At 45.8% G+C, this 142,479-nt stretch overlaps 10 protein-coding genes, 1 long non-coding RNA gene and 1 pseudogene across 12 annotated transcripts; 9 read left to right on the forward strand and 3 right to left on the reverse strand.

Moving 5' to 3' along the window:
* The first annotated feature begins 27,652 nt into the window (after positions 1–27,652).
* On the forward strand, positions 27,653–30,935 carry LOC109746533 (uncharacterized). 2 transcript variants are annotated; one of them, XM_040390516.2, is made up of 4 exons: positions 27,653–29,058; positions 29,160–29,206; positions 29,298–29,380; positions 30,151–30,404. In XM_040390516.2, the coding sequence occupies exons 1-4, from the start codon at positions 27,807–27,809 to the stop codon at positions 30,167–30,169; spliced, it is 1,401 nt and encodes a 466-aa protein (XP_040246450.1). In that variant the 5' UTR covers positions 27,653–27,806; the 3' UTR covers positions 30,170–30,404. The 2 variants fall into 2 exon arrangements, with proteins under 2 accessions (XP_040246450.1, XP_020161243.1); XM_020305654.3 differs by having other exon boundaries at positions 27,659–29,058; positions 29,160–29,380; positions 30,151–30,935.
* A 4,678-nt stretch (positions 30,936–35,613) lies between these two features.
* On the forward strand, positions 35,614–37,582 carry LOC120964821 (uncharacterized protein At4g26485-like). The gene is made up of 3 exons (XM_040389794.1): positions 35,614–35,847; positions 36,469–36,571; positions 36,700–37,582. Exons 1-3 carry the CDS (start codon positions 35,692–35,694, stop codon positions 37,359–37,361), a joined length of 921 nt encoding a protein of 306 aa, XP_040245728.1. The 5' UTR covers positions 35,614–35,691; the 3' UTR covers positions 37,362–37,582.
* A 3,009-nt stretch (positions 37,583–40,591) lies between these two features.
* LOC109746534 (heavy metal-associated isoprenylated plant protein 41-like) lies at positions 40,592–43,896 on the forward strand (annotated as a pseudogene).
* A 7,475-nt stretch (positions 43,897–51,371) lies between these two features.
* Positions 51,372–52,963, forward strand: LOC141022891 (uncharacterized). The gene is made up of 4 exons (XM_073499172.1): positions 51,372–52,055; positions 52,197–52,336; positions 52,474–52,611; positions 52,720–52,963. The coding sequence occupies exons 1-4, from the start codon at positions 51,372–51,374 to the stop codon at positions 52,961–52,963; spliced, it is 1,206 nt and encodes a 401-aa protein (XP_073355273.1).
* Positions 52,964–58,156: 5,193 nt separating this feature from the next.
* Positions 58,157–59,893, forward strand: LOC141022892 (uncharacterized). The gene is made up of 4 exons (XM_073499173.1): positions 58,157–58,840; positions 58,982–59,121; positions 59,225–59,395; positions 59,503–59,893. Exons 1-4 carry the CDS (start codon positions 58,157–58,159, stop codon positions 59,891–59,893), a joined length of 1,386 nt encoding a protein of 461 aa, XP_073355274.1.
* A 6,401-nt stretch (positions 59,894–66,294) lies between these two features.
* LOC109746526 (receptor kinase-like protein Xa21) lies at positions 66,295–69,835 on the forward strand. Its single transcript, XM_020305649.4, has 2 exons — positions 66,295–69,068; positions 69,149–69,835. Exons 1-2 carry the CDS (start codon positions 66,335–66,337, stop codon positions 69,562–69,564), a joined length of 3,150 nt encoding a protein of 1,049 aa, XP_020161238.3. The 5' UTR covers positions 66,295–66,334; the 3' UTR covers positions 69,565–69,835.
* LOC141023441 (uncharacterized) lies at positions 69,070–69,627 on the reverse strand. Its single transcript, XR_012184917.1, has 2 exons — positions 69,493–69,627; positions 69,070–69,316 (listed from the first exon to the last, which is right to left on the reverse strand). It is a non-coding gene; the product is annotated as an uncharacterized lncRNA (long non-coding RNA).
* Positions 69,836–81,558: 11,723 nt separating the features above from the next.
* On the forward strand, positions 81,559–82,837 carry LOC109746536 (heavy metal-associated isoprenylated plant protein 41-like). The gene is made up of 3 exons (XM_020305657.4): positions 81,559–81,801; positions 81,988–82,186; positions 82,280–82,837. The coding sequence occupies exons 1-3, from the start codon at positions 81,633–81,635 to the stop codon at positions 82,551–82,553; spliced, it is 642 nt and encodes a 213-aa protein (XP_020161246.1). The 5' UTR covers positions 81,559–81,632; the 3' UTR covers positions 82,554–82,837.
* Positions 82,838–107,021: 24,184 nt separating this feature from the next.
* On the reverse strand, positions 107,022–108,140 carry LOC109746537 (putative cyclin-dependent kinase F-2). The gene has a single exon (XM_073498638.1). It carries the CDS (start codon positions 108,138–108,140, stop codon positions 107,106–107,108), a length of 1,035 nt encoding a protein of 344 aa, XP_073354739.1. The 3' UTR covers positions 107,022–107,105.
* Positions 108,141–111,185: 3,045 nt separating this feature from the next.
* Positions 111,186–114,518, reverse strand: LOC109746528 (uncharacterized). The gene is made up of 2 exons (XM_020305650.4): positions 111,566–114,518; positions 111,186–111,452 (listed from the first exon to the last, which is right to left on the reverse strand). Exons 1-2 carry the CDS (start codon positions 112,247–112,249, stop codon positions 111,396–111,398), a joined length of 741 nt encoding a protein of 246 aa, XP_020161239.1. The 5' UTR covers positions 112,250–114,518; the 3' UTR covers positions 111,186–111,395.
* Positions 114,519–117,171: 2,653 nt separating this feature from the next.
* Positions 117,172–121,448, forward strand: LOC109746529 (uncharacterized). The gene is made up of 3 exons (XM_020305651.4): positions 117,172–117,919; positions 119,006–119,204; positions 120,063–121,448. The coding sequence occupies exons 1-3, from the start codon at positions 117,280–117,282 to the stop codon at positions 121,006–121,008; spliced, it is 1,785 nt and encodes a 594-aa protein (XP_020161240.1). The 5' UTR covers positions 117,172–117,279; the 3' UTR covers positions 121,009–121,448.
* A 1,046-nt stretch (positions 121,449–122,494) lies between these two features.
* LOC109746525 (putative cyclin-dependent kinase F-2) lies at positions 122,495–123,550 on the forward strand. The gene has a single exon (XM_073499174.1). It carries the CDS (start codon positions 122,495–122,497, stop codon positions 123,548–123,550), a length of 1,056 nt encoding a protein of 351 aa, XP_073355275.1.
* Positions 123,551–142,479: the final 18,929 nt, after the last annotated feature.

The raw sequence follows: 142,479 nt of genomic DNA on the forward strand, positions 1-142,479 counted from the left end.
ACTCGTACCGTAATGTATGATCCCGTGACGAAATACTTGGTCACATTGAGCTCATTATGATGATGCATTACCGAGTGGGCCCAGAGATACCTCTCCGTCATACGAAGTGACAAATCCCAGTCTCGATTCGTGCCAACCCAACAGACACTTTCGGAGATACCCGTAGTGCACCTTTATAGCCACCCAGTTACGTTGTGACGTTTGGCACACCCAAAGCACTCCTATGGTATCCGGGAGTTGCACAATCTCATGGTCTAAGGAAATGATACTTGACACTTGGAAAAGCTCTAGCAAACGAACTACACGATCTTGTGCTATGCTTAGGTTTGGGTCTTGTCCATCACATCATTCTCCTAATGATGTGATCCCGTTATCAATGACATCCAATGTCCATAGTCAGGAAACCATGACTATCTGTTGATCAACGAGCTAGTCAACTAGAGGCTCACTAGGGACATGTTGTGGTCTATGTATTCACACATGTATTACGATTTCCGAATAACACAATTATAGCATGAACAATAGACAATTATCATGAACAAGGAAATATAATAATAACCATTTTATTATTGCCTCTAGGGCATATTTCCAACAGTCTCCCACTTGCACTAGAGTCAATAATCTAGTTACATTGTGATGAATCGAACACCCATAGAGTTCTGGTGTTGATCATGTTTTGCTCTAGGGAGAGGTTTAGTGAACGGATCTGCTACATTCAGGTCCGTATGTACTTTACAAATATCTATGTCTCCATTTTGAACATTTTCTCGAATGGAGTTGAAGCGACGCTTGATATGCCTGGTCTTCCTGTGAAACCTGGGCTCCTTGGCAAGGGCAATAGCTCCAGTGTTGTCACAGAAGAGAGTCATCGGGCCCGACGCATTGGGAATAACTCCTAGGTCGTTAATGAACTCCTTCACCCAGATCGCTTCTTGTGCTGCCTCTGAGGCCGCCATGTATTCCGCTTCACATGTAGATCCCGCTACAACGCTTTGCTTGCAACTGCACCATCTTACTGCCCCACCATTCAAAATATACATGTATCCGGTTTGTGACTTAGAGTCATCCAGATCTGTGTCGAAACTAGCATCGACGTAACCCTTTACGACGAGCTCTTCGTCACCTCCATAAACAAGAAACATATCCTTAGTCCTCTTCAGGTACTTCAGGATATTCTTGACCGCTTTCCAGTGTTCCATGCCGGGATTACTTTGGTACCTTCCTACCAAACTTACGGCAAGGTTTACATCAGGTCTGGTACACAGCATGGCATACATAATAGACCCTATGGCCGAGGCATAGGGGACGACACTCATCTTTTCTCTATCTTCTGCCGTGGTCGGGCATTGAGCCGTGCTCAATTGCACACCTTGCAATACAGGAAAGAACCCCTTCTTGGACTGATCCATATTGAACTTCTTCAATATCTTGTCAAGGTACGTACTTTGTGAAAGACCAATGAGGCGTCTTGATCTATCTCTATAGATCTTGATGCCTCATATATAAGCAGCTTCTCCAAGGTCCTTCATTGAAAAACACTTGTTCAAGTAGGCCTTTATGCTTCCCAAGAATTCTATATCATTTTCCATCAACAGTATGTCATCCACATATAATATGAGAAATGCTACAGAGCTCCCACTCACTTTCTTGTAAACACAGGCTTCTCCATAAGTCTGTGTAAACCCAAACGCTTTGATCATCTCATCAAATCGAATGTTCCAACTCCGAGATGCTTGCACCAGCCCATAGATGGAGCGCTGGAGCTTGCATACCTTGTTAGCATTCTTAGGATCGACAAAACCTTCCGGCTGCATCATATACAATTCTTCCTTAAGAAAGCCGTTAAGGAATGCCGTTTTGACGTCCATTTGCCATATCTCATAATCATAGAATGCGGCAATTGCTAACATGATTCGGACGGACTTCAGCTTTGCTACGGGTGAGAAAGTCTCATCGTAGTCAACCCCTTGAACTTGTCGATAACCCTTAGCGACAAGTCGAGCCTTATAGATGGTCACATTACCATCCGCGTCTGTCTTCTTCTTAAAGATCCATTTATTTTCTATGGCTCGCCGATCATCGGGCAAGTCAGTCAAAGTCCATACTTCGTTTTCATACATGGATCCTATCTCGGATTTCATGGCTTCCAGCCATTTGTCGGAATCTGGGCCCGCCATTGCTTCTTCATAGTTCAAAGGTTCACCGTTGTCTAACAACATGATTTCCAAGACAGGGTTGCCGTACCACTCTGGCGCGGAACGTGTCCTTGTGGACCTACAAAGTTCAGTAGGAGCTTGATCCGAAGTACCTTGATCATCATCATCATTAACTTCCTCTCTAGTCGGTGCATGCACCACAGGAACATTTTCCTGAGCTGTGCTACTTTCCGCTTCAAAAGGCAATACTTCATCAAGCTCTACCTTCCTCCCACTTACTTCTTTCGAGAGAAACTCTTTCTCCAGAAAGGATCCGTTCTTAGCAACAAAGATCTTGCCTTCGGATCTGAGGTAGAAGGTATACCCAATGGTTTCCCTAGGTATCCTATGAAGACGCATTTCTCCGACTTGGGTTCGAGCTTTTCAGGTTGAAGTTTCTTGACATAAGCATCGCATCCCCAAACTTTTAGAAACGACAGCTTAGGTTTCTTCCCAAACCATAATTCATACGGTGTCGTCTCAACGGATTTCGACGGAGCCCTATTTAAAGTGAATGCGGCAGTCTCTAAAGCATAGCCCCAAAATGAGAGCGGTAGATCGGTAAGAAACATCATAGATCGCACCATATCCAGTAGAGTGCGACTACGACGTTCGGACACACCATTTCGCTGAGGTGTTCCAGGCGGCATGAGTTGTGAAACTATTCCACATTTCCTTAAGTGTGTGCCAAATTCGTGACTCAAATATTCCCCTCCACGATCTGATCGTAAGAACTTTATTTTTCTGTCACGTTGATTCTCAACCTCACTCTGAAATTCCTTGAACTTTTCAAAGGTCTCAGACTTGTGTTTCATTAGGTAGACATACCCATATCTACTCAAGTCATCAGTGAGAGTGAGAACATAACGATAGCCACCGCGAGCCTCAACACTCATTGGACCGCACACATCAGTATGTATGATTTCCAATAAGTTGGTTGCTCGCTCCATTGTTCCGGAGAACGGAGTCTTGGTCATCTTACCCATGAGGTATGGTTCGCACGTGTCAAATGATTCATAATCAAGAGACTCCAAAAGTCCATCTGCATGGAGCTTCTTCATGCGTTTGACACCAATGTGACCAAGACGGCAGTGCCACAAGTATGTGGGACTATCATCATCAACCTTACATCTTTTGGTATTCACACTATGAATATGTGTAACACTACGTTCGAGATTCATTAAGAATAAACCATTAACCAGCGGGGCATGACCATAAAACATATCTCTCATATAAATAGAACAACCATTATTCTCGGATTTAAATGAGTAGCCATCTCGAATTAAACGAGATCCTGATACAATGTTCATGCTCAAAGCTGGCACTAAATAACAATTATTGAGGTTTAAAACTAATCCCGTAGGTAAATGTAGAGGTAGCGTGCCGACCGCGATCACATCGACCTTGGAACCATTCCCGACGCGCATCGTCACCTCGTCCTTTGCCAGTCTCCATTTATTCCGCAGCTCCTGCTTTGAGTTACAAATATGAGCAACCGCACCGGTATCAAATACCCAGGAGCTACTACGAGTGCTGGTAAGGTACACATCAATAACATGTATATCACATATACCTTTGGTGTTGCCGGCCTTCTTGTCCGCTAAGTACTTGGGGCAGTTCCGCTTCAGTGACCACTTCCCTTGCAATAAAAGCACTCAGTCTCAGGCTTGGGTCCATTCTTTGGCTTCTTCCCGGCAACTGGCTTACCGGGCGCGGCAACTCCCTTGCCGTCCTTCTTGAAGTTCTTCTTGTTGGGAATCGTAGCATAATTTAAAATTTTCCTACGCTCACCAAGATGCATCTATGGAGTCTACTAGCAACGAGGGGAAAGGAGTGGATCTACATACCCTTGTAGATCGCGAGCGGAAGCGTTCCAATGAACGTGGATGACGGAGTCGTACTCGCCGTGATCCAAATCACCGATGACCGAGTGCCGAACGGACGGCACCTCCGCGTTCAACACACGTACGGTGCAGCGACGTCTCCTCCTTTCTTGATCCAGCAAGGGGGGAGGAGAGGTTGATGGAGATCCAACAGCACGACGGCGTGGTGGTGGATGTAGCGGCTCTCTGGCAGGGCTTCGTCGAGCTTCTGCGCGAGAGAGAGAGGTGTTGCAGGGGAGGAGGGAGGCGCCAAAGGCTGTAGTATGCTGCCCTCCCTCCCCCCCTTTATATAGGCCCCCAAGGGGGGGTGCGCAGCCCTTGGAGATGGGATCTCCAAGGGGGGGGCGGCGGCCAAGGGGGAAAGGGGTTGCCTTGCCCCCCAAGGCAAGGGGAAACTCCCCCCCCCCTAGGGTTCCCAACCCTAGGCGCATGGGGGGAAGCCCAAAGTGGCGCCCCAGCCCATTAGGGGCTGGTTCCCCTCCACTTTCAGCCCACGGGGCCCTCCGGGACAGGTGGCCCCACCCGGTGGACCCCCGGGACCCTTCCGGTGGTCCCGGTACAATACCGATAACCCCCGAAACTTTCCCGGTGGCCAAAACTGGACTTCCTATATATAATTCTTCACCTCCGGACCATTCCGGAACCTCTCGTGACGTCCGGGATCTCATCCGGGACTCCGAACAACTTTCGGGTTTCCGCATACATATATCTCTACAACCCTAGCGTCACCGGACCTTAAGTGTGTAGACCCTACGGGTTCGGGAGACATGCAGACATGACCGAGACGCCTCTCCGGTCAATAACCAACAGCGGGATCTGGATACCCATGTTGGCTCCCACATGTTCCACGATGATATCATCGGGTGAACCACGGTGTCGAGGATTCAATCAATCCGTATGCAATTCCCTTTGTCAATCGGTATGTTACTTGCCCGAGATTCGATCGTCGGTATCCCAATACCTAGTTCAATCTCGTTACCGGCAAGTCTCTTTACTCGTACCGCAATGCATGATCCCGTGACTAACGCCTTAGTCACATTGAGCTCATTATGATGATGCATTACCGAGTGGGCCCAGAGATACCTCTCCGTTTACACGGAGTGACAAATCCCAGTCTCGATCCGTGCCAACCCAACAGACACTTTCGGAGATACCCGTAATGCACCTTTATAGTCACCCAGTTACGTTGTGACGTTTGGCACACCCAAAGCACTCCTACGGTATCCGGGAGTTGCACGATCTCATGGTCTAAGGAAAAGATACTTGACATTGGAAAAGCTCTAGCAAACGAAACTACACGATCTTTTATGCTATGCTTAAGTTGGGTCTTGTCCATCACATCATTCTCCTAATGATGTGATCCCGTTATCAATGACATCCTATGTCCATAGTCAGGAAACCATGACTATCTGTTGATCAACGAGCTAGTCAACTAGAGGCTTACTAGGGACAGGTTGTGGTCTATGTATTCACACATGTATTACGATTTCCGGACAATACAATTATAGCATGAATAAAAGACTATTATCATGAACACAGAAATATAATAATAACCATTTATTATTGCCTCTAGGGCATATTTCCAACACTTCTTACCCTTGCCTTTCTTGAACTTAGTGGTTTTATTCACCATCAACACTTGATGTTCCTTTTTGATCTCCACCTCCGCTGATTTCAGCATTGAATATACCTCAGGAATGGTATTTTCCATCCCCTGCATATTGAAGTTCATCACAAAGCTCTTGTAGCTCGGTGGAAGCGACTGAAGGATTCTGTCAATGACTGCGTCATCCGGGAGATTAACTCCCAGCTGAGTCAAGCGGTTGTGTAACCCAGACATTTTGAGTATGTGCTCACTGACAGAACTATTTTCCTCCATCTTACAACTGAAGAACTTGTCGGAGACTTCATATCTCTCGACCCGGGCATGAGCTTGGAAAACCATTTTCAGCTCTTCGAACATCTCATATGCTCCGTGTTGCTCAAAACGCTTTTGGAGCCCCGGTTCTAAGCTGTAAAGCATGCCGCACTGAATGAGGGAGTAATCATCAGCACGCTGCTGCCAAGCGTTCATAACGTCTTGGTTCTCTGGGATGAGTGCGTCACCTAGCGGTGCTTCTAGGACATAATCTTTCTTGGCAGCTATGAGGATGATCCTCAGGTTCCGGACCCAGTCCGTATAGTTGCTGCCATCATCTTTCAGTTTGGTTTTCTCTAGGAACGCGTTGAAGTTGAGGGCAACATTAGCGTGGGCCATTTGATCTACAAGACATATTGTAAAGATTTTAGACTAAGTTCATGATAATTAAGTTCATCTAATCAAATTATTCAATGAACTCCCACTCAGATGGACATCCCTCCAGTCATCTAAGTGAAGCATGATCCAAGTCAACTAGGCCGTGCCCGATCATCACGTGAGACGGACTAGTCAACATCGGTGAACATCTTCATGTTGATCGTATCTTCTATACGACTCATGCTCGACCTTTCGGTCTTCCGTGTTCCGAGGCCATGTCTGTACATGCTAGGCTCGTCAAGTCAACCTAAGTGTATTGCGTGTGTAAATCTGGCTTACACCCGTTGTATTCGAACGTTAGAATCTATCACACTCGATCATCACGTGGTGCTTCGAAACAACGAACCTTCGCAACGGTGCACAGTTAGGGGGAACACTTTCTTGAAATTATTGCGAGGGATCATCTTATTTAAGCTACCGTCGTTCTAAGAAAATAAGATGTAAAACATGATAAACATCACATGCAATCAAATAGTGACATGATATGGCCAATATCATTTTGCTCCTTTTGATCTCCATCTTCGGGGCGCCATGATCATCTTCGTCACCGGCATGACACCATGATCTCCATCATCATGATCTCCATCATCGTGTCTTCATGAAGTTGTCACGCCAACGATTACTTCTACTTCTATGGCTAACGTGTTTAGCAATAAAGTAAAGTAATTTACATGGCGTTATTCAATGATACGCAGGTCATACAAAAATAAAGACAACTCCTATGGCTCCTGCCGGTTGTCATACTTATTGACATGCAAGTCGTGATTCCTATTACAAGAACATGATCAATCTCATACATCACATATATTTCATTCATCACATCCTTTTGGCCATATCACATCACAAGGCATATGCTGCAAAAACAAGTTAGACGTCCTCTAATTGTTGTTGCTTGTTTTTACATGGCTTCTATAGGTTTCTAGCAAGAACGTTTCTTACCTACGTAAAACCACAACGTGATATGCCAATTTCTATTTACCCTTCATAAGGACCCTTTTCATCGAATCCGATCCGACTAAAGTGGGAGAGACAGACACCCGCTAGCCACCTTATGCAACTAGTGCATGTCAGTCGGTGGAACCTGTCTCACGTAAGCGTACGTGTAAGGTCGGCCCGGGCCGCTTCATCCCATGATGCCGCCGAAACAAGATAAGACTAGTAGTGGCAAGAAATTGACAACATCTACGCCCACAACAAGTTTGTGTTCTACTCGTGCATAGAAACTACGCATAGACCTAGCTCTGATACCACTGTTGGAGATCGTTGCAGAAATCAAAAAATTTCTACGCATCACCAAGAACAATCTATGGAGTCTTCTAGCAACGAGAGGGAAAAGAGTGCATCTACATACCCTTGTAGATCGCGAGCGGAAGCGCTCAAGTGAACGGGGTTGATGGAATCGTATTCGTCGTGATCCAAATCACCGATGACCGAGCGCCGAACAGACGGCACCTCCGCGTTCAACACACGTACGGTTGGGGAAGACGTCTCCTCCTTCTTGATCCAGCAAGGGGAGGGAGAGGTTGATGGAGATCCAGCAGCACGACGGCGTGGTGGTGGGAGCAGCGGGGATCTCGGCAGGGCTTCGCCAAGCTCAGCGAGAGGGAGAGGTGTCACGGGAGGGAGAGGGAGGCGCCAGGGGCTGTGGTGCGGTTGCCCTCCCTCCCCTACACTATATATAGGGGTCCTGGGGGGGCGCCGCCCCCTGGAGATCCCATCTCAGGGGGGGGCGGCGGCCAAGGGGGGAAACTTGCCCCCCCAAGTCAGGTGGGGCGCCCCCACCCCCAGGGTTTCCAACCCTAGGCGCAGGGGGAGGCCCATGGGGGGCGCACCAGCCCACCAGGGGCTGGTTCCCTTCCCACTTCAGCCCATGGGGCCCTCCGGGATAGGTGGCCCCACCCGGTGGACCCCCGGGACCCTTCCGGTGGTCCCGGTACAATACCGATGACCCCCGAAACTTTCCCGGTGGCCGAAACTGGACTTCCTATATACAATTCTTCACCTCCGGACCATTCCGGAACTCCTCGTGGCGTCCGGGATCTCATCCGGGACTCCGAACAACTTTTGGATTTCCGCATACTAATATCTCTACAACCCTAGCATCACGGAACCTTAAGTGTGTAGACCCTACGGGTTCGGGAGACATGCAGACATGACCGAGACAACTCTCCGGTCAATAACCAACAGCGGGATCTGGATACCCATGTTGGCTCCCACATGTTCCACGATGATCTCATCGGATGAACCACGATGTCGAGGATTCAATCAATCCCGTATACAATTCCCTTTGTCAATCGGTACGTTACTTGCCCGAGATTCGATCGTCGGTATCCCAATACCTTGTTCAATCTCGTTACGGGCAAGTCACTTTACTCGTACCGTAATGCATGATCCCGTGACCAAACACTTGGTCACATTGAGCTCATTATGATGATGCATTACCGAGTGGGCCCAGAGATACCTCTCCGTCATACGGAGTGACAAATCCCAGTCTCGATTCGTGCCAACCCAACAGACACTTTCGGAGATACCCGTAGTGCACCTTTATAGCCACGCAGTTACGTTGTGACGTTTGGCACACCCAAAGCACTCCTATGGTATCCGGGAGTTGCACAATCTCATGGTCTAAGGAAATGAAACTTGACATTTGGAAAAGCTCTAGCAAACGAACTACACGATCTTGTGTTATGCTTAGGATTGGGTCTTGTCCATCACATCATTCTCCTAATGATGTGATCCCGTTATCAATGACATCCAATGTCCATAGTCAGGAAACCATGACTATCTGTTGATCAACGAGCTAGTCAACTAGAGGCTCACTAGGGACATGTTGTGGTCTATGTATTCACACATGTATTACGATTTCCGGATAACACAAGACAATTATCATGAACAAGGAAATATAATAATAAACATTTTATTATTGCCTCTAGGGCATATTTCCAACAAATCATTCTGTAATTTAGAAACTTGTTCAAGTTGAGTGTGAACCAGAAGAATGTTCACATAATCCTTTAACATCATGTAACACCCCGCATGTAACTTGCCATAATTGTAACTCCGACTCTTGCCATTTCCGGCTATGTGATATGTTTTCCCTCCGTTGTTGGGTTTTGTCTTTCGTTTTGTATTTTGTCATGTCATGCATTTTCATATCATGTCATCATGTGCATTGCATTCGCATACGTGTTCGTCTTGTGCATCCGAGCATTTTCCCCGTTGTCCGTTTTCCAATCCGGCGCTCCTATCTCCTCCGGTGCACCCCTCTTGTTTTCTTTCGTGTGCATGTGTCAAACTTTCTCGGAATGGACCGGGGCTTGTCAAGTGGTCTTAATATACCACCCGGAGACTACCGGTCAAGTTTCGTTCCATTCGGAGGTCGTTTGGTACTCCAACGGTTAACCGGGCCTCCGCAATGTCCATTTGAGTATCCAGCAAAAACCCCCTCCAAAACCAGCCCAAAACCCACCAAACTCTCTTCCATGCTCTAGGTCGTTCGATCACGATCGTGTGGGCGAAAACCGCACCTCATTTGGAGTCTCCTAGCTCCCTCTACCTATAAATGAGTGGACATCCCGAAAAACGAAACTGCAGTCGAAACCCTAATTTCCCCTCTCCGCGGGCGGACGCGTCCAGCCGCCGCCGGACAACGTCCGCCGCGCGCCCGGCCAACCGGAGCGCGACACGTGTCGCCGCCGCCTCTTCCACCGCGCCGGCCCGCGAGCCCGCCGCGGGCCCGCCGGCCCGTTCCCCGCCGCCGCGCCCGCTCCTCCGCGCCTCCCGCCGACTCCGCCGCCGCAGCGCGCCGCCGCGCCCGCCCTCGGCCGGCCAGCCGCCTCCGCCGCCGCGCCGGCCACCGCCTCCTCCGGCGCCGCCCCCGCCGGCGACCCCCTCCTCCGGCCGCCCCCGCCCTCGCCCGCCGGCCCCTCTCCTCGCCGGCCTCTTCTTCCTCCCGTCGGCGAGCTCCACCGCACGCCCGCGCCCAGTCGGTCCCGATCCGATCTGGTCAACGGGAGTAGGTTGACCCGAGACCCCCCTCTTTTTTTCTGTCCCTGAAACATTTTAGTATATGCTCCTGTTCGAGATGCGATAACTTTGTGCATGTAGCTCCGATTCGCGCGTATAATATGTCAAATTGTTCGCCTCGTGATGCTCTTCATTTTGTTCAATTGCACCATTTTCATTAGAGGTCATCTTGATGCCCAAATCTTCGTTGGAAGAGGGCTAGTTGCTGTTAATCTCTGGTTCTTATCAGAACTTGGAGATTTGTCATTTTTGTATCATTTATTTTGTGCATCTTTTGAGCATGAGCTCTACATGTGTTTTCAAGTATGCCATGCCATCTTTCCAGTAATATAGTCCATGTATTTTTGTGATCTATGTGGTGACTAGCACAAGCATGCAAAGTAGGTCCCGTAATATTTCTGATTTCAGGGACTTAGTGATTTCTCTAAGTCCTTGTCTGTTGTAATTTTGTTGCCATGTAAACTTGATGCTAGAGAGAGATCCATGCATATTTTGGAGATATTCAGTAAGGATGTTTTGTAGATATAGTTGTAATTGATCCATTCCTGCAATTGTTTGCAATTTTAGAGTACCATAGCATGACTCAATCTTGCTCTACTTTTGCTATAAAATATTTCTGGCAGATTCTTAACATGACATGCATTTTTGCCAAGCTTATTGTAGTTGATCCATACATGCTATGCAATTGTTCTTGCCATGGATAGCTTCATAAACATGATATCTTGCTGTAGGTACGCTTGGTTTGTCATGCATTGCTCTGTAGTGAGTGCATCAAGCTCACAAAGAGGCCTACATATTAATATTTATGCCATGCTCTGTTTCTCTGCTGTCTGAAACCTGATAACGAAACTTGCTATGTTTACATGCTTGCCATCATTTCTTCTGGTCCTTTTTGGCTTATGGTCAGTAAGGGACTTTTGTCATGTGCTTTTAGTAGAACACTACCATGCCTTGTTTTGCTATGTTAAGCTTCTGTAGCATGTTGATTTCGTGCTCTGAACATTGCTACCTGATGCTGATTTCTGCCATGTCCAGTTTTTCACCAAGTCTGTGAACCTGTAATCTTTTGCACTTTTGCCATGCTTGTTTGAGCTTGATATGTTGTGAACTAGCAGTAGCTCAGTGTTCATCTTTTGTCAAGCATCTCCTGTAGATTACTTACATGTGCTTTGTTGCTATGTTGGGATGCTGTAGCATTGTTGCTTGTTGCATTTTAAGTGCTATCTTGCTGTTTATCGCAGATTATTGTCATTCTCGTTTTGCTTGCCATTTGCAAACCGTGCATCCGATTCCGGTGATCTTTATATCGATTTCGACCGAAATCATCTCATCTTTCCAGTGGCATGCTTGGTTTGTCAAGTTACTGCCATGTTCATCATTTTCCTTCCGGAGCACGCATATGCATCGCATATCATAACTTGCATATCATACATGTCTTGCATCATGTTGCTTGCGCATTTCTCGTTGTTGATTGTCGTTCCATTTGTTTGTGTTCTTGTCTTGGGTAGAGCCGGGAGACGAGTTCGTGAACGAGGAACCTGTCGAGTACACTTACGAGGATCAAGCTTTCGACAACTCTGAGAATCTTGCAGGCAAGATGACCACCCCTCGAAATCACTTCTATCTTTGCTATGCTAGTTGTTTCGCTCTATTGCCATGCTCGCTACCTATCTCTTGCTATATCATGTCTCCTATTTCAGCCATGTCAGCCCCTAACCATCCTTTCCTAGCAAACCGTTGTTTGGCTATGTTACCGCTTTTGCTCAGCCCCTCTTATAGCGTTGTTAGTTGCAGGTGAAGTTGAAGTTTGTTCCATGTCGGAACATGGATATGTTGGGATATCACAATATCTCTTATTTAATTAATGCATCTATATATTTGGTAAAGGGTGGAAGGCTCGGCCTTATGCCTGGTGTTTTGTTCCACTCTTGCCGCCCTAGTTACTGTTATACCGGGATTATGTTCCTTGAGTTTACGTTCCTTACACGGTCGGGTGATTATGGGACCCCCTTGACAGTTCGCCTTGAATAAAACTCCTCCAGCATGGCCCAACTTTGGTTTTACTATTTGCCGCCTAAGCCTTTTCCCCCGGGTTTTCGCGAGCCCGAGGGTCATCTTATTTTAACCCCCCCCCCCCCCCCCGGGCCAGTGCTCCTTCGAGTGTTGGTCCGAACCGAGCAGCCTGCGGGGCCACCTCGGGGAAACTCGAGGTCTGGTTTTACTCGTAGCTTGACTTATCCGGTGTGCCCTGAGAACGAGATATGTGCAGCTCCTATCGGGATTTGTCGGCACATTCGGGTGGCTTTGCTGGTCTTGTTTTACCATTGTCGAGATGTCTTGTAAACCGGGATTCCGAGACTGATCGGGTTTTTCCGGGAGAAGGTTTATCCTTCGTTGTCCGTGAGAGCTTATGATGGGCTAAGTTGGGACACCCCTGCAGGGTATTATCTTTCGAAAGCCGTGCCCGCGGTTATGAGGCAGATGGGAATTTGTTAATGTCCGGTTTAGATAACTTGTCACTTGAACCAATTAAAATACACCAAGTGCGTGTGTAGCCGTGATGGTCTCTTCTCGGCGGAATCCGGGAAGTGAACACGGTCTGTGTTATGTTTGACGTAAGTAGGTGTTCAGGACCTCTTCTTGGTCATTGCTAGATGACGTCCGTTCCTTTGCTTCTCTTCTCGCTCTCATTTGCGCAAGTTAGCCACCATATATGTTTTGCCGCTGTAGCTCCACCTCTTTGCACCTCTTGTCCTACAAGCTTAAATAGTCTTGATCTCGCGGGTGTGAGATTGCTGAGTCCCCGTGACTCACAGATACTTCCAACACCAGTTGCAGGTGCCGACGATGCCAGTGCAGATGATGGCGTCGATCTCAAGTGGGAGTTCGACGAGGAACGTGGTCGTTACTATGTGTCTTTTCCCTGATGATCAGTAGTGGAGCCCAGTTGGGACGATCGGGGATCTAGCATTTGGGGTTGTCTTATTTTCATCTGGATTTTGACCGTAGTCGGTCTATATGTTTGTATTTTGGATGCTGTATGATGATATTTATGTATTGTGTGAAGTGGCGATTGTAAGCCAACTCTTTATCCCATTCTTATTCATTACATGGGATTGTGTGAAGATGACCCTTCTTGCGAAAAAACCACTATGCGGTTATGCCTCTAAGTCGTGCCTCGACACGTGGGAGATATAGCCGCATCGTGGGCGTTACAAGTTGGTAATCAGAGCCATCCCCGACTTAGGAGCCCCCTGCTTGATCGAATCGCTGGCGTTGTTGAGTCTAGAATAAAAATGTTTTGAGTCTTAGGATTATATATATCGGAGAGTAGGATTCTTTTACTCCTCAGTCCCTTCGTCGCTCTGGTGAGGTCTCCTGACGTAGAAGTTTTGACTACTCTCCCCTCAAATTTCACTAAAAAAAATTTTAGGATCACGCGGGTATCTTGGAATCGTTCCGATCGATTTGTGACGAGAACATTGTTCTTGGTGCCTCCTGTCATTTAGGGGTTGTGGCAGTGTCCCGGGGAGTTGAGCTCCGAGGTGTTGTCGTCACAATTTTATCGTTGCAGTTCTGGAATACCTGAGTTTCGCCGACATCGAAATCTCTTTTATGCAGTTGTTGGTGAGATCACCTCGACGCCACCCAGTACTGGGGCGGGAGTTCGGGAGTATTGCCATAACTTGTATAACGGATGTTTTTCGAAGGTTGAGGTAAACGATTTCCGAAGGTTTCTTGGTTATGTGTTGACGGATGGATACAGCTGGATCTAGGGATTGTTAGTTTGGGTGATATATATTTGTGTCCCCTGTATCCCCTACACCAGATTGCATAACCAGAAAGTTTCGGGAGTTTATAATTGGGAATTCTAGTAGCCTTAGGATTTCTTTCCGACAGACGCATGATATGAGATTGGGGTTCGACGTCTAGTGGTCCGCCTGTATACGGTTGATTTTACAGTGGTCTCGTTGTGTCTTAAAGAGTCCATGGCTTTGCCGACTCGGGGACGCTTCGTATGTCATGTGCACAGCCTTGTACATGATGGTGCTGTACGATTGAGCCCGTGTGGGCCCCACCACGAAAACTTCGGACGAAATTTCTATCATATGTTTGTTCCGGCTTATTCTGCAAGCCAACACTTTGTTTTATTTTGTATTGTGGTATTCGAGTTCCCTTCGAATTCATATGTTCATTCCATATCTGTTTCAAGTGGCTTCTCAACTTATGGAAGTGTGATGATTTACTACGGAATTCATTCGTTCATCTTCGTTCGAATGTTTATTGTGAAGACTATATGTTGCAATTTCTGTCCGTTGATTCTACGTATCTTTGGTCTATCGAGATGCTAACGGATGTCACCCTCTTCAGGATGGCTCCGCCAACGCGTCAGAATCCGGATCGCAACGAAGGGAGTCAAGCGAACCCTCCGCCACCACCTCCACCTCCGGAGGCATGGCAAGCGATCATGGCAGCCACCAACGCCAATGCTCAGATGATTCTGCAACTCTTGCAAGAACGTACTCAAGGGCAAGGCAATCAAGGCAATCAAGGTCAAGGCAACAATCAGTTTCACTTTGCCACTCTCAACCAGTTTCTCGCAAATCAGCCCAAGTCTTTCAGCTACTGTGCCGAGGCCACGGATGCCGATGATTGGCTCGTGGACATCAACAAGCATTTTGAATGTAGCAATGTCAGGCCTGAGGACTTTGTCAAGTTCGCTTCTTTCCAGCTCAAGGACCAAGCTGCTGATTGGTTTCAACAATACAAAGATTCCAGAGGAGGTCGTGTGATCACTTGGACTGACTTCTGTCGGGACTTCAAAGCGCACCACATTCCACAAAGTGTTGTTGAGAGCAAGCGTGAGGAGTTCCGCAATCTCAAGCAAGGAAACATGTCTGTGTATCAATACAACATTCAGTTTCAGAAACTTGCTCGCTTCGCTAAGCAAGACGTTCCTGATGAGAAGAGCATGATCTATCACTTCCGAGGTGGCCTTAAAGAGGATCTGCAGTTAGCTCTCGTTCTTGTTGAGCCTACTCAGTTTGATCAATTCTACAATATGGCACTGAAGCAAGAGGCTGCTCAGCTCAAGTGTGAGGCTTCTAAGAAGAGAGTCAGAGACGCAGTTCAGTCTTCTTCTTCCTCACTTGTGTCAGCTAAGCAACAGAAGTTCTGGTTGCCTCCTCCTCCGTTTCGTCAGCCTTATCAGCAGAAGAACAAAGGTGGCCATAGTTCTTCCAACTCTTCCAACTCTGGCTATCAGATCAAGTCTCAGAATCAAGCTCCAAAGTCCAATGCTCCTTATCACCGTCCACTCTCGGAGGTGACTTGCAACAAATGTCAGCAGAAAGGTCACTATGCTAACAAGTGCTTCAACCAGAGGCGTCTTCCTCCTCCTCCTCCTGTCAGATCTTCCAGCAATGCAGTGGTCAAGCATAATCCAAAGTCTGCCAAGGTGAACATGATGAATGCAGCTCAAGCGGAGGAATCTACTGATGTGATAATGGGTAATCTCTCAGTTAATGATATTCCTGCAAAAGTTCTTTTTGATACTGGTGCATCGCTTTGTTTCATGTCAAGACCGTTTTTTGCCAAGCATGAATTCACTTGTTCTCATCTGAGTAAACCCATGGATGTCGTTTCTCCGGGTAAACGTTTGAGTTCTAGTATGATGGTTCCGGATGTCTCCATCAAGATGGGCGACTATAAATTTCAGTCTTCTCCAATTGTCCTTGGTGACTCGGATATTGATCTTATTCTCGGGATGGACTGGCTTTCTAAGCACAAAGCTCAACTTGATTGTGCTGCCAGGGAAATTCAATTGACACACTCGTCTGAGGATGTGATTATTTTTGCCGCTCGTGATGAAACCATTCGGTTTTTCTCTCTCAATGAGAAGGGCGAATTGGATGCCATCTCTCAAATTCCAGTCGTTTGCGAGTATCAAGATGTCTTTCCAGAAGAGCTTCCGGGTATGCCTCCACACCGGCCAGTTGAGTTCGTTATCGAACTAGAGCCTGGTACTGTACCCGTTTGCAAGCGTCCATACAAGCTTGGACCAAACGAGCTGAAGGAATTGAAGAAGCAGCTCGATGAACAAGAACGTCTGGGTTTGATCAGACCGAGTTCTTCTCCATGGGGTTGTGGTGTTCTTTTTGTCAAGAAGAAGGATGGCACGGACCGACTTTGTGTCGACTACCGTCCATTGAACAAGAGGACAATCAAGAACAAGTATCCACTTCCCAACATCAATGAGCTATTCGAGCAACTCAAAGGTGCTAAAGTATTCTCGAAGCTTGACCTTCGTATGGGTTATCATCAGATTCGCATTCGTGAAGAAGATATTCCCAAGACAGCATTCAGAACAAGCTTTGGTTCTTATGAATATACTGTCGTGTCTTTCGGCCTTGTCAATGCTCCACCGGTGTTCTCTCGGATGATGAATTTCATCTTCAACCCCTATACCAATGAATTCGTTCTGGTGTATCTCGATGATATCTTGGTCTTCTCCAAGAATAAGCAGGATCATGCCAAACATTTGCGATTGGTGCTCGACAAGCTCAGAGAGTATCAATTCTATGCGAAGTTCTCCAAATGTGAGTTTTGGCTCGATGAAGTTCTTTTCCTTGGTCACATCATCTCCGCTAAAGGCATCGCTGTTAACCCCGAGAAGGTGTCCGCAGTTCTGGATTGGGAACCTCCTCAAAATGTCAAGCAGCTCCGCAGTTTCCTGGGTCTTGCAAGTTATTGCCGAAGATTCGTTGAGAATTTTTCCAAGATTGCAAAGCCTCTTTCCAATCTCCTGCAGAAGCATGTGAAATATGTCTGGTCTCCTGAGTGTGAAGTTGCTTTCAACACTCTCAAACAGAAACTAGTCACAGCTCCTGTCTTGACTCCTCCTGATGAATCCAAGCCGTATGAAGTTTTCTGTGATGCTTCTCTTCAAGGTCTCGGTGCTGTGTTAATGCAAGAGAAGAAAGTTGTGGCTTATACCTCTCGGCAGTTGAAGCCCAACGAAAAGAACTACCCCACTCACGATCTTGAGTTGGCGGCAGTTGTCCATGCATTGATTACGTGGAGACATCTCTTGTTGGGAAGACAAGTGGACATTTTCACTGATCACAAGAGCCTCAAGTATATCTTCACTCAGCCCAACCTCAATCTCAGGCAGACTCGATGGGTCGAAATGATTCAAGAGTACAATCCGAGTATTGAATATACTCCAGGCAAGGCAAATGTCATTGCAGATGCTTTAAGCAGGAAAGCTTATTGCAACAGCTTAATTCTCAAGCCTTTCCAACCGGATCTTTGTGAAGCTTTCCGCAAGCTGAATCTCCAAGTTGTTCCTCAAGGCGTTCTTGCCAACCTCATTGTATCTCCTACTTTGGAAGACCAAATTCGCGAGGCACAACTCCTTGATGCCATGGTGAAGAAGGTGAAACGTGGTATCGACAAGGGTCTTTCCAAATACAAGTGCTATCGCATTGATGACAGAGACACTTTGCTCTTCGAGGACCGGATTGTGGTTCCGAAAGGTGATCTAAGGAAAGTCATAATGAACGAGGCACACAATTCTCTCCTTTCCATTCATCCTGGAAGTACGAAGATGTATCATGACCTCAAGCAGTCGTATTGGTGGACTCGAATGAAGCGAGAAATTGCTCAATTCGTGAATGAATGTGATGTCTGCCGAAGAGTGAAAGCAGAACACCAACGACCAGCTGGTCTCCTCCAACCTCTTGCTATTCCGGAATGGAAGTTTGATCATATCGAAATGGACTTCGTGACTGGATTTCCAAAGTCCAAGCGCGGAAATGACGCTATCTTCGTTGTCATTGACAAGCTCTCTAAAGTGGCTCATTTCCTTCCTATCAAAGAATCCATCACAGCAGCTCAGCTGGCAGAGCTCTACACCTCCAGAATTGTATCCTTGCACGGCATTCCACAATTGATTTCTTCAGATCGTGGAAGCATCTTCACCTCTAAGTTCTGGGACTCCTTCCAGAAGGCCATGGGCACTAACATTCGCTTCAGCACAGCTTTCCATCCTCAAACTAGTGGCCAAGTCGAGCGAGTCAATCAAATTCTTGAAGATATGCTCAGGGCTTGTGTCATTTCTTTTGGCATGAAATGGGAAGATTGTCTTCCATATGCTGAATTCTCCTACAACAACAGCTTCCAAGCGAGTTCGGGCAAAGCCCCATTCGAGATTCTCTATGGCAGAAAGTGCCGTACTCCTCTCAATTGGTCAGAGACTGGTGAACGCCAACTTCTTGGCAATGACTTAATCACTGAAGCTGAAGAAATGTGTAAAGCCATCCGTGATAATCTCAAAGCCGCGCAATCGCGCCAGAAGAGCTACTATGATAGTAAGCATCGTGATTTGGCTTTCGAGATCGGAGACCATGTCTACCTCCGCGTCTCTCCAATGAAAGGCACTCGTCGCTTTGGTATCAAAGGGAAGCTTGCCCCTAGATACGTGGGTCCTTTCAAGATCATTGGCAAAAGAGGCGACCTAGCCTATCAACTTGAGCTTCCTTCCAACTTCGCGAACGTGCACGATGTGTTCCACGTGTCGCAGCTCCGCAAGTGCTTCAAGGCGCCTGAGCGCACTATCAACTTCGAAGAGATTGACCTTCAAGAAGATTTGTCTTATCATGAGCACCCCGTTGCTATTCTTGAAGAAACTGAGCGTAAGACTCGCAACAAGTCTATCAAATTCCTGAAAGTGAAGTGGTCGCACCATTCCGACCGGGAAGCCACCTGGGAACGCGAGGACCATCTCCGTTCCGAATATCCGGAGTTCTTTCAGTCCTAGATCTCGGGACGAGATCCTCTCGTAGTGGTGGAGTGTTGTAACACCCCGCATGTAACTTGCCATAATTGTAACTCCGACTCTTGCCATTTCCGGCTATGTGATATGTTTTCCCTCCGTTGTTGGGTTTTGTCTTTCGTTTTGTATTTTGTCATGTCATGCATTTTCATATCATGTCATCATGTGCATTGCATTCGCATACGTGTTCGTCTTGTGCATCCGAGCATTTTCCCCGTTGTCCGTTTTCCAATCCGGCGCTCCTATCTCCTCCGGTGCACCCCTCTTGTTTTCTTTCGTGTGCATGTGTCAAACTTTCTCGGAATGGACCGGGGCTTGTCAAGTGGTCTTAATATACCACCCGGAGACTACCGGTCAAGTTTCGTTCCATTCGGAGGTCGTTTGGTACTCCAACGGTTAACCGGGCCTCCGCAATGTCCATTTGAGTATCCAGCAAAAACCCCCTCCAAAACCAGCCCAAAACCCACCAAACTCTCTTCCATGCTCTAGGTCGTTCGATCACGATCGTGTGGGCGAAAACCGCACCTCATTTGGAGTCTCCTAGCTCCCTCTACCTATAAATGAGTGGACATCCCGAAAAACGAAACTGCAGTCGAAACCCTAATTTCCCCTCTCCGCGGGCGGACGCGTCCAGCCGCCGCCGGACAACGTCCGCCGTGCGCCCGGCCAACCGGAGCGCGACACGTGTCGCCGCCGCCTCTTCCACCGCGCCGGCCCGCGAGCCCGCCGCGGGCCCGCCGGCCCGTTCCCCGCCGCCGCGCCCGCTCCTCCGCGCCTCCCGCCGACTCCGCCGCCGCAGCGCGCCGCCGCGCCCGCCCTCGGCCGGCCAGCCGCCTCCGCCGCCGCGCCGGCCACCGCCTCCTCCGGCGCCGCCCCCGCCGGCGACCCCCTCCTCCGGCCGCCCCCGCCCTCGCCCGCCGGCCCCTCTCCTCGCCGGCCTCTTCTTCCTCCCGTCGGCGAGCTCCACCGCACGCCCGCGCCCAGTCGGTCCCGATCCGATCTGGTCAACGGGAGTAGGTTGACCCGAGACCCCCCTCTTTTTTTCTAAGTCCCTGAAACATTTTAGTATATGCTCCTGTTCGAGATGCGATAACTTTGTCCATGTAGCTCCGATTCGCGCGTATAATATGTCAAATTGTTCGCCTCGTGATGCTCTTCATTTTGTTCAATTGCACCATTTTCATTAGAGGTCATCTTGATGCCCAAATCTTCGTTGGAAGAGGGCTAGTTGCTGTTAATCTCTGGTTCTTATCAGAACTTGGAGATTTGTCATTTTTGTATCATTTATTTTGTGCATCTTTTGAGCATGAGCTCTACATGTGTTTTCAAGTATGCCATGCCATCTTTCCAGTATAGTCCATGTATTTTTGTGATCTATGTGGTGACTAGCACAAGCATGCAAAGTAGGTCCCGTAATATTTCTGATTTCAGGGACTTAGTGATTTCTCTAAGTCCTTGTCTGTTGTAATTTTGTTGCCATGTAAACTTGATGCTAGAGAGAGATCCATGCATATTTTGGAGATATTCAGTAAGGATGTTTTGTAGATATAGTTGTAATTGATCCATTCCTGCAATTGTTTGCAATTTTAGAGTACCATAGCATGACTCAATCTTGCTCTACTTTTGCTATAAAATATTTCTGGCAGATTCTTAACATGACATGCATTTTTGCCAAGCTTATTGTAGTTGATCCATACATGCTATGCAATTGTTCTTGCCATGGATAGCTTCATAAACATGATATCTTGCTGTAGGTACACTTGGTTTGTCATGCATTGCTCTGTAGTGAGTGCATCAAGCTCACAAAGAGGCCTACATATTAATATTTATGCCATGCTCTGTTTCTCTGCTAAGTCTGAAACCTGATAACGAAACTTGCTATGTTTACATGCTTGCCATCATTTCTTCTGGTCCTTTTTGGCTTATGGTCAGTAAGGGACTTTTGTCATGTGCTTTTAGTAGAACACTACCATGCCTTGTTTTGCTATGTTAAGCTTCTGTAGCATGTTGATTTCGTGCTCTGAACATTGCTACCTGATGCTGATTTCTGCCATGTCCAGTTTTTCACCAAGTCTGTGAACCTGTAATCTTTTGCACTTTTTCCATGCTTGTTTGAGCTTGATATGTTGTGAACTAGCAGTAGCTCAGTGTTCATCTTTTGTCAAGCATCTCCTGTAGATTACTTCCATGTGCTTTGTTGCTATGTTGGGATGCTGTAGCATTGTTGCTTGTTGCATTTTAAGTGCTATCTTGCTGTTTATCGCAGATTATTGTCATTCTCGTTTTGCTTGCCATTTGCAAACCGTGCATCCGATTCCGGTGATCTTTATATCGATTTCGACCGAAATCATCTCATCTTTCCAGTGGCATGCTTGGTTTGTCAAGTTACTGCCATGTTCATCATTTTCCTTCCGGAGCACGCATATGCATCGCATATCATAACTTGCATATCATACATGTCTTGCATCATGTTGCTTGCGCATTTCTCGTTGTTGATTGTCGTTCCATTTGTTTGTGTTCTTGTCTTGGGTAGAGCCGGGAGACGAGTTCGTGAACGAGGAACCTGTCGAGTACACTTACGAGGATCAAGCTTTCGACAACTCTGAGAATCTTGCAGGCAAGATGACCACCCCTCGAAATCACTTCTATCTTTGCTATGCTAGTTGTTTCGCTCTATTGCCATGCTCGCTACCTATCTCTTGCTATATCATGTCTCCTATTTCAGCCATGTCAGCCCCTAACCATCCTTTCCTAGCAAACCGTTGTTTGGCTATGTTACCGCTTTTGCTCAGCCCCTCTTATAGCGTTGTTAGTTGCAGGTGAAGTTGAAGTTTGTTCCATGTCGGAACATGGATATGTTGGGATATCACAATATCTCTTATTTAATTAATGCATCTATATATTTGGTAAAGGGTGGAAGGCTCGGCCTTATGCCTGGTGTTTTGTTCCACTCTTGCCGCCCTAGTTACTGTTATACCGGGATTATGTTCCTTGAGTTTACGTTCCTTACACGGTCGGGTGATTATGGGACCCCCTTGACAGTTCGCCTTGAATAAAACTCCTCCAGCATGGCCCAACTTTGGTTTTACTATTTGCCGCCTAAGCCTTTTCCCCCGGGTTTTCGCGAGCCCGAGGGTCATCTTATTTTAACCCCCCCCCCCCCCGGGCCAGTGCTCCTTCGAGTGTTGGTCCGAACCGAGCAGCCTGCAGGGCCACCTCGGGGAAACTCGAGGTCTGGTTTTACTCGTAGCTTGACTTATCCGGTGTGCCCTGAGAACGAGATATGTGCAGCTCCTATCGGGATTTGTCGGCACATTCGGGTGGCTTTGCTGGTCTTGTTTTACCATTGTCGAGATGTCTTGTAAACCGGGATTCCGAGACTGATCGGGTTTTTCCGGGAGAAGGTTTATCCTTCGTTGTCCGTGAGAGCTTATGATGGGCTAAGTTGGGACACCCCTGCAGGGTATTATCTTTCGAAAGCCGTGCCCGCGGTTATGAGGCAGATGGGAATTTGTTAATGTCCGGTTTAGATAACTTGTCACTTGAACCAATTAAAATACACCAAGTGCGTGTGTAGCCGTGATGGTCTCTTCTCGGCGGAATCCGGGAAGTGAACACGGTCTGTGTTATGTTTGACGTAAGTAGGTGTTCAGGACCTCTTCTTGGTCATTGCTAGATGACGTCCGTTCCTTTGCTTCTCTTCTCGCTCTCATTTGCGCAAGTTAGCCACCATATATGTTTTGCCGCTGTAGCTCCACCTCTTTGCACCTCTTGTCCTACAAGCTTAAATAGTCTTGATCTCGCGGGTGTGAGATTGCTGAGTCCCCGTGACTCACAGATACTTCCAACACCAGTTGCAGGTGCCGACGATGCCAGTGCAGATGATGGCGTCGATCTCAAGTGGGAGTTCGACGAGGAACGTGGTCGTTACTATGTGTCTTTTCCCTGATGATCAGTAGTGGAGCCCAGTTGGGACGATCGGGGATCTAGCATTTGGGGTTGTCTTATTTTCATCTGGATTTTGACCGTAGTCGGTCTATATGTTTGTATTTTGGATGCTGTATGATGATATTTATGTATTGTGTGAAGTGGCGATTGTAAGCCAACTCTTTATCCCATTCTTGTTCATTACATGGGATTGTGTGAAGATGACCCTTCTTGCGAAAAAACCACTATGCGGTTATGCCTCTAAGTCGTGCCTCGACACGTGGGAGATATAGCCGCATCGTGGGCGTTACACATCATTAGCAATTCTAAGCATCAAATCACTCAAACGCCCAATCATAATAGCATCACGATTCAATTGATCACTTATTTGTCTATTAAAGTTTTCTTGCTTAATGATAAAATTACCAAATTCATCTAAGCATTGACTCGGAGATTTATTGTAAGGAATGTCACCCTCTGATGTCTACTACGCAACCTTCTTCTTGTAGACGTTGTTGGGCCTCCAAGTGTAGAGGTTTGTAGGATAGTAGCAAATTTCCCTCAAGTGGATGACCTAAGGTTTATCAGTCCGTGGGAGGCGTAGGATGAAGATGGTCTCTCTCAAACAACCATGCAACCAAATAACAAAGAGTCTCTTGTGTCCCCAACATACCCAATACAATGGTAAATTGTATAGGTGCACTAGTTCGGCGAAGAGATGGTGATACAAGTGCAATATGGATGGTAGATATAAGTTTTTGTAATCTGAAAATATAAAAACAGCAGGGTAACAAGCAATAAAAGTGAGCGTAAACGGTATTGCAATGCTAGGAAACAAGTCCTAGGGTTCATACTTTCACTAGTGCAAGTTCTCTCAACAATAATAACAGATCATATAACAATCCCTCAACATGCAACAAAGAGTCACTCCAAAGTCACTAATAGAGGAGAACAAACGAAGAGATTATGGTAGGGTACGAAAGCACCTCAATGTTATTCTTTCTGATCGATCTATTCAAGAGTTCGTGCTAGAATAACACCTTCAGACGCAAATCAACCAAAACCCTAATGTCACCTAAATACTCCGGTGTCACCTCAAGTATCCGTGGGTATAATTATACGATATGCATCACACAATCTCAGATTCATCTATTCAACCAACACAAAGAACTTCAAAGAGTGCCCCAAAGTTTCTACCGGAGAGTCAAGACGAAAATGTGTGCCAACCCCTATGCATAAGTTCACAATGTTACGGAACCCGCAAGTTGATCACCAAAACATACATCAAGTAGATCACGTGATATCCCATTGTCCCCACAGATAAGCACATGCAAGACATACATCAAGTGTTCTCAAATCCTTAAAGACTCAATCCGATAAGATAACTTCAAAGGGAAAACTCAATCCATTACAAGGGAGTAGAGGGGGAGAAACATCATAAGATCCAACTATAATAGCAAAGCTCGCGATACATCAAGATCGTATCACCTCAAGAACACGAGAGAGAGAGAGAGAGAGATCAAACACATAGCTACTGGTACATACCCTCAGCCCCGAGGGTGAACTACTCCCTCCTCGTCATGGAGAGCGCCGGGATGATGAAGATGGCCACTGGTGAGGGACCCCCCCTCCGGCAGGGTGCCGGAACGGGTCTAGATTGGTTTTCGGTGGCTACGGAGGCTTGCGGCGGCGGAACTCCCGATCTAGGTTTCTTTCTGGAAGTTTGGGGTTATATAAGAGGTGTTGGAGTCAGGAACAAGTCAGGGGGTTCCCGAGGTGGCCACGAGGCAGGGGGGCGCGCCCCCCACCCTCGTGGTGGCCTCGGGCCTCTTCTGGGCCACTTCTGGTACTTCGTGGGCTTCTTCTGGTCCAAAAATGATCTCCGTCAAATTTCAGCTCAATTGGACTTCGTTTGGTTTTCCTTTTCTGCGATACTCAAAAATAAGGAAAAAACAGAAACTGGCACTGGGCTCTAGGTTAATAGGTTAGTCCCAAAAATCATATAAAATAGCATATAAATGCATATAAAACATCCTAGATGTATAATATAATAGCATGGAACAATAAAAAATTATAGATACGTTGGAGACGTATCACCCTCATCAAAACTATAAAGAGAACTTACCTCTACTACCTGTGTTGGGATATCGAGTCCAGGAATTTCTTCAATAGGTGGTAGATTTTTAACATCTTCAGATTTAATACATTTCTCTTTCATAGATTTCTTGCCTTCTTGACTATGATTGATCATCTATACTAGTGGGTCATCAGCCACCTGAGCTTGTGGCTTTGTGGTGGCCCCCCTCTGGTAACTCCTTGCGCTAGTATTTTTATATATTCCAAAATAATTCTCCGTAAAATTTCGTCCAATTTCGACAACTTTTTATTTCTGCACAAAAAACAACACCAAGGTAGTTCTGCTGAAAACAACATCAGTTCGAGTGAGTTTCATTCAAATCATGCAAATTAGAGTCCATAATAAGAGAAGAAGTGTTTGGAAAAATTGATACCTTGGAGACGTATCAGCTAGCTTTATTACAATCAAATAACACTTACATCGTCTGCTAAAAATTTAGCAATAAAGCCGGGGGTTCTTCCAACCACAAAGCCTGGGGGTTAGAACATCCCCAATGAGCTAGCTCATTCACTACCATGTTAGACTCTCTATTACAAAAATGAATATAGTAGCCTTCCCGAAATCCGCCAATTCCTTAGGACAATCATCCAGTATTGGAGCTGCCACCATAGAATGCCCTTCATTAAGCCTTGGAAATTCTAAATTATCCATTTGAACCAGAGGCTTATTGCAATTAGTTCTTTGAGCTAGTTTCAAACCCTCTCTAAAAGAAGTAGCTTTAGCAGACACCACATCAACAACATGTTCCAAGACTGCTATCGCGGTACTATGAAGCCGCCACAGTGGTCATGAACAAATGCTCCGCAAGAACAAGAGTGATCTTCCACTATAAAGGATGCATCAACATTCAACACAATGTATGCCAAAAGGCCTCTACCCCAACTGTTCACGTGTGGTACGTTGAAGGACTTCTATGCAGCCTAAACAAAATTCAGAGCTAGTGCATGTGATGTGGTGGTTGCACCTCTTCGCCACGAACAAATTGCCGATGCTGCCACCACAAATACAAACAAGTAGTTGCAATTAATCAGCTTGGGCAGTTCAATTGGATCCTTGTACGCACACTGGAAAGAAGGATTACATAATAAGAACTTGATAACCATTGCACCAGTTCTGTCAACGAGAGCAACATTGACAATTTCCTTGTGAAATCCAAGTGCCGACCAGACTACTTTTGCACGCTCACATTTGAACAGAAAATGACATATATCTTCAGCTCCAACCTTGCACACTGAATACTATGCATTAGTTCCAATATGGCAGTTTGCCAATACACACAAGCATGGGATAACATTATGCAAACAACGTGAAAGATACCTTTGATTATGGCACATTTGGCGGTACAGAACGACATTGTGCATGGGAACGAGGTACCTCCGATACATACGTCTGCAGAGTATCTAAGGAGCTACTGACAATCTATTAATGTCGCCGAAAGGTACTTGGTGGAAGATATCCTAATGGGAAATATGCCACTTGTTATGAATATGTTAAGGCCACACCAAGGATTCCTATTACACTTGCCTGGAGGCATCCTCCTGTGGGTAAGGTGGAGCTTTCAGCCAATGGCGCTTTTCTGAATCGGATGGCACAACGGCCTCAAGGATGATCTTGCGGCACAATGATGGGACAATCGTATTGGCTGCGTACAGGTATTTGTTCAATTGTAATGATGCACAACAATGATGCAAGGCATGACTCTTGTACCACAACACACCGAGCTTCTGGTCATCATGCAGTCAGACACTATCTATCTTCAAAGATGAGTCTCTTTCGGTCACCAGATGGTCATCTTACCATGGAGATCATTGCCCTGAGAGAGGGTTGCGAGTTTATTCCACAAAACTTCACCATACCCAGAATAGAGTTGCAGATTGCTTAGCGAGATACAACCCTACTGAATGTAGCACAACTGACTGACTACACAGAGGGCCCACGTGTAGTGAGGATTTCTTGTCTCTCAATTGTAACTCTATCATTTTGGAATAGAACTCTTGTTACTCCTGCAAAAGAAAAAACAAGTGAGAAATAAATTGGGGGTGGGGTGTGTTGCAGGTTTTCCAGTGCATTACTCCTCTTGTATTTTTCTTTTAGAACTATTATTAAAAAAAGAAAATCTAATATATTATTCGAGGAAAAAAATGATATCTAATATTTTTAGGCCAAAAAAGGTAACCTAAATGCTCCTGCAGATCTAACACGTGGCTAATGGGCCAAGATGGGGCGGGCTTGTCTGAATCTGAATTGAAACGAGGCACGCAGGCCCGCCTAACCGAACTTGGCACGAGACCAATATATTATTTCTGTCGTGGAGTAACTGGGCTCAAAGCCCTGGACATATATCTGCCCCGGACTAGCTACCGCCACCCTGCGGAGGTGTTTGTTCCTTTTAGTCGGTCGTCTAGGGTTTCCTTCCCGTGCAGAAGGCAGAGGGGCGGCGGCGACGACGAATCCAGTCCAGAAAAGAAAGAAGGGAGAGGGGCGGCGGCGGTGGCGGTGAATCCAGATGGAGATAGAGATGGAGTCGTCGAGTGTCGAGTCTTGTGAGCCGGGGGAAAGATCTGTGGCGGGGAAGATATCTAAGATGGGGGGAACAGGGAATGCGGTGGTGGCGATGGCGACGACGGGGAAGAAGACATATGAGCAGGCGTTTCTGGCGACGACGGGGAAGAAGATATCGTTGCAGGCGTTGCTGGGGACGATGGGGAAGAAGACATCTAAGCAGGAGTTGCTGGCGACGACGGGTAACACATCTAAGCAGGAGTTGCTGCCGACGGGGAAGACTGCGGGATCTGAAGTGCGGAAGGCGGCGGTGTTGTTGATGCAGGTTGCGAGCTTGCGTGGAGGGGCGGGTGATGTGAGAGAGACGAGGGAGCGCCTGATTGGCCAGTCTCTGGAGGCTCTGTCGAATGCAGAAGTGTTGGCCTCACTGGAAGAGGAGGAACCAAGGAGAACGATATCTCAGGAAGCCAAAACTGATCTAATTGCCTACCAAGCCTGTGATCAGGAGGAGGCGGCGCCGGAGCTCGTGGTGCAGATTATGTCGGATGATGACGATGACTATGTTAAGTGTGAAGCAGCAGCTTCTGAAGAGGCATGTGATCCAGCTTTTATTCTCGAGAATGACACAATGACGACAATGATTGTAGCGGACCCCGCTAGGGGGGAAATTGGCCTGGCTGAGGAGGTGGATGTGGCGGCTAAAAGTGGACAGCAGAAGAAGAGAGTTAATCTGTCGACTGAAGAATTTTCGGCGCTACTGGAGGAGGAGGAAGCAGGGAGAAAGATGGCTCACAAAGGCAGCACTGATCCAAATGCCTACCAAGCCTCTGCTCAAGTGGATGATGATTGGTCTGATAAGGAGGAGCGGCATGAGGCGATGGAGCTCCTGAAGCAGAATATGGCGGATGACGATGATGAGTCTGCCAAGTTTGAAGCAGCGGCGCCTGAAGAGGCTACTGGGGATGAGATAAGGATCTCTGAGGAAGCGGCCGAGGTAGCTGCTGAGGAGGAGATGATGATGATGGGATTTGGGGGGCTGGCCGAGGAGGCGGCTGAGGAGGCGGCTGAAAGTTGGGAGCAGAAGAGGAAGAGGAGAGGTGACCTGTCGATTGATGAAATGATGGCTAGAACGAGAGAGATGGTAGGGGAAGTGCCTGAGGAGGCCAACACTGATCATAATGCCTACTGTGCCCGTGTTTACCGTGAAGATTGGGACTGGCTCTTTGCCCCACTCTACGGTCCCTTCGACAAGACCAGTAAATGTCCTCCTCCTCCAGCCCTATCCTAGCTTTGCTGCTGCTCTTAATAGCATACGCCTCCTATTAGTATATCACTGACTGCGCTATTTGCCATGAAGCGTCTATCCCACCCTCGTGTTGCAGCCACCATCACCGTAACTCCTTGGTCAGGCCACAGCAGACTCTTCAGATCTTCTCAATCAAAGTCGGAAAGATAAAGAAGCCCCTAATGTGGCCATTGCATGTTTTTGGTTCAGTCGCTGTACGGGATAAGGTGGATCACAATCGCATTATGGTCTTCCATCGCCAAAGGGAGAACTGTCAAACCCTCACCAAGAAGGTTTGTATATTATCCTTGCTACTCCATGCGTACACACACGGCTTCATTGGTCTCTTCTTTCAACTAATTTCATGATAAGAGTAGGCATATGATTTGAAACACAAAGCAGTGCCTTCTGCTTGGGATGCATCAGTATGAATATGAGATTATGCTCATAAATTTGAGTTGCTCTAACTATAGTTGTAACTAACTACCAAATTCATGTCAATGTGGGCATGTACAGTACATGTATAACCTTGCAAAGTGTGTGGTATAAATTTGATGTATTAAACAAATGCCAACAATCACCGAGGAGCTTTGAATACTCCGTGCATGAATACTATTTGGTCTGTTGTTCAGCTAACTTCAATTATTTGCGTACAAGTCTGGTTTGTCTAGAGGTTCTAGACATATCTGTTATGGTTTATGCTTTCATTATGCTACTCAACGTTTCCTCTTCTTTGGCATAACTTGTTAATTTAGCTTCCTTCCATCAATCTTAAATTGCTGTGATGATTTGAAAAGGCTTGCTCACCTTACATAACTTGCCGGCTCATGCCTCCTGGCTAATTTTGCTCAACATAAGTTGGTTCTGCGGTATTTGCCTGCAGCAATAAGTTTCTAATTAAGTTTAGGAACAAGTCCCAGTTAAGAAGTGGTTCATGTATAGGTTGACATTTGTCTTTGTCAAAATGGTGTGGTTTGGGTACATTCGACTGTTGATGGTCCCAGTCTTATTATTATAACTGAAGGATTACTATTTACGCAACCATATATTGCATGATATGCAGGATCGGTCTCTTATGCTGACGGGTCCCACCCGTGGAGTTGTGGTGGATGTACATCCTACGTATATTGAAGTTGATCTGAAATTTAAGGGCACCACTGAATCGGAGGACATGGATTTAAGCTATTTAGTAGTTGCGTCTTCTCCTGGCGGCCCGTCTTATCGTGCTGAAGCTAGCAAGCGTAGCACATTGGAGTTGACATATGTTCGAATGTACGACTCTGTGGAAGCCGCAATCAGTGTGAAATTGAAAAAAGATGGGTCATGGCCTGGTTGCCGAGGTTTATTTACTGCCAGTACAGCTAGTTTAGAAGACATGGAAATCTTGTTGCTTGCTTTTAAAGGTGATAGATTGCCAGTTAATGGTAAAGGAAGGATTGAGTTTTCACGCCGTGTAGTCAGCGTCGAGCTTCGCGGTAAGCTAATATTTTCTGCGAAGGCACTGCAAGGTAGTGATGAGAAAGGTGTGAGAAGAGTTCGTAAGACTTTTACTCCCAAAAGAGCTGGTAAAAGCAAGGAGAATATTAAGATTGGTTCCTGTGAGATGGAGGTAACTGTGACATGGTCCCTTCTTCCGAGTTGCAAGTTTGACTATGATAATTCTTTGTAAAGAGCTTAAGGTTGGCTTCCGTGTTCTCTTCTCTGGCAATCTGAGGTAACTGGCTTTGCTGTTATGTTGTGTTATAGTCCAGTGGTACTCTAATGGACGGTTGTCAAGTTGTCTGAAGTTATATTCTGTACTTATGACACTATTATGAGTATGCTTTAGTATCAATTGCTGCCTCTAAAGGGAAGCTTATACTCCCTCCGTCTGAAAATACTTGTCATCAAAATGGATAAAAAGGGATGTATCTAGAACTAATATACATCTAGATACATCCCCTTTTATTCATTTTGATGACAAGTATTTCCAGACGGAGGGAGTATTTGTTAATAATCTCATTGCCGTAGGTGCCTTAGAATGTTATTTTGATTTGTGACGGCACATCATCCTCGTCCCTTTCAAATTGATGCGCTTTTTTAAAGCAAAATTTACATCGGGCGAGTTCGGCCCTCTTGTTTCTCTGGCGTGTGGGCCTGTATGCATTGTTTGGGTGGCCCACTGTGAGCTGGTGGTGTTGGATTATTAGGCCTTCTCAGATAGGGGTCAAACTTTGGTCATAAATTTAATTTGTATCTATACCAATATGTATGTATGTATATACTCCCTCCGTCCGGAAATACTTGTCATCAAAATGTATAATAGGGGATGTATCTAGACGTATTTTAGTTCTAGATACATCTTTTTTAATCCATTTTGATGACAAGTGTTTTCGGATGAGGGAGTATAATCTAGGACATACACGCGTTGCAATGGGAGAAAAAAATGATGTGCTTGGTTGTTAGCCGGGTTTAGGATTGATGATATAAACGATGGATCAGTGGACAACATAGATTTTTTGGGTGAACAAATATCTTTTTTACCTGCTCGCCGCCTTTCATCTGTGCGGGAGGACGCATCCTGTGCAGTGCAGCGAGCCATCTGATGCAAGTGCACTAATGCAATCTGAGCCGCCGGATGCACAATACAGGGACCAGAATCTGTAAACAGATGGGCTGCCGGTGCATTTTACACATTATGCCTTCGAAAATCGTCCATTTGCACCAATAGTCTTTCCGCACGACATCTTCTCTTTTCGTTGCCCTCTCGTCTCATGTACCTCAGCCGCTCAGCGTATCATCGATCTAGATTGTGAGCTAGGGTTACTGAAATTGGCCCCGACGCCTCTCTCGCCCGGTCTCCTGGGCCACCCGACTTTCTCCCCTCTCTCATGTGTATCAATTTCCGGCGCCTCTGAAGCACCAACACCCCTCCTCTGCTCCAAAACTGTTCGCAGCATGGTACAGCCATGTGAGTAGAAACATGTTACAACTCAGTATGATGCCAACATATTTGAGCAATAGTTCTCATGTATATGTCCCGATGCACGTAAATTGAATCCATATACATGTGCTAGCAGCAGACTAACAGTACAGGTGGACTTTATTAACTGTAATTAGACACTTGGTTTGATTCGGCAATTCTTCAGTCGACCCATAACATTTTCAGATTTGCCATACTTATCTTCTTTTTGAATTTTCTGTAACACATTATATTAGATTGTAGGAGCGAAGCAGCGGCAAGCATGAACTAGCTTTTTTAAAGACGAGTAAGATCAGCAATGTTGCAGAAATTCTCTACAACATAAAGTTTAATCTTATCCAACCATGTTATTTTGGTGACCTCTCCTGGTTCATATTCATCGGAAGTTGATGATTTTTGTGATTTTCAGGTATTGTCTGCATGTTTAGCTACAGGCTCGTCTATAAGAAAAACAAGTTTGTTGTAGAAACTAGTGCTCTACTTGCATCAACTTGGTCTCTTTCAGATGATCAGGGGAGCTCCATGGTGCTCATTCATTTGCCTAAAGCAAAGAGATATTGTTGTCTGAATGCTTCAGTCAGAATGCACCTCTATCTCTGGTTCTAATATGATTGATATATGTGTGGAGGAACAATCACATATACAAGAGCTCGAAAATGTCGAAATTGAGAGCAGGTGGCATTCTTTTTATGAATTGTGTAGAAACAAAGTTTTCCTTATGAAATATATTATCTCTCATGTACTTACACAAAGTCTGAACCCTTTCGTGTACATGACAGTAAGTTAATTGTCAATCTTTTAAATTTTGGAGAGTTTCTTCTGTACACATCCCAATTTGATTAAATTTCTGTGAGACAGTTCAAACTTTAATGGACTATTTGAACACAATACAATCAGCACGTCAGGATAAAGCCTGAACTCACATTACAATACAGAACAAAAGATACATCATGAAGAAAACCAGTCTTAAAGTTGAACCTGCTCATCAGTTAGGCCTGAGCAAAACGTAAACTCAAACCGGTTGTTCCTGGAACATAACATAAATTTCTGCAACTTCGGCAGCATAAATTTCTGGTTTAACAATATAGAATTATGCATGACACAGATGGTTACACAAAATCCACTTGAACCACAAAAACATTAAATCATTCCATACATAGCCCTTTTTATAAAGTACAAAACATTCATCAGTCCAACTAGCAAGACCGCATAGAGTCATTTTTATTATTATTTGGTGCCGCAGACTTCAAGATGATGGAGGCTTCAAGCGGAGCAAACATTATAAACCATCAGCGCCACAAAATGAACGTGTTCCACTTCGTAAGCATCACATCTACTTATCAGGGGCCTTTTGGATGCTATTCGCCCTATTACAAATAACAAAACCACATTAGTAAAACCTTAAGGCATGCATATTTTTTAACGGTTGTTATAATACATCTTTCTTTTTGGTTTACGATATGCTCTGATCACATCTTTTGGTTAGAGCAACATTCGCCACAGACTCCATGCTGCCTATTTGTGGAAATGTAATGACTAAACATTACATGCATCATGAATTGGTAAGATGACTAACAAGTGGCACAAGGTAGTATACTTCATGTGCATTAGTAGAATGTGGATCAGAACAAGAAAAAAAATATTGGGAATATAATGTAATTGGGCATATTTCAGGCACAAGAACTAGTAATGCTTTTAGCATGTTCAATTGGACATCATAAGTGCACTTCCCATTGTAATATCAACAGAGTGAATGAAAAGAATAAACACTAATATAATGTACTCCGGTCATGTATGCCGACTCCCAGGTCATCATTTTTCACATACAAATCGATCTAACCTTAATGCAAAAAGAATCATTTTAGAGTTTGCAAAGAGATAAAAAAAGTATTTACCAACTAAAGATATAAATAGAGAGCACATCTCTTTGACTATTTCACACTCTAATGACTACAATTGGAAAAAATGATAAAAGGGAAGAACCATAATACACCGACAATTAACAGAGCGCACCCTGGATCCTGGAGCTGTAGAAGATGGCCGGATCCTTTGCGTTGTTGCGTCAATGTCCCTCGGAACTATAGTGTTGTTGTGCTGCATTCATGCGCTCGCTGGCAGCAATGGAAGCTCCATTGGGGACAACCGTTTCAGAGAATAGGAGGGGTGATGGTGCTTCACCGGCAACGGGACTAGGTACAAGAGAGAGAGAGAGAGGGGGGGGAGAGAAGGTCGGGCAGCCCAGGGGAGCGGGAGAGAGATGCATTGAGGGGAATTGCTAACCCTAGCTCGCGATCTGAATCGCCCTGGCACGCTGAGGTACATTAGACGAAGGCGAGAGGGCAAGGAAAGAGACAATGTCTTGGGGGAGGACTGTTTGCGCAAATGGATGATTTGTGAGGACCAATATGTAAATTGTACCAGCAACCAATTTGTATATAAAATTTGGTCCCCCTAATGTCCATCTGGCGGCTCAGATTGCATTGGTGCATCCATAGCATTAGATGCTCATAATGCAGCTAGAGCATGGCCAACGGACTGCCCCAAACCTGCTGCCCCATTATCCATTTAGGCTCAAATGCCATGCTAGACAAAAAGTGGTCGCCCTGCGGATCCATGAGACAAACTGAAGAGGAAGGGAGGAGAGAGAGGAAAAGCAGAGGGAAAGGAAGTGAGAGATGGACACATCCTCTATTTGGGTGAGCTCACCATATTGGCTCCACAATGACGGCCTCATGCCTTAGCGTTGGATGAGAGAAAATTAACAGTAGCCTCACGTCCTCGAATCTAGCTAGATGGTCCGGAGTAACACTATCTGCTGCCCCTTGTACATGCCGATGTCCCATGACAAAAAGTAGATTGAGCCATTTATATTGGTTTTTTTCTTTCAACGCAAGCTACTACTAGTGGGCCTCATCAAAGAAGAGAAAGTAGTACACATGCATTCATACTCTTCATTTTAACTTTTTCAGCTTTATGCACAGGACCACATTTTTCGTCCCAAGAACCCGTCTCCTGGCGAGGATCTCGGTACCCCATCCGAACCTACTTTTCCTGACATCCGATCCTACATGGCCTGCGAGGCATCACCCTAGGGCTATGCATTGACCTTGCCCTTATGCGCCCAATGACCCAGCTTGACTCTTTTTCTTCCTCCAATTTTTTAGCCAATGTACCCCAACTAGACATTATACAATATATATACTCTACAAAAGTATAAAATCGCTTGGCTACGTTTGTTTTCCAACTACAGCACTCGACAACACTTCAGTACTCCACGCTAGCTCCGCTGGGTCGATTGCCAGATGGGAAAGGCTGCGAGACCTACGACTACGAGCGTCGAATTAATGGAGGATCCACCCTAGCTAGGATCACGCCAGACGGCCAGAGCCAAAACCCAAGGCGTTCCACCCCTCCGTCCCTCCACCCACCCTGCCATGTAGGGACTATGCCCCACCACCCGCTCCTTCGGACCTCCAAACTTTTCAAACGGAGCCTTCTCCCGGAAGCCTCGAATCCACACTCCGGACGGCAGACGCGCTCCACAGTCCACACACACGGACACACCACCGTCCACGGGAAAAGGGCGACGCGCCGGCGGTGGCGGAGTCGCGGAGAGGGTGCGGGTGATCGCCGCGCAGGGGAATGGCAGGGAAGGGGGTGAGGTGGCTCCACCACTACTCCTCGGTGCACAGCATCCTGATCGTCGGCGACGGCGACTTCTCCTTCTCGCTGTCCCTCGCCGCTGCGTTTGGCTCCGGCTACAACCTTGTCGCAACATCCCTCGATTCCTACGGTTGGGTTCTCCCCGCTCCCTCTTGCCCCAGGGCTAAAAGTCGCAGTTATTTTTTCCCATGCCACTTGCCAGCACTGCAGATTCGGCAGAGTACTCTGATGTAGTGACTGGAACCCTAGATGTTCTAGGATTCTGGGAATGCCGTGTGCTAATTTGTGGATTCTAGGAATGCCCGTGTGTCAAGTTGTGGATTCTAGGAATGCCGTGTTTTTTTTTTTTTTTTGAGAAAAGGAATGCCGTGTGTTAATTTGTGGATTCTAGGAGGTTCTTTTGAAAAGGATTGTTAGAGTTTTCGATGTCTTCTGTTACTTAAGGAAGGCTTCCTTGCGCATCTCAATGGTTAGTTGTGGTCCCTGAAAAGGGAAAATGCACTTCTGTTTGTTAAGCAAGGTTTCGATGCCCATTTCAGTGGCTAATTGCGGTCCTTGCAAAAAGAAGAGATAATTAGTTGAGGGGTGGTAACATAGTAAACGCAAGATACTTGCACAATTAGGTGATATACTACACAATTAGTAACTTAGTGCATGACCTGGTTAGTTGATTCAGTTCTTGTAGTATATACACCAGAACATAATTGATTTTGCTAAGGATCTATGTCTTCCCGCTGAAACTACTCGTCCGCGCAGAGCATCCTGGTCGTCGGCGTCGGCGACTTCTCCTTCTCGCTGGCGCTCGCCACCGCCTTTGGCTCTGGGGAGAAGCTCGTCGCCACGTCCTTCGACTCCTACGGTTCGATGCCCTTTCCGCGTTCCCCTGCCGCGCGCTCGATCTTATGTTTGCATGCAGCACGCACAAAAGGGTTAGGGTATGGATAGTGATCGATGATTACTTGCGGACTCGATCGTCGTATACTTAAGTATTTTCTCTGCCGTTTCTCGCTGGCAATCATCTTGGGGACGGTACAGTTCATCTGATCAGCATGTACAGCAAAGCGGAATCAAACGTAGCGGAGCTCAAGAGACTGGGCGCCACGGTGCTACATAGTGTCAGTGTGAAGAAGATGAAGAAACGCACCGATCTCATGTCTAGACGGTTTGACCGAATAGTCTTCAATTTTCCTCACGCCGGGTTCATAGGGAAGGAGAATCAGGTGCATATGATCAAGTACGCGTGCTCACTCTCTCGATACATAATATGGCCATCTTCTTCACTTGTCTATTTCTTTCCCATCATTTGTCTGACACCTCACACATGCCAGAGAGTTAACTTCGTATTAACATTTTCCTGTGTCGTTGTAGCGCCCATCGGCTGCTGGTGCAAAGGTTCTTCCGCAAACGCGAGCGGAAGGCTCCGTCCCCTCGGCAAAATACACGTCAGCCACAAGACGGGGCAGCCGTACGACAGGTGGGAAATCGAGGGTCTCGCCCTCGAGTTTTCGCTTCTCAAGTTTGAGATGGTCGCCTTCCGTAAAGAGGATTACCCCGGGTATAACCAAAAGAGAGGCGACGGTGACAGGTGCGACGAGGAATTCCCTCTACGCAACGGCTGCACTTTCAAGTTCCAGCGCCGGCCTCGCTGAGCTTCTGTCGCTGGCGTCGCCGTAAGTTGGGGCTTTTAATTACGAGCAACTTGTGACGCTGCAAGACCGTCGCGTCGCATGTTTTCCATGATGTATCTGCGACCGACTTCCATGGACATGGCGTGCGTTCTCATGAGACATCGACCCATCACTGTGTAGATTACTACTCCTTGTAGACTAAAATGTATAGTACGTATTTTATGAATTATGATGGCCATCGTGGTAAAAAAAAAAACCACTTGCGTATCTTTTCATTAGTAGACTTCCATGGAGTACTTGTTTTATGAATTATGCTAGCCATCGTGGTAGCTTTTTATTTTCACTTGCGTATCTTTTCATTCCTAGGTAGGAGACAACAATACAAGAAGAAAACCTTACATGGAGAAGGGAGAGAGGGCACCACACCAAAATGTGGACAGCAGAACAAGGAAAACAACATAAGCTGAACTAGCCTAGGCCAACCTCAGGAAAGGCAAATGAGACACAGGACACCAAGGCCTTGTCATGACAAACGTGGGGCACCCACCACATGAGTCTATGACTCAGAACCGACCAAATCAACGTGCCCCCATGTGGCTATGACTCAGAACCGACCAAAGCGCCTAGAAGAGTCATGCAAGTGGACTGCAAGACACAGTAGGGCCCGAGGAAGGAGCCATGGAGGAAGAGCGGACGATGTCGTACATTGCGCCCCTGATGCCCACGCCTTGATAAGCAGCTCACACCAAGTACGGCATCCAACATCTCGAGATCCGATAACAGGGACGCTGCGAGTAACCAAGACATCGCCTTTATGAAGGGGACGATGTCGTGACGCCACCGCCGTTTGAACCGAAGAACAAGATCTAGGGTTCCCCCGATGCTCGAAGAGGGGCATGGAGAAGGTCATGGAATTGCCTTCAAGAAGGGGACAACACCCGCAGGTGTCGCCGCTACCAGCATCGAAGCAGGGATTTTGCCCTGGCTTGTGACCAAACAATCCCAATGTCGTTGGATCATGATATGGAGATGTGAAAACTAAAAACGTCGGTCGGCTTTACTGCAAGAAGGCAAGTTTCGCCCGTCATTGAACGAAGGAGACACCGGGCACCACTGCACCCACCACCAACACTAACCCCGTTGATGCATGAGCCGCTGCCAATTGCCCAGAACCGCCACCATCGTCAACCCGACAGAGAGCAAGGCATGGTTGGGCCAAGTCACCGGGAGAGGCACATGCCGGTAGACCCGCCTGCAGCAAGCGCTGGAGGTTAGAGGTCGGCCGAGGTAGAGCAGACGATGATTTGGTGTCGGGAGCAAAGTGGCCAAGATCGGGGTGCAGGGGAGAGGTGTGTCGGTGCTAAAATCGGCAGATCTCGGGTAGGGGGTCCCGAGCTGGTGATCTTGGAACGATTGTAACAGGAAAAATAGGGACACGGTATTTACCCCAGGTTCAGACCCTCTCGAAGAGGTAAAACCCTACGTCCTGCTCTTATTGTATTGAATGTGGATGGTAAAAAGTATAGTATGATCTATCTCGAGATCGTATGAATGATTTCTAACCTCTAAACCTTGAAAACCCACCTCTACAGACTAAACCCCTCGCCTTATATAGGCACCGGGGTATCTAGGTCTACACATGGTCGGTTACAGTCTGGGATAAACATGTCGATTATTCAAACACGCCTTGAAGTGTACGCCAAGTCTTCAGAGAACTCCATCTTGATGGTGGGCCGACGTGGTGTGCACCCCTTAATTCCAGGACATCATCAGCAGCCCCTGAACTTGTCTTCAAACCGAGGACATAGGCTCCTTCCTCAGGGCAGCTTCATTATCTTGGTAGTCGGTTTGTAGGTGAGTTCGATCTCCAACATGAAGACAACAACAGTAACACCTAGCAACACCACAATACCAAGCAACATCTTCATGAGCATCACCAGCTCTCTCCCTAGTATCATCAGTGCACAAGCTTACTTCCCAGTCATCACATTTGCACTTTCATTCTTCAGAGCCTTCTTAGACCTGCTGGTAGATGCATTCATAAGGCTAAACTCATGTACATTCAGAAGTTCCTCCCTTCGGTCCTCCACAGCACCAATAGCATCCACAGTGGCATCACCAATGAGATAGTGCTTGTCAACAAGGTGCTGAACATATTCCAATTCCCAGCACTAGAAATCGCAAGTAACCTATACCAAAAATTCATGCCAAGGTCAAAAACTTGAATCTTTTTGGCCAAAACCGACGAGAAACCATGGAAAGGAAAAGAAATCAAAGCACTAACCATGCTTCTAGCATTTGTAAAAGATCCACCAGTCGTGCTTCTCCATCGTGGAGACGTAGATGCACACCTTCTCCTTGCAGCTCAGGCAGCAGATCAGGAGCAACAGCAATGCCCTGCGGCGGGCAGCAGAGATGGAGGAGCTTGTGGCAGACATAAGCACTAGAGGGGAAGGAACGCCGAGACGGAATCTCGCGGTGTCCGGCGGATTCGATGACGGCCGGCGACAAAGGAGGTGGCGGAGCGGTCGCACGCGAGAGAAGGAGGAGACTAGGGGTTGAAGAGGGGGCCGCGACGGCCTAGGGATTTGATGAAATGGTGAATTTTCGCTTTTTCTTAAACGCCCTCCATGGAAGATTGGCCTAATCAGAGCAGAGTACGTGGTGGTCATACTAGCCACATACATGGCGTGTACGTGCGACAGTGACCACGTTTTCATAATCAAATCCTATATAGCTACCGTAATGAGCGTATTCCGAACAAGTGACCGTATCGTGCTTTTGCTTCCAAATACAGTGCATGTTAGTATATTTATCTTTTGAAGACATATTTTCTCAGAAGAAATACAAATTAATCGGTGAAAAGAGCTAGAAAAGCATTTGTGAACGTTGACACTCTTCACTTCTTCATTCTTACACTCCGTAGCTCAACTAGCGTTTCGGATTCCCATGAGCGTCAAATTAATGGAGGGTCCAACCCAGATCGCCCCGGAGCAGAACCCAAGGCGTTCTCTGACGCCCTACCATTTATGCCCAATTCTTCGTCGGAACCGCACTAACTGACCCGTCGCAGTCTCGACTACTCCCACCTCCCCCTCACTCTCGACTGCTGTGGAGGGGGGAAGAAGCAAGGCGCCACCGGAGGCGAACGCGGCGCCGGACGTGAATGGCGCGGACAGGCTTCCGTCTCTGATCGCGCTCGATTGGAAGGACAAGGCGCCGGTCGCGGAGTGTGCCCCGGCCATTCCTGGATGGAAGAGAACAGGCGGAGAAACATGTGGAGCGGGGTGAGGTGGTTGAAGCACTACTCGTCGGTGCAAAGCATCCTGGTCGTCGGCGACGGGGACTTCTCCTTCTCGCTGGCGCTCGCCACTGCCTTCGGCTCCGGGGAGAACATCGTCGCCACATCCCTCGACTCCTACGGTTCGATTCTTTGCGCTCTCTCTCGCTGCTTGAAGGTTGCAGTTTTATGCAGCTACTTTGATTTGGATACTGCCTAGATTTTTGGCTTCGATGGAGAAATTTAAATGATACACGTAACCATTAGAGGGATGGGATGCACCATGTTCTTCTAATATGAAGATTAGCTTTACTCCGTTGAGATCCAAATTTACCCTAACATGGTTAATTGCCGCGATAAAAGAGCGACGCGGCATACTATGCCAAAAATGTGCTCGAAACATTGCTGATTCGAAAAGGGAACATATGTGTGTTCATGGCTCTAGTCTTTGGGCTGCTCATGTGCGCCTCCTAGACGAATCCCTGTAAATGTTTTTCCCTCCATATCTTAATATATAGGCTCGCAGAGCTCCTGCGTGCTCTAAAAAAAAGTGCTTAAAATAATTTAATTACTATACAGCTGAATATTGCTGATTCTTTCAAGAATTTGTGTGGAATTACTGAAACTAAGTATTGTTTTTTAACAGAGCGAAGTATTGTCTAATGCTATAATTTGTATGGCATGGAAGGAACTCCGAGTGTTGAGTATCTACTGCTACTATAGTCGGTTGAATTTGCTATCCTTTTCTTACGATTCCTGTTGGTCTGTTATGATTACTGTTGGCCGTAAAACTGAATTTGCTACCCTTTTCTTATGAGAAAGGCATGGCGCTCTGCTTAACTCATTATGATATGGTCATTTAGAGGAGTTTCATTAAAACTTAAAAACTGCAACTAGAATTTATTTTTTGCGGAAAAAACAATTATATATCTTGTCACAGAGACGTCATCTGTTTCTCTGATCCTGTTGGTTGTGTAACCTGTTGTTTCCATAGGTTTTGCACCTTGTATATATTTACATGTTGTTAAGTTTCTTATTAGCATTATTCCTAATTCTTTCTCAAGTCCTCTGTATAAACTATGCACTAACTTGCCCCAGCGTACCTTATAAACTCGAGTGGTGATATTATAAAGGTGATATTGTGATCATTTTAGTTTGTACTTATATATTGTCTCTGCATTCCTGTTGGCATTCCTCTTTGGCAGAGGCCCTGGTTGGCAAATATAACGAAGCTGAATCAAATGTAATGGAGCTCAAAAGAATGAGGGCCACTGTTTTGCACGGTGTCGATGCGAAAAAGATGAAGACTCGCCCTTATTTAAAGACGAGACGGTTTGATCGGATCGTCTTTAATTTTCCACATGCTGGGTTCAAAGCAAAAGAGTACAAAGAGGTGGATATGGTCAAGTATGTGTTCTCCCTTGCAATGGTTGTCTGCATGTTCGTATTTCCTTAATGCCTGAATTGATCAAAGTAATTGGCTGATGTCATAGCTTATCTTATCAAGTTCCGTTGGTTTAAAATTGATTCGGTGTTTCTTTTCAATTTTGATCTCAGCACTAGTTATTGACGCTCAATGCCAAACTTTAGTGAGTCCTCCGACATCCCCGTCTCTTACTCGTCGGGTCTTTTTTTTGTAAATATTATAGCAATCTGTATTTCGTAGTTAACATGCCATTTTATCCTTTCATATGCATAAAATAAAATCATATTTGGCTACCTATAATGCTAGAAGAGTAGATCAAATAACCATTTTTCACGTGTATCTGTTTCTGCTGGTTTTTGCTAGTCTTTTTTATTTATATACTCTCTGTAATTATTTATGAAATAAATTTAAATTTCAGCATGAAATTCTTGTTGCAACTTTTAAGCAAAAGTTTTTCTTTATAACGATAGGACAATAATTTCAATTCACTGCTTGTTGCTTTTATCGACCCATGTTAGCTGAGTTATCCCAATTTTCTGCAAAAATGTTGACAATGTGTATCCATAGATATGGTATTCTATAACATCTCAATCTACAAAAAGTAACGCAATAAGTCTGCTTGTGTTCACCCGCAAAAAAAAAGTCTGCTTGTGTTGTGTGAAAAAAAGAAGGTATAGTGAATATATCACACTATATTATCCATGTATATGTTGCCTTCTTTTTCAACTAGACACAAATGGACATATGTTAGCACTGATGAATGCAGCTTCACATGCATATCTACTCCCTCCGTTCCTAAATATTTGTCTTTTTAGATATTTTAAATGGACTACCACATACGGATGTATATAGACATATTTTAGAGTGTAGATTCACTCATTTTGCTTCGTATGTAGTCACTTGTTGAAATCTCTAGAAAGACAAATATTTAGGAACGGAGGGAGTAGAACCTAAGCAGATGAATTTGTTTCAGCTTTTTTTTTAACTTTCAGATGCCTCAACTCATTCCACAAAATTTATAGCATGATCTACTTGTATTAATGTAAGGGTTGCAAAAAACATGCCTAAAAGGCTTATTTCTCTATACATTTGTAGTTTGCCAGTACATGTTTGAACCTTTGTTCAGGATCTAATGCTTCAACCAGCTTCTAGGGCCTTGTTTTAATTTGAAACACCATTTGTTTTCTTCTGCAGCTTGCATAAGGATTTGGTGAAGGGTTTTCTTGGCAATGCTCGACATCTGGTTCAACCTTATGGTGAAATCCACATCAGCCACAAGATGGGGCATCCTTACGATGCCTGGGATCTCAAGGGGCCTTGGAGTCTTCCCTTGTTATGATTGCAAAAATTAGATTTCAAAAGGACGACTACCCCGGATATAACCAGAAGAGAGGAGATGGCGCAAAGTGCAATCGATCTTTCCCTCTAGGTGACTGCTGCACTTACAAGTTCTGCATGAAAAGTAAAGAAGCTGAAGCCGAAAATGAAGCAATTTCTGTTGCTACCTATTTGGCCATGATAATAATGAGGGTTGCCCCTCCGGAGAAATAGTCAACATTGGTCAGACCAGTTGTAGAGGCCAGGGGTACAACCTCCTTTCCGATGAAAAAAGGTCCCAGACCAGTCGCCAATCGTAACGTGACTATGTGAGCAGAGCAGAGCCCATTTCAAGGCCAGGGAGAAATTTGTTGGGCTAGTAGCACTACTATATCAGGGGTACTTTTGTGTTAGTTGTGAAATTTGGTGTATTTCGTGCACTGGTAGTTGTATCCAGGAATCAGTATACTTATGGTATTTCGACCAAGGCAGCACAATGAAGGAAAGGTTTGTGTTGCATGACCTGACATTCCGTCGTGATTTTGTAGTGTTGATGAGCACATCGGCCACTTCCATTGACCCATTGACGTGCACGTGCATGTTGAATTCCTGACCATCAGACATCCATCTTTGTGCCCCGGCAAAAAAGAAAAAGACATCCATCTCTGTGTCTGCATAAATGATCAGATGTGTTGTACTCCCTCCGTTGTGGTAATAGGAGTTCGAATATTGAGATAGTCTTAACACAATGTAAGGCCCCTGATGCTAAACTATTCCACACATAGAGTATTGCTGCAAATTTCAGAATAGAAGCGTATTCGATACCACCTCATATCGTATAACTTCAACCGTCACGCACGGTTACAGTTATATGTATAACTTCAACCATACACACACGGTTATACACGCACGGTTATACAATACGAGGTTTACATTGTGGAATATCAATAGAGAAAATCAACCAAGGATAAACCAATTTGAATGGACAATGTTTTTGAGTTCATTTCACGAGCATTATCTGATTATATTTAGCACATTATGTACATACCCATCATTTTTTAGTTAAATATCTCGTCGAAGATAGTCAAGTTAATTATAAGTCCAGTCTTACAGAATTGTAATTTACCACTCTTAATGGACACATACGACCTTCCCTTGTAATAAGTACATGGAAATCATCAAAGTATTTTCCATATGTGATATTTCGGTTACATATTGATATCACCACTCGAACATACATCAATGGATCCTCACAGAAATTTTGAGATATATGTGAGGAATAATTATTTATCCGTCAATCATAAGTAAATTGAGCCCCAAACAGGGGAGATGGTATCAGCCCGTACATTGATGCATTAGTAATAAGGATATTTCTCGGCATTAGGGGGAGATCCGTACAACAAATAATGCTAAGAAATAATCTGAAAGTGGCATTAACTACTGATCCTTTTGTCCACGTACTTAAAGAATCTGAATAGTAGTTTAGGGAATCATATATTTGCAACACACTCTGCCACATACATTTAGTGTTCACTTCCCTAAAAAAAATACATTTAGTGTTCACAAAGGTGTTACTAAATTTTATATTTCAGCAGTAAAATGTCAGAGAGAGCGGAGGTACCTAATAAACTACTCTTCTCCCCCAAATGAGAGCAAGTGGGAGAGAAATCTGACTACACGAGATATAATTTCTCACATGCTTTTGTGAAAAACAGAGGAAATTAGATACTATACCAATAAATTTAATTCAACATCAATTTGAAAGATACCGGATACGATGCTCATCATCCAAAGCCCGACATAAATCTGCATAATATTTGTAATGATGGGACATCGAAACACCCTGACTCTATTTGTTGTAGGAAATCACAAAGAGTTAAAAAGGAATAAATATATTTCCACAAAATTTCGTCGATTCCACTAGAATCATACTCCATCCGTCCCAAAAATAAGTGTCTCTGACATAACATACTATATTTATCGACATATATTTCTTCTGAAAATTGCTAAACATGTTGGGCCTTAAACCAAAATTCATGGTAGTGTGCCTCTTGCACTCATATTTATTCACATAAAAAAAGGCAAGTAAGAAAGAATAACAATCGCTCAACACAAAGAGTTGTATTTACCACAGTAATATATACTCCTCATAAGTATTTCCCATATGGAATACAAATAACTTCTCATATGTCTATTACATAATTAAAACGATAGAAAAGGAACGGTCGCTCAACACAAAAGAGTTGTATTTACCACAGTAATATATACTCCTCATAAGTATTTCCCATATGGAATACAAATAACTTCTCATCTGTCTATTACATAATTAAAAAGATAGAAAACGAACGGCGAAGATTTATCATGCAAGAGTTATGATATTTGGACAGGCTAGATCCATCGCTATATACAGAGGCAAACGTGCTAGAATCAATCAACCCGCTTAAGAAGTCATGTAAAAAAATCCGCTTAAGAATTAGTGTAAGATTATGGTCCCCTACGTCTCTAGAAAAGAAAGTCCATCACGTGTACCGGTGCACCGTGCACGTGTACAAGATTTTTCTTTTTTGAGAACTACAACTTGATCGTGACTTTCCAGATTGATTTGCATGGCCGGATTGATTTATTGCAATTCTACGCATCTTTTTTTTTGGATTTGTATTGCAAAAAAAGAAACACATGGATTTGTATCCAAGGCCAGAATAAGACACCAAATCAAAAGGCTACAAGCTCGTACATCGCTCACGACGCAAGCTCTGTGGCCAGCGTACGTCGCTCACGACGCAAGCCGCCGGAGAGTCACCGCCTGATCCACGCTCGCTCGCGGGAGGACGCAGACCGGCCGTGCATGCTCGCTCGAACGCTCGCCCATCTTGTCTGGGAGAGTGAAGTTTGATTTGAACCTTGAGGTTGTAGAGCTCGTCGTAAACGAACCTTTATCTTCAAATCCCTGAAATTTGTATCCTATCCTGTAATCCCGGTTATTTTCAACCCTAAACCAATCCTAAACCTGTTTGTAGGCGCAATCCCGGTCAGGATCACTTGTTTCTCTGACTGACAACACATGCCTACTTGTCATCTTCATCCATCTCGCCTCTTCTCTTCTCTCTTGGTGTGAGCCCATGCGAACAACAAGGCAGCATACGTGATTCTTGTGCATGAACTGGGCGAGTGACTCAGCCACACGCAGGAGCACTTGATAGGGCCAGGAGGTGGCATGCGCGGTGCGGCGACCGCCGGATGCATCATCTTGGTACTTCCCCATGGCACCTCTGCTTCCGCAGGTCGATCGTTGGCCGATGGCGTCCTTCCCCTCCTAAGTGGCGGCGAGCACGAGCATGGCCGCGAGGAAGTCCGCCAGGCGCACGAGCACCATGGTCGAGGACACCGTCAGGGGCAGCAAGCTCCCGAGGCGCGCGACGAGCGTGATATCTAATCTGGAGGCTGCCGCCGGCGGCGCTGTGTTGCAATGGCCCATGGAGGCGGATGCAAAATGGAGGGGAGCAGGTGGAGCGGCAACGGCATCAGGTTTTCCACCATCGACGTACTGCAGCCGTTCACGTGTGGCGAGCTGTCTGGCTTCATTGTGAAGGGAGACTACACTCTGCATCAGCGTTCCAGATCGGCTGGATTTACAGAGGGGTTGAGATTGGGCTGACATGTGGGCCACTGTAGTAAGTGAGAGTAAAGATTAATCCCGGTCGGGATCATCCTTTTTCCAGTAAGCCAAACGGGTCCAGGGTTGAGATAAACATGGATAAATGGGTATAGGGTACAAACTTCAGGGATTTTAACGTGAGAGTCCATTTGCGACGAGCTCTACAACCTCAAGGTTTAAAATAGACTTCCACTCCTTCTGGGACGCTCCTCTCATGCCTCCCGTCACGTGTTCCTGGTTTCCGTTGTGGCCACGACGGCGGCAAAGGAAGGCCGCGTAGCTGCTCATCTCCCGCGGAATTAGCAGTTTCTGACCACAACAACCAGCAAGGAGACTATCAATGAGTCGCTGAAAACTGGACGGCCGGAATCAACTAGTTCAGTTAACAAACATCAAGGATATTTGGGCCTCTGGGATACTAGCGCACCAAACAAGGCTAAGATTCACATGTGGAGAGTTATTAGGAACGGTTTGGCGGTAGGTGCGGAGCTGCTGCGTCGGAGGATCAAACCAGGAGTGTTTTGTGCAGTGTGTGGGCGTGAGGAGACTATCATGCATAGATTTTGGTCTTGCCAACATTCAGTCCAGTTTTGGAACCAGTTGCGTTCAGTAGAGGGAGTAACGGTGGCAGCCCCACCGAGTTTCACATGCTCCCAGAGCGAGCTGGCGAATTGGCTGCTCGGGTGGTTTTCTGAAGCTCATCTTCATGTGGAGATCCATGCGGTTTATGCCCTATAGCTGGCACGGTACGAGGCAAAGAATGGCAAGAGGATTGATGAACCAGATGAAATAATAGAGAGGGTTTGCTCTTTCATGAGAGAATGGCGGGAGGTTCACGAGAAGCCGGGCCGGGAGACCAAAGTAGCTGTTCTGCAGCGATGGACAGCGCCGGAGGAGGGTTGGATCAAGGCCAACACTGACAGTGCCACATCCAAGTTTGGAGGCAAGAGCGGAGGAGGCGTGGTGCTTCGGGATCATAATGGTGCTTTTCTTGCAGGAGCGTGCCACTTCTTCCCTCATGTTGTGGAGGCACAGGCGGCTGAGATCAAGGCATGTAAGAGAGCCCTTTTGGTGGCTGCGGAGGTCAATGTTTAGAGAATTCAACTGGAGCTGGACAGCCAGGCTCTAGTGCAGATGATCAACAGTCCGGAAAGGATCTTGGCAGCGACAGGATCATGGGTGAAGGAGATCAAAACCATGCTTCGGTCTTTCGACGATTTTAGAGTTTCGTGGGTGAGGCGTTCTGCAAATGTTGCCGCGCATAAGTTATCTAAGATAGGTGTAGGTGAAGAACTTTGTAAGGTATGGCTTGGATCACCCCCAGATTGCATTTTGGACGTGATCGCAGACGATATTCCAAACATTGTTTAAGTTAAATAAAAGCGGCGATATTTACCCTCGAAAAAAATGAGTCGGTGAAATATTGGGGACTGTCATTCTTTTTTTTTTGCATATTTAGCTTTACCGAGTGCTATGAACAAAAATACATAGTAAACTGTACGTTGAGTGTTGTCCACAGACACTCGGCTTAACTATAAGCTGAGTATATCCAACAGGAACAAGGCATAATATCACGTGCCACTTGACATGGCCGTTAACTCAGCCTGACCGGCAAAGTGCTTTATGTTGTCGAGTGTTCTTATTTAACACTCAGCTTAACTATAAGTTGAGTATATCCAATAGGAACACCCTTATTATCACCTGCCATGTGGCATGACGGTTAACGCAGCCTGACCGGCAAAGTGCTTTATGTTTCTGAGTGTCTGTGGTCGATAAAAAACACTCGGTTTACACCTAGTTACCGAGAGAGTATATGACTGGTCATAGTGGGGAGTATCATATACCAGTATCATGCATATGATACTAGTGTATGATACTACATCTATAGTGCATAGTATCATAGATTAGTGTCATACGTGGTCTCATTTATTGCCATGCATGACACATAGTAGCATCACATTTATTATGTTACAGTATCTACCTATGTTACTATAACTATATCTCTCTTCTTTAATTTCCTGCCACATAATCATGTTTGCGAGTCGCAAGTGCATGATAGTACTTATGTTACCCCACTATGGCCAGCCTAAGCTGTGTGTGCCGAGTGTAACACTCGGCTTATACTTCGCCGAGTCTTTTTGTCTTTGCCGAGTATTCTTTGATACTTAGTTTATGATTATTTTCCTGTGGTGTAGGCATGCTAGTTTCTGCTCGTGTGCAACGAAACAACTACAAAAAAAAAACAAAAAAGCAAATCAGATAGCCCTACAATGGTGGTGCACTTCACTTCAACATGATTGTAGTATAGGATTAGGATGCAAAAGCAAATGCTTTGTTCCAGTGTACTCTTTCCAATTAGCAAGTACTCCTAATTAGATAATGGTGGAGTCTCAGTTTATCTTACTTAAAGAAATAGATTGGTCTATATCATCATATATTAGCAATACCATGTCCTATACCATATTCCATCAACCGGACTCGGATGAGGTTGTGTTAAGGTGCCCTAAATCTCTTGCCATGTCCTATACCATTAGATTTGGAAATGGTTTTCCTAAGCACGTTCACAATGAAGATGTGCGTGTGTGTGCGCGCGCGTCCTTGTGCGTGGAGTATTTAACCAAAAACTACCACATTTCACGGAAACGTGACGCAAAACTACCACTTTACGATTTTGTGCGGAAAACTACCAGTTTTGTCCTAATCCACGGCAAAAAACTACCACGTCTCAAAACCGGCCGCTTTGCCTGCGCTAAGCACGAAACTGACCAGCCGGTCCCGCGTTTCAGGTGCCACGGTGGCCAACCGACGGCCGCCGCGCGTTAACGGCCGTTAACAGCACGTCCGCGGTCGGAAACGGCGGCTCTCGTTCGGAACGGTCAAGATCTGATCCAATCCATTCCCCTCTCGTGCTTCACTCTCTCCCTCCTCTCCCTCTGTCCTCTGTCTGACCTAGGTGGTGGTCGCCATTGCGTCGGTGATTCCGGACTGGGGCGGCGGCGATATGGGTGGCGGAGACGGTGGCGGTGACGGCGGAGACGGCGGAGACGGCGGCGGCAATGGCAGCGCCGGTGGCACAAGTTTGGACGCTGTGGGCTCGTACTCTGAAGTGGATAACTGGTTGGGGAGCAGCAGCTACGCGACGGAGGCAGGGTTTCAGCAGCCGGAGGCACCGCTCGCCCAGTTATCGCCGGCGCCTGGATGTTCTAAGGGTGGCAGGTATGGAGAATCTCTTGCTTAAATGCACATGTTTGGTTCAATCTGGCAACTTAGTGAGACTTAGTTTATGTTTGTTGAACTCTAGTTCTGTCAATTTCAGTTCAATTGATGAGCACATATTTGTGCAGTTTGGCCGACCAGAAGTGGGAGATATGGTTTCATTTAGAAGGAAAAAACCCTGTGAAAAGGGGTATATACGAGTCAGATATTTATTTTCTTACTCTACAATCACTCATTGCTAGTGAAGGGTATGGGGAGAGTGATTACATGTACTATGTGAAGGAGGAGGAAATTGGATCTGAAAGAGTAAAGTATTTAGGTAATGAAGCTAGTGTTCATGAAATGTTGGACTTTTTTCATCATGTCAAGGTTGTGAGAAATGTTGAACATGGAATTAGTACACAGGCTAATGAGAATTACATGAACACTCAAGAGAGCTGCTGTGTGAAAAAGGTTGTGGAGCAATCTGAGCTTCCGAATCAGATAGATGATAGAAAGGCTCAACTTGAGAGGAGCAGGATTCAATGAGAGGCAGATTTGAACCACTTTGAAGGAGACACTGAAGTGTCTGAATTTTTTTCAGATGATTCAGTTCATTCAGATGGGAGTGCTGAAGCTGTTCAAATGGAAATAGAGTGTGCCTTTGAAGAGGACAGAGCATTGGAAAGTACTGCTATTGTGAAACATGTGAAGAACCCTGGTCCAGCTAGCAGATGTCACAATGAGGTAGAGAAAAAACGTTTTGAAGATTGGTTTCCTGAAGCAGATGAGTTTTGTTTTGCTGGTGATGTAGGCATAAGTGATGAGGAAGAAGAAGATGAAGTTGAACTACCATACCTCATGAAGAAGCCAAAGACAAAGAGTAGTAAGAAAAAGATGAAGGAAAGGGTACATTTTGACCCCAAAATTCCCAATTCACATTTACTGTTGTGCAAGAGCTTGTGTTTTGACAGTGTTTACCAGTTCAAATAAGCATTAAGGGATTTTCATATAAGGACTCTGAGGTCTTTTCACTACCACAGGAACTCCCCAACAAGAATTATTGTTTGGTGTTCACAGAGAGAGCATGGATGTGAATTTTACATGTGTGCCTCCAGGATAGCTCATGAAAGAACTTTTTGCATTAAGAAGTGTAACATGGAGCACACTTGTCCAGCATCAGGAGAGAACACAAAGGTTATTACTAAGTGGCTTTCAAAAGCAGTTGAGCCTTCTCTTAGAGCAGATCCTAGAGCACATGTAGATGCACTTATTAAAAACAGCAAAGTTAAGTTTTCAGTTGATGTATCAAAGAGTGCGGCCTATAGGGCAAGGAGGAAGGCTATGAAGGTTGTGCAAGGCGACCAGAAGGAGCAGTACTATAGACTGAGGGACTACCTACAAGCAGTTATTGATACAAACCCTGGTAGCAGGTGTATAATTATAACATTTGAGGACCCAGAAAACCCTGCACCAACTCCTAGATTTAAGTACATGTTCTACTGCTTGCATGCATCAAAGCAAGGATTTCTTAACGGTTGCAGGCCCTTTATAGGTAAATCTACAACTGCATTTTGTTCAAAATATCTTGTTGATAAATTTATGGTAGCTAATTTGGGTATGGATGCAGGGCTTGATGGTTGCTTCATCAAGCTAACCACTGGACAGCAAATTCTTGCAGCCACAGGAAGAGATGGCAACAACAACATCTACCCCATAGCCTTTGGTGTGGTTGATAAGGAAGATTCAGAGAGTTGGACATGGTTCCTAACCCAGCTAAGATGTTGCATTGGAAGTGGAAGCAAATTTGGAACCTACACCATTATTTCTGACAGGCAAAAGGTATGCACTCTATCTTAGCCAGTAGTTCAGATATATATTGTTATTACTAGCTTTATTTCTTTTTGTTCATGACCATGGTTATTAACTTATAATCATGGTCTTCTTAACGCTATAAATGAGGTGTTCCCTGATTCCCCTCAGAGATACTGCCTGAGGCACATATATGCAAATTTTCAGTCAGCTGGTTTCAGAGGAGCAGAACTAAAGAAGCTAGTAGATCAGGCTAGCTACTCATTCACCAAACATGGCCATGAATTAGTAATGGCAGAGCTTAAAGCAGAGTGTGAGGATGCCTGGAAGTGGCTTAAAAAATTCCAAAGGAGACTTGGTGTAGGTCTGCAATGGATTACAATTGCAAAACCGATCTTGTTGTGAACAACCTTAGTGAGGTTTTCAACAAAATGATCTTTGAAATTAGGGCCAAACCAATTAGGACTATATTTGAAGGAATTAGGACTAAGCAGATGATCAAAAGGCAGAAGACTAGGGAAAAGACAGAGACTAGCAGGTGGATGATCACACCCAACTATTCAGAGAAACTGGAGGAGAATAAGAAGTATGCCAAATTTAGCGAGGCACATATGGTTGGTCCTGACATTTGGCAAGTGTCTAGTGGTGAAAATCAGTACTGTGTGAACATAGCTACTAATTCATGTGACTGCAGGAGGTGGGACATGACAGGTGTGACATGCAGTCATGCAATAGCAGCAATGAGCAAGTTTCACATGCACCCAGAGGACTATGTGCATGAATATTTCAAAAAACCACTATATATTGAAGCATACAAAGACATAGTGTACCCTGTCCCTGGTCCTGAATTTCGGCCTGACACCCATACTCAGGATATTGAGCCCCAAGTGTTCAAAGAAAAACCAGGGAAGAAACAGACAACTAGGAGAAAAGGCTAGTTTGAGGTGCCTGCACCAAAGGACACAAGCAGGACGGGAACAATTACATGCAACAATTGTGGTCTACTGGGCCATAGATATACTAACTGTGGGAAAGCTCTAAAACCAAGTCTTGAGATGAGAAAGAACTTACACCATGTCATTTAAAAATGTTGCATTCTTTATTTAATTATTTTAGGTCTGGTCTATTTACTAACTGTTTTAATTCTATGGTAGGAGAATAGAGAAATTTTTAGGGGTTCCTCTAGTGCTACACATCTTTTTTTGGATTTGTATTGCAAAAAAAACACATGGATTTGTATGCAAGGCCAGAATAAGCCAGCAAATCAAAAGGCCTACCTCTGTGGCCAGCAAGCTCGTACATCGCTCACGACGCAAGCTGCCGGAGAGTCGCCGCCTAATCCACGCTCGTTCGCGGGAGGACGCAAACCGGCCGTGCATGCTCGCTCGGACGCTCGCCCATCTCGTCTGGGAGACTGAAGTTTGATTTGAACCTCGAGGTTGTAGAGCTCGTCGTAAACGAACCCTCACCTTCAAATCCCTGAAATTTGCATCCTATCCTGTAATCCCGGTTATTTTCAACCCTAAACCAATCCTAAACCTGTTCGTAGGCGCAATCCCGGTCATGATCACTTGTTTCTCTGACTAACAACACAGGCCTACTTGTCATCTTCATCTATCTCGCCTCTTCTCTTCTCTCTTGGTGTGAGCCCATGCGAACAACAAGGCAGCATACGTGATTCTTGTGCACGAACTAGGCGAGTGACTCCACCACACGCAGGAGCACTTGATAGGGCCAGGAGGTGGCATGCGCGGTGCGGCGACCGCCGGATGCATCATCATGGTACTTCCCCATGGCACCTCTGCTTCCACAGGTCGATCATTGGTCGATGGCGTCCTTCCCCTCCTAAGTGGCGGCGAGAACGAGCATGGCCGCGAGGAAGTCTGCCAGGCGCACGAGCACCACGGTCAAGGACACCGTCAGGGGCAGCAAGCTCCCGAGGCGCGCGACGAGCGTGATATCTAATATGGAGGCTGTTGGCGGCGGTGCTGCGTTGCAATGGCCCATGGAGGCGGATGCAAAATGGAGGGGAGTAGGTGGAGCGGCAACGGCATCAGGTTTTCCACCATCGACGTACTGCAGCCATTCGCGTGCAGCGGGCTATCTGGCTTCATTGTGAAGGGAGACTACACTCTGCATCAGCGTTCTAGATCGGCTGGATTTATAGAGGGGTTGAGATTGGGCTGACATGTGGGCCACTGTAGTAAGTGAGAGTAAAGATTAATCCCGGTCGGGATCATCCTATTCCTAGTAAGCCAAACGGGTCCACGGTTGAGATAAAGAGGGATGAATGAGTATAGGATACAAACTTCAGGGATTTTGACGTGAGGGTCCATTTGCGACGAGCTCTACAACCTCAAGGTTTAAAATAGACTTCCACTCCGTCTGGGACGCTCCTCTCATGCCTCCCGTCACGTGTTCCTGGTTTCCGTTGTGGCCATGACAGCGGCAAAGGAAGGCTGCTTAGCTGCTCATCTCCCGCAGGATTAGCAGTTTCTGACCACAACAACCAGCAAGGAGACTATCAATGAGTCGGTGAAAACCGGACAGCCGGAATCAACTAGTTCAGTTAACAAACATCAAGGATATTTGGGCCTCTGGGATACTAGCGCACAACAAGGATAAGATTCACATGTAGAGAGTTATTAGGAACGGTTTGGCAGTAGGTGCGGAGCTGCTGCGCCGGAGGATCAAACTAGGAGTGTTCTGTGTAGTGTGTGGGTGTGAGGAGACTATCATGCATAGATTTTGGTCTTGCCAACATTCAGTCCAGTTTTGGAACTAGTTGCGTTCAGAAAAGGGAGTAACGGTGGCATCCTCACCGAGTTTCACATGCTCCCAGAGCGAGCTGGCGAATTGGCTGCTCGGGTGGTTTGCTGAAGCTCATCTTCATGTGGAGATCCATGCGGTTTATGCCCTATGGCTGGCACGGAACGAGACAAAGAATGGCAAGAGGATTGATGAACCAGATGAAATAATAGAGAGGGTTTGCTCTTTCCTGAGAGAATGGCGGGAGGTTCACGAGAAGCGGGGCCGGGAGACCAAAGTAGTTATTCTGCAGCGATGGACAGCGCCGGAGGAGGGTTGGATCAAGGCCAACACTGACGGTGCCACATCCAAGTTTGGAGGCAAGAGCGGAGGAGGCGTGGTGCTTCGGGATCATAATGGTGCTTTTCTTGTAGGAGCGTGCCACTTCTTCCCTCATGTTGTGGAGGCACAGGCGGCTGAGATCAAGGCATGTAAGAGAGCCCTTTTGGTGGCTGCGGAGGTCAATGTTTAGAGAATCCAACTGGAGCTGGACTTCCAGGCTCTAATGCAGATGATCAACAGTCCGGAAAGGATCTTGGCAGCGACAGGATCATGGGTGGAGGAGATCAAGACCATGCTTCGGTCATTCGACGATTTTACAGTTTCGTGGGTGAGGCGTTCTGCAAATGTTGGCGCCCATAAGTTAGCTAAGATAGGTGTAGGTGAAGAACTTTGTAAGTTATGGCTTGGATCACCCCCAGATTGCATTCTAGACGTGATCGCAGATGAGATTCCAAATATTGTTTAAGTTAAATAAAAGCGGCGACATTTACCCTCGGAAAAAAATGAGTCGGTGAAATATTGGGGACTGTCATTCTTTTTCTTTTGCATATTTAGCGTTACTGAGTGCTATGAACAAAAATACACAGTAAACTATACGCTGAGTGTTGTCCACGGACACTCGGCTTAACTATAAGCTGAGTATATCCAATAGGAACTCGGCTTATTATCACGTGCCACGTGACATGGCCATTAACTCAGCCTGATCGGCAAAGTGCTTTATGTTGTTGAGTGTTCTTTTAACACTCAGCTTAACTATAAGTCGAGTATATCCAATAGGAACACGGCTTATTATCGCCTTCCATGTGGCATGGCGGTTAACGCAGCCTGACCGGCAAAGTGCTTTATGTTGCTGAGTGTCTGTGGTCGATAAAAACACTCAGTTTACACCTAGTTACCGAGAGAGTATAAGGCTGGTCATAGTGGGGAGTATCATATACTAGTATCATGCATATGATACTAGTGTATGATACATCTATAGTGCATAGTATCATAGATTAGTGTCATAGGTGGTCAAATTTATTGCCATGCATGACACATAGTAGCATCACTTTAATTATGTTACGGTATCTACCTATGTTACTATAATCATATCTCTCTTCTTTAATTCCCTGCCACATAAGCATGTTTGCGAGTCCTAAGTGCATGATAGTACTTATGTTACCCCCACTATGGCCAGCCTAAGCCGTGTTTGCCGAGTGTAACACTCGGCTTATACTTCATCGAGTCTTTTTGTCTTTGCCGAGTATTCTTTGATACTTAGTTTATGATTATTTTCCTGTGGTGTAGGCATGCTAGTTTCTGCTCCTGTGCAAAGAAACAACTACAAAAACAAAAAACAAAAAAGCAAATCAGATAGCCCTACAATGGTGGTGCACTTCACTTCAACATGATTGTAGTATAGGATTAGGATGCAAAAGCAAATGCTTTGTTCCAGTGTACTCTTTCCAATTAGCAAGTACTCCTAATTAGATAATGGTGGAGTCTCAGTTTATCTTACTTAAAGAAATAGATTGGTCTATATCATCATATATTAGCAATACCATGTCCTATACCATATTCCATCAACCGGACTCGGATGAGGTTGTGTTCAGGTGCCCTATATCTCTTGCCATGTCCTATACCATTAGATTTGGAAATGGTTTTCCTAAGCACGTTCACAATGAAGATGTGGGTGTGTGTGTGTGTGTGTGTGTGTGTGTGTGCGCCTCCGTGTGCGTGGAGTATTTAACCAAAAACTACCACATTTCACGGAAACGTGACAGAAAATTACCACTTTACGATTTTGTGCGGAAAACTACCAGTTTTGTCCTAATCCATGGCAAAAAACTACCAAGTCTCGAAACCGGCCGCTTCGCCCGCGCTAAGCACGAAACTTACCAGCCGGTCCCGCGTTTCAGGTGCCACGGTGGCCAACCGACGGCTGCCGCGCGTTAACGGCCATTAACAGCACGTTCGCGGTCGGAAACGGCGGCTCTCGTTCGGAACGGTCAAGATCTGATCCAATCCATTCCCCTCTCGCGCTTCACTCTCTCCCTCCTCTCCCTCTGTCCTCTGTCTGACCTAGGTGGTGGCCGCCATTGCGTCGGTGATTCCGGACGGGGGCGGCGGCGACGGTGGCGCCGGTGGCACAAGTTTGGACGCTGCGGGCTCGTTCTCTGAAGTGGATAACTGGTTGAGGAGCAGCATCTACGCGACGCAGGCAGGGTTTCAGCAGCCGGAGGCACCGCTTGCCCAGTCATTGCTGGCGCTTGGAAGTTCTAAGGGTGGCAGGTATGGAGAATCTCTTGCTTAAATGCACATGTTTTGTTCAATCTGGCAACTTAGTGAACACTCAAGAGAGCTGCTGTGTGAAAAAGGTTGTGGAGCAATCTGAGCTTCAGAATCAGATAGATGATAGAAAGTCTCAGCTTGAGAGGAGCAGGATTCAAAGAGAGGCAGATTTGAACCACTTTGAAGGAGACACTGAAGTGTCTGAATTTTGTTCAGATGATTCAGTTCATTCAGATGGGAGTGCTGAAGCTGTTCAAATGGAAATAGAGTGTGCCTCTAAAGAGGACAGAGCATTGGAAAGTACTGCTATTGTGAAACATGTGAAGAACCCTGGTCCAACTAGCAGATGTCACAATGAGGTAGAGAAAAAACGTTTTGAAGATTGGTTTCCTGAAGCAGATGAGTTTTGTTTTGCTAGTGATGTAGGCATAAGTGATGAGGAAGAAGAAGATGAAGTTGAACTACCATACCTCATGAAGAAGCCAAAGACAAAGAGTAGTAAGAAAAAGATGAAGGAAAGGGTACATTTTGACCCCAAAATTCCCAATTCACATTTACCGTTGTGCAAGAGCTTGTGTTTTGACAGTGTTTACCAGTTCAAATAAGCATTAAGGGATTTTCATATAAGGACTCTGAGGTCTTTTCACTACCACAGGAACTCCCCAACAAGAATTATTGTTTGGTGTTCACAGAGAGAGCATGGATGTGAAGTTTACATGTGTGCCTCCAGGATAGCTCATGAAAGAACTTTTTGCATTAAGAAGTGTAACATGGAGCACACTTGTCCAGCATCAGGAGAGAACACAAAGGCTACTACTAAGTGGCTTTCAAAAGCAGTTGAGCCTTCTCTTAGAGCAGATCCTAGAGCACATGTAGATGCACTTATTAAAAACAGCAAAGTTAAGTTTTCAGTTGATGTATCAAAGAGTGCGGCCTATAGGGCAAGGAGGAAGGCTATGAAGGTTGTGCAAGGCGACCAGAAGGAGCAGTACTATAGACTGAGGGACTACCTACAAGCAGTTATTGATACAAACCCTGGTAGCAGGTGTATAATTATAACATTTGAGGACCCAGAAAACCCTGCACCAACTCCTAGATTTAAGTACATGTTCTACTGCTTGCATGCATCAAAGCAAGGATTTCTTAACGGTTGCAGGCCCTTTATAGGTAAATCTACAACTGCATTTTGTTCAAAATATCTTGTTGATAAATTTATGGTAGCTAATTTGGGTATGGATGCAGGGCTTGATGGTTGCTTCATCAAGCTAACCACTGGACAGCAAATTCTTGCAGCCACAGGAAGAGATGGCAACAACAACATCTACCCCATAGCCTTTGGTGTGGTTGATAAGGAAGATTCAGAGAGTTGGACATGGTTCCTAACCCAGCTAAGATGTTGCATTGGAAGTGGAAGCAAATTTGGAACCTACACCATTATTTCTGACAGGCAAAAGGTATGCACTCTATCTTAGCCAGTAGTTCAGATATATATTGTTATTACTAGCTTTATTTCTTTTTGTTCATGACCATGGTTATTAACTTATAATCATGGTCTTCTTAACGCTATAAATGAGGTGTTCCCTGATTCCCCTCAGAGATACTGCCTGAGGCACATATATGCAAATTTTCAGTCAGCTGGTTTCAGAGGAGCAGAACTAAAGAAGCTAGTAGATCAGGCTAGCTACTCATTCACCAAACATGGCCATGAATTAGCAATGGCAGAGCTTAAAGCAGGGTGTGAGGATGCCTGGAAGTGGCTTAAAAATTCCAAAGGAGACTTGGTGTAGGTCTGCAATGGATTACAATTGCAAAACTGATCTTGTTGTGAACAACCTTAGTGAGGTTTTCAACAAAATGATCCTTGATGTTAGGGCCAAACCAATTAGGACTATCTTTGAAGGAATTAGGACTAAGCAGATGATCAAAAGGCAGAAGACTAGGGAAAAGACAGAGACCAGCAGGTGGATGATCATACCCAACTATTCAGAGAAACTGGAGGAGAATAAGAAGTATGCCAAATTTTGTGAGGTACATATGGCTGGTCCTGACATTTGGCAAGTGTCTAGTGGTGAAAATTAGTACTGTGTGAACATAGCTACAACTCATGTGACTGCAGGAGGTGGGGCATGGCAGGTGTGACATGGAGTCATGCAATTGCAGCAATGAGCAAGCTTCACATGCACCCAGAGGACTATGTGCATGAATTTTTCAAAAACCCACTATATATTGAAGCATACAAAGACATAGTGTACCCTGTCCCTGGTCCTGAATTCTGGCCTGACACCCATACTCAGGATATTGAGCCCCAAGTGTTCAAAGAAAAACCAGGGAAGAAACAGACAGCTAGGAGAAAGGGCCAGTTTGAGGTGCCTGCACCAAAGGACACAAGCAGGATGGGAACAATTACATGTAGCAATTGTGGTCTACAGGGCCATAGATATACTAACTGTGGGAAAGCTCTAAAACCAAGTCTTGAGATGAGAAAGAACTTACACCAGGTCATTTAAAAATGTTGCATTCTTTGTTTAATTATTTTAGGTTTGGTCTATTTACTAACTATTTTAATTCTATCATTGCAGGAGAATAGAAAATTTTTTAGGGGTTCCTCTAGTGCTACACATCCACCTCCACAACCACCACATCAACACCAAAGTTCACAGATGCCAGCCTCATCTGCTCCACCTCCTAAAGCAATGAGGCACAGAAAAACAGCAGCAGATAAGAGAGGTTCAGCATCAACAGTTTCAGCAGGAGCAGCCAGGTCTTCACCAGCAGCTCCAAGAGGATCAGCATTAACAAGAGCTCCAAGAGGATCAGCATCAACAAGAACATTCAATGCACCAAGAACATCCACTTGAGAACCAGGGATATTAGCAGGCAAGAGGAAGATGAAACCTCCTAGCAAGTTTGCAGCTTATTTCAATGCTAGTGGAAACCATTGAAACTCTGTTACTAAGTTTGTGTTCTGCTACTAAGTTTGATTGTATGCTACTAAGTTTGTGTTCTGCTACTAAGTGTGTGTTAAATTCAGACATGTGAACTTGTGGAGAATGTTGAATATATGGTACGTAATTTGTGACTCTAATTTGTGATACTGGCAGGTGCATGTTTACAAAGGTTTTAATTTGTTTTATTTGTTTTAATTTTCCATTTATACAGTTCATTTTAATTTGTGATACTAGCCTGGTTAAATTCAGACATATGAACCATAAGTTACAGACAAATAGTTTGTGTTCTGCTACTAGCCTGGTTAAATTTAGACAGTTGAACCAGAAGTTAAATTCGGACTCCCAAAAAGACTCTGCAAAAAAAAATAGTTTGGCCTAGGGCTCGAACCCAGGACCTTAGGGTTGTAATCATGCGTTCAATACCAATGGGCTAGTGCTAGTGACTTGTTTGACTAGCATCAGCCATCCTAATTATATTTTGTTAGCCACGTCGTGTGTTCAGCATGCGTTGCGGCCGGCAGCGTGGTGAGCGTGCGTTGAGTAACACTAGCCATTTCGGATTCTCAGCCTTTAATACGTGTCCACCCACCACTCTCTCTGCTCACTCGCCCACTCGCCGCTCGCACAGCCCACTCCACTTCCCCCTCTCTCCTGTCAAAATCGCCGCCGACAACCACCCCCACCGCCGTCGCCATGGACTGGCAGCGGGCCATCGAAGATCTCGCCGGCAACAACCAGGAGCTGCCCGCGCAGTATAGGGAGATCGCGCGCTGGTTCCCCAGTCTGGCGATGATGAGGAACCACGCCCGCGGCCTGGTGAAGGTGATGACAGCTGCTGAAAAGCAGCATGCCTTCCCTGCCGGCTACACCGTCCCGCCAGCGACCATTCTCCTGTGGGCGATGCGCGAGGTGTAGCGCTCCCCCGACCCCAGGCAATGCGCCCGTTGGTGGATGTACCGCTCGTCCACCATGCCGCCGGCCGCCGCGGATCACGTCACCGACGCCGTCCTCGCTCTCCCAGCCCCCATCAACAACGCCTACTGGGAGAGGCGCAATCCATGGGTCCTTGGGCCATCAGACGACTCTAACGACGAGTCCTCTGACGATGATGAGGACGAGTCCTCTGACGACGAGGTGAAGGAGGTCGTCCTACACTCCGACGACGAGCCTGATGTGCAGCTGCTGGCTCCCGTCCTCGACGCCGTGGAGGGGACAGGAACCTCCCAATCCACGTGGATGCGCTGTCGGAGGTCGCCGATCTCCCAGAGGTCGTCGTCGTGAAGCAAGAAGAAGATGGCGACGGTGAAGATGTGGTGGAGCCGGCGCCGGGCAAGAAGAAGAGGGCGGCCGTGAAGATGACTGCGGCGCGCCGCTCCCAGCGCTTGAAGATGCGAAAGAAGGAGGACTGAGATGCTGCCTTCAGTTTCGTCAGTGCAAAAAATTCTAGTTTGTCAGTCCTGAACTTTCGTAAGTTCAGTAAGTTCAAATGTTCAGTTTGGTCGGCACTATGTTCAGTTTGAAACCCTACTTGCTATCTATGTATGCCAGCAGTATGTCAGACTATGAATGCCAGTACTATCTATGTATGCAGGCACTATGTTTAGTTCTACTTGCTATCTATGTTCAGTTCTACTGATTATCTACTTGCTATCTATGTTCAGTTATTTGTCAGACTATCTAAGTTGGATATGGGCAACACTGACTATGTATGTTATCATTTTCAACTATGTCACTACTGTCAGTTAGCCACACATAATATATGCAGAGTAAAACAGACTCATCATAAATAAAACATTCTTACTTACTTAACTTAGCATGAGTACTCACTTAGCATAGTAGTTCTTAACATAAAAGTCATTACATCATAGACCAAACCACCTAGTTCTTAAACCATAACAGTACCTCCCTCCCTCATACCATCTTGATTCAGGTTCTGAAAGCACATGAAACTTTCCCAAAATATACACCTAACATGCATGACATTCCAAGGCCAGCTATATATAGGCCTACTAATTACTTTACCCACACATCAAGCACTTCACTCATTCATAATTGCCTTGATCCTCTCCAGCTTATCTTTGCTGGCATGCCCAGCATTGAGCAGATCAGCAATCAGATACTCCAGCTTCTTCTTCTCTTGCTTAAGTAGGTCCCTGTCCCCCTCCACTTCCTTCATGGCCTTCCTCATGTTCTGAATGATATCTGCTTGGCTTTGAAGAATGCACCTTTGCTCCTTGGCAAGCTTCATCTTTTCCATACTTAACTCAATATTTGCCTGATCCTCAAGTTGTTTCTTCTTCTCATTTAGTTCATTGATTGCTTGACTGGTATAGTCCATGTCATGAGACATCTTGCCATCTTGATAGTCAAAAAGCTTGGATACATCTTCCACCAACTGGCTGTAGTTGTTTGACAGGAAATCAATTTCCTTCTTTAGCTTGGCCACCTCTTTCTCATGGGCTTGTTTGTCCTTCACCCTCCCCAAGTTCTGCTCATGGTACATGTCCCAAATCCTTGTTAGGCACCTTTGTAGAATCTCTGGCCAAGGACCATCCAACCACTCCACAACCCCACAGTTGACACCTACATCCTACAGAAGCAATTATTTATAATTAAGCACAAAGCACTTAGTAACAAACTTAGTACAGATAACTCAAATCATAAACTCATTTCATTTAACTGAAACCCTTTGTTTACATCAATGCTCTCTGAATTATGCAAACATAATTCTTTGATACTAAGCACACAACACCTTATTTAGCAGCAGAGATAAATTCAATTAACAACTATATTTAGTAGCAGAGATAAATTCATGTAACTCTGTTCTTTTCAGTTAACAGCTAACAAATATATTCAGTTCACAGTTCGCATTTAACAGGTGTTCTCAGGTTCAGTCATTTATTGAATTCAGTTAACTAAAGATCTACTTTCACATATAGGCTTCCATATGTATGGCACTTTCAAGTTTCAGTTCAAAACCACAGCACACATCTCTGCACAGCACACATCTCTGCACAACTTAATATGCTGCACCACATCTCTGCACTAGTTAACATGCTGCACCACACATCTCCAGCAGCAAAACACATCACACACCACACATCTCCACCAGCAAAACAAGTAATCCTGCAAGATTTAATACCTGCTGCACAGGACAACCCAGATATCGCCTCCCAGTCAAGGCACCTTCAAAAGCTACCATCTTCTTCGGCCTCTAATGATGCATCATGCAAGTCAGCAAAGATTCAGTGTAAGAACCACAGAAAGATGGATCCACCACACTGTCAGGGGTTTCCTGCAAAAGAAACTTGGAATCAAACCAAAAGAAACTTTGAATCTCCAATTTGGATGAACTAACCCTAACCCTAACTCTGTTCCACCATTATGCACTTACAAAGATCTGAGGATCCATTGAAACCATGCAGGTGTCCTCGTCCGAGCTCTCCTCGTCATTCCAGGATGGCATCCTCAACTTCGACCATCAGCAATGGCCGCGGCGGCAATGGCGATATGCTCAGAGCACCAGGGAGAGGGAGAGGATGAGGAGGAGTGAGAGCGAGCGAGGAGGGAGAGGATGAGCGAGTGGCTGAGCTCGCTCTCACTTATTGGCCGACCAACAGCGGCCGTTTCCGACCGCGGACGCGCCGTTAACGCGCGGCGGGCGTCGGTTGGCCACCATGGCACCTGAGACGTGGGACCGGCTGGTCAGTTTCGTGCTTAGGGCGGGCGAAGCGTCCGGTTTCGAGACTTGGTAGTTTTTTGCCACGGATTAGGACAAAACTGATAGTTTTCCGCACAAAATCGTAAAGTGGTAGTTTCTGTCACGTTTCCGTGAAATGTGGTAGTTTTTGGTTAAATACTTGTGTGCGTGTGTGTGTGTGTGCGCGCGTCCGTGTGTGCGTGTGTGTGTGCGCGCGCGCGCACGTGCGTGAACAAGTTTTCTTTCATTAGTCAGTATAATCAGTAAGAGCATGGTTAATAGTATAGCCAGCTGATGGCTATATAGAGATGCCATGTCATCTATAGTCATCTAGTACACTCACTCATATAGTAAGGCGGGCTGTAAGGTTGGCTATCTCTACTACTATAGTACAACAATTTTCAAACTTTGGATAGCCGCTCGCAGTGAAGCACGAGAATTTCTTAGCCGTTGATTTCTTCCACGAGGTAAATCGCTGCCATTTATCAATGATGAACTCTATTGATCCGATGGTCATGGTTGCTGGGATTCGCTCCCACCGCTGGGCGCCAAAACGAGGTTGCGAGAATCTTTCTAGAGCTTTCACGTAAGGAGCTAGCATCACATTGTGAACTGGCCGTGTTAGAAAAGATAGTACTCCAGTATAGGCTAGAAGCATCTAAAGAAGTGTGCATGTAGAGGCTGGCAGCCTATATTAGCAATTTGCTCCTGACATGAGCACCGTTGAATGGATGCATGGAAGCATTTATTTTTTTCTCAAAAGAATTAGCACACTGTAGAAAAAAGTGTTCGCATGGCAATATTGCTGTTCGTTGTGAGAAATATTAACAAAGCCCCGTATAAATTTTAGATTTATATTTTACTTTATTTCTCTTAACGAGGTGTTAAGTTATTTAAAACATTGTATGTGTTTTATGCCGTCAAGAACACACAAATAAAATAGAGTTTATAAGAAAATGCTGACTTGAAGGTGTGGAAAGATGAAAATTATAACACCAAACAAATTTTATCTATATGTCAAGTTTGAATTTGAAAAACTAAAAGATTTCACAAACACGCCAATAACATTTCTTTTGGAGTAAAAATATATGTTTTTTCTAATGCATTCTTCATAGAGAAATTCGTTGTGGTACTGTGCTTTTTATGGCATAGGATATTTACTTTTACTTTGAATGATTTAGTATTGTGATTACACATAATAATCGAACGTGCAAAGCACGTACAAATTACTAGTAAGATTAATACTTTTTCTAAGTTACACTCTTTCTCTTTCTTTGCATTTATTGTATTTGCCTAAAAGTTAGCATATAGCTAGGCTCTTGCATGAGAGCCCACTCCACCTACTTTTTCATCTCTCTCTCCTTCATATAGACAAAAATGTCATGTAAGCGGGCTATAAGCCCACTATTGTACTTGCTCTAAGAAAGCCAGGAAGCATGCTAATCCAAGCACACACGCCTTGGGCCGTCAGCAGTGAGAAAAGCCAAGTCTGAAAGCGTACATAGTGTCTGGTTAATTAAATTGAGCCACCACGTTGAACCTCACCCACAACCACAAGTCAACAAAAGAAGCTCTCTCAAAAAAAAAGTCAACAAAAGAAGCTACTGGTTAATTAAATTGGACTGGTACAAATACCATCAACAGAAAAGAAAAAAGAAAGGAAAAAGGAAGAAAAAGCTACAGACGTTACTGTACAACAACTCAAGTAGTTTCAAAATACATAAAAAAAAATTTTGCGGGTGAAAATACATCAATTGCTCCCGAGACAGACGATATGGTTCATGGCGTTCCGTATTAAGATGTCTTCTTGCCTCATCTCCTTTCAGATACATTTCCGAAGCATTTTCCGACGTCGGCAACGACACGCCCAAAGCATCCACCTTTCTGTACATTGGACTTGAGACTGAGCAGTCAAGCTCGATAAACACTGTAGTTATGGAAGAAAACGGAACCGGTGCGAATTAAAACCAGCATAGCACGCTACATCCGCACCGACTTTGACTCACTGTGCACCCACACGAAAATTTGGCCCCGAGTATCTCCTGCGTGGCGTATGTAGGATCAAATGCCATACCGTTGTCGCGGTCAGCGTGTTCGTTGTCAACTCTGGAGATCCATGCCTGCAGGTCAAAAGAGGAGTGCGTAAAAGTCTGCACCATTTATTGAAGGTCGTGAGCCAAGACATTGTTGAAAAATTGGCACTACGCTTTCAGCAAATAAATACAAGGCAGCAAGGCACGCATGACCAAAATCTATATCGAGAAAGAAACTGCTATCTGGCAACCATACCTGGAACCAGCATGGGCATGACCATGGGGATAATGAGCTTCATATGGTCACTGGTAGTCGCTCTGATGACCGCCACAGTGAGCGCTGGTGACGAGGCCGCGCTGCTTGCTTTCAAAGCGCAGGTCAGTGATGCCGGCTCGCTGGCCTCCTGGAACAGCAGCGCCGGCTTCTGCAGCTGGGAAGGGGTGATGTGCAGCCGCTGGAGGCCCTCAAGGGTGGTGGAGCTGAGCTTGGATGGCAGGGGGCTCGCCGGAGCACTCTCCCCAGCCCTCGGGAACCTCTCGTTCCTGCGGACGCTCAACCTGAGCTTCAACCGGCTCCACGGGGAGATTCCAGCGAGCCTCGGCCGCCTCCGCCGTCTGCTGAAGCTTGACTTGAGCGACAACTCCTTCTCTGGAAAAATCCCTGTAAACCTGAGCTCCTGCATCAGCATGACCAAGCTGAGACTGCGCAACAACCAACTTGGCGGGCGCATCCCGGCTGAGCTCGGCGAGAAGCTCACATCCCTGGCAGTGATCTCGCTGAGAAACAACAGCTTCACAGGGCTCATCCCGCCGTCACTTGGCAATCTGTCCCATCTACAATACCTCGATCTCACCACTAACCAGCTCGTGGGCTCAATCCCATCAAGCCTCGGAAGCAACCACAACATGCAGCAATTCGGCATCTCTAGAAACAACATCTCCGGTATGCTTCCACCTTCCCTATACAACTGGTCATCGCTGGAAGTATTTTCGGTAGCATTGAATATGTTGTACGGAAGCATTCCAGATGATATCGGAAGCAAGTTCGCCAAGCTGGAACATCTGGGCTTAGGTGGTAATCACTTCACAGGAACCATCCCTTCCTCAATATCCAACATATCTTCCCTCGTATTCCTTAACCTCGTGCAGAATGGATTTAGTGGGTATGTGCCTCCCACATTGGGGAAGCTGGGAGCTCTCCAACATCTAAACTTGGGTGCAAATAACCTCGAAGCAAATGACAACAAGGGGTGGGAATTCATCACTTCTTTAGCAAACTGCAGCCAACTGCAGCTATTGGTACTCGCCAGCAATTATTTTGGCGGACAACTACCAGGTTCAATTGTGAACCTCTCAACGACTCTTGAGGGGTTATACTTGATGCATAATAGGATCTTTGGGAGTATCCCTGTAGACATTGGCAATTTGGTTGGTCTGCAAATACTTGTCATAGCAAATACTTCCATAGACGGAGTGATTCCAGAGAGCATTGGCAAGCTAGGGAACTTGATCGAGCTAGGCTTGTACAACAATAGCCTCTCTGGCTTCATACCACCATCACTAGGAAACCTTTCACGTTTGAATAGTTTTTTTGCAAGTATTGGCAACTTAGAGGGGCCAATTCCGACAAGCCTGGGGGAGTTGAAAAATCTCTATGCACTTGATTTGTCAATGAATTACCATCTAAACGGTTCAATACCGAGAGAGATTTTCAAATTACACGATCTTTCTTATATTTTGGACTTGTCTTACAATTCCCTTTCTGGACCTCTTCCTAATGAAGTTGGTAGTTTATCAAATCTCAACCAACTAGCTCTATCAGGAAACCAGTTGTCCGGCAAGATACCCGACAGTCTTCAGAATTGCATAGTATTGGAACTGCTATCATTAGACAACAATTCATTTGAAGGAAGCATACCTCAATCACTGAAAAATATAAAGGGGCTCAGGGGATTGAACCTGACCATGAATAAATTATCTGGTAATATTCCTGATGCCCTTGGTAGCATCGGAAATCTGCAAGAGCTGTACCTAGCACACAACAACTTGTCAGGGTCAATCCCAGAAATTCTACGGAATTTGAAATCATTGTTGAAACTGGATGTATCCTTCAACAATTTGCAAGGTGAGGTACCAAATGAAGGTGTTTTCAGAAACATCACTTACTTAGAAGTTGCTGGGAATATCAAATTGTGTGGTGGTACACCTCAACTTCATTTGGCTCCATGCTCCACCAGAAAGAACAAAAAAAAGATGCCAAAGAATCTTGTAATTTATGTAGTGGCAGCTGGAGCAATCTTGTTCTCACTTTCGATTGTTCTTCTTGTTTGGATACTTTGCAAGAAGCTCAAACCAAGCAAAAAAACATTAGCACAAAATTCAGCTGATGACCATTACAAGAGAATACCCTATCATGCATTGTTGAGAGGAACTAACGAGTTTGCGGAAGCCAACTTGCTTGGCAGAGGAAGTTATGGTGCGGTCTATAAGTGTGTTTTGGACTTTGAAAAAAGAACATTGGCGGTCAAGGTGTTCAATCTTGGTGAATCCAGGTATTCCAAGAGTTTTGAGGCTGAGTGTGAGTCCATGAGAAGAATACGACACAGGTGCCTCATTAAGATCATTACTTCTTGTTCGAGCCTCAACCACCAAGGTCAAGAGTTTAAGGCATTGGTTTTTGAGTTTATGCCCAATGGTAACTTGGATGGCTGGCTTCATCCAAAACCTCAAGAGCCCAGTACAGACAACACTCTCAGCCTTGCCCAGAGGCTTGATATTGCTGTCAATATTGTAGACGCGGTAGAATATCTGCACAACTACTGTCAACCACTGGTGATCCATTGTGATCTTAAGCCAAGCAACATTCTTCTTGCTGAAGACATGAGCGCACGAGTTGGAGACTTTGGCATATCAAGGATCCTTAAAGAAAATACAAGTGAGGGGATGCAAACTTCATACAGCTCAACTGGAATCAGAGGTTCCATAGGCTATGTTGCACCAGGTGACTAAAACTCTTCTTATATTATATTTTACTTTTCGCTCGAATATGTCGTGCTGAGCACAAAATTTGCATAATTGCAGAGTATGGAGAAGGCTCTGCAGTCTCAACCGCTGGTGATATTTATAGTCTTGGCATATTGCTGCTTGAGATGTTTACGGGAAGGAGCCCAACAGAAGGCATGTTCAGAGATTCATTGGATCTGCATAAGTTTGCTGAGGACGCTCTTCCAGATAGAACCTTGGAGATAGCTGACCCCACAATGTGGTTGCACAGCGGACAACAGAATAACAATACAAGTATTAGAATCCAGGAGTTATTGGTTTCGGTCTTGAGGCTTGGCATATCCTGCTCAAAGCAACATCCTCGACACCGAGCACGGACGAAAGATGCAACAGGGGAGATGCACGCAATCAGAGATGCGTACCTCAAGTTCATAGGGGAGCATGAAGCAGAACGAGAAGCCTCGACTCGGGAAATCAAGAAAGGTGTTGCATAAACAAGCTAGTATAAGACATGATCCTGCATAATAAAGATTTTTTGTATCTTTCCGGTTAGTAATTATTCTCAGAGCTATGTTGCTTTACAACTGTACCAAAGTAAATGCAGAACTAGAGCAAGTTCTAGAGAGTTTCAGTAATCAGGTTTATAGGCGTGTGCTTTGAGAATGGTGCTCTGCAACAATAGCACTAGAGCAAGTTCTAGAGTTTCAGTAATCAAGAAGTGTAATGTAAGCTAGTATACTTGAAGTTCTAGAGAGTTTCAGAAGTTCTTTCTCTGTTTCTTCTTTTTTATTTGTTTATATTACTAGAACAAAGTGCATCGGATCAGATCAGGAACACTAAAATAAACTGAAATGTCGTTTCTGTTAAGTGAACAAGATTCCTTGCTTCATTCATTAGTGGTAATCATTAAGAAGAAGGCTAAGAACCATGCTAATCCAAGCATACACCTTGCTTCATCCATGCTTACTTCCTTGCTATCGGAGGCATTTTCTTTGCACCATATCAGACAAATGCAATGCAAAATTATGTAAAATCATCCCAGTGTTTGTGGCTCCAAGCAAAATCAGCAGTCAGCCAGGCTGTTTGTTAGCAGCAGCAGAAATAAAACCTAATAAATGTTTCACATACATTTGACAGCCCAAGCAATTTGAAAAAAAAAAGAAACAGGAAAGGAATCACAGGCCTGAAACGCAGCTAGCTAGTATCATTCACTCATTCAGGCAAAAGCAGCACAGTACAGGTAGTAGACCAACCAGGGCAGCGGGATGGGAGCTTGGTGCCAGCGGACAGAGAAGAGTGGCTGGGCCGCAAGCCTAACTGGCAATGGTTTACCCTTGCTCATTCTTGCACGCCTGTAAAAATCTGGAACATCTGCACAACATTGAGATGCACGGTACGATCTGTAACCAAAACTAGTAGAATTAGCAACCAGAAACAGTTAGAAGATTATTAGGATATATCTGGTGGTAGTCCAAAAGAAACTAAAAGATAATATTGATATATGTGGTATACTTGTCAGTCATTGCTTTGGGTCTAGAGAAGAATATATGGTGTAATAACAATAACAACATACTACTACTACTGAGGCGAAGACAGAGATTGGAAACACTATTCCTCGTGACCATTTCTAAGAAGAGATTATACACATCATAAGTAGACTGATCTTGTCTCTTACAGTTGTTGACATGCCTTTAACGATACATCTAGAGTTTGAAGGTTCAGTTACCATTTCTTGTGCCAAATACAGTTTCAGAGAGCAGTTAACCATGCATATGATATAGAAAAAAAAAATCTAGAGCTAAAAAGACATGACGGTCCGTCACTTGTGAGAAGGTAAACTGGATTGCGTGCAACAGAACACTAGTGCTCAGAGAGAGACTGAACACTGGGCTTGAGGGGGAGAGAGAGAGAGCTCTCCCTCTCAAGCTCGCACGCAGTGAGCGGAGCCATGGATCCAGTGCCGCGGCCGCGCGCGCCAGCAGAGGGAGCGGATCTTGAGAGGGAAAAGCTCGAGACGACTTGACCTTGCGTCTTGTGTGGGCGGCTGGGCGCGGCGACCGGCCGGGTTAGTCGGAGGCGAAGCAGAGCGGGGCGGCAGCGTCCGACTTGAAGAAGATCGAAGCGTCCGAGGGGCAGGGACTCCGGTCGCCGAAGATGTCTCGGATGGGGGCGGCGGCGGCGGCGGGGATAACAGTGACGCAATCAAACTAGAAAGACAGAAAACACAAAAGTACTCGCACGAATCTTAGTATAAAATTAAGGACCGTGCTAACAACCAGTCGACACGGGTCGTTAGCGACACATCCGGACGATTTCACTCACGTACGATTTAAACCCGCTACCTTTTGATAATAGTCCGCGGTAGCTTGTAACCACCCGGTCTAGATTGAGCTAGTAATTAGATTAATACATTTGTTTTCTACGTATAGTAGAGGAAACATGCTTTTTCAGTTTTTTTTCCCTGGATTTATGTACTGCACAATATTCACGGATGGATATATGGCGTCTCCATGCCCCTCATGTTATACTAGTTACCTAGAATTTATCGGGGGATGTTTCTGCACTTATCTTAACGGAAACAAAAGTTACCGGGCTGTTCATACATAAGTTATCAGGTGTGCGGCGTGTAAATTATCATGTTATCAGGGTATATTTTTAATTAAAAATCTCCGAGTGAGAATTATCAAGGGGCTTGCGCATAAGTTATCAGGTCTGTAATGCGTTAAAAAAACCATGCTATTTACGCAAAAGTTACCGGGATATATTTTCAACAACTTTTTTCTGAGGATCAAAAAGGTTACCATGGTATTCGTACATGAGTTATCAGCTCCGCGCTGTGTAATTTACCATGCTATTTACACTTATGTTACCGAGGGTATCTTTTCAACGATTTTTTTCTTCCAGTTCAAAGTTATCATGATGTTTGTACCTAATTTAGCAGGTCTACAATATGTAACTTACCACGCTACTTACAAAGAACTTATCATATGTATGTTTCAACAACTTTTATCCACTAGGTCAAAAGTTACCACAGTGTTTGTCCATAACTTATCAGGTATGTGGTGCGTATTGCAATGCTATTTACACATAACTTAGTGGGGTTATGTTTTGAACAATTTTCCGCAGTCAAAAAGTTATCACGGTGTCCATACATTAGTTATGAACTCTATGCTGTGTATTTTACCATGCTATTTTTACATAGATGTTAACCACCCCCCCCCCCCCTCATGGTGCAAAAATATCATGTTTAGCAGGTATGTAGTACGTAAGTTACCACGCTACTTACACAAAATTTATTAGGGGTATGTTTAAAGAAAATTTCCATTGGCTTAAAAGTTACCATGATATTTAGATGTAAGTTATCAGGTATGCGACACGTGTATTACCATGCTATTTACATAGAAGTTATCGAGAATATGTTTCCAATGGTTTTTTCCACGTCAAAAAGTTAACGATTGTATGTAAGCTATCAGATTTGTGGTGCATAAATTATCAAACTCATTACAAAATAATTATCAGAGGATATTTCAAAACAAACATTTTTTTCTTGATGACACATGAGAAAAAAACTTTATTCTATGTCAGCTGAATGTTTATTTCACTAGAAAAATGTTCATCACTACAAAAAGAGAGATAAGTACAACATGATGCATCAGTCCTTACAAAACCTGGACTAGATGGTTTTGTCTCCAGGTCAAAGGCAATGTTGTTTTTCTTTCCCATTCTCATTGAATAAGGTATAAAATCCTGTTAAACTGGTAGGAAAACAGAACAGATATATGTGCCAGTTGGTTGCGCGCAGTGGGCTTCATCTAATCGGACGTGGGTTTGACTCCTATTGGCGCTTCATTTTATTTTTCGGTAGCTTTTTTCACGCGCTAGAACTGACCGAGCGGTTCATCGAGCGCGAGAAGCGGATCGAGCGGCTCGCGAGTCGTATGTGCCTGTCGCTAACTGCCAGTCGGCAGGAAAATAGCATTCTCGTAAAATCAATGACACATGACTTATGTGCAATACATAGGGCACATCTGGATGTGCTTTAGCAAAATTAATTTTCTTTCGGAGTCGAATACAGAAAAACAAAACGAACTCTTGCATGACAAAAAAAAGTATGTGTTGGTTCGGTTAGAGCATCTGCAACCAGCTTAAACGCCCGAGCGAACGGCCCAGTCAAAAAAAAATGACCCAAACAGGCGCCAAACCGGCTTCAAATGCCCGAACTGACCGGCACCCCTTATATCCAGCCCAAATCTATGGTCGATATGGGGCGCTCATGTGTGTCCGCCACGTCGGACCCGACAGCCCTACCTCTTCTCAAATTGCATATTATCCACCCTCTCGACCTACCGGATCCATTTACTCTCTCATCATTTCTTTCTCCTTTGTGACGTCCGTTTCGTAGCTCCGCAACCGTTTTGAGCCTCTGCGTCGCCAGCACCGGCACATCACCCCATCTCTCCCGTCCTCGCCGTCGGGGACGTCATCGTCGGCCCGGACGCCACCAAGGTACGTCCAGCAACTCTTGGGCTCCCCCTTGCGCTCTATGTGTTCGACACATTGTCCAGCCTGGTTTTTTATGATTTTTTAAGGAAAACGATGAATTCCTATGCTTCGTCGGACGAGGAGTATGGACCGACGAAGCTTCATCAAATGATTTAAGACGAGTTCTTCGATTCGTCGACTTTGGACAAAGAAGTGGATATGATCATGCTCATGCTCATGAGCATGCAAGAGGAAATGGACCGGCAGGTGGAGTGTCAATGTCAAAACCGGCAAACCTCGGGTAGGGGAGCCCAAGCTGTGAGATCGGATCGATGGGTAACAAGAGATAGAGGACACGAAGCCTTTACCTAGGTTCGGGCCCTCTCTATGAGGATAAAACCCTACATCATGCTCTTGCTTATATTATGAGAGTATCAAAGTACAGAGTTGATCTACCTCGAGATCGTGAGTTGTGGTCTAAACTATTCTTCTGGGCATGAAAATTAAAACTTGATCGGTTGATGATTGTACCGTGTATGTTTGATTTCATGGTTTTGATAATTTATGTCTTCACAGAACCCTTACTTCAAGACTTGCCCTTGGATGGCGAATTCGCTTGACCAACTATTTACTTCAATATTACTTGAGAAGAAATGCACTCTACAAAGTATATCATGTATTTGCTCGTGTATTTAAATTGTCTCTCAGTGATGCGTGGGAAGGGTTGTCTTTTAGGCTAAGTCTTTTGATGGGGTCTGGACAGGGTTTTGGTCGTTGATGTCTTTTGGTGTGCATGAGATCTGGTTGTGAAATAACACTATGTGAAGAAAAGTTATGCAAACTCGTTGACGTGAGCTCGTGAGGACTATTTTCATTCTAGCCGAGAGGCACAATTGTGGTGGATTGAATGATGTATGCCTTGAATTCCTCAAGACACTGTCTAATTTGAAGGAGATAACGACGGCTGACGTCTTTGACAATATAACTAGAACATGCCCGTATCTTTTAAAGGAGCTCATTGGCAAGCTTGCTTAGTAAAATCCACAAAAACGGTTAGTTCCTGAAACCTATGTTTCCAAGTTGAAGCCTTACTTTCTTGCCACCATTCTTGTTCACCATTTGATGTAGTACCTTCATTTTTGTTTGAGTAAGACATTTTACTTGCATGCATCTTGTGTTCTAGATGCATGACTGCTTCCCTATTTACCTAAGCGACGCACCATCCTATGTTGATCTGTTCCTTTTAGCCAAGACTTGAACCATCTTGCTCATTTTTCTTCTCTTTCAGGCAGCAAATCAGATGGAGGCGATGGGATGTTCTGGACAGTGCAACTGCATGATGCCTCTCTGTTCTCAAAAATATTATTACCAAATTTGCCCCCTTTAAGGATTCCTAGTTATGGATTGTACTAAGTGTCTGGTTCAGTTCAGATTTCAGAACATGCCGCAAATTTTGCCATATTTGAATCACCATTCAGTGAATGGATACAGTTATGACGATTGCTTGTGGTCGATTAACAATATGGACTTAATGGTTAAAAAAATTAGTTTGTATTTTATTTAATGTTACCAAGGCCAGACTTAAAATCCTCGCTCTATTTTTTGGGGGGAAAGCCACCATGAAGAGCTTTATTGATTGGATAAAAAATTCCTTGGCCTATTTTGTTTACGATTTGTTTTGATTGGCGCAAAATCAGGAACTTAATTGAGTCCGATAAAACAAGAGTCCTAGTCGTGTCCTCAAGTGCTTTGCCTATACTATATACTAGAAGGGTTGGGTGTGCTTTGCCACGTCGTTGGTGTTGTTAGGATTCTTAAAAAAAAAAATACTCCCTCAGTTTCAAAATATATGGTGTACTACTTTTCCGAAAAATCTAACCTCTTTAAGTTTGATCAAATTTGTAGAAATATTTCAAATCTTTATCATTAAATTCATCATGAAATGAATTTCCATTTTTTTGGCTTAATATTGTGGATGTCGATATTATTGGCTCTAAACTTGGTCAAAGTTAAAAAAATTGAGTTTTCAAAAACCTAATACCCCTTATATTTTGGAAATGATGAAATGTTTAGTTTGGCGGGTGGGGGAGATGATGGAGTGTGTTTTATGTTTATTTATAATACGGTTATTTGATGGGCCTTTCACGGTGTGATTCTGTGTTATCCGTTAAACAACTCATGCTTATGTGGGAATTTTTTTGCGTCGGTGTTATAGTATCACATGGTGGCGTTTCTTTTTCCTAGGTGGTGGGAGGGTGCGTGGTTGATATGTTTTTATAGAACGGTTGCTTTTGATTGATTTGAAAAATCGTTAGCCCGATCAAAATCATACACCAAATCTAAAGTTGAATAGCTCAATCGAATGAAACAGCTTCAAAATTAGGGAACATAGTGAATTAAAATAATTAAATAGGAGATCTTCTTGAGAAATTGTTGACCCTGTCAAAATCGGGTGACCCAGTTCTAAACTAAAGACCTCAACTAATAGTGAGGCCATAAAAATTTGGAAGCATAGTGTATAGTATAAAAGAATTGAATGAGATATCTTTGAGAAATTGTTGAATCAATTAAAATCGAGTGATCCAATTTCAATTGATGACCTCAGTTGATTGTAAGGACTTAAAACTTAGGGAGCATATATACTATACTAGAAGCGTTCCGCGCGCTTCGCTGCGCCGGTTGTAGCCAGCGTGATCCTATACTTCACTAAAACTTTCTCATTTGCTGAACCATACATGGTGCGAAGTGCAACATAAAGTATAGATGAACAGAAGAAAACAGGGTGTGGGCATAAAGCACAAGCTATCCCAAAAGAGATCATAAGGAATGTAGAACTTGGCATGTATTTTGTAGAAAAAATAATATTGCAGCATAGTTTCTTGCATTACAATTGGCATATTAATAAAAGAAAAGTATACTTTTCGTCCCTAAACTTTCGGCGAAGTCTAGATTTAGTCCCTCAACTTTGAAACCGGACAACTAGCATCCTCAATTCTTGAAACGGGACAAATTTTGTCCCTCAATCCAACCAATGCTGTTTTTGTGCTGACTCAGCATGGTTTTGATCGGTTCTAATACATGTGGCAATCTATTTCTCCCCTTTGATTTATCTCTAATGTGGGCATTCTATCAAGCACTTGGCGTGCAAGGTCTGGAGCTGCTGACGATGGTGAGCTCTTGGAGGAAGAGGAGCACGAGCGAGTCGATGCCGCCGTCCATGGCCACGTTGACCAGTGACTCCATCACCACCGCACCAAGATTCATCGCCCGAGGAGGAGCGGGTGCATTCGAGGAGCGAGGTTGTCCGGCTACAGGGATCGAGCGGCGGCGGCCGGCGGCAGTCAAGCTCGTCCTCGCGGCCCTCGTACTGGAGCGAGAGGACGAGGCGACCCAGCGGTGTAGGGCGCCGACGTCGAAGCGCGTTGAAACCCGCACCATGCTCGCCGCAAAGCACGGAGGCCGAGCATGATGGCACGCGTGCTCACTCAGCAAGTTCATCTGACTAGGCGCGCTCGTGGAGCGGGGGACGGTGCCTCACTGGTGTAGGCTCGGGGCGACGTAGGGCATCAACAGCACCGTCGTTGGCAGCGACAAAAGCACACGGTGGGCACGAGGACGGCGAGGAGGACCTATGCGCGGAGGCCGGGCAAGGGGGTGCGCGGCGATAGCTAGTTGGTGGTGGCCTATCGCACGACCCGGACCTGTCCACACACGCATGCAGATATGCATCATGCCCACGGCATGCACATGCACAAGGAAAAATAAACATGCCGCTAAACTAGCTAAGACACGAATGATGATGCTAACACGTCAGACAAGCACAGCTCGAACACTTCCTCCAGCTGCACATCATCCGTGTCTTCCAGCGCAGGCGCACCTGAACCCGGACACGAGCGCTGCAAGCTTCGGCATCCCCGACGCAGAGTGCCGACGTGCAGAGCCACCACGGCCAAGGGGATGACACGGCCAAACACTGCACTATCGCCAGGTTGCCGCAGCGAGCACTCTGTCAACGAGGACAACAGCAACTGAGACGACGTCGAGCTGCGCTGCTCCCCCGACGAGCCCGGCGACCCGTCCACTTCACTGTCAATGAGGACTTGAACGCAGGACCTGAACACCGGTGCACCAAGCCGAGCGAGAGCGGCCCCGACGCACGCCGTGCGAGTTTCTGCTTGTGGTGGTGATGAACGTGGTGCGACGGAGGCAGGTCGTTGGCAGTGGCAGACATTGCACGCCAAATGTTTGTCAAAATGTCCATACGATAGTAGGTGGAAGGGAAGAGTTACCTTGCCACGTGGGCACGACATCTGGTCAAAACCGGAGCGAGTCAGCGTCAAAATCCAGTCAGCTGGGTTGAGGGACGAGACTTATCCGGTTTCAAGAATTGAGGGTGCAAATTGTCCGGTTTTAAAGTTAAGGGACCAAATCTAGACTTCGCTAAGAATTGAGAGACGAAAAGTATACTTTTCTCTACTACTAATAATAATAGAGGACTTGCATTACATTTGGCATGTGAGTTGCAACCAACACTACTACATGAAGATGCATAATTTCTGCATGTTCTAATTGGAGGACCTACCGCCATTATTCTCATAACCATTTTTTGTAATGATTTACAATATAATGTATATATACAATACACAACCACCACAAATATACATGAGTATATAACTTCCTATTACCTTGGTGTGGCCCCTCATCTGCAATGGGGGTAGCATCTGCCAAAATGTAAACGGATATAGTTAGTAACTTCATTTCTCATAATAACAAATAACTTCTGCAACATCTTGATCATAGATATACCACTCCATTCTCCACAAAACGGACGCGATGACCGCTGTCGAAAGCATGGTCAAGCATGGTACTTGACCCCGATATTGGGCGCAAGGGGAGGGGGCGCCTAAAACAATTGGAAATGAATCAACATGAATCACATCAAGTTCAAATATAAATGATATCATTTTCAACCAACATGAATCATATCAAGTTCAAATACAAATGATATCATTTTTGACCAACATGAATCATTTTCAACCAACATGAATCATATCAAGTTCAAATATAAATGATATTATTTTCAACCAACATGAAACATATCAACCTCAGATATAAATGAATCATATTCAACCAACATGAATCATATCATTTTCATCAATTATCACATATTCATCCAACATTCATATCATATTCAACCAATATTAATGATCAACGCAAATGAATCATATTCATCCAACATCATTCATTCAACAACATTCAACCATCATTCATTCATTTATTTATTCAACATTTATAAAAAATTGGAATACACATATGCATAATTCACCAAAATCCATCATATCCAAACATTTTACTATATGTATATGATTCATTCATTCAACAACATCCATCATATGTAGCCAACTAGTTACAATCCCTCCAACGTCAATCATATGACCATTCAATCAAAAAAATTGAATCTCCAACTAATTTGGTGATGAACTAGGGTTCATATGGAAACTACATCAAATCTCTCCAACTAGTTACTAGAGTTCATATTCAACCCCATAAATCATATAGAATCAAGCTAAGCAAACATAGAATCAACCAAAATTAAAATCTAGTCTGAAAATAGGGTTTATTTGGACCAAATAATGCATCGAATCGAAAGTGTTTTGACTAAAACTAATTGGAGGGATTGAAAGAGCTTATTTTTCTCGTTCCGGAGCCATCTCGGTCTGCAAAAATGGTGGAGAAACGAAGAAGATCGGAGGGGGGAGTGGAGGGGGAGAGAGGAGTTGCTCTGTTGCTGGGCAGCGCGACGCGGGCACAGGGGAGAAGATGGGGGCTGGGGTTTGTGGGTGGGCCCCGCGCCTCGGCCCCTGCTTGTTTATAACTGTTCCGCAGCTACCGTCAGGGTCTTTGGCGGTAGGGTTGCATAGCCTACCGCCGAGGACTCTGGCGGTAGGGTGGACGGCAGGAGACGACTGCCATTTACTTGGGCAGACGTGGATGAGTGAGCTACCGCATAGGCTTTTGGCAGTATCCTATACAACCCTACCACCGAGGACCCTGGTGGTAGGAAAAAGGGTCAAATCTTGAAAAACTTTTGAACCGGGGTCAGATCCGGCTAAACCTTTCAAAAAAGGTCAAAACACAAAAATTGGCCAGCCACGGATCAGACGGATGCCCTGTTCTCTATTCCACGACTCACCTTGTCTGCGGGCAACGGCCATCCCCCCTTTGCCAGATCCGTCCGTTGTACCGACATGCAATGGCCCACCACCCACGCATAGTCACATATGGTATTTTGCTATAGGACACGATTTCTTCAGTTTCTCACGCGGCTACGTATAATAATGGCACAGATCCAAAAACCCTTCCGGACGGCCTAGATAACGGCCTCATTTGAGCTCGCCCCCAATTACTCCATGTTCGCTTCACTTCGATGTCTTCGGTGAAAATGGTATTCTGGCGATGGAAACCGAACACAATCCCAAACACCGAGTAACAACCAAGTTTTACATCAAACCGTAAAATAGAACATCGAATAATCGGTCAAATCACTTAATACGGTTCGGTTCGATTTGGTTTTTTGGTTTTCGGTGTCAAAATGCTCACCCCTAGCGACTGGTCTGGCGGCGGTATTCTGGCCTTATCCTTGCTCGCCATGACGTCGTCTAATGGCGCCGCAGGAGTTGGGAGATAGGCGGCGACCACGCTTCTTCAACTATGGCAGCCTCCATGGTCGTGTGGACGACACGGAGGCTGGGTCTCGAGGAGGTGACTACCCCCATGAGGCTGGCGGCGGTATGTGATGCCGCTTCCACCAACAGATCAGGTTCGATGCGGCTCGGGCGGGTGACACATGCGTCTCTTCTGGAGGCATCATGTCATGCATGTCGCCGCTTGGTGCTAGGCACGACGTCTCATGCAGACACGTCAAGGCATGCCTGCTGTCGGTAGGTGCTGCATGGTGGCTTTGGCGGAGGTATCGTCTTTCGCCTGTTGCTCCTGGATCGAAGGTGGTGTGACAGTGACCGGAGGCGAGGCTTGTGTTCCAGTATCTCCTCGTGCGATATCCGACTGGCAAGGTGTCGGTAGTCGGAAAGGTGTTGACGGTAAAGGCGACTTCAACGACAAGCATGCGTACTCCGGTGGAAACGCTAGATCTCTGATCAGGCCATGTTGACGTGTGCTTGCGTCGTGCCCTTGTTGAAGGTGTTGAACCGAAGATTGTCTTTGGGAATGAATGAAACTCCCGAGATCGACCTTGGGTTTAGTACTCATCATCATTAACATGTGTGGGACGATTTCTTCTTGAAGGCTTAGCCTAGAACTTGTGTATTTTTTGTTTCCTTTTTCTCTTTTATCATCGGGTTAGTGGTTGTTTGGTGAAGTTACCGTCACAAGGCATATGGACGCGGGTATTTTTCTCGGGTCGATATTGTTCGGCTGCTGGATTTTTTAATAATATTTGAATCCAGCCAACCAAAGAACTCGGCGAGCCCATCCGTCATCGAATTCCACGCAGGACTGCTGGGTCAAAACAGCCAGTAAAAATCAAACGGCCGACATGAGCAAATTGACCTGGCCAGAGGCGATCAAACGGACAGGAACGGCGGGAAATCGAGGGAGCCTCAGGTGAGCGGGTCGGCTAGCCAACTTATAGGTTAGAATATGGTTGTGCGCTTACTCGATGTAGAGTCTGGAGTTATCCTCCTTTAAAAAAAAATATTGAGACATTACCCAAAATGTGCATACTTGAATATTGCTAAGCAGTCTTTCTGGTAAAGGAAAAATATGTTACTTACTATCCAAAAGATCAAACATAAATAGACCCGTTCAAAATTCTTAAACTTCTTAATAAAGGCCAACTACTCAGCATTTCGGATTCCCATCCATGAGCACAGAATTCATGGAGGACATCCGGCCCAAGATCACTCCACAGCAGAACCCAAGGCGACCCAGCCCCTTGCTCTCCCCGCCATGAACTTCAAAAACCCCTCGCCGGGACGGTTCAGTTCGAACTGGACCCGAGTCCCACACGCTTCTCGCTTCCTCACACTCTCTGGCACATAGCTCCGGCGAAGTGCGGGCGATGGCCGTGGCAGTGAACGATGGGGCAGCGGGAACAAAGTGGCTGAAGCACTACTCCTCGGCGCAGGGCATCCTGATCGTCGGCGACGGGGACTTCTCCTTCTCGCTGGCGCTCGCCACCGCCTTCGGCTCCGGCGCGAACCTCGTCGCCACGTCCCTCGACTCCTACGGTCCGGCCCTTCCCTCTGCCTCTCTGGCTGCTCGTATGCCTGCGAGTAGCTCTATCTTTGGGCATCAACGTACATGCGTGCATGCCCATGCTTATATTGGCCGGTGTGATTTTCGTGATCATCTTTAGTTTTCACTGAACTATTTTCTTGGCATGCATCTTTTTTCCGTCCAATCCTCTTGAACAGCGGACCTGAACATCAAGTACAGCGACGGGACATCCAATGTGACGAAGCTTGAGGCGATGGGCGCCACGGTGCTGCACGGCGTCGACGTGAAAGATATGAATCTCCACGCCAATCTGCAGCTGAGATTGTTGGACCGGATCGTCTTCAACTTCCCTCACGCCGGGTTCAATGGACGCGAGGACAAAGTGGATGTGATCAAGTACGCAGACTCTCTTGTGGTAATCTATCGATGATTCTATGATTCTATGATTCAACCTCTTACTAACCTCTCGTTCGATCTGGCTGCTTGTAGGTCGCACCAGGAGCTGGTGAGGAGCTTCTTCGCCACCGCGCGGCGCATGCTCTGGCGTCACGGCGAGATCCACGTCACCCACAAGACCAAGCACCCCTACTCGACGTGGGGTATCGAGCAGCTAGCATCCGAGTCCTCGCTCGCTATGGTCGAGCAAGCTGCCTTTCAGATACAAGACTACCCAGGTTATAACCAGAAGAGAGGGTCGAGCTGGAGGTGTGACCAAGATTTCGCTATAGGTGATTGCTCCACCTTCAAGTTCTGCGTGGAATGATCAATGATGGGCATCGGACGATGATTTCTTTTCTCAGCCAAGCCTGTGAGCCTTGGACTTCGGCGCGGTTTCATTTGTCCTCGATCGTTGGAGGCTGTCGATCTCGCCGTAATGATCCAGTATTGGAACTGTCCTGTATGCTGTCTAATGGCACTTGTCAGTGAACCAAGCAATGCTGATGAAAAATGCTTTCTCTTCCATTTCTTCTCCATCCGTGGCAAAAATATAAGACGTTTTTTATGCCCTATGCAAAACCAAGAAAAACATCTACATTTTGGTACAAAGCGAGTATTTTTCTTTCGGAGAAAAGTATGTTTTTGGTCCCTCAAGTTTCTAAAAAGTACAGACTTGGTCCCTCAAGATTTTTTGGTATACATTTGGTCCCTCAAGTCTCAAAACCGGACAAGTTTGGTCCTAAACTAGATTTTTACCCCGTTGACCGGGTTTGACCGCCACAAAACCGCCCGATGAACAGTAAATTCGAGTTTTTTTAAAAAATATCTTCAAAAAAATCTGAAATTTTTTGGGGTCCAATACGCTTACATGCGTAAGGTGCGACCAAATTTTCGTGGTCTTTCGACACTCGAGGAGCTCGTGATAGAAAGAACAAAAATATCTGTTTGATGAATAGTAAATTCGAAAAAAAATAAAAAAATGCTGTAAATTTTTGGGGTCCAATATGGTTACATGCACAAGGTGCGACCAACATTTTGTCATGAAATGACGTAGGACGTGCTCTAGCAAAAAAAATTGGCTATTTTTTGTGAGTGAAAATTTGTTTTTTTTGCCACGAGCTCCTTGAGTCTCGAAACACCACCAAATTTTGGTCGAACCTTGAGCATGTAATCATATTAGACCCCAATAAATTTCAGATTTTGTTTTTGAATTTAATGTTCATCGGACGTAGATATTTTTATTTTTTTGCCATGAGCTCCTCGAGTGTCGAAAGACCACGAAAATTTGGTTGCACCTTGCGCATGTAAGCATATTGGACCCCAGAAAATTTTAGATTTTTTTGAAGATTGCTTTTAAAAAAACTCAAATTGACTGTTCATCAGGCGGTTTTGTGGCGGTCAAACCCGGTCAAGGGGGTCAAAATCTGGTTTAGGACCAAACTTGTCCGGTTTTGAGACTTGAGGGACCAAATGTATACCAAAAAATCTTGAGGGACCAAGTCTGTACTTTTTGGGAACTTGAGAGACCAAAAACATACTTTTCTCTTTCTTTCGTGATGTGTTGGTGGTTGTGGGGAGAGGGAAATAAGACGAGAAAGTGGGCCCACCAGTTCGGAACTAAATTACTCAAAAAAAATTGTTAGCCCAAGTGCGCTCCCCACCCTTAATCTTGGACACCTTGAAGGTCAGCATCTTTGATTCATTATGAAAAGAAAAACGTATTTGTTTTGTTACAAACGAATCTCTTAAGAGAGAAGCATGGTGAGTCATCACACGCATGTGCATCCACCACTCTTTGACTGAACGAAGACGCTCTAGCTAGCCATACAAATCTATTTGGGGCCTAGCCAATTTCTTAACATACTCCATGTCCGGATAGAGTAGCGACATTTGAAAAGGAGGTGATCTACGGTCTTCGTCTCACGCTTACATGATTGGCAAAGGCCATGGTTACGCCTGACTCTCCGGTTTAATCTATCTGCAGTCCAGACCCTAGGGGGGCAATGCTTCAAGACAAGCCAAGACATGTCTGAGTTGATGACTCTGGTAGATTGCATCTTACGCAGATTTGGCGGATTACAAACCATCCGACATGAATTTTCATCTAATTTCATCCATGTTTTCGTGTTACAAAGTGACCTCCCGCAACTTGCTCCACATAAGGAAAAAAAATCCTGAATGTGGTTGTCCAAGAGGCCACATTGCATGTCGTGTTTGATTCGGTCATTGTTGCCCAAAGCTTTGTGGACATTGAGCTCCTTGCATTTGGAGATTTCAAAGATTCCTAGGGCAAAGTCCTTTGACTTGTGACCCTACATCCAGGGAGCATGCCAAAACCTCGTTGTCTTCTCATCCCTTATGGTGATGATAGTTGTCGCGTAGAATAGATCTATGCCTTCATTATCGCGATGGATCTGAAAACCCACCTTACTCCTAAGCGGATCCTTCCATGTAAGCCATGGCCACCACAAGCGCAGAGCATGCGAGAACTTGTCATGTCAAGGATTCCTAACCCATTGAGATTGGTGGGCTGACAAACAAGCTTCCAGTTAATTTTGCAACGCCCCCCCCCCCCCCCAATGTCTCGTATGTACCAGCTCAAAGAAAGGATCTTTCAGCCTTCTTGAGTTGTGAGTTTTCCTTACCTTGGAGAATGTCAAAGCAAGTGATATGGTAGATAGGTTGCGACATTATAACAGATTGGCCATTATAGTGCATCTTCCCATAGCGACGTTGCCCCCCCCCCCCCCCCCCGACCAAAGGACCAGCTTGGCCGGGATTGAATCCTCAAGGTGTTAGAAATCGGTCCTGTTCAAACAATGGACGGAGGGCGATAACCTAAGATATATGAGGGGGGGGGGGGGTACATAACGCACCACGGGGAGACTCTACAAAATATCGTTGACATTTAAATCGTTGCATTGGATGGGATCAACAAGGCTTTTCTAAAAACTGGTAAACAAGTCAATGGCATCTCCAAACTATTAAGAATTGCAGTACAGCGCTTGATGTCCTCTTTGATTGACACCATGAATAAGGTGACATGATGAAAATGGCCACATCATTTGCATATAATGAGTTACACAGGTATGTGCCCATACCACACTATACAGGAGCCCCAGACCACATCAATGGCTTTTTGACTAGAATTGTTAAGGGGGGAGGGGGTCGTTGGCACTAACAAAAATGAGAGAACAAGAGGTCTGCTACTTGTGAGATGCGTTGGGATTTTCCCCGAAGAGGAGGGGAGATGCAGTACAGTAGAGATAAGTATTTCCCTCGGTGAGAACCAAGGTTTATCGAACCAATAGGAGAATCACGCAGAGCCTCGTGAACAGCACCTGCACAAAAATGGAATTTCAATCTTTTTGAATTTTTATAAATTTAAAATTTTAGAATACTCAACTTTCAGACTAGGGGGCACTAGTCCCGCCTACGCGGTTGGCCTTCAAGGCTAAGTTATCCCAATCTTCGGATATTCAAGACTTGGGTAGGGGAAATATGTGGTTGGCAAGCAGTCCCTTTAAGGACGAGCTTGGTAAAGACTGTGAATGTGAGAGAATCTCGGGATACTTATATCATTTGAAGGGAGGAACGCGCCTGTCAAGCCAAGACTCAAAAGCGGAAGTTCTATGTCCTAGGAAGATTGTCGTCCCCAGCATCCGAGACCAGTTCAAGGGCTACTGACAGTGTCTTGGACTAGGGGGTGCCAACCTAGTCGGCCCACAGTCCATGGGCCGAGCTTATGGGCCACCATTCTTATAAGGAAAGACTCCAGAGGCCTCGCAATTCGGCGTGATCAAGGTGGACTTTGCCCAAGACTTGACATGTACTCCAAGTATTGTGTTAGACGCCGGCGTGTGTATCCCTAGATTGACAACCAACCATCTGTAATCCTAGGTACCCCAATGTCTATATAACTTGAGGGGTTTTAGTCCGTAGAGACCAAGGTCATAATTACAACCATCTAGCCTTAGGGTTAGAACACAACTTACGATCTCGAGGTAGATCAAGCTTGTACTCGATACATCATCATCAATACAATCAAAGCAGGATGTAGGATATTAACTCTTCAAGAGGGCCCGAACCTGGGTAAATACTATCTCCTTCGTCTCCTGTTATCCATAGATCCAAAATCCATAGCTCGGGACCCCCTACCCGAGGTTTGCCGGTTTTAATACCAACACCTGGTCTAATTGGTCTACAGATTAGACTTCTAATTAGGCAGGTGCTCTTCGGATCTAATTGGTATAATAGGATTAGACCACTAATTAGATGGGAACGCCTCTAGACTCTCTCTCTCTCTCTCTCTCTCTCTCTCTCTCTTTCTCGGAGCTCTTTTTCCTAGACGCGGGAGTGCTATCGGATCACTACATCAGAACATGTGTATACATCAGAGGGGTCGTTGATGTCTGCTAGAACTACGTCGGTATTTCCCCAAAGAGGAAGGGATGATGCAGCACAGCAATGTTAGGTATTTCCCTCAGTGATGAGACCAAGGTTATCGAACCAGTAGGAGAACCACGCACCACTACGTGAACGGTACTTGCACACAAATAACAAATACTCGCAACCCAACGTATTAAAGGGGTTGTCAATCCCTTTCGGGCAACGGCGCTAGAAATTGGCAAATGGACGTGAGAAAGTTGTAATAAATTGATAGATGGATCGCCAAATATAATAAAGTGCAGCAAGGCATTTTTGTAATTTTGGTTTAATCAATCTGAAAAAAAAGCAAATGAAAATAGATCGCAAAGGCAAATATAATAAAGAAGAGACCCGGGGCCGTAGGTTTCACTAGTGGCTTCTCTCGAGAAAAATAGGAAACGGTGGGTGAACAAATTACTGTTGGGCAATTGATAAAACTTCAAATAATCAGGACGATATCCAGGCAATGATCATTATATAGGCATCATGTCCAAGATTAGTAGACCGACTCCTGCCTGCATCTACTACTATTACTCCACACATCGACCGCTATCCAGCATGCATCTAGTGTATTAAGCTCATGGAAAAACGGAATAATGCAATAAGAACAATGACATGATGTAGACAAGATCTATTTATGTAGAAATAGACCCCATCTTGTTATCCTTAATGGCAACGATACATATGTGTCGGTTCCCCTTCTGTCACTGGGATCAAGCACCGTAAGATCGAACCCATCACAAAGCACCTCTTTCGACTGCAAGATAAATAGATCAAGTTGGCCAAACAAAACCCAAATATCGGAGAAGAAATACGAGGCTATAAGCAATCATGCATATAAGAGATCAAAGAAGACTCAAATAACTTTCATGGATAAAAAGATAGATCTGATCATAAACTCAAAGTTCATCGGATCCCAACAAACACACCGTAAAAAGAGTTACATCATATGGATCTCCAAGAGACCATTGTATTGAGAATCAAAAGAGAGAGAGGAAGCCATCTAGCTACTAACTACGGACCCGTAGGACTACAAAGAACTACTCATGCATCATCGGAGAGGCACCAATGGGCATGATGAACCTCTCCGTGATGGTGTCTAGATTGGATCTGTGGTTTCTAGAACTTGCGGCGGCTGGAATTGATTTCCGTCGACTCCCCTAGGGTTTCTGGAATATTGGGGTATTTATATAGCAAAGAGGCTGTGCGGGAGGCCACCGAAGTGGGCACAACCCACCTGGGCTCGCCTAGGGGCCCAGGCACGCCCTGGTGGGTTGTGCCCCCCCCCTCGGGGCACCCCCCAGGTGCTTCTCCGGCCCATTGGGTGTCTTCTGGTCCATAAAAAATTGACAAAAAGTTTCGCTGCGTTTGGACTCCGTTTGATATTGATTTCCTGCAATGTAAAAACATTGCAGAAAACAGCAACTAGCACTGGGTACTATGTCAATAGGTTAGTACCAAAAAATGATATAAAATGACTATAAAATGGTTGTAAAACATTCAAGAATGATAATATAACAACATGGAACAATCAAAAATTATAGATACGTTGGAGACGTATCAGCATCTTGATTTCCTGCAATGTAAAAACATTGCAGAAAACAGCAACTAGCACTGGGTACTATGTCAATAGGTTAGTACCAAAAAATGATATAAAATGACTATAAAATGGTTGTAAAACATTCAAGAATGATAATATAACAACATGGAACAATCAAAAATTATAGATACGTTGGAGACGTATCAGCATCCCCAAGCTTAATTCCTGCTCGTCCTCGAGTAGGTAAATGATAAAAACAGGATTTTTGATGTGGATGCTGCCTAACATGTTCATCACATATTCTTTTCTTTGTAGCATGGACATTTGGACTTTTATATGGTTCAAAGCAATAGTCTAGTTTCGACATGAGACTTAAATACTCAAGCATATCAACAAGCAACCATGTCTTTCAAAATATCAATGTTAAAATAAGTTATCCCTTGCCCATTATGCTCAATCATTGATCCATTCATGAAACACACTCGCATATTAGCTACACAGAATGCTCAAGTACGATCATAATGCCCCTTAGTTGGTGCTTTATAAGAGAAGACGGAGACTCAAATAAAAAGTAAAAATTGCATAAAGTAAAAGAAAGGCCCTTCGCAGAGGGAAGTAGGGATTTGTAGAGGTGCCAAAGCTCAAAGCGAAAAAGATAGAGATAAAACATTTTGGGAGGCATGCTTTTCCTATCAATGAGAACAATCGAGTAGTTCCCAATACTTTCCATGCTAGATATATCATAGGCGGTTCCCAAATAGAAATTAAAGTTTATTCCTTTTTCCACCATACTTTCACTTTCCATGGCTAACCGTATGCATGGGTGCCTTCCATACCAACACTTTTCAAGGAATTTATTATTTGACAATATGAAGTAAATTCATTTTTCATTTCGGGACTGCGCATCCCTAATACCTTTGCCTTACTCTCGTGCAATGACAAGTGAATAAACACTCATCGTGAGAATAACATATCTAGCATGGAAATATATTAGCCACCCCCTACCGTTTCATGAGCGGTACGAGCACACAAAAGAGAACTTTATTTTGAAAATTAGAGATGGCACATACAAATTTGCTTAGAACGGCACGGAAATACGGCATATAGGTAGGTATAGTGGACTCATATGGCAAAACTGGTTTAAAGGATTTTGAATGCACAAGTAGTGATCATACTTAGTGCAAAATGTAGGCTAGCAAAAGATTGAGAAGCGACCAACCAAGAAACGAAAAATCTCATAAGCGAGCATTAAGCATAATTAACACCGAATAATGCACCACAAGTAGGATGTAATTTCATTGCATAACTATTGATTTTCGTGCTTGCATAGGGAATCACAAACCTTAACACCAATATTCTTACTAAAGCACAATTACTCATCAACATGACTCACATATCACATCATCATATCACAAAACTATTATAAGGAATCAAGTTTATTTTGTCCAATGATCTTCATGAAAGTTTTTATTATATCCTCCTTGGATATCTATCACTTTGGAACTAGTTTTTATGTGTTGCTTTTGATAAGCTCAAACAAATATAAGTGAAGATCATGAGCATAATATTTCTTTCGCTCAAATTAATTTAAGTGAAGCAAGAGAGAATTTCTTAAAAAAATTACTAACTCCCAAATAAATCTAAGTGAAGCATGAGAGCATTTCTTCAAAAATAATAAAGCACACCGTGCTCAAAAAGATATAAGTGAAGCACTAGAGCAATTGCATAGCTCAAAAAGATTTAAGTGAAGCATAGAGAGCAATTCTAACAAGTCATAGCATAATTTCGGCTCTCTCAAATAGGTCTGTCCAGCAAGGATTCAAGACTTAAAACAAAAGAAAAACAAGCAAAGACTTATATCATACAAGACGCTCCAAGCAAAACTCATAGTATGTGATGGATAAAAATATAGTTCCAAGTAAAATACCGATGGTCGTTAGAAGAAAGAGGGGATGCCACTCGGGCATCCCCAAGCTTAGTTGATTGCTTCTCTTTGGATAATAGCTTGGGATGCCATGGGCATCCCCAAGCTTAGGCTCTTCTTACTACTTATTCCTTCATCCATCGTAACATCATCCAAAACTTGAAAACTTCAATCACACAAAACTCAATAAAACCTTCGTGAGATCCGTTAGTATAAGAAAACAAATCACTACTATAAGTATTGTTGCAAAACAATTCATATTTTATTTTTGCATTATATCTACTGTATTCCAACATTTCTGTGGCAAAAACTCTTCAAAGAAAACCATAGAATCATTAAAACAAGCACACAACGCAAAGAAAACAGAGTGTGTCAAAAACAGAACAGTCTGTAGCAATCTGAGAACTTCGAATACTTCCGTAACTCCAAAAATTCTGAAAAATTAGGACAACGTGGGAAATTTGTATATCAATCTTGTGTAAAAAATTCAGAGCAAAATCACATTTCTGTGATTTATTAAAATTATTTTTCTGGGCGCAAAGTTTCTGTTTTTCAACAAGATCAAATCAACTATCACCCAACAAGATCCTAAAGGCTTTGCTTGGCACAAACACTAATTTAAACCACAAAAACACTTCCAACCAGAGGCATAATTGGGTATTTTATTGAAAACAGCAAGAAAACTAAAAAGCAAAAAGATACAAGTTGGGTTGGCTCCCAACAAGCGCTATCGTTTTACGCCCCTAGCTAGGCATAAAGCAAGGAGCTACGTATTGTCATCTTTGGTTCTAGATCCATAAGATGCCCTCATGATTGATTAATATGGTGGCCTAATTCTTGTTCTAGGGAAGTGTTCCATACCCTTTCTGTTGGGGAACGTAGTAATTTCAAAAAAATTCCTACGCACACGCAAGATCATGGTGATGCATAACAACGAGAGGGGAGAGTGTTGTCCACGTACCCTCATAGACCGACAACGGAAGCGTTATCACAACGCGGTTGATGTAGTCGTACGTCTTCACGATCCGACCGATCAAGTACCGAACGTACGGCACCTCCGAGTTCTACACACGTTCAGCTCGATGACGTCCCTCGAACTCCGATCCAGCCGAGTGTTGAGGGAGAGTTTCGTCAGCACGACGGCGTGGTGACGATGATGATGTTCCACCGACGCAGGGCTTCGCCTAAGCTCCGCAATGGTATTATCGAGGTGTAATATGGTGGAGGGGGCACCGCACACGGCTAAGAGATCTCAAGGATCAATTGTTGTGTCTCTGGGGTGCCCCCCTGCCCCCGTATATAAAGGAGCAAGGGGGAGGCAGCCGGCCAAGGGGAGAGGCGCGCCATAGGGGGGAGTCCTACTCCCACCGGGAGTAGGACTCCTCCTTTCCTTGTGGGAGTAGGAGAAGGGAAGGGGAAGGAGAAAGAAGGAAGGGTGCGCCCCCCTTCCCTAGTCCAATTCGGACCAGATCATGGGGAGGGGTGCGGCCACCTTTTGAGGCCTTTCTCTCCTTTCCCGTATGGCCCATTAAGGCCCAATACGAATTCCCGTAACTCTCCGGTACTCCGAAAAATACCCGAATCACTCGGAACCTTTCCGAAGTCCGAATATAGTCGTCCAATATATCGATTTTTACGTCTCGACCATTTCGAGACTCCTCGTCATATCCCCGATCTCATCCGGAACTCCGAACTCCTTCGGTACATCAAAACTCAATAAAACTGTCATCATAACGTTAAGCGTGCGGACCCTACGGGTTCGAGAACTATGTAGACATGACCGAGACACGTCTCCGGTCAATAACCAATAGCGGGACCTGGATGCCCATATTGGCTCCCACATATTCTACAAAGATCTTTATCGGTCAGACCGCATAACAACATACGTTGTTCCCTTTGTCACCGGTATGTTACTTGCCCGAGATTTGATCGTCGGTATCTCGATACCTAGTTCAATCTCGTTACCGGCAAGACTCTTTACTCGTTCCGTAACACATCATCCCGCAACTAACTCATTAGTCACAATGCTTGCAAGGCTTATAGTGATGTGCATTACCGAGTGGGCCCAGAGATACCTCTCCGACAATTGGAGTGACAAATCCTAATCTCGAAATACGCCAACCCAACAAGTACCTTTGGAGACACCTGTAGAGCACCTTTATAATCACCCATTTACGTTGTGACGTTTGGTAGCACACAAAGTGTTCCTCCGGTAAACGAGAGTTGCATAATCTCATAGTCATAGGAACATGTATAAGTCATGAAGAAAGCAATAGCAACATACTAAACGATCGAGTGCTAAGCTAACGGAATGGGTCAAGTCAATCACGTCATTCTCCCAATGAGGTGATCTCGTTAATCAAATGACAACTTATGTCTATGGCTAGGAAACATAACCATCTTTGATTAACGAGCTAGTCAAGTAGAGGCATACTAGTGACACTCTGTTTGTCTATGTATTCATACATGTATTATGTTTCCTGGTTAATACAATTCTAGCATGAATAATAAACATTTATCATGATATAAGGAAATATATAATACTTTATTATTGCCTCTAGGGCATATTTCCTTCAGTCTCCCACTTGCACTAGAGTCAATAATCTAGTTCATATCGCCATGTGATTAACACCCATAGTTCACATCTCTATGTGATCAACACTCAAAGGGTTTACTAGAGTCAATAATCTAGTTCACATCGCTATGTGATTAACACCCAAAAAGTACTAAGGTGTGATTATGTTTTGATTGTGAGATAATTTTAGTCAACGGGTCTGTCACATCAGATCCGTAAGTATTTTGCAAATATCTATGTCTACAATGCTTTGCACGGAGGTACTCTAGCTAATTGCTCCCACTTTCAATATGTATCTAGACCGAGACTTAGAGTCATCTAGATTTAGTGTCAAAACTTACATCGACGTAACCCTTTACGACGAACCTTTTGTCACTTCCATAATCGAGAAACATATCCTTATTCCACTAAGGATAATTTTGACCGCTGTTCAGTGATCTACTCCTAGATCACTATTGTACTCCCTTTCCAAAATCAGTGTTGGGTATACAACAGATCTGGTACACAGCATGGCATACTTTATAGAACCTATGGCCAAGGCATAGGGAATGACTTTCATTCTCTTTCTATCTTTTGCCGTGGTCGGGCTTTGAGTCTTTACTCAATTTCACACCTTGTAACACAGGCAAGAACTCTTTCTTTGACTGTTCTATTTTGAACTACTTCAAAATCTTGTTAAGGTATGTACTCATTGAAAACTTTATCAAGCGTCTTGATCTATCTCTATAGATCTTGATGCTCAATATGTAAGCAGCTTCACCGAAGTCTTTCTTTGAAAAAACTCCTTTCAAACACTCCTTTATGCTTTGCAGAATAATTCTACATTATTTCCGATCAACAATATGTCATTCACATATACTTATCAGAAATGCTGTAGTGCTCCCACTCACTTTCTTGTAAATACAGGCTTCACCGCAAGTCTGTATAAAACTATATCCTTTGATCAACTTATCAAAGCGTATATTCCAACTCCGAGATGCTTGCACCAGTCCATAGATGGATCGCTGGAGCTTGCATATTTTGTTAGCACCTTTAGGATTGACAAAACCTTCTGGTTGCATCATATACAACTCTTCTTTAATAAATCCATTAAGGAATGCAGTTTTGTTTATCCATTTGCCAGATTTCATAAAATGCGGCAACTGCTAATATGATTCAGACAGACTTAAGCATAGATACGAGTGAGAAACTCTCATCGTAGTCAACACCTTGAACTTGTCGAAAAACCTTTTTGCGACAATTCTAGCTTTGTAGATAGTAACACTACTATCAGCGTCCGTCTTCCTCTTGACGATCCATTTATTCTCAATTGCTTGCCGATCATCGGGCAAGTCAACCAAAGTCCATACTTTGTTCTTCATACATGGATCTCATCTCAGATTTCATGGCCTCAAGCCATTTTGCGGAATCTGGGCTCACCATCGCTTCTTCATAGTTCATAGGTTCGTCATGGTCTAGTAACATAACCTCCAGAACAGGATTACCGTACCACTCTGGTGCGGATCTTGATCTAGTTGACCTATGAGGTTCAGTAATAACTTGATCTGAAGTTTCATGATCATTATCATTAACTTCCTCACTAATTGGTGTAGGTGTCGCAGAAACTGATTTCTGTGATGATCTACTTTCCAATAAGGGAGCAGGTACAGTTACCTCATTAAGTTCTACTTTCCTCCCACTCACTTCTTTCGAGAGAAACTCCTTCTCTAGAAAGGATCCATACTAAGCAACGAATGTCTTGCCTTCGGATCTGTGATAGAAGGTGTACCCAACTGTCTCCTTTGGGTATCCTATGAAGACACATTTCTCCGATTTGGGTTTTGAGCTTATCAGGATGAAACTTTTTCACATAAGCATCGCAACCCCAAACTTTAAGAAATGACAACTTTGGTTTCTTGCCAAACCACAGTTCATAAGGCGTCGTCTCAACGGATTTTGATGGTGCCCTATTTAACGTGAATGCAGCCGTCTCTAAAGCATAACCCCAAAACGATAGCGGTAAATCAGTAAGAGACATCATAGATCGCACCATATCTAGTAAAGTGCGATTACGACGTTCGGACACACCTTACGCTGTGGTGTTCCGGGTGACGTGAGTTGCGAAACTATTCCGCATTGTTTCAAATGTAGAACAAACTCGTAACTCAAATATTCTCCTCCAAGATCTGATCGTAGAAACTTTATTTTCTTGTTACGATGATTTTCAACTTCACTCTGAAATTCTTTGAACTTTTCAAATGTTTCAGACTTATGTTTCATTAAGTAGATATACACATATCTGCTTAAATCATCTGTGAAGGTGAGAAAATAACGATATCCGCCACGAGCCTCAACATTCATCGGACCACATACATCTGTATGTATGATTTCCAACAAATCTGTTGCTCTCTCCATAGTTCCGGAGAACGGTGTTTTAGTCATCTTGCCCATGAGGCACGGTTCGCAAGTACCAAGTGATTCATAATCAAGTGGTTCCAAAAGTCCATCAGTATGGAGTTTCTTCATGCGCTTTACTCCGATATGACCTAAACGGCAGTGCCACAAATAAGTTGCACTATCATTATTAACTTTGCATCTTTTGGCTTCAATATTATGAATATGTGTATCACTACGATCGAGATCCAACAAACCATTTTCGTTGATGTGTATGACCATAGAAGGTTTTTATTCATGTAAACAGAACAACAATTGTTCTCTAACTTAAATGAATAACCGTATTGCAATAAACATGATCAAATCATATTCATGCTCAACGCAAACACCAAATAACACTTATTCAGTTTCAACACTAATCCCGAAAGTACAGGGAGTGTGCGATGATGATCATATCAATCTTGGAACTACTTCCAACACACATCGTCACCTCGCCTTTTACTAGTCTCTGTTTATTCTGCAACTCCCAATTTGAGTTACTACTTTATCAACTGAACTAGTATCAAATACCGAGGGGTTGCTATAAACACTAGTAAAAGTACACATCAATAACATGTATATCCAATATACCTTTGTTCACTTTGCCATCCTTCTTATCCACCAAATAGTTGGGGTAGTTCCGCTTCCAGTGACCAGTCCCTTTGCAGTAGAAGCACTTAGTCTCAGGCTTAGGACCAGACTTAGGCTTCTTCACTTGAGCAGCAACTTGCTTGCCGTTCTTCTTGAAGTTCCCCTTCTTCCCTTTGCCCTTTTCTTGAAACTAGTGGTCTCGTCAACCATCAACACTTGATATTTTTCTTGATTTCTACCTTCGTCGATTTCAGCATCACGAAGAGCTCGGGAATTACTTTCGTCATCCCTTGCATACTGTAGTTCATCACGAAGTTCTACTAACTTGGTGATGGTGACTAGAGAATTCTGTCAATCACTATCTTATCTGGAAGATTAACTTCACCTGATTCAAGCGATTGTAGTACCCAGACAATCTGAGCACATGCTCACTAGTTGAGCGATTCTCCTCCATCTTTTAGCTATAGAACTTGTTGGAGACTTCATATCTCTCAACTCGGGTATTTGCTTGAAATATTAACTTCAACTCCTGGAACATCTCATATGGTCCATGACGTTCAAAAACGTCTTTGAAGTCCCGATTCTAAGCCGTTTAAGCATGGTGCACTAAACTATCAAGTAGTCATCATATTGAGCTAGCCAAACGTTCATAACGTCTGCATCTGCTCCTGCAATAGGTCTGTCACCTAGCGGTGCATCAAGGACATAATTCTTCTGTGCAGCAATGAGGATAATCCTCAGATCACGGATCCAATCCGCATCTTTGCTACTAACATCTTTGAACATAATTTTTCTCTAGGAACATATCAAAAATAAACACAGGAAAGCAACAACGCAAGCTATTGATCTACAACATAATTTGCAAAATACTATCAGGACTAAGTTCATGATAAATTTAAGTTCAATTAATCATATTACTTTAAGAACTCCCACTTAGATAGACATCCCTCTAATCCTCTAAGTGATCACGTGATCCATATCAACTAAACCATGTCCGATCATCACGTGAGATGGAGTAGTTTCAATGGTGAACATCACTATGTTGATCATATCTACTATATGATTCACGCTCGACCTTTCGGTCTCCGTGTTCCGAGGCCATATCTGTTATATGCTAGGCTCGTCAAGTTTAACCTGAGTATTCCGCGTGTGCAACTGTTTTGCACCCGTTGTATTTGAACGTAGAGCCTATCACACCCGATCATCACGTGGTGTCTCAGCACGAAGAACTTTCGCAACGGTGCATACTCAGGGAGAACACTTATACTTTGATAATTTAGTGAAGGATCATCTTATAATGCTACTGTCAAACAAAGCAAGATAAGATGCATAAAGGATTAACATCACATGCAATCAATATAAGTGATATGATATGGCCATCATCATCTTGTGCTTGTGATCTCCATCTCCGAAACACCGTGCTTGTGATCTCCATCTCCGAAGCACCGTCATGATCACCATCGTCACCGGCGCGACACCTTGATCTCCATCGTAGCATCGTAGTCGTCTTGCCAACTTATTGCTTTTACGACTATCGCTACCGCTTAGTGATAAAGTAAAACTATTACATGGCGATTGCATCTCATACGATAAAGCGACAACCATATTGCTCCTGCCAGTTGCCGATAACTCGGTTACAAAACATGATCATCTCATACAACACATTATATCACATCATGTCTTGACCATATCACATCACAACATGCCATGCAAAAACAAGTTAGACGTCCTCTACTTTGTTGTTGCATGTTTTACGTGGCTGCTACGGGCTTAGCAAGAACCGTTCTTACCTGCGCATCAAAACCACAACGATAGTTTGTCAAGTTGGTGCTGTTTTAACCTTCGCAAGGACCGGGCGTAGCCACACTCGGTTCAACTAAAGTGAGAGAGACAGACACCCGCCGGTCACCTTTAAGCAACGAGTGCTCGCAACGGTGAAACCAGTCTCGCGTAAGCGTACGCGTAATGTCGGTCCGGGCCGCTTCATCTCACAATACCGCTGAACCAAAGTATGACATGCTGGTAAGCAGTATGACTTATATCGCCCACAACTCACTTGTGTTCTACTCGTGCATAGCATCAACGCATAAAACCAGGCTCGGATGCCACTGTTGGGGAACGTAGTAATTTCAAAAAAATTCCTACGCACACGCAAGATCATGGTGATGCATAACAACGAGAGGGGAGAGTGTTGTCCACGTACCCTCGTAGACCGACAGCGGAAGCGTTATCACAACGCGGTTGATGTAGTCGTACGTCTTCATGATCCGACCAATCAAGTACCGAACGTACGGCACCTCCGAGTTCTACACACGTTCAGCTCGATGACGTCCCTCGAACTCCGATCCAGCCGAGTGTTAAGGGAGAGTTTCGTCAGCACGACGGCGTGGTGACGATGATGATGTTCCACCGACGCAGGGCTTCGCCTAAGCTCCGCAATGGTATTATCGAGGTGTAATATGGTGGAGGGGGGCACCGCACACGGCTAAGAGATCTCAAGGATCAATTGTTGTGTCTCTGGGGTGCCCCCCTGCCCCGTATATAAAGGAGCAAGGGGGAGGCAGCCGGCCAAGGGGAGAGGCGCGCCATAGGGGGGAGTCCTACTCCCACCGGGAGTAGGACTCCTCCTTTCCTTGTGGGAGTAGGAGAAGGGAAGGGGGAAGGAGAAAGAAGGAAGGGTGCGCCCCCCTTCCCTAGTCCAATTCGGACCAGATCATGGGGAGGGGTGCGGCCACCTTTTGAGGCCTTTCTCTCCTTTCCCGTATGGCCCATTAAGGCCCAATACGAATTCCCGTAACTCTCCGGTACTTCGAAAAATACCCGAATCACTCGGAACCTTTCCGAAGTCCGAATATAGTCGTCCAATATATCGATTTTTACGTCTCGACCATTTCGAGACTCCTAGTCATATCCCCGATCTCATCCGGGACTCCGAACTCCTTCGGTACATCAAAACTCAATAAAACTGTCATCATAACGTTAAGCGTGCGGACCCTACGGGTTCGAGAACTATGTAGACATGACCGAGACACGTCTCCGGTCAATAACCAATAGCGGGACCTGGATGCCCATATTGGCTCCCACATATTCTACGAAGATCTTTATCGGTCAGACCGCATAACAACATACGTTGTTCCCTTTGTCACCGGTATGTTACTTGCCCGAGATTTGATCGTCGGTATCTCGATACCTAGTTCAATCTCGTTACCGGCAAGACTCTTTACTCGTTCCGTAACACATCATCCCGCAACTAACTCATTAGTCACAATGCTTGCAAGGCTTATAGTGATGTGCATTACCGAGTGGGCCCAGAGATACCTCTCCGACAATTGGAGTGACAAATCCTAATCTCGAAATACGCCAACCCAACAAGTACCTTTGGAGACACCTGTAGAGCACCTTTATAATCACCCATTTACGTTGTGACGTTTGGTAGCACACAAAGTGTTCCTCCGGTAAACGGGAGTTGCATAATCTCATAGTCATAGGAACATGTATAAGTCATGAAGAAAGCAATAGCAACATACTAAACGATCGAGTGCTAAGCTAACGGAACGGGTCAAGTCAATCACGTCATTCTCCTAATGAGGTGATCTCGTTAATCAAATGACAACTTATGTCTATGGCTAGGAAACATAACCATCTTTGATTAACGAGCTAGTCAAGTAGAGGCATACTAGTGACACTCTATTTGTCTATGTATTCACACATGTATTATGTTTCCTGGTTAATACAATTCTAGCATGAATAATAAACATTTATCATGATATAAGGAAATATATAATACTTTATTATTGCCTTTAGGGCATATTTCCTTCACTTTCTTAGTGGAAATTGAAATTTAATATTGCCTTCTTTCATATCAATCACGACACCAATAATACGAGAAAACGGTCTACCAGGAATAATTGGACAAGACGGATTGCAATCAATATCAAGAAGAATAAAATCTATGGGCACATAATTCCTATTTGCAAGAATAAGAACATCATTAATTCTTCTCATAGGCTTTTTAATAGTAGAATCCGCCAAGTGCAAATTTAAAGAACATTCTTCAATATCGGTAGACCAAGCACATCACATAAAGATTTCAGAATTGTAGAAACACTAGCACCCAAGTCGCATAAAGCAAAACACTCATAATTTTTAATATTGACTTTGATAGTAGATTCCCATTCATCATGTAGTTTTCTAGTAATTGAAACTTCTAATTCCAACTTTTCTTCCAAAGCATCAACTATATGTTTACTAAAAGCTTTATTTTGTTCATAAGCATGGGGTGAATTCATCATGGATTGCAACAAATAAATACAATCAATTAAAGAGCAACTATCATAATTAAAGTCTTTGTAATCCAAAAGAGTGGGCACATCACTAGTTAAAGTCTTGACCTCTTCAAACCCACTTTTATCAATTTGTCAACAAGATTTTCACCCTCCGAATTATCGGGACGCCTTCTAGCTAAAGTTGACTCTTCTCCAGTCCCTTTATCATCAATTTTAATTTTACTAAACAAGGAATCAATAGAAGAAACACCAATCCTTTTAAGACCTTCATCACTTTTATGGAAGCAATCACTAGAAAACGCTTTTTCTAAAAATTCTCTTCTAGCTCTAAGCATAGCGGTTCTTTTCTTACTTTTATCCATAGAAACATAAAGAGTTTTAATTGATTCCTCAACCTTAGGCACAAAAATTTTCATCTTGAGATTTTCCACATAATGAGAAATTCTATCAACACTTCTAGACAAATCATCAATCTGATTCAACTTTTCTTCGATTGTAGCATTGAAAACTTTTTGAGTATTGATAAATTCTTTAATATTATTCTCAAGATCAGAGTTGTTCCTATTATTATTATAAGAAGGATTACCATAGTAATTACCATAATTATTAGAGGAATTACTAGGAAAAGGCCTAGGATTAAAATTACCTCTATAAGCTTTGTTATTGAATTATTTCGAGAGATAAAATTCACATCTATGGCATCACTATTTTTCTCAATCAAAGTAGACAAAGGCACATCATTAAAATCAATAGGAGCACTTTTATTAGCAACCAATTTCATAAGAGCATCACTCAAAGAAGAAATTTCTTCAACCGAATTAACTTTTTTACTAGTAGGAGCTCTTTCGGTATGCCATTGTGAATAATTTGCCATGATATTATCAAGCAATTTGGTGGCTTCACCCAAAGTAATTTCCATAAAAGTACCACCCGCGGCAGAATCTAAAAGATTACGAGAAACGAAATTCAACCCTGCATAAAAAATTTGTATGATTATCCAAAGATTTAACCCATGAGTTGGGCAATTCCTTAGCATCAATTTAATCCTTTCCCAAGATTGTGCAACATGCTCATGTTCGAGTTGCTTGAAATTCATGATTTGGGTTCTAACGGAAATATTTTTTGCGGGCAGAAAATACTTAGTAATGAAAGCATCCTAGCACTTATCCCAAGAACCGATACTATTGCGAGGCAAATAAGAAAACCAAATTTTTGCACGATCTCGCTAAGAAAACGGAAATAATTTTGACTTCACAACATCATTGTCCACATTTTTTTTGCATATCGCATAATTCCACGAATGTGTTAAGATGGGACGCGACATCCTCATTAGGAGTACCGGAAAATTGAACTTTCATAACAAGATTCAACAAAGCAGTATTAATATCACAGGACTCCGCACTAGTGGCAGGAGGAGCAATCGGAGTGCTAATAAAATCATTGTTGTTGGTATTGGAGAAATCACACAATTTGGTGTTCACTTGAGTCATTGTGACTACGCAACAAGATTGCACTCAAAAATAGATCTGACGAGAAAACGGCGAACAGAAAAGAGGGCGAATAAAACGACAAATTTTTGTGAAGTGGGGGAGAGAAAAACGAGAGGCAAATGGCAAAAAATGTAAATTGCAAGGAGATGATATTTGTGATTAGGAACCTGGTAGATGTTGATGATGTCTCCCCGGCAACGGCGCCAGAAATTCCTTTTGATGTCTGCTAGAACTATGTCGGTATTTCCCCAAAGAGGAAGGGATGATGCAGCACAGCAATGGTAGGTATTTCCCTCAGTGATGAGATCAAGGTTATCGAACCAGTAGGAGAACCACGCAACACTACGTGAACGGTACCTGCACACAAATAACAAATACTCGTAACCCGACATATTAAAGGGGTTCTCAATCCCTTTCGGGCAACGGCGCCAGAAATTGGCAAATGGACGTGAGAAAGTTGTAATAAATTGTTAGATGGATCGCCAAATAAAATAAAGTGCAGCAAGGTATTTTTGGTTTAATAGATCTGAAAATAAAAGAAAATGAAAATAGATCACAAAGGAAAATATAATAAAGAAGAGACCCGAGGGCCGTAGGTTTCACTAGTGGCTTCTCTCAAGAAAAATTGCAAACGGTGGGTGAACAAATTACTGTTGGGCAATTGATAGAACTTCAAATAATCATGACGATATCCAAGAAATGATAATTATATAGGCATCACGTCCAAGATTAGTAGACCGACTCCTGTCTGCATCTACTACTATTACTCCACACATCGACCGCTATCCAGCATGCATCTAGTGTATTAATTTCATGGAAAAATAGAGTAATGCAATAAGAACGATGACATGATGTAGACAAGATCTATTTATGTAGAAATAGACCCCATCTTGTTATCCTTAATGGCAACGATACATACGTGTCGGTTCCCCTTCTGTCACTGGGATCAAGCACCGTAAGATCAAACCCACCACAAAGCACCTCTTTCCATTGCAAGATAAATAGATCAAGTTGGCCAAACAAAACCCAAATATCGGAGAAGAAATACGAGACTATAAGAAATCATGCATATAAGAGATCAAAGAAGACTCAAATAACTTTCATGGATAAAAAGATAGATCTGATCATAAACTCAAAGTTCATCGGATCCCAACAAACACACCACAAAAAAGTTACATCATATGGATCTCCAAGAGACCATCGTATTGAGAATCAAAAGAGAGAGAGGAAGCCATCTAGCTACTAACTACGAACCCGTAGGTCTACAAAGAACTACTCACACATAATCGGAGAGGCACCACTAGGCATGATGAACCCCTCTGTGATGGTGTCTAGATTGGATCTATGGTTTCTGGAACTTGCGGCGGCTGGAATTGATTTTCGTCGACTCCCCTAGGGTTTCTGGAACATAGGGGTATTTATAGAGTAAAGAAGTGGTGCGGGAGGCCACCGAGGTGGGCACAACCCACCTGGGCATGCCTGGGGGCTCAGGCGCGCCCTGGTAGGTTGTGCCCCCCTCGGGGCACCCCCCAGGTTCTTCTCCGGTCCATTGGGTGTCTTCTGGTCCATACAAAATCCACAAAAAGTTTCGCTGCGTTTGGACTCCGTTTGATCTTGATTTCCTGCGATGTAAAAAACATGCAGAAAACAACAACTGGCATTGGGCACTATGTCAATAGGTTAGTACCAAAAATGATATAAAATGACTATAAAATGATTGTAAAACATCCAAAAATGATAATATAACAACATGGAACAATCAAAATTATAGATACGTTGGAGGCGTATCAGTCGTCTACTTCGAATCTTGATTGGAGAATGTCTTGGAGAATTTCTCACGACTGGGGTACAACCTAGCTGGGGGAATCGTCACGATTCATCGACAGACTACTCTGCTCATCGTTGATATCATCGTTACATGTCATCTTCATAGTGCTCCTAGGTCTGATCATGTTCCATAATTTGTTTCTTGTGCAACATGTTCCCTACAATGGTAGCTGGTGGACTTCGTGTGGTAGGGGGTATGTCCCGGGCAAAAGCTCTGTCCGATGGTGTCGGTGCCAGTGACGACGACACTCTTGAGCGTCGCTCCCCTTCTTAGAGGTGTCATTGTGGGCTGGCCTCCTCCACCATGGGCTCTGGATGGAAACCCTTGATTTGGCATGCTGGACCGGGCGATGGCTGCAATGTGGCATTGTTCCCTCCTTGGAGGCCCCGTCCATTGAGCAAGGCCCCTCTCTATCGACTATCAAGATTGTGGTTCATGGGTGGTAGCCTTTTCTCTTTGTGGCGACAGTTGTGTGGTCTTGGTGGTGGTGCTCTCAATGGAAGCTAGGTTCGGCGGGGTGGCTATGTTCGAAGGCCTCCCTTCGGGTCATGGTGTTTGTTTCCATCCAGGCTCTAGTGAGAGCATCCCTTGTTGAACGATGTGACACCCTTCGAGTTGGGACGAGGGAGCGGGAGGATCGTCTTGACGATGGAACTGGAAGGCGCTCAAGTGCCGGAAAACCAAGTGATGTTGATGGCATGACCTTTGTTGACGTCTAGTATTCTTCTCGAGTTTGCCTCGTCTGTTGCTTCAGTCCTCCAATCACATATGAGGGCTCTGATGACTCCAAGCAGTGCTCAACTCTTTCTTGTTATCTCCTTGGGTCATCTTGGTTCTTTGTTACTCCACCTGAGCACCCTTCTATCTTGTCATATTGTCTTTTATTTATGTTGTGGTGTTGTGTTGTTCTGTTTGTTGTAAGTACTTCACTAATTTAAAGTCGGGCGATAGCCTTTTTCTAAGAAAACACGCGTTCACAAAGTTTGGTTGCTAATGTGAAGTAAGGGCTCCCTACAACCAGAATATGAATGACAACCCCACGTCAAGGTTATACGTGTTACACTTATAACATACAACACGAATTGTAAAACACGTAATAAGTCAAAAAATGGGATCCTATTTCATAGGAGGCGCACAACAAAGAAGGGGCGGAAGATTAAGACCATGTTCTTTTTACCGTTTTAGGAAAGTCCAATGCCTTGCCACTTTGGCATATTTCCTTATTAGCAACTTTCAGAAATGTGTGTCTATAACTTAAAGAAACAACTTTCGAAATTTTAAACTTCTAGAAATTTTCCTTACGAACTTGTAGGATCTTTTATAGTTTGAAAATTTCCACAAAAACGGAATTTCAATCTTTTTGAATTTTCAGAAATTCAAACTTTTAGAATACTCAGCTTTCAAGAACTTTCATAAATAAAAATTTGAATCCCCCAAATTTTGGATGTTTATTTTCTAGGAACTTCACAAAAAAAGGAAAATGAACAAATGCCACGGGCCCTGAGGTAGGTCCCGAAGGTAATCTTCCAACGCGTGCACTTTGTCCGTGCGGCCCTCCTCGTGCCTGCCTGGACATGCAACACGTGCATGGGGTCCTCCACAGCACGCAGCGCCCCAACAAGGCGCCTTCTCTCGCTCGTGGTCAACTGCGGATGCGTCAGTTTTCAGTCAAAGATATATTCGACTAACATACAATCTCATGCACACTAGTGATCTCAATGTAATCCAAATCTTTGGTATGAAATCAAAGGTACATATTCAATTTTGCCACAAACAATTGTGCTAATTGAAGCCCAAAAATAGTCTTTGTAGCAGTCAGAAGGAAAGCTAACCTAAGCATATGATCATTGATATAACATAGTCATCGGAACATGAGAGAGCATGCATACAAGACAACGGTACAAGTAAACTAGACGAACAAAGGAGGGGCAGGAGATTCAGACCATGTTTTTATTTACCATTTTAGGAAAGTCCAATGCCTCGCAACTTTAGCATATTTCCTTATTAGCAACTTTCAGAAATGTGTGTCTACAACTTAAAAAAAAATCTGACTTTCGAAATTTTGAACTTCTAGAAATTTTCCGTACAAACTTGTAGGATCTTTTATAGTTTTGAGATTTTCCACAAAAATGGAATTTCAATCTATATGAATTTTCAGAAATTCAAACTTTTAGAATACTCAACTTTCAAGAACTTTCATAAATTATGAAAATTTGAACCCCCCCAATTTTGGATGTTCATTTTTTAGGAACTTCACAAAAAATGGAAAATGAACAAATGCCACGGGCCCTAAGGTTGCCCCCCCCCCCCGGCCTCACTAGGCGCGTGTCCCGAAGGTAATCTTCCAATGAGTGCACTTTGTTTGTGCGGCCCTCCTCGTGCCTGTCTGGACATGCAGAGTCAATTGCAAGAAACCACCACATTTGCGGCTAGGTTTGCAGGAAACCACCAACCCGTTAATCCGTTGAAGAAAACACCGGAAAATTTGTTAAGTCGTTGCAAAAAGTACTGATTGGATGATTTGGCCCGTTTGATCACTTTCTGACAAGTGGGGCCGGATTGTAAGGAGCTTAACTGGCAAAAAATTAGCACACACACCCCTAGATATTTACAGAAAAGGCAATCAGGCCCCCGGTGTGGACAACCTCGGCGCACTGGCCTTACCGTCCAGTACGCACGGCGACGCCCACTTCGGCGTAGGAGACGGCCACGGCCGCGGCAGAAGACGAGGAGGCGGCTGGGGTGCGCGCATTTCCGAGGCGTTGGCCTGCCGGTGCGGCAGCGACGGTGGCGGTCGGGTCAGCGACATGGAGCACGCGTCGGGAGCCGAAGCAGAGGAGCAGCACCCTCCTCCTCCGATGTGGTGAAGGGCGGGGTTGGAGGGGGGAGGCGACAAGATGAGTCCACCTGCTCGACTTCCCGTCGCCCTCATCCACGAAGGAGGACGAGCTCGATCCAGAGGCCCCTCCAGCGCTTGTGCAGCTGCGGCGTCCACACGAGGCGGAGCCGCTTGAGGGTCCTGGCCGGCTCCTCCCCGTTGCTTCCGCTGGAGCCGGCGGCCGACGACGCGCCACCGTTCATCTCCTGGGCGCCCCTGTGCGTCGGGATGTCGAAGGCAGTGGCGAGATCGGGGGGGGGGGGGGGGTGGGCGACTGCACGGCAAGAGCTCGCCCGGCGCCGACAGGTCCTCTTCGAAGCGCGCAAACCAGCTGGGCCCCTCCTTCTCCCTCATCCTCCCGGCCTGGAGCAGAGCGGCGGCGGATGGAAGCAGCGCGGCGGCGGCGCGTTGTGGATAGGGCGTTGGTGTTCCACCGGGGAAGATCTGATTGCTTATGTTTTTTAGATCTAGGGGTGTATGTGCTAATTTTTTGCTAAGTCAATTTCTTACAATCCGACCCCACTTGTCAGAAAGTGATGAAACGGGCTAAATCACCCGATCAGTGCTTTTTGCAACGACTTAACAAATTTTCCGGTGTTTTCTGCAACGGATTAACGAGTTGGTGGTTTTCTACAAACCTAGCCGCAAATGTGGTGGTTTCTTGCAATTGACTCGGACATGCAACACGTGCATGGGGTCTTCCACAGCACGCGGCACCCCAACAAGGCGCCTTCTCTCGCTCGTGGTCAACTGCAGATGTGTCGGTTTTCAGCCAAAGATTTATTCGACTAACATACAATCTCATGCACACTAGTGAACTCAATGCAATCCAAATCTTTGGTATGGAATCAAAGTACATATTCAATTTTGCCACAAACAATTGTGTTAACTGAAGCCCAAAAATAGTCTTTGTAGCAGTCAGAGATCAGGCTGAAGCATCGACGGCGTTGGCGAACCATGGTCGCCTGAGCGCGGTGGTGGCCGACAACCTCTTGTCGATGTTGCACGAGAGGAGCCCCTTGAGGACTTCGAAGCCTTCTTTGGAGAGGAGGTCCTCTGGGAAGTGTTGACGGAGCTTGTTGCGGGAAATGACATGCGGCGGCGTCACCAGCTTCCCGGCGAGCGGCAATGACTCGTAGGCCGGCCAGATCGTGAACAATGGCACGCCGAGAACGCGGAAGATGGCGAGGAGCTGTTGGGCGTCGTCGTCCCCGTCGAAGAGCGGCTTCCCGGAGAGGAGCTCGGCCATGACGCAGCCGAGGGACCACATGTCAACCGTGGCGTCGTAGTCGGTCTTGCCGAGGAGCATCTCCGGTGCCATGTATCGGCGTGTGCCGTGCTGGCCGTACGGAGCAGGCTCTGCCATGGACACCGCGAGCCCTAGGTCGCAGATCTTGACGTTGCTGATGCCGTCCGCGCCGACGAGTATGTTCCCCGGCTTGATGTCGCGGTGGATGATGCGGAGCCCGTGCATGTGCTTGGCGGCGCCGAGGAGCTGCTCCATGATGCAGCGGACGTCGCCCTCGGGGAACGGCCGGCCTTGCCGGTGCTCGTGGAGGACGTCGTGCAGGCTGGGCCCGAGGCACTCCATCACGACGGAGAGCTTCCGGGCGAAGGGGTCGAGCGAGAGCGCCCGGAGCTCGACGATGGCGCGGTGGCGGTGGCACGCCGCGAGGAACGCCGCCTCGCGCAGCGTACGGGCGTCGGCGCAGCCGCAGGTGACGCCGGCGCCCTCGTGCGCGCAGGGGAGTGGCTTCTTGACGGCGACGGTCCAGCCGTTGGTGAGGTGGCGCGCCTCCACGACGCCGCCGAAGCCGCCCTCGCCGAGCGCGCGCGTCTCCTGGTAGTCGGTGGAGGTCCAGTAGCGCGCCCTGTTGCAGAAGGTGAGCCTCGGGGCGCCGCCGCTCATGTCCACCTTGAAGTCGGGGTGGTCGCCGGGGAAGACGCGCTTGATGGCCATCGGGAACGGAGGAGGAGGTCGAAAGGGAAACAGGAGAGGATCGCATTGTGGTTGTGGCGGCCGTACGTATATATAGAAGTTGGGATGCTCAGCGTCAGCGAGACGTGCTCGAGTGGTCCCTGGACTCGAGGACGAGGTCAACGCGCTGCTCGTGGCTCTGGCTTGGGCGAGACTGCGACGGGAGATTGTACGTACGCGTTCGGATTCCTAGCCGGAGACGAAGTGGAAACGGGAGGGAAAAAAGGAACTGCCTACGGGTCGCTTGCCCGATTTCGTTTTGGGCACCGATAGGCGCCCGGCGCGCCGGCACAAAAGTTTCGGCCATACGCATCTCAGCCGTTGGATGCGAGCTGCGTAGCCGTTAGATCCGCTCAAAAATAGCGTGCTCGCCCCCAGCGTCTTCTTCCCCCTGCTCGGGTGCGCGGCGCCGCGTCTCCTGTCTTCTCCGGTGGCCGTCCTCGTCGCCGGTCCCTATCCCTCGTCGGCCTGTCCCCACCGGTGGCCGTCCTCGTCACCGATCTCCATCCTCGCCGGTCGTCCTCGTCGCGGGTCCCCACCTTTGCCGGCCGTTCTCGTCACCACCTCGACCAGTGCAACAGCAGCACCTACGGTTGCAACTCTCAGCGGCGATGGGTGTAGCTCCAGTCATAGCTCCGCCGCCGCCCCTCGCCATTGATGCTCCCTGCACGGAATTGCGTCGACGACGGCCAGCCAGCCAGTCACCGTCGTTGAAGTGGACGTAGCAAAAAACATCACCAGCCGTAGCAAAAAAAAAAGACAGCGGATGCAGCAAAATCGTTGTCGCCGTCGTCACGAGGTCGCAGCTTCGCTTGATGGATGTAGCAAAAAACTTCGCCGTTAGTAGCAAAATCTAACTACAGTTGAATCTTTATTATCAACTATTGAAGCTTTTTTCTGGCCGGTTGAAGCTTTTCATTATGGTAGTGGCCGGTTTCAGGATTTGTTGTCATTGTTTGAAGCTTTTTGCCGCATCATTGCGGCTTCCCAGAACACCGGTTGCAACATCAGGGGTTTGTCCCCCTTGAAGCATTTCGTCGTTGCCCCCCCCCCCCCCCCCCCGATGGAGGTTGTCGCCCATGGCCGAGGTCGCCGACGCGGTTGCAGCTCGCCGTGTAGCCGGTGCCAGCAAAATCCAAGGCCGGTTGCAACAAAAAATGATGCTCTGGGGAAGCGGGGGTGCGAGATGGAGCACAGGAGGTGCGGGACGACGCGTGGTTGTGAGGGTGGCCGCAGTCGGCGAAGGCGCGGGGGTGGTGGAACCTGCAAGGCGGCGACGGTCCGCGGCCATGGGATGGCCTGCGGCAGGATGCGTGCGGCCGTGGGACGACCTGCGGCAGCATGTGCCCAACGCGCGATTCGGTTGGATCGAGTGCCTCGCGTGCGTCCGGCAGAAAGTTCGGCCGACGTGCCGGGTATAAACGTTTCCCTTTCGGTTTTGCTGCATAGTACTCTTCATTATTTTCCTGCCCGGAGAGTGGTTTATCTACGGTGATGCACAGATTATCTATGCATGGATCCAACGTCTGTGGTTCCTTTGAGATTCATGTTATTTTATTTCTTGTTGTTACAATTTATCTCGTTTCAGAATGTTTTGTTCTTTTTTTTTCATTTCAATTTGTATCATCGTGTTTCATTATGTGCCAATATAAAAATGCTCCTATTTTGGACCAGTTTTAATATACAACAATGAGACATTAATACACACTTTGGAACAAGAAGAAAAGGTAAATGTAACGCTTTGAAACAGGACAAATTCTGAAAATGGTCAAAAAAACGGAGCATGAGTCTCAAAGCAACCATAGAGGATGGATCCGTGCATGATAGAATTGCTTTTCTTCCCCATCTGCTACTGTTCATCTTCTTCCCGCCCTGTCAATCCATCTCGAATCTATAGGCCTAACCGCTGGCCATCGTCAACCACGGGACCTCAATCCTCCCGCAACCTCTGGACCGAGCTATCATGACACATTTTCGCATCCAACGCAGTCCCACAATGTTTCGACGACGCGTCCAGCTGTCCATTTTCCCGCAAACCAGAAACAAATTGGGGTGGGGGCTTTGCGAGAGTCCAGACCACGGCCACGTAGGACTCCGAGAACCCCAACCCACTCAAATCTCCCTCCCAGTCCACTTTTCTTCCATTTTGCCCCTGCTCCCCCTTGCTTTCATCTGCATCCTCCGTCGTTGTACCTCTCTGGCCGCTGCCCAGGCATCCTGGAACATCTACAGCCCCCACCCACGCGCCTGCCCGCAGTCCACCAGAATCCCTCCGCAGCCAGGTACCATCTGCCCCCCTCCCGATGACGTCCATGGCAGACACCACCTCCCGTAGGTCTTCCGTCAAATGTCATTGAGCTTTTTTCGTAGAACTTCTTGTTGTTTTCTGGAGTAAGCATGATGGCGGGGTAACCGGTGATTGAGGATGAGTTGTTGTGTGATGCGTGGTTTGTTGTATTTGTGGACTTTATAGGCATGAACAAGGGCTCGGCCTTTTGGCAAAACGTGCATACTTCGTTTCATGAGAAAAAAATACTCCGCGCCCTACGACATGCACGTCATCCATGAACGTAATGCAAAGTCACTAACGTATTGGTGGTACACCATCTCCAACGTTGTCATGAAGTTTTGCGATGTGATTGCACGAGTGGAGACAATGTGACCACTGGGCTCGTCAACCCATAAGTTTTGCTTTCTTGTTGTTCTAGATGTTGGTCAATTTTATCGATTCACTCAATTTTGCAACTGGATAATCATCAGATTGTATAGCCCGGACGCATTGTCGCCCTGTACTACAAGGCTGAAGGCAAGCTATTTACGCTCATACTTGTGAGGCGAAGCTCAAGAGGAACTACGGGTGGAATGACATGTGTCAGTTTTGACTCTAGTATCGCTGAATTCAAAATCAATGAATTCTTGTTGAACATCCTGAACTAGTGTTATACTAAGGACATTTGCATTTTTTTGATGAATTATGCTATTTTCTATAATTATTTTGAGTGCTATGGAATTAGAAGAAAAAAATACAGATAATTCGGGGCATGGTTAGATGGCCGGCTCCCGCATCAGTGTCCACGGGCCGGTCAATTTTCCCAACAATGTAAGTCGCAATGTTACAGTGAAGACCTCCAAACATTGATATATTCGCATGAGAAGTATTTGCCGCTTTACAGCAGAGCATTCGGCGGAGAAGCATTCGTTCAGCTTCTCTGTCAATGAATCGCAACTAGCTACAGCCTACAGGAGGTCCCTGAGAGTTGTGGTGGAAGATGTCCTGGCAGTCTTCTTCTTCCCCTGGAGAAAAACAGGTCAAAAGCGTACATTAATCTGAACTCCTGTATTGCTCAGGAGAAACTACTAACTATCTGTCGAGCTAAGCTTACTCTGCCCGGCTGCCTGCTGCGTACCTGGCGGTGGTTTCTTCTGCCCGGGGTGCCGACCTGGATGGGCCGGCCGTGCTCGTCGTACAGCACGAGCCCGCTGAACCGCGGCAGCTCGCACCGCATACCCATCAGTATCCTCCTCTGCCACACCGGCCGGCCCGGCGTCATGGCTGCCGAGGCCGGCGTACTCGGTGCCGCCGGCGCCCCGCCCATGGGCGTCATGGCCGGCGAGGGCGGCGTCGGCGTCACCGGGGCCGTTGGTGGCGTCCAGCGCGTCCCTGGCGGGGCCCCTCGGCCCGCCGCCGCCGTCGTCTTGCGCGTGAGCAACGGCGCATCCGGCTCGACCCCGTGCCCTGGCGGGGCACCTCGGCCCGCCGCCGTCGTCTCACGCGTGCGCAACGCCGCGTCCGGCTCGACCCCGACGGTCCCGGTGCCCGCGCAAGGCAGCCGGGGCATCCGAGCGCGGGCGATCATCCAGTCCAGCGCGTCGGTGCCTTGTCGCCAGCACCCCCCGCGTCCTCCACTCTCCTCCCTGCCATGTCTCCGGAGCTGTGTTCGACCGGAGTCCTGCACCCGGACCACCAGCGCCTCTGGGTTCGCCGGCCGGCGGTCGCCTCTGACGACGAACAGCGCCTCCGCCGTGCCGCGCCTCGGCTCGGGGTACCGCCTCTCCGTCCTCCGCTGCAGCATCGACGCGCAGAGCCCCATGGCCTCGGGTAGCTTTGGACGAGGAGGTCAGACGGATCAGGATGTGCTTGTTTGATACTGCTCCTGCTAATGTGCATTGGTTTCTTTATCATGGGTGGCGAGCAAGCTAGAGCGGGATGGAGTGAGCTGGGTTGGGAAGTAAAAGGAAGGATGGTTTAACAATCTTCTTTTTTCTTCCTTGCATCGGAGTGATATCTCCCGCGCGATGCTAAGGAATAATCCTGGGTTTCGGTCGATAGAATTGCTTCGTCGACGGGGGTAAGACAAGAATTGCTTGTTGCTTGCGAAATAAGTGATCTGTGTTTAGCGTGGTCGGTCGGGTTTTTTTTCGCGGTGGCTGTCCATTAACTCCGATCAAGGGACTCTCAAGATATATATAGGTACGGAGCCACAAGCAATAGGTTCACGATGTATTTGGCTTCACATTGACGTACTACTAAAGCATATGTCTCATTAGTTATTTATGTATATGAACTGTCATGCTAATGAAATGTGTCAAAAGGAAAACTTGCATGATGGAACAAAGGTACGTACAAGCTTGAAACAAATGTATCAATAGGTACGTACTAAAGTATATGTTTCACTAGTTATTTATACATTGACGTACTACTAAAGTATATGTTTCATTAGTTATTTAGCATTGCTAGCTATGCATCAATAGGTACGTGAAAGCTTGAAACAAATGTTCCACTATATATATTTTTTGAAACAAAGGTGCGTACAAGCTTGAAACAAGTCACCATGTTCATGGTGTCGTCTTCGGGTTCAGAAGACCCATCATGAAGATGGTACATGGAACATTGTCGTCCTTGTTGCAGAAAAAAGTCTGACTTGGTCGTAGATGGTATATTCATATCTTGTAATGGCCTCGATGTTTTGTATCAACTTCAATATAAAAAATGATTGTGCACATTGATGCGTAGATCAAGGTTTCAATCTCCTTTCTAGGAAAGAAAGTTCATATTGGTGTCGTTACCGCAACCGATTTTTTTGTTCCTATACATGAGTATATACAATTTTTAAAATACTTGGTTGTATTTCTAGTGCTATATAATTGGTGCCCATTAAACACTACTTTCTATGTTTGACAATGTTCAGGTTGAAATTCTCATAGGGGTGAGTACTCATGCATGTATATTAGCGTCTACATTTTTTTTAAAGTTAACCAATCAATAGGTCGGGTGAGTAGGGATGACAATGTTATCCATGGGCCCAGGTATTCACGAATATCCAACCCGTTGGGCAAAGGTTTCACGAGTGGATGTTTTACACATGGATCTTCGCTACTCATGCGGGTCCATACCCTGTTCTATTTTATCAATTGCTAATATCCATCGGGTATGAGTATGGACCACATTTGTGACCCATGGGTGTTTCATGCATAAACGGACTTGTGGGTATCAGTATGGATCTGCTTTAACTCTACCCATCCAAACCCATTCCATTACCATCCATCCAGAGTGAGTGGGCAAATTTTGCACACATTTGCGTTCATGTTTCGTGCCAGTCCAAACTGGTACCAATCCAGACAATAGGCGAAAATCATGGCATAATCAGTAGACTAGTTTTGTTTGTCAGACACTCGCTTGCAATCTTGCTACATAATTAACAACCAGACTTCTATCCAGATTTATGCGGAAGGAAAGCTGGATTGGAGAATTGATGGCGTGAAAGTGCTTAGAGCGTCTGCAATCAGACCCCTCCCCCCTAAATGCCCGGGCGGACAACCTACACATCACCCGGGCCAAATTTAGCCACCCAACTAGACCCCTCAAATGCAGCCCAAACATCAGGGTTGTCATCCGCCTTCCGTACCCATCTCATATGTGGGGCGAATATGGGCAGGTCCAGACGCGTCCAAACTCGGCGGCCATGTAGGATCCAGCCCATCTGACCCCACTAAAACACCAACACAAGATCCTAGCCACTAGGACGCGGCAGCACGGCCTCGCAGCACTGATGGCCGCCTACTTGCAACACGACATCGTCGCTGGAGGCACATCATCGTAATACGATGGCTTCATCTCATGCAGCATGATGTCGCTGCACCGGCCGCCACCCCTTGGAGCCCCTTCGCACGACCATGGTCTCCCTCGCCGGATATGTGTGTCCTCTTGCAGCATCATGCGGCGAGTGGGCTACCTACCTGCAGATAGAAAGGGAGAATAGGAGGAGAGGCTCGAGGAGATGCACCTCGCCGAAGGTGTGGGGCAGAGACATGAGAGATATGTGGGAGGGGATCTCACAAGGAAGAAGACCCGTTCGGGCCAGAAGTTTCACGACTAATGGATAAGGGATAAGGTTGAGGGAGTGTGGCGTGTGGGTCAAACTGGGACACGGTGTTGGGCTACGGGCTCTAGCGATGGCTGGAAGGGGTTGGAGCACACTGCACGATCGTGCGAATCTAATGTTAACTTAGGCGGCCGATGGACCGACTGCATGCAGCCGGCTGAAACAAATTGTTTTCCTTGGAACACGCTTCATATTCAGAGTAAAAACTCATGTTTTGACCTTTACTGGTTGGGTCCAGTACCGATAAACTTGCATCGTCATTTTGGTGAAGGCGTTGTCTCCTTTCTAACATGATGACCATCAGTGGTTGACGTGGCAAGAGTGGCGCGAAGGCATTTATTCTTTTTTAAAGGCGATGTTGTAGAAAAAAATCAATTTAGTTGCATATGTTAAATTCATATCTTATAGTGGCATAGTAAGAGCATCCCCAACAAGTGATGTAAAAACATGCCGGTGATGAATAAACAATCAATTGGGGCACTTCGACGCAAAAACTACGCTCTAACAGGTGAAAACGCCCCCGTTGTTGCATATTTGCAGCGCCGCAACGGCTGCCAAGAAATTCCCATGCCCACATGCGCACCTACAGCCGCCTGTAGCCCGTGTCATCGATTCCGGCCAATCCACGCTGAAACCACCACCCAGCCGACACCCAAATCCAGCCTCCCCATTGCCCGTCGTTGCCTGATCCACGACCCACCTCCCCAACCTATTGGTTTCGTCCACCGCCGCTCAGGTTGCCCCTGGTTTCGTCGGTCACAACTCGGCTCGGCCGCTTGGGGGGCGGCAACGCTGCATCAAGGGAGATGTCATGGCGCACGGGATGAGTTGAACTTCCCCGACATGGCCTCGGTCGAGGAGGCGCAAACCCTCGAGATGCACATTGTCTCCAGCGAATAGGAGAAAGCACACTGCCGTGTCGGTGGGAGGGATAGGGTTCACATGGATTAGCTTGCCAAGGCCAATCCACACCTTGTTGAGGCGGAGCTTTGATTCTTTGCTTGAGAAGGACAAGGCAAAGCGGAATGAGTATGAAGAGGAGATGTTTCGTATTATCTCCAATGATGTCGACGAGATATCCGACAGGTTCGAGAAGGAAGCGTGCTACATACCCGAGGAGGAGGAGGAGGAGGAGGACCTGAGGCCGTCTACTGGCAACGACCACAAGGCAGGACCCTCTGACAGACCACCAGGGGTGATGAACCTCGACGACGAGGAACTCATTGAGTTCTGTAGGCGTCATGATTTTTGATGATCTACTGTTCCAGTATGTCCGCATTGATGTAAATTTTCTCTCTGCTACTCTATGTAGATTTTTTACGTCACCAAACGTTTCATCACCTGTTAGAGATGCTCTAGATTGCCTGTGTTCTGTACCTTTGTTTGTTAATTTCTTGCCTCGTTTGCTTGCATCAAGTCCAGAAACCATACATGACAACGATGCAGATGCCAATAGTTTGGTCCTCTTGGGAAAAAAAATCCAACTCCAGCGTCGCTCCCCAAAGCGCCACCCCGTCCTCCCCTACCCCTGCCACAGCCTCCACGTGGTGGTGCTGCCGTAGCCCGTGTCCAATCAAATGCCAGCGATGGCAGTGAAGGCGCGCTCGTGCCTATAGGGTGTGTTTGGTAGGGTGCATGAGGGCAAAAGTTCCCAATCCGACCCACTTTTGCTTGTTTGGTAGGGTGTATGGGCTCACCTGAGCTATGTCCATCTCATGGATAAAAGGGCCCTCAACCATGCTCATCTCATGCACCCCAAACAGGGTGCATGAAGGCAGCCATGCTGGCCCTGACCCTCGTCCCCACCCACCAGATCACGTTCAGATATGTTTATATTTACAAAAAATGTTCAAATTTCGAAAAAATGTTCAAATTTTGAAAAAGTTCAGAATTTCGATTTTTTAAAAAGTTTGAAATTTCAAAATTGTTTACATTTTCAAAAAATTGTTCTGAATTTCAAAATTTGTTTGAATTTTTAATAAATGTTTTAAAAGTTTCAAAAATGTTCGGAATTTAGAAAAATAAATATTTTTGAATTTTGAAAAAAAACCATAATTTCAAAAAAAAATCAAATATTGTTTAAATTTTCGAAAGTTCAGAATTTCAAATATTTTCAAATTTTCAAAATATGTTTAGAATTTCAAATATTGTTTTCATTTTGTTTCAATTTTGTTCATCATTCAAAAAATTAGAATTTGAAATTGTTCAGCATGTCTAAACACATGCAGGCTGCCAAACAAAGTCTCAGCTCAGCATGTCTCAGCGCATACATCGCCGCCAAACAACAGCAACTGCATGGACTCAGCATGTTTACATTGAGCATGTATGAGAGGAGAACAACTAGGCTAGGTCCATACATGCTACCAAACACGCCCATAGTGCAGAGCACGCGAGACTCTCCTCAATCAAGCGACCGAAAAACGTTGCAACGATAGCGAAGTCTCAAGCAATTCAAATTTCAAACTCGTCAACACAGAGTCCACAAGGCTGGCGTCCGCGCAAAATCCGGCACCCTTTCGCCGAGCCCACAGCTCACCGCCATGTGGGTCCCGCCACCCCCTCGGCCGCAGGCCACCCCCTTCGACGCCCTCGCCGGAGCGGTCTGATTGCAACTTCGGGTTCGGAGGTGGACCCGAGTCCACGCGCTTTACTCTGCTCTCCTCGCACGAGCGCAAGCGCACAGCGACCGCTCTGCTCTCGACGCTGTGGGAAGAGAGAGAGAGAGAGAGAGAGGGAGAATGCGGCGGCCACGGCGAGCGGGGAAGCCCGGGGGCGGCGGCGGGTGCGGGGGGAAGGCGGCGCCGGGGGCCGAGGCCGCGGCGGGAGCCGAGGATGCTGAAGGGGGCCCCGTGATCGCCGTCGGCGGGGAGGGCGACGCGTCGGTGCTAGGGATTCCGGTGGCCAGGGACGGCGGCGGGGAGAAGGCGCCGCCGGGGACGGCTGTCGCCCTTGCCCTGAAAAGCGCCGAGGGGGTGCCGGTGATCGCCGTCGTCAGTGATGCGGAGCCGGCGGTGCTAGGGATTCCGGTGGCCGCGGCGGCTGGGGGCGGAGGCGGCGGGGAGAAGGCGCCACTGGTGGCGGAGGTCGCGGTGGCCGTGAAGAGCGCTGAGGGGGCGCCGGTGATCGCCGTCGACGGGAAGGATGAGGCCCCAGTGCAAGGGGATCCGGCGGCCGGCCCCGCCGCTGATCGGAAGGGCGGTGCGCCGGCGGCGAAAGGAGTGGCGGAGAAGGATGACGAGGGGGTGAGGTGGCTCAAGTACTACTCGTCGATGCACAGCATACTCGTCGTCGGGGACGGGGATTTCTCCTTCTCGCTGGCGCTCGCCACCGCGTTCGGCTCCGGCCAGCACATCGTCGCCACGTCCCTCGACTCCTACGGTTCGATCCATTCCATACCCTCTTTGCTGCTCCTAATATAGGAGTATATAGGACCAGATATGTGTGCTCTGTGCTCTACTAGTAGTACTAATTTGGATGATGCTGCTACTACATTTTTGGCATTTCCTGCTTTGGACATGGGGAATAAATGGGGCCATGGGGGTGTACGGTACACACAAGAATACCATGGGCCTTGGACAATTTGGTATCTTATGCTGGTTAAAAAGGATTTGATGCACTTTACTGGGTTAGGAACTTAGGATCAAGTTATCATAAACTGGCTTCACATTCTGTGACAAAGGAACTAATCCTGCATACTATAAATTGAGCTGGTAGTAATTTTTCTCGAGCTGTATGGAGAAGACAAGGTGCTATACATATATACATTCAAACATGATTGATCTTGGTAAGGATTGTATGTGATCTGGATGAAACTAATCATGAAGAAGTTCCAACTCCAACCGTGTGTTGTACTGTCTTTTATTGCTAGGAATTGTGTGTCATGGAAACATCACATCCATTCGTGTATTGGGAATCGCTGTTGCTATTTCAAGTTTTTATTTTTCTTCATATTGTATCGATTATGAACTGAACAGGTTAAGTGTGTGTACTAAATCTTGTTGGCTAGTTTATTTTACCCTGAGATTCCCTGTTTTGCCGTTCAGCGCTGTTTAGAGTAACCTGTTGTTTTGATATGGTTGCACCTTGTAGCCTATCCACACCATTATTTTTCCTTTTGTCACTCTGTTGTGTCAACGATTACTCAACTCAACGAAATGTGACAAAATGCCCTTGGAGCAGGAAAATGGAAATGAATGAGTGAGAAATTAACTCAGTGAACATACTATATTAGGGCATCAGGGTAGCTCAGAAAAATGTCTTGATTTCATTCCATGTAACAACCACTCTTGTTTTTTCTTCTTCTTCTAAATATTTCGTATTTAATTCGTTTTTACTTTATAGATTTCTTATTTGCTCCACTCCTAAACCTACATTAATCTCAGAGAGATATTGTTGTTCCGTGATCACTTTTCGATGAACTTATCTGTTTGGTCTGCATATCTTGTTCGCAATCTTCTCGTGCAGACGCTTTAAAGAGGAAGTATGGCAACGCTGAGGCAAATATAACAGAGCTGAAAAGGTTGGACTGTACAGTTTTGCATGGTGTTGATGCAAAACTGATGAAGCTTTACCCTTCTCTGAAGATGAGACGGTTCGACCGGATCGTCCTTAATTTTCCTCATGCTGGGTTCAACGGAAAAGAGGATAACCCGCTAGTCATCAAGTATGTGCACTAATCTTTGGTTAATTCATGGATTACAAAATTGCTATCTTTTTACATATTGGCTGGTTGCATCATAATTGGTCTTAGTGACTTTCTTTGGTTTAATTTGATTTAGTATTCATGGGGCTGCATCTGGGTATGAGGAGTTTCATTGTTGGTGGTTTCATTTAGAAAATTTATGCATAGGTGCATGTGTCATTGGATGGAATCTATAGGAATTTTTATTTTATTTTAGTTATGGCCAATGAGGACTCTGTCACGTTGCACAGTCTCGTTGGTTGAAATGCGCTGTTTTTTATGGTTGCAGTAAGAATTGATAGCATTTCAGATATATTGCACATGCCATAGCTATGTATTCTCTGTATTCAAGATGACATTTATCTTATCATGAAGGCAGAAATATCTCCATGTACCAAATGCAAGAAAAGTAAACTAGAATGTTTTCATTCGATTCCTGAACCTTAATGTAAATCTTATACATCACTCTGTTTGCTAGTTCCTTCTCTGTATCTACTACTACCTCCGTTTTTGTAGATATAAGACGTTTTTGTAGGCTACAAAAACGTCGTATATTTTGATACGGAGGTAATAGTACTTACGAATACAAGGCATTCGAACTGTGACATCAAACTGTTTTTGTAACTTGTAAGCAGAAGTTTCTATACATATGAAGTGTGAAGTAAGATTGGTTTGTTTATCCGTAAGCAGCTTAATGTTTGTCTGCTAATGGTCGTTAACTGATGGTTTCTTATTTAGTTTAGTTAACCCAAGAACCTTTTCAAAATCTTTTTTTTAACATACTTTTGGATTGTTGGTTTCTTAGCTAACTTCTAATTAACATGTTGCTTTGACCTGTAGCTTGCATAAGCAGCTGGTAAATGGATTTTTTGCCAATGCACAACACTTGCTTCGGCCCTTTGGTGAAATCCACCTTAGCCACAAGACAGGATATCCTTACGACGCATGGGATATCGAGCAACTAGCCAATGAGTTTTGTCTTATTATGTTTGCTAAAGATATTTTCTGCAAAGAGGAGTACCCTGGTTATAACCAAAAGAGAGGAGATGGTGCAAAGTGCGATCAATCTTTTGCTCTAGGTCCTTGCTACACTTTTAAGTTCTGCATTGGAGACGTAAAGAAACTGAAGAAAGCGCATGGAAACGTTGGTTCAATCTCATCCCTTGGAGGCAGCAAATTCTATCCTGGCATCATGGCAACTGACACGAGGCCATTTGATCTGCGTCCACTTGCTCCAGCATGGCCTCGGCCACACTTTCCTCCAGCCAACAGAGTTGACATGCCAATCATGTTTGATCCTTACCCCTTTGGAGGTCCTCCAATGGAACGTCCAGGTTTGCCACTCAACGTATATGGCCCAGAGAGAGCTCCTTACTTTCATCACCAGGACATGATCCAGCCACTGTGCAGAGGGCCACCGCTGCATGTTTTGCCCAACCAAGGCAGCTTTCATCCACCAATGGACATGATCCAGCCACTGTGCAGAGGGCCACCGCTGCATGTTTTGCCCAACCAAGGTGGCTTTCATCCACCAATGAGGAGCCTTGAGCGTCCGGATCAGCCTTGGCACCAAGAGAGGCCTCCAGTTGTGCCACCATGGAGAAGCGACTACTACTACTCAGGAGAGTACCAGAGGAGTCTGCAGCGGGAGTATGAGATTGAGAGGCAACTGATGCCTGGAGGAGCCAGCCTGGGTTACTCTGATTTCCTCGAGAATCGCTACAGGGAGTCGGATCAGAGGCGGGGGAGGTTGGAAATGCTGATTCAGTTCTACGGTGGACGGTGAAGGATCGTTTTTGGAGGCTGTGTCTCTGCTACAAGGGTATCACTAGAGCAGAGAAACTCTGTCCTTGCAAGATGATGATGCAACGTTTCGACATGAGGTGTTTTGTACAGTTAGGGCCATTTTGCGTGGCGAACACCGACCACGAGTCCAGAACAGCACAAGTACTGCTGTTTTCTACTACTATCTACTACGTAGTCTAAACGAATACCCCTATAGACAGCAAAGCCTCATTTTGCAATGGAGCTGTCTTTAGGGGCTCAAAACTGTCCACGGTTATCTCGGTTTATCGACGGTAAGCTTGAACTTGGGGTATGTAATTGGCATCACTTTTGCTTCAGGTCTTACTTGTAAGACTTTCCTAATCTATTACTGCCCCCTTATATGCAAGAGAAACACTACCTCTGTTCCTAAATATTTATGAACAGAGGGTGTACTAGTTATGACTAGTGTGCTGCTGTGGTTTGAACGTCGGAATTTCGAATGCCCGAGGAACTGCCACTGTTGTCATCATAAACATAGAATTCGAACACAGGAAGTAGCAGAGGAGACGAGACGAAGAGCAGACCAGAGTGAGGTAGAAAACACGCTGCTGTGAGGTTGACAATTTTCTGAACTTGTTAGATGGTTGTACTTTTTTTCCCCCCTCGCGTTTGCTATTTCTCAAGTGACGGAATTTAGCTTGCAATCAGTCCGTTGATGCCTGTGTGGTGAAGCAGCAGCGTAGCCTCGGGGCTTAGACGGGGAGGCCGTGGCTGTCCTGGCGTACCTGACAAGGCCTCGCTAAGGACCTTACCGGCAGACAGTAAGGGAGGCGTGGGTGACAAAGATCAATGGTTACGCCGCCTAGATTGGAGGAAGATGAATGGTTGCAGATTGTTTTGTGTGGTGGGGGTTGCAATTCTGCCGTGCACGGATCCAACGTCTATAGCTGCTTTCAGATTCTTGCTACATTTTTTGACCATTTTCAGAATTTATCTGGTTTCATAGCGTTACATTCGGTTTTTCTTCTCGTTCCAAAGTGTACATTAGTGTCTCATCGTATATTATCGTGCATATTAAAACCGATCCAAAGCAAGAGCATCTTTTTTATTGGCACATAATGAAACACGATGATACACATTGAAATAAAGAATGAACAAATATCGAGATAATTTTTGACAACAACAAAAATAATTAGCGTGAATCTTAAAGCAACCACAGATATCCATGCACGGATATCCCGTTTTAGATCGAAATCGGACAAGTGACCGCAGTTCCTTTGTTTTTTTCCTCCGGCTACGAATCCGAACGCGTACATGCTCCCGTTACAGTCTCGCACAAGCTACGCAGCGCGTTGACCTCGTTGAATCCGAGGACCAGTTGTGCACGTCTCGCTGACGCTGAGCATCCCAAGCTCAATATATACCACCGCCACCATGCGATCCTCTCGTTTCCTTTTCGGCCGCGCAGCTTCTTCCATCGACCTCCTCCTCCCCCTCCGTTCCCGATGGCCATCAAGCGCGTCTTCCCCGGCGACCACCCCGACTTCAAGGTGGACACCAGCGGCGGCGCCCCGAGGCTCACCTTCTGCAACAGGGCGCGCTACTGGAGCTCCACCGACTACCAGGAGACGCGCGCGCTCGGCGTGGGCGCCTACGGCGGCGTCGTGGAGGCGCGCCACCTCACCAACGGCTGGACCGTCGCCGTCAAGAAGCCGCTCCCCTGCGCGCACGAGGGCGCCGGCATCGCCTGCGGCTGCGCCGACGCCCGTACGCTGCGCGAGGCCGCGTTCCTCGCGGCGTGCCACCGCCACCGCGCCATCGTCGAGCTCCGGGCGCTCTCGCTCGACCCCTTGGCCGGCAAGCTCGCCGTCGTGATGGAGTGCGTCGGGCCCAGCCTGCACGACGTCCTCCACGAGCACCGCCGCGGCCGGCCGTTCCCCGAGGGCGACGTCCGCTGCATCATGGAGCAGCTCCTCGGCGCCGCCAAGCACATGCACGGGCTCCGCATCATCCACCGCGACATCAAGCCGGGGAACATCCTCGTCGGCGCAGACGGCATCAGCACTGTCAAGATCTGCGACCTAGGGCTCGCGGTGTCCATGGCAGAGCCCGCGCCGTACGGCCAGCACGGCACACGCCGGTACATGGCACCGGAGATGCTCCTCGGCAAGACCGACTACGACGCCACGGTTGACATGTGGTCCCTCGGCTGCGTCATGGCCGAGCTCCTCTCCGGGAAGCCGCTCTTCGACGGGGACGACGACGCCCAACAGCACCTCGCCATCTTCCGCGTTCTCGGCGTGCCATTGTTCACGATCTGGCCAGCCTACAAGTCCTTGCCGCTCGCCGGGAAACTGGTGACGCCGCCGCATGTCATTTCCCGCAACAAGCTCCGTCAGCACTTCCCAGAGGACCTCCTCTCCAAAGAAGGTTTCGAAGTCCTCAAGGGGCTCCTCTCGTGCAACGTCGACAAGAGGTTGTCGGCCACCACCGCGCTAAGGCGACCATGGTTCGCCAACGTCACCAAAGATTTGTATTGCGTTCATCACAAATGTGCATGAGGTTGTATATTGGTCATGTGAAGAGCACTCAGTGTATAGCTTGTTGCAAGAACATAAAACTACAACTGTGGGCGTCCTAAACACTACTAAAAGTGTTGGCTGGCTTCCTCATGGATCAGTCCTCTCCATTGGATGTTGAATGAACGATGGATTGGTGGCCACATGTTACAGCGTGACTGCCCATGGGCAGTCACCTGATCCCAGTCCTGGTCGAATATACTCCCTCCGTTTTTATTTACTCTGTACATTAGAGTGTTGGGTAACGTAGCAGAAATTCAAAATTTTCTACGCATCACCAAGATCAATCTATGGAGTAATCTAGCAACGAGGGGAAGCGGAGTGCATCTACATACCCTTGTAGATCGCGATGCGGAAGCGTTGCAAGAACGCGGATGAAGGAGTCGTACTCGTAGCGATTCAGATCGTGGTTGATTCCGATCTAAGCGCCGAACCACGGCGCCTCCGCGTTCAACACACGTGCAGCCCGGTGACGTCTCCCACGCCTTGATCCAGCAAGGAGAGAGGGAGAGGTTGGGGAAGACTCCGTCTAGCAGCAGCACAACGGCATGGTGGTGATGGAGGAGCGTGGCACTCCTGCAGGGCTTCGCCAATCACCGCAAGAGACGAGGAGGGAGAGGGTAGGGCTGCGCCAAGAGAGAGATGTTCTCATGTGTATGGCAGCCCCAAAACCCCCACTATATATAGGGGAGGGGGAGGGGCTGCTCCCCCATCTATGGTTTCCCCCCCAAGGGGTGCGGCCAGCCCTAGATCCATCTAGGGGGTGGCCAAGGGGGGAGAGAAGGGGGGGCGCACCACTAGGTGGGCCTTAGGCCCATCTGAGCCTAGGGTTTCCCCCTTCCCCCCCTTCCTGCGCCCTGGGCCCCTTGTGGGAGGCGCACCAGCCCACCTAGGGGCTGGTCCCTTCCCACACTTGGCCCACGCAGCCCTCTGGGGCCGGTGGCCTCACCTGGTGGACCCCCGGGACCCTCCGGTGGTCCCGGTACGTTACCGATAGCACCCGAAACTTTTCCGGTGACCAAAACAGGACTTCCCATATATAAATCTTTACCTCCGGACCATTCCGGAACTCCTCGTGACGTCCGGGATCTCATCCGGGACTCTGAACAACATTTGGTAACCACGTATATCTATTCCCTATGACCCTAGCGTCATCGAACCTTAAGTGTGTAGACCCTACGGGTTCGGAAACCATGCAGACATGACCAAGACGTTCTCCGGCCAATAACCAACAGCGGGATCTGGATACCCATGTTGGCTCCCACATGTTCTACGATGATCTCATCGGATGAACCACGATGTCGGGGATTCAATCAATCATGTATACAATTCCCTTTGTCAATCGGTATGTTACTTGCCCGAGATTCGATCGTCGGTATCTCGATACCTTGTTCAATCTCGTTACCGGCAAGTCTCTTTACTCGTTCCGTAACACATCATCCCGTGATCAACTCCTTGGTCACATTGTGCACATTATGATGATGTCCTACCGAGTGGGCCCAGAGATACCTCTCCGTTTACACGGAGTGACAAATCCCAGTCTCGATTCGTGCCAACCCAACAGACACTTTCGGAGATACCCGTAGTGCACCTTTATAGCCACCCAGTTACGTTGTGATGTTTGATACACCCAAAGCATTCCTACGGTATCCGGGAGTTGCACAATCTCATGGTCTAAGGAAATGATACTTGACATTAGAAAAGCTCTTAGCAAACGAACTACACGATCTTGTGCTAGGCTTAGGATTGGGTCTTGTCCATCACATCATTCTCCTAATGATGTGATCCCATTATCAACGACATGCAATGTCCATGGTCAGGAAACCGTAACCATCTATTGATCAATGAGCTAGTCAACAAGAGGCTTACTAGGGACATGGTGTTGTCTATGTATCCACACATGTATCCGAGTTTCCTATCAATACAATTCTAGCATGGATAATAAACGATTATCATGAACAAGGAAATATAATAATAACCAATTTATTATTGCCTCTAGGGCATATTTCCAACAGTCTCCCACTTGCACTAGAGTCAATAATCTAGTTCACATCACCATGTGATTAACACTCACAGGTCACATCACCATGTGACCAACATCCAAAGAGTTTACTAGAGTCAACAATCTAGTTCACATCACTATGTGATTAACACTCAATGAGTTCTGGTTTGATCATGTTATGCTTGTGAGAGAGGTTATTAGTCAACGGGTCTGAACCTTTCAGATCCGTGTGTGCTTTACGAATATCTATGTCATCTTGTGGATGCTACCACGCGCTACTTGGAGCCATTTCAAATAACTGCTCTACTATGCGAATCCGGTTTACTACTCAGAGTCATCCGGATTAGTGTCAAAGTTCGCATCGACGTAACCCTTTACAACGAACTCCTTTTCACCTCCATAATCGAGAAAATTCCTTAGTCCACTAGATACTAAGGATAAGTTCGACCGCTGTCATGTGATCCATTCCCGGATCACTATTGTACCCCTTGACCAACTCATGGCAAGGCACACTTCATGTGCAGTACACAGCATAGCATACTGTAGAGCCTACGTCTAAAACACAGGTGACGAACTTCGTCCTTTCTCTCTCTTCTGCTGTGGTCGGGTCTTGAGTCTTACTCAATACTCACACCTTGTAACACAGCCAAGAACTCCTTCTTTGCTGATCTATTTTTGAACTCCTTCAAAAACCTGTCACGGTATGTATTCATTTGAAAGTATCATCAGGCGTCTTGATCTATCTCTATAGATCTTGATGCCCAATATGTAAGCAGCTTTATCCAGGTCTTCCCTTGAAAAACTCCTTTCAAACAACCCTTTATGCTTTCCAGAAATTTTACATCATTTCGGATCAACAATATGTCATTCACATATACTTATCAGAAATGTTGTAGCGCTCCCATTCACTTTATTGTAAATACAAGTTTCTAACAAACTTTGTATAAACCCAAAAACTTTGATCACTCCATCAAAGCGTATATTCTGACTCCGAGATGCTTGCTCTAATCCATGGAAGGATCGCTGGAGCTAGCATACCTTTTAGCATCCTTAGGATCGACAAAACCTTTCTGATTGTATCACATACAACCTTTCCTTACGAAAACTTGTAAGGAAACTTGTTTTGACATCCATCTGCCAGATTTCACAAATGCAGCTAATGCTAACATGATTCCGACGGACTTAAGCATCGCTACGGATGAGAAAATCTCATCGTAGTCAACTCCCTGAACTTGCGAAAATACTCTTTGCCACAAGTCGAGCTTCATAGACGGTAACATTACCGTCCACGTCCGTCTTCTTCTTAAAGATCCATTTATCTCAATGGCTTGCCGATCATCGGGCAAGTTCACCAAAGTCCATGCTTTGTTCTGATACATGGATCCTATCTCGGATTTCATGGCTTCTAACCATTTGTCGGAATATGGGCCCACCATCGCTTCTCCATAGCTCGTAGGTTCAGTATTGTCTAACAACATGATATCTAAGACAGGATTACCGTACCACTTAGGAGTAGTACATATCCTTGTCGACCTACGAGGTTTGGTAGTGACTTGATCCGAAGTTTCATGATCACTATCATAAGCTTCCACTTCAATTGGTGTAGGTGCCACAAGAACAACTTCCTGTGCCCTGTTACACACTAGTTGAAGTGACGGTTCAATAACCTTATCAAGTCTCCATCATCCTCCCACTCAATTCTTTCGAGAGAAACTTTTCCTCGAGAAAGGACCCGTTTCTAGAAACAATCACTTTTGCTTCCAGATCTGAAATAGGAGGTATACCCAACTGTTTTGGGTATTCTATGAAGATGCATTTATCCGCTTTGGGTTCGAGCTTATCAGCCTGAAACTTTTTCACATAAGCGTCGCAGCCCCAAACTTTTAAGAAACGACAGCTTAGGTTTCTCTAAACCATAGTTCATACGGTGTCGTCTCAACGGAATTGCGTGGTGCCCTATTTAAAGTGAATGCGGTTGTCTCTAATGCCTAACCCATAAACGATAGTGGTAATTCGATAAGAGACATCATGGTATGCACCACATCCAATAGGGTGCAGTTATGATGTTCGGACACACCATCACACTGTGGTGTTCCAGGCGGTATTAATTGTGAACACTTTCCACAATGTCTTAATTGTGTGCCAAGCTCGTAACTCAGATACTCATCTCTATGATCATATCACAGACATTTTATCCTCTTGTCACGACGATCTTCAACTTCACTCTGAAATTACTTGAACCTTTCAATAATTCAGACTTGTGTTTCATCAAGTAAATACACTCAGCATCTACACAAATTATCTGTGAAGTAAGAACATAACGATATCCACTGCATGCCTCAGCACTCATTGGACTGCATACATCAAAATGTATTACTTCCAACAAGTTGCTCTCTTGTTCCATCTTACTGAAAATGAGGCCTTTCAGTCATCTTGCCCATGTGGTATGATTTGCATGTCTCAAGTGATTCAAAATCAAGTGAGTTCAAACGATCCATCTGCATGTAGTTTCTTCATACCAATAGACATGGTTCGCATGTCTCAATCTTTTCAAAAACGAGTGAGTCCAAAGATCCATCTACATGGAGCTTCTTCATGCGTTCTATACCAATATGACTCAAATGGCAGTGCCACAAGTATGTGGTACTATCATTACTATTTTATATATTTTGGCACGAACATGTGTATCACTGCGATCGAGATTCATTTTAGGTGCAAGACCATTGAAGGTATTATTCAAATAAACAGAGTAACCATTATTCTCCTTAAATGAATAACCGTATTGCGATAAATATAATCCAACCATGTTTATGCTCAACACAAACACCAAATAACAATTATTTAGGTTTAACACCAATCTCGATGGTAGAGGGAGCATGCGACGCTTGATCACATCAACCTTGGAAACACTTCCAACACATATCGTCATCTCACCTTTAGCTAGTCTCCGTTTATTCCGCAGCTTTTATTTTGAGTTACTAACACTTAGCAACCGAACCGGTATCTAATACCCTGGTGCTGCTAGGAGTACTAGTAAAGTACACATTCATATAATGTATATCCAATATACTTCTGTCGACCTTGCCTGCCTTCTCATCTACCAAGTATCTAGGGTAGTTCTGCTTCAGTGACCGTTCCCCTCATTACAGGAGCACTTAGTCTCGGGTTTGGGTTTAACCTTGGGATTCTTCACTAGAGCAACAAATGATTTGCTGTTTCATGAAGTATCCCTTTTGCCCTTGCCCTTCTTGAAACTAGTGGTTTTATTAACCATCAACAATTGATGCTCCTATTTGATTTATACTTTCGCGGTGTCAAACATCGCGAATAGCTCAAGGATCATCATATCTATCCCTGATATGTTATAGTTCATCACGAAGCTCTAATAGCTTGGTGGCAGTGACTATGGAGAACCATCACTATCTCATCTGGAAGATTAACTCCCACTCGATTCAAGCGATTGTGGTACTCAGACAATCTGAGCACACGCTCAACGATTGAGCTTTTCTCCCTTAGTTTGCAGGCTTAAGAAACTTGTCAGAGGTCTCATACCTCTTGACGTGGGCACTAGTCTGAAACCCCAATTTCAGTCTTCGGAACATCTCATATGTTCTGCGACGTTTCAAAACGTCTTTGGTGCCACAATTCTAAACCGTTAGCATTACGCACTGAACTATCACGTAGTCATCAAAACATGTATGCCAGATGTTTCGCAACATCTACAGACGACGCTGAGGTTCAGCACACCGAGCGGTGCATTAAGGACATAAGCCTTCTGTGCAGCAATGAGGACAATCCTCAGTTCACGGACCCAGTCCGCATAATTGCTACTACCAACTTTCAACTAAATTTTCTCTAGGAACATATCTTAAACACTATAACTAAAGCGTAAGCTATGACATAATTTGCAAAGACCTTTTGACTATGTTCATGATAATTAAGTTCATCTGATTATTTAATGAACTCCCACTCAGATAGACATCCCTCTAGTCATCTAAGTGATACATGATCCGAGTCAAACTAGGCCGTGTCCGATCATCACGTGAGACGGACTAGTCATCATCGGTGAACATCTCCATGTTGATCGCATCTACTATACGACTCATGTTCAACCTTTCGATCTCTTGTGTTCCGAGGCCATGTCTGTACATGCTAGGCTCGTCAAGTCAACCTAAGTGTTTCGCATGTGTTCCGAGGCCATGTCTGTACATGCTAGGCTCGTCAACACCCGTTGTATGCGAACGTTAGAATCTATCACACCCGATCATCACGTGGTGCTTCGAAACAACGAACCTTCGCAACAGTGCACAGTTAGGAGGAACACGTCTCTTGAAATTTTAGTGAGGGATCATCTTATTTATGCTACCGTCGTCCTAAGCAAATAAGATGTAAACATGATAAACATCACATGCAAATCATAAAGTGACGTGATATGGCCAATATCATCTTGCGCCTTTGATCTCCATCTTCGAGGCGCGACATGATCACCTTCGTCACCGGCATGACACCATGATCTCCATCATCGTGTCTTCATGAAGTTGTCTCGCCAACTATTACTTCTACTACTATGGCTAACGGTTAGCAATAAAGTAAAGTAATTACATGGCGTTATTCATTGACACGCAGGTCATACAATAAATTAAGACAACTCCTATGGCTCCTGCCGGTTGTCATACTCATCGACATGCAAGTCGTGATTCCTATTACAAGAACATGATCAATCTCATACATCACATATATCATTCATCACATCCTTTTGGCCATATCACATCACATAGCATACCCTGCAAAAACAAGTTAGACGTCCTCTAATTGTTGTTGCATGTTTTACGTGGCTGCTATGGGATTCTAGCAAGAACGTTTCTTACCTACGCAAAAGCCACAACGTGATATGCCAATTTCTATTTATCCTTCATAAGGACCCTTTTCATCGAATCCGATCCGACTAAAGTGGGAGAGACAGACACCCGCTAGCCACCTTATGCAACTAGTGCATGTCAGTCGGTGGAACCTGTCTCACGTAAGTGTGCGTGTAAGGTCGGTCCGGGCCGCTTCATCCCACGATGCCGCCGAATCAAGATAAGACTAGTAACGGCAAGTAAATTGATAAAATCGACGCCCACAACTACTTTGTGTTCTACTCGTGCATAGAAACTACGCATAGACCTAGCTCATGATGCCACTGTTGGGTAACGTAGCAGAAATTCAAAATTTTCTACGCATCACCAAGATCAATCTATGGAGTAATCTAGCAACGAGGGGAAGGGGAGTGCATCTACATACCCTTGTAGATCGCGATGCGGAAGCATTGCAAGAACGCGGATGAAGGAGTCGTACTTGTAGCGATTCAGATCGCGGTTGATTCCGATCTAAGCGCCGAACCACGGCGCCTCCGCGTTCAACACACGTGCAGCCCGGTGACGTTTCCCACGCCTTGATCCAGCAAGGAGAGAGGGAGAGTGTAAGGGCTTATTTATCCCTAAGATGTTTTGGTGATTGATGACAATGCTTTTGCGGACTTATCGTGTGCGTTGAGTGTTTTTCAGAGATTCATTCTTTTGACACGAGACGATTTCCTCCCCTCGGAGCTTAAAGCGAAGACGTTGTAGTCCTTTCGGATTAGTTTGGTGGACTAGTTTCATAGGGATCACCGTACTATCAAGAGGGGGTCCGTTTTGGAAAGGCTAGGGCGGAATCATCACGTACAGTTCCTTTGCCCCTACCTTCGAGCCTTTCCGTTTCGATGATGGGATTGGTTCTCCTCTCTTTGTGCCCTCTCTGGTCCCAGCGGTAGTACCGCGGGCCAGAGCGGTAGTACCACTTGGGTGCTACAAGCGGTAGTACCGCTCTGGAGCGGTAGTACCGCCCAGAGCAGTAGTACCGCTAGTAGCCCCATGTATGTACTATCTCTGGTCCCAGCGGTAGTATCGCGGGACGGAGCGGTAGTACCGCTTGGGTGCCACAAGCGGTAGTACCGCTCTGGGCGCGGTAGTACCGCTCCAGAGCAGTAGTACCGCTAGTGGCCCCAAGCCGTAGTACCGCAGTGGTCTCGTGCTAGTACCGCCTCGATTCGAGGTCTCCTTTTTCGTGTCGGGTTTTACGGTATTGGCCGCGGCTGTGGGGGGCCGTAGTATCGCTCCTGTGCGGTAGTACCTCCCTCCCTCCGTGGTAGTACCACTGTGGGCCAAGCGGTAGTACCGCTTATAGTGGCAAGTGGTAGTACCGCTGGCACAGCGGTACTACCGCTCTCTTCGGGGCAGAAAGGGGGTAACGGTTGGTTTGTTCCCCCCACTATATAAAGGGGTCTTCTTCCCCAAAGTTGACTCACCTCTTCCCCCAAAAGCTCCATTGTTGCTCCAAGCTCCATTTTCGCCCGATCTCTCTTCCTAGCCAATCAAACTTGTTGATTTGCTCGGGATTGGTTGAGAAGGCCACGATCTACACTTCCACCAAGAGAAATTTGATTCCCCCCACTTATCCCTAGCGGATCTTGTTACTCTTGGGTGTTTGAGCACCCTAGACGGTTGAGGTCACCGCGGAGCCATAGTCCATTGTGGTGTCGTTGGGAGCCTCCAATTAAGTTGTGGAGATTGCCCCAACCTTGTTTGTAAAGGTCCGGTCGCCGCCTTCAAGGGCACCAATAGTGGAATCACGGCATCTCGCATTGTGTGAGGGCGTGAGGAGAATACGGTGGCCCTTGTGGCTTCTTGGGGAGCATTGTGCCTCCACACCGCTCCAACGGAGACGTACTTCCCCTCAAAAGGAAGGAACTTCGGTAACACATCCTCGTCTCCACCGGCTCCACTCTTGGTTATCTCATTCCTTTACTTTCGCTAGTTTACTTGTGTTATATCTCTTACTTGCTTGCGTGCTTGTTGTCGTTGCATCATATAGGTTGCTCACTTAGTTGCATATCTAGACAACCTATTTTGATGCAAAGTTTAATTTGGTAAAGAAAAGCTAAAAATTGTTAGTTGCCTATTCACCCCCCTCTAGTCAACTATATCGATCCTTTCAATTGGTATCAGAGCCTCGTCTCTTTATTAAGGACTTCACCGTCCAAAGAGTATGGTTGACGTCGTAGACGGTGCGGAGGAGCACTCCGGTGAGAATCCAGTCTCGTCTACGGGAGATGGGGGAACCGTGGTCTCTCGTGAGGAATTCAATGTGGCGTTGGACACATTGAAAACCTCCATGACGACCAAGGTCGAAAGAATGTTGAATAAATTCTTAGAAGGGCTTAAACTTACCACCGCACCGTTGAAAGTGGGTGATCCCGCTAACAAGGTGACGGATGCTACCTCCGACAAGGGGGAAGCTTCGAGCGAGAAGGCTCCTTGTTCTAGTGATAAAAATGGGACCGACATCTTTGCTCATGTGGAACCTCCACCCGTCTATGGTGGACCGCTCCCTTCCACTCATTTGAATCATGCCGGCCCGGCCCCTAAGATTGAGAAGAATGTAGATTTTGATTCTTGGGTCTATCATTTTAAGCGTCATTTAAATCATGTGAACACTAACCTTTGGAGAATTATTGAAGAAGGCTTTTATCCGCATGACCGAAGTAACTTCACTCCTAGAGAAGTTGTGAATCATCAATTCAATGAGAATGCTCTCTTCATCATCCAAGAAGCCATCCCACCCGAAGATCTTCCCCATCTCCGGCCTTACACCGTGGCCAAAGATGCGTGGCTCCAAGTTGTTTCCCTTTATCGGGGAAGCGCAAGCATTCAACGCTCCAACTATGAAGTGGTGCAAGATGAAGCCGACGAGTTTGCAATGAAAGAAGATGAAGAAGCTCGTGAGCTTTTTCGGAGAGTAACCAAACTCGCGGTCTCGCTCCGAGATCATGGAAGTAAGGACACGGATGACAATTGGATCAAGCGCAAGTTCCTCAAGGCAATGATGCCCTACCACAAAGCCATGTCCTCCGTAATTCGTCAAAGGCCGGACTTTCACACCTTGTCCTCAAGTGAAGTGTTGGATGAGTTTGTGGCTATGAGCATCTTGGACAAGACCACCGACAATGCGGTTCTTCGCTCTCAAAGAGTTAAGAAGCCCAGCCTCGCTCTAAAGGCCAAGGTTAGTATGGAGGAAGAGGATGAAGAGGAAGAAGAGGAGGGAAACCTCGAAGATACGAAGTATGCCTATCATGAACACATGGCTCTTGCTTCAAGGAAATTTTGGAGCAAGAAGAACTCGAGGCCAAACTTCAACAAAAGCAACTCAAGTGGCGCAAAGGGCAAGCAACGGATGAGGACTTGCTTCAATTGTGGCAATGTGAGCCATTTTGTTGCGGAGTGCCCTTACGAGAAGAGGGAAGACAATGGTGGCAAGCTCATTAGAAAAGACAAGGCCAAGTCGTTCCCCAACAAGAGCAACTTCACCAAGAAGACTCCTCCCAAGGCACTGGTTGTTCAAGAAGAGTACAATGAGGATGATGACAATGATGAAGATGGTGAGTCGGTTGCCATGGCCTCCGTTGCCATTGCGAAGACTCCACGAGTGTCTCTCTTCGACTCACCCAATGAGAACATCACCGCCAAGTGCCTCATGGCTAAAGCCACCAATAAGGTAACCTCCAACATCAAAACTACCATCATTAATCATCTTTCTTCGACAGATAGCATTGATGAACATGAGGGGACAAATGTGGAGGAAAATGAGTTTGAGATCTTTATGGGTAAACTCAAGGGTAAATCCAAGAAGCACTTCGTTGCTCTCTTGGAACAACTTGGTGAAGCCAATGACATGATCGAGGCTCACGAGGATACCATCTCTAAGATGGAGGGGCATAGTCGTGACTATGCCGATGAGATTTCGGATCTTTCCAATGCTCTTGACGAAGAGCGTGGTCTTTGTTTGGCTCTTGAGGAGTCATACAACGATGATCATGCTAAGTTAAAGAAAGATCTTGATCATGCTCTTGTTGTGTCTCGTGTGCTAAACTCCGAGAAGGCAAAACTTGGGGTTGATCTTGCTAGACTCAAAGAGGAGTTTGGCATTCTCGACAAGGCTCACAAAGTCTTGAAGGGTGTTCATGCTAGCCTCAAGGAGTCTCATGATCAACTCCAAGTGAAGCTAACAAAGGAGAAAGCCACCTTTCCTCATATGGTGTTAATTGATAATGCAAATGCTACTAACCCGTGTTGTGAGCATGTGCATCTTGTTGAGGAGAATGCTAAGTTGAAGGAGCAACTTGAGAAAGGCCTTGTGTCATGCATACAAGGTGAGAAGAACCTCAACGACCTCTTGAGCAATCAAAAGGAAGTTGTGGCCAAGGAGGGGATTGGGTTCACACCCAATCCCAAGAACAAGAAGAAGAATGACAAGACCAAGCGACCTCCTCCTCTCAAGCAAACTTTTGTGAAGGAGGGAGAGGGTGCTTCCAAGGAGAACAAGAACAAGGCGAAGGGTGGCGGTGTCAAGAAGAGCAATACCACTCCTTCCAACAAAGCCGGCGACTTTAATCCTTCTTATGTGTTATGCCGTGCTAGTGATGGGCATGTTTATGCCAAATTCGTTGGTTCTCCTCATGAGTACATTGAATGGTCTATTTGGGTTCCTAAGACCCTTGTTGCTAACATCAAAGGACCCATTATTAAATGGGTACCTAAAACCAAGCATTGATCTCTTGTAGGTGTTTGCTTCCGGTGGGGGATCATGGTTGCTCGATAGTGGAGCTACAAATCATATGACCGGAAGCAAGGACTTGGTGGTGGACGTGCACAAAATTCCATCTATGCCCACCAATGTCGAGTGGGGTGATGCCTCGTCTTCTAAGGTATTGGGACTCGGCAAAGTCGTCATTTCTCATGATCTCACGATCGAGAAGGTCATGCTAGTTGAGTCCCTTGCATACAATTTACTTTCCGTTCATCAACTTGCTATCATGGGTTTTGCCACCTTCTTTGATATTGATACCGTGGCCCTCTTGTGGAGCAAGAGTCTTAAAGTAGCCTTTGTTGGGCATGTCGAGAACGGTCTCTATGTGATTAACTTTTCGGAGCGACCCACTAAGACCGCGACATGCCTAATGGCTAAAGTTGACGTGGGATGGCTTTGGCATCGCCGTTTAGCCCATGTCAATATGAGATCTTTGCAAAGTCTTCTCAAGGGGGACCATGTCCGTGGACTAACGAACGTTAGTTTTGCCAAAGATCGTGCTTGCAGTGCTTGTATCGAAGGAAAGCTTCATGAGAAGGCTCACCCTCCCACGACTCTTATTTACTCGAAGAGGCCGTTGGAGCTCCTTCATTTGGATCTCTTTGGGCCTCCATCCTTTGATAGTCTTGGGGGTAGAAAGTACTGCTTGGTAATTGTGGATGATTATTCTAGATACACGTGGGTGTATTTCTTCAAGAGGAAGAGTGAGACCCAACAAACGGTCATTGACTTTGCAAATGAAGCCCAACGTCAACACAATGCAAAGATCTTGACAATAAGAAGTGACAACGGCACCGAGTTCAAGAACTACACCTTGGATGAGTTTCTCAGTGACGAGGGGATCAAGCATCAATATTCCGCACCTTACACCCCTCAACAAAATGGTGTTGCGGAGAGGAAGAATCGGACGTTGATGGATGCGACAAGGACCATGATGGCGGAGTTCAAGTCTCCATACAACTTTTGGGCCGAAGCCATCAACACCGCGTGTCATGCTTCAAATTGGCTCTATCTTCGCAAAGGCTTGAACAAGACTCCATATGAGATCCTCACCGGTAACAAGCCCAACCTCAAGTACTTTCGGGTGTTCGGGTGTAAGTGTTTCATTCTCAAAAAGGTGTTCGTTTGTCTAAATTTGAGACTAGAGCTCATGAGGGCATATTTGTTGGTTATGCTACAAACTCCCATGCTTACCGTGTTCTCAATAAGTCCACGGGACTTATTGAGGAGACGTGTAACGTGGAGTTTGATGAAAATAACGGCTCCCAAGTGGAGCAAAGTGGTACTTGTGATGTAGGTGATGAAATTCCTCCCCAAACCATAAGAAGAATGGGTATTGGATATATCCTACCCATTGAGGAACCCCTTGTGGCCGAAGGAGAAGGACAATGCTCCACTCAAGTGGAGCCATCACCAACCCAAGACCCACACGCTTCCGAAGAACAAAGTGAAGGCCCTCAACCTCATGAACAAGATCAAGGGCAAGATCAACCTCAAGATGGTGGTGATCCACCAAATGATGCCCAAGGTCAAGTTCTTCCCCTCGAGCTAGTTCAAGATCAAGAACAAGCTCAAGACGACGCTCAAGATGATCAAGTAACCCCTCCTCACTTCACTTCCAAGGAGGAATTGGAGTGTCGTGCCGCTAAGATCGCTTCCAAGCTCACCACCAAAGGTCATCTCATGGAGAATGTGGTTGGAAGCCTAAGAAAGGGGGTAAGCACTCGTAGACAATTAGCAAAATATTGTGAACATCATGCGTTTGTTTCTTGTGTCGAACCCCAAAAGGTTTATGAAGCGCTTGAGGACCCGGATTGGCTCAAAGCCATGCATGAAGAACTCAACAACTTCGAACATAACCAAGTGTGGAAGTTAGTGCCAAGGCCAACCGGGAATCATAATATCATTGGAACCAAGTGGATATTCAAGAACAAGCAAGACGCTCATGGAATCATTGTTCGCAACAAGGCTCGTTTGGTGGCACAAGGCTACTCCCAAGTCGAGGGTATCGACTACGGTGAAACCTTTGCCCCCGTTGCTCGCCTTGAATCTATTCGTTTGTTGATTGCTTATGCTTCTCATCATAATTTCATTTTGCAACAAATGGATGTGAAGAGTGCTTTTCTTAATGGTCCCATAAATGAGTTGGTATATGTCAAACAACCCCCCGGGTTCGAAGATCCCTATTTCCCCGATCATGTGTATCAACTCCACAAGGCGCTCTATGGCCTTAAACAAGCCCCACGTGCATGGTATGAGCATCTTACGGAGTTGTTACAAGATCGCGGATTCGAAATCGGGAAAATCGACCCCACTCTTTTTTACTAAGAAGGTCAAAGGGGAGTTGTTTGTGTGCCCACTATATGTTGATGATATTATTTTTGGTTCCCCTAACAAAGCTTTCAATGAAGAATTTGCCGTTCTCATGACCTCAAAGTTCAAGATGTCTATGATGGGAGAGTTGAAGTTCTTTCTCGGATTCGAAATCAAACAAAGAAGAGAAGGAACCTTCATAAACCAAGCCAAATACACTCAAGACATGCTAAAGAGATTCAAGCTAAGTGATGTCAAGCCGGCTTCCACTCCAATGCCCACCAAGTGCCAACTTGACATTGATCCCAATGGTAAAGCGGTGGATCAAAAGGTATATCGCTCTATGATTGGATCCTTGCTTTACCTTTGTGCATCTAGACCGGATATCATGTTGAGTGTGGGAATATGTGCACGGTTTCAAGCCGCACCTAAGGAAAGCCACTTTGTGGCGGTCAAGCGAATCTTTCGATATTTGGCTCATACCCCAAACTTTGGCCTATGGTACCCAAGAGGAGCAAACTTCAAGCTTGTAGGTTTTTCGGACTCCGATTGGGCGGGAGACAAAGTGGATAGGAAGTCCACTTCCGGAGGGTGCCAATTTCTTGGTTGCTCTCTGGTAAGTTGGTCTTCTAAAAAGCAAAGTTGTGTGTCTCTCTTGTCCACCGAAGCGGAGTATGTGGTGGCTGGAAGTTGTTGTGCACAACTCTTATGGATGAGGCGAACTTTAAAGGATTATGGTGTCATTTGTGACAAAGTGCCTCTTTGGTGTGACAATGAAAGTGCTATCAAGATTTCTCTCAACCCGGTGCAACACTTCAAGACAAAGCATATTGAGATTCGGTATCACTTCATCCGGGATCATATTAGGCGAGGGGAGATCGAGCTCAACTATGTCAACACTCATGATAACCTTGCAGATATTTTCACGAAGCCATTGGATGAAGCAAGATTTCGCGAGTTAAGGCATGAGCTAAATATCATTGATTCGAGCAATGTGGTTTGAACCTTTGCACACCCCTCACATTCATTGTGCTTTCTTGTCTAGGTGTAGGCATGGACGTAGGGGGAGTGTTGTTCTCTCAATGAACTTTCCCTCCCCCACAATGCATAAACTGATCTCACTCTTTCACATTAGCCATTTTTGATGGTACTTGTGCTTCAAAGACGAGCTTTGGTCATGGGCCCAAGGATAATTCTTCGCGGTTCCATACCAAGTGACTCAAACATAGGTGGCCTCGGCCACCGCCCTCTCATATAGAGGCGTGTGTTTCTTGTTCTCTTGCTAGTGCTCTTGTTGGTCTTCTTGCCGGTGTTTCCCGTCTTTCGTTTTGCATCATATGTGTTGAGTCTGGTTTGAGTTGCGCTGGGCGGTACTACCGTTGTGCATGAGCGGTACTACCGCCCCTCACCACGGTACTACCGCTGAGGGGCGGGGCCAGGGGGTTAAGTCGTGGGCAGGGGTGGTTTCCTCCACCCCATACCCATTTGCTTCGTCCCCTGGTTCCTCTTCCTCTCTCTCCAGCGCCATCTCGGCGCGGGAAGGCTCCAGCGGCCCTCCGTCTCCGGACCGTTCCTCTCCATTTCCTTCGGTGGAGTCGATCCCCACCTCGTCCTCTTGCCATGGATGCCGGTATTGCCCCCGTTCCTCTTCTCTTCTTGTCTAGTTTTCAGATCTCGCATTTTAGGGGCAATAGTAGTTGCATCTCTAGATTTTTGGCCAAATCTAGGCTTGAGTAGGTTGGAGAAGGCAACTAGACTCTTTGGATTGATGTTTGGTAGGTTTATTTTTGAATTTGGCATCCCCGGTAGTGCCGGATCTGACCACGGCAGTAGGGATCCGCCGTGCCCCGTCTCGGGCGGTACTACCGCCCATATGGCACGGTACTACCGCTGGAGCGGTACTACCGCTCCACGGAGCGGTACTACCGCTTATGTGGATAAGCGGTACTACCGCTGAGCAGGCACGGTACTACCGCTGGATGCCCAGTTCCATTGTTTCCTACCACATGTTGATCCATCTTTGTTGTGTTTATTTGGTTTTGATCGTTCCTTCTGGTTGTTTCTTGTGTCTGTGTGTTTGGTTCCAGGTGATGAACATCCTGAGCAGCAAGTCCGCCGTGTCAATCCCGGGCGTTCAACGTCGAAGCGGTACCGCTCATCTGAGACTGCAGGTGGTTCTTCCAGTGCTCCACAGCCGGCAGGGGGTGCTTCCTCAAGTGCTAATCCTCCTCGCAAGAAGAAGATTGCCAGCCGACCGAAGCCAAGTGGCAAGAAAGTGACTGAGATGTCTAGCAAGGAATTCTGGGACAAACGTCGGCGCAACCCCTATGAGGAAGAACAAGAACCCAATCTTGTCAACCGCCCGTTCTGGAACCGGTTTCAGTATGCCACATACTTTGATGTGATCAAGGCTAAGAAGAATCTCTTTGTCAATGTTCATTCCATCAACACGGATGCTATGGAGAAGGACCTTGAGTACTTTGGTGATGCCCTACAGATGTGCTCTCAGTTGAACATTCTCAGGATCATGCAGTTCAACAAGGACTTTGATGCAGATTTGCTGGCACAGTTCTTTGCCACTGTTCACCTAGGGACTGACGCAGACAGGACTCTGACTTGGATGACAAATGGAAAGGTGCTAGCTGTCAAGTGGCAGGCCTTCATGGGGCTACTTGAGGTGGAAGATCAAGGGCTCGAGACTCCAGTTGGTTTTCGTCCTCACCAAAATGTCACCTCCACTCACAAGCAAGCCCTCTGGCCCTACTGTACTCGGAAGGTCCACCCTGAGACCAGGAAGGAAACCTATGAGTTGTCTACCTATCTGGACATCCTTCACCGCATCTTCCGCGAGACTCTCTTCCCTCGTATTGGGAATCTGGACATGGTACACTCTTACCTTGTAGACATGCTTCTCTTCTGCCAGCGTGAGAAGGACGCAAACACCGGCGAGTCTCTGGACATCTCTCATGTCATGTGGTCTGAGCTTCTGGCGGCTGTTTCTGAGCGCAAGTGCCCAATTTATGGCCCGTTCATCATGTTGCTTATTGAGAGGGCCTGGAGACATACCTATCCTGAGGAGCAGCTGGAAACTGGAGAGTTGGTCTCTCATGAGATCAAGCGTCTGAGGAAGAAGGATAATTGGGGTAGATCTGGAGCTCCATCTTCTGCTGCTGCCATGGAGACCGAGGACGAGGCTGATGCCGGTGATGATGATGAGGAGTATGTGCCTCCTGGGACAGAGCCCTCTGCAGCAGAGCCCTCTTGGGCAAAGAAGCTCAAACGCAAGATGAAGAAGCTGTTCTGCCTGGAGTCTCATGGTCAGTACATGACTCATGTGGCTGAGAAGAAGGCAAGAGGACGTCACAAGGAGCTGATGCGTCAGATGGGTGCGACAGTCACCAGCGGCTCAGAGGGTCAGATTACTGAGGAGGAGGAGTGGATCCAGCAGCACTGTCCGTGGACCGACTCAGATGCCGAGCAGTTTTCGGGAGAGGACGGCAGTGCAGATGATCACGCAGAGTCCTGATGTTCGAGATCCTCAGCATGCTCTCACCTGGAGCCGTAGGCTAGCTCTTTGCCCCTTTTGGTGTCTCGATGCCAAAGGGGGAGAGAGTTTAGGGATTTGCGTGTTGCGAGTGTGTCTTTGCCTTTGTGCTTTCGTTATGTGCTACTTTGTGCTTTGCTTGGACCTTGTGCTTTGCTTGGTTTTGTGTTTAGTGAGACTTTAGTTCGAGTCATATGGTGTGAGACATATGCTACCCTATCATTATCATATCTTTATCTTTGTCTCTAGTCATTTGATATCTCATGAGTTATATGCTTCATTATGTTATATATCCTGCTATCTTGTTTCTCGCTTAGGTTGTTGGTCTCTAAAATACAGGGGGAGTGTTGATCCTAGTATGTGTGTCGTGCAGTTCAAAGCACTTATCTTGATGGCACACATCTAGGGGGAGCCCGTCTATATTTTAGAGACTTGGGGTTTGCTTATGTCCTTTGTTTTTTCCCAGTTGTGCAAATCCCGTATTGTCATCAATCCACCAAAAAGGGGGAGATTGTAAGGGCTTATTTATCCCTAAGATGTTTTGGTGATTGATGACAATGCTTTTGCGGACTTATCGTGTGCGTTGAGTGTTTTTCAGAGATTCATTCTTTTGGCACGAGACGATTTCCTCCCCTCGGAGCTTAAAGCGAAGACGGTGTAGTCCTTTCGGATTAGTTTGGTGGACTAGTTTCATAGGGATCACCGTACTATCAAGAGGGGGTCCGTTTTGGAAAGGCTAGGGCGGAATCATCACGTAGACTTCCTTTGCCCCTCCCTCCGAGCCTTTCCGTTTCGATGATGGGCTTGGTTCTCCTCTCTTTGTGCCCTCTCTGGTCCTAGCGGTAGTACGGCAGGCCAGAGCGGTAGTACCGCTTGGGTGCTACAAGCGGTAGTACCGCCCAGAGCGGTAGTACCGCTAGTAGCCCCATGTGTGTACTATCTCTGGTCCCAGCGGTAGTACCGCGGGACGGAGCGGTAGTACCGCTTGGGTGCCACAAGCGGTAGTACCGCTCTGGGCGCGGTAGTACCGCTCCAGAGCAGTAGTACCGCTAGTGGCCCCAAGCCGTAGTACCGCGGTGGTCTCGTGCTAGTACCGCCTCGATTCGAGGGCTCCTTTTTCATGTCGGGTTTTACGATACTGGCCGCGGCTGTGGGGGGCCGTAGTACCGCTCCTGTGCGGTAGTACCGCCCTCCCTCCGCGGTAGTACCGCTGTGGGCCAAGCGATAGTACCGCGCTTTGGGGCGGTAGTACCGCTTATAGTGGCAAGGGGTAGTACCGCTGGCACAGCGGTACTACCGCTCTCTTTGGGGCAGAAAGGGGGTAACGGTTGGTTTGTTCCCCCCACTATATAAAGGGGTCTTCTTCCCCAAAGTTGACTCACCTCT

This window comes from Aegilops tauschii, chromosome 5, assembly GCF_002575655.3.
Source record: "Aegilops tauschii subsp. strangulata cultivar AL8/78 chromosome 5, Aet v6.0, whole genome shotgun sequence".
Classification (NCBI taxonomy): domain Eukaryota; kingdom Viridiplantae; phylum Streptophyta; class Magnoliopsida; order Poales; family Poaceae; genus Aegilops; species Aegilops tauschii.

What these genes read in the sequence shown, in the direction of transcription:
- LOC109746533 (XM_020305654.3), top strand. Translation starts at nt 27,807, where the DNA reads ATGGAGATAGAGATGGAGTCGTCGAGTGTCGAGTCTTGTGAGCCGGGG. An exon ending in CGGTCCCTTCGACAAGACCA is followed by an intron (nt 29,059 to 29,159) that starts GTAAATGTCCTC and finishes TTTGCCATGAAG; the next exon opens with CGTCTATCCCACCCTCGTGT. An exon ending in GTCAAACCCTCACCAAGAAG is followed by an intron (nt 29,381 to 30,150) that starts GTTTGTATATTA and finishes CATGATATGCAG; the next exon opens with GATCGGTCTCTTATGCTGAC.
- LOC120964821 (XM_040389794.1), top strand. Translation starts at nt 35,692, where the DNA reads ATGGCAGGGAAGGGGGTGAGGTGGCTCCACCACTACTCCTCGGTGCAC. An exon ending in CCCTCGATTCCTACGGTTGG is followed by an intron (nt 35,848 to 36,468) that starts GTTCTCCCCGCT and finishes TCGTCCGCGCAG; the next exon opens with AGCATCCTGGTCGTCGGCGT. An exon ending in CACGTCCTTCGACTCCTACG is followed by an intron (nt 36,572 to 36,699) that starts GTTCGATGCCCT and finishes CGTATACTTAAG; the next exon opens with TATTTTCTCTGCCGTTTCTC.
- LOC141022891 (XM_073499172.1), top strand. Translation starts at nt 51,372, where the DNA reads ATGGAGCACACTTGTCCAGCATCAGGAGAGAACACAAAGGTTATTACT. An exon ending in ATGGCAGAGCTTAAAGCAGA is followed by an intron (nt 52,337 to 52,473) that starts GTGTGAGGATGC and finishes CTTTGAAATTAG; the next exon opens with GGCCAAACCAATTAGGACTA. An exon ending in AAACTGGAGGAGAATAAGAA is followed by an intron (nt 52,612 to 52,719) that starts GTATGCCAAATT and finishes ATGTGACTGCAG; the next exon opens with GAGGTGGGACATGACAGGTG.
- LOC141022892 (XM_073499173.1), top strand. Translation starts at nt 58,157, where the DNA reads ATGGAGCACACTTGTCCAGCATCAGGAGAGAACACAAAGGCTACTACT. An exon ending in TTATTTCTGACAGGCAAAAG is followed by an intron (nt 58,841 to 58,981) that starts GTATGCACTCTA and finishes GATTCCCCTCAG; the next exon opens with AGATACTGCCTGAGGCACAT. An exon ending in ATGGCAGAGCTTAAAGCAGG is followed by an intron (nt 59,122 to 59,224) that starts GTGTGAGGATGC and finishes GAACAACCTTAG; the next exon opens with TGAGGTTTTCAACAAAATGA.
- LOC109746526 (XM_020305649.4), top strand. Translation starts at nt 66,335, where the DNA reads ATGGGCATGACCATGGGGATAATGAGCTTCATATGGTCACTGGTAGTC. An exon ending in CATAGGCTATGTTGCACCAG is followed by an intron (nt 69,069 to 69,148) that starts GTGACTAAAACT and finishes GCATAATTGCAG; the next exon opens with AGTATGGAGAAGGCTCTGCA.
- LOC109746536 (XM_020305657.4), top strand. Translation starts at nt 81,633, where the DNA reads ATGGCCGTGGCAGTGAACGATGGGGCAGCGGGAACAAAGTGGCTGAAG. An exon ending in CACGTCCCTCGACTCCTACG is followed by an intron (nt 81,802 to 81,987) that starts GTCCGGCCCTTC and finishes CCTCTTGAACAG; the next exon opens with CGGACCTGAACATCAAGTAC. An exon ending in GACAAAGTGGATGTGATCAA is followed by an intron (nt 82,187 to 82,279) that starts GTACGCAGACTC and finishes GGCTGCTTGTAG; the next exon opens with GTCGCACCAGGAGCTGGTGA.
- LOC109746537 (XM_073498638.1), bottom strand. Translation starts at nt 108,140, where the DNA reads ATGGCCATCAAGCGCGTCTTCCCCGGCGACCACCCCGACTTCAAGGTG.
- LOC109746528 (XM_020305650.4), bottom strand. Translation starts at nt 112,249, where the DNA reads ATGGGGCTCTGCGCGTCGATGCTGCAGCGGAGGACGGAGAGGCGGTAC. An exon ending in GCAGAAGAAACCACCGCCAG is followed by an intron (nt 111,453 to 111,565) that starts GTACGCAGCAGG and finishes GTTTTTCTCCAG; the next exon opens with GGGAAGAAGAAGACTGCCAG.
- LOC109746529 (XM_020305651.4), top strand. Translation starts at nt 117,280, where the DNA reads ATGCGGCGGCCACGGCGAGCGGGGAAGCCCGGGGGCGGCGGCGGGTGC. An exon ending in CACGTCCCTCGACTCCTACG is followed by an intron (nt 117,920 to 119,005) that starts GTTCGATCCATT and finishes CTTCTCGTGCAG; the next exon opens with ACGCTTTAAAGAGGAAGTAT. An exon ending in GATAACCCGCTAGTCATCAA is followed by an intron (nt 119,205 to 120,062) that starts GTATGTGCACTA and finishes TTTGACCTGTAG; the next exon opens with CTTGCATAAGCAGCTGGTAA.
- LOC109746525 (XM_073499174.1), top strand. Translation starts at nt 122,495, where the DNA reads ATGGCCATCAAGCGCGTCTTCCCCGGCGACCACCCCGACTTCAAGGTG.